At 41.2% G+C, this 144,179-nt stretch overlaps 1 protein-coding gene and 1 long non-coding RNA gene across 3 annotated transcripts; one reads left to right on the top strand and one right to left on the bottom strand.

Annotated features, from left to right (window-relative positions):
* The first annotated feature begins 14,883 nt into the window (after positions 1-14,883).
* On the top strand, positions 14,884-55,934 carry VAPA (VAMP associated protein A). Of its 2 annotated transcripts, XM_079785241.1 has the most exons (7): positions 14,884-15,431; positions 34,777-34,929; positions 38,378-38,481; positions 38,942-39,022; positions 46,600-46,734; positions 51,089-51,262; positions 55,179-55,934. In XM_079785241.1, exons 1-7 carry the CDS (start codon positions 15,353-15,355, stop codon positions 55,335-55,337), a joined length of 885 nt encoding a protein of 294 aa, XP_079641367.1. In that variant the 5' UTR covers positions 14,884-15,352; the 3' UTR covers positions 55,338-55,934. The 2 variants fall into 2 exon arrangements, with proteins under 2 accessions (XP_079641367.1, XP_079641368.1); XM_079785242.1 differs by lacking the exon at positions 46,600-46,734 and having other exon boundaries at positions 14,929-15,431.
* Positions 18,719-22,125, bottom strand: LOC307107760. The gene is made up of 2 exons (XR_013814253.1): positions 20,886-22,125; positions 18,719-20,839 (listed from the first exon to the last, which is right to left on the bottom strand). It is a non-coding gene; the product is annotated as an uncharacterized lncRNA (long non-coding RNA).
* Positions 55,935-144,179: the final 88,245 nt, after the last annotated feature.

Below are 144,179 nucleotides of genomic sequence, written 5' to 3' on the forward strand. Positions count from 1 at the left end.
ATTAAACAGACTCATAGATAGAGAGCAGGCAGACATCTGTTGGGGATGGGTAAAGGGATTGAGCAAAAAAAATTAAAAAAGAGAACTTATGGACATGGACAACAGTGTGGTGATTGTGGGGAGTGGAGTGGGGAAGGTGGTGGAGGGTATGGGGGGATAAATGGTGATGGAGAAAAATCTGTGACTCATTAAAATGTCCCCAAAATACATGGGAGAGGCTCAGTAAAGCATTTAGTTATGAAAAAAAATTAGATAAAAATCATAAAGTGTTGGTTGGCTAATTCTATACATAGACATTTTTCTTTCACTCTCATTTTTTTCTGCTCACTTATATAATGAAAAGAAAAAAAATAAATGGAATACTTTCAAGACTCCAACTGCTTATAAACTGCTAGGAAAAACAATGTCTGGGAGGTCAGAAGCAAAGGAGAGTGAATATAATGGCCCAAGGTCAAGCATGTTCTGGCAGTCTTTGAATGCTGAACTTAACCTGAGGTTCTGTGTTTCAAATGAGCATTCTGGGCCTTCCAGGCTTTATATTACAAACAACCCTACCGACTAAGTCAGTAGGAGTTTTTCTGTTTGGAGATGAATTGTCTAAGTGATCGTGAATGTCATGGGGTAGGTGATATATTTGTTTTTTGGTGGCAAGTCACAGAAACCCAACTCAAACCTGTTCCAGCAAAAATACCAAGTGTATCGAACCTTGAAACTGGAAATTCTAAGGGGACAAACTGCTTCAGGCAGATGTGGGGGGTTCAACCAACTTCATCAGGACGCTGATAATTTTTACTTTTCAACGTTGCTGCCCATCTTGATTTTATCTTCGATTGCTTCACAGTTCATGATCACAGATAAAAGTGAGCCTGTTCCTTTTAACTCCATCAAAAGTCCTTGGAAAGACTCTGATTGACTGGGTCGCATGCCTGAACCTGTGTATCTGGGAGAGATGGGGTGCTCTGATTGACCAGGCCTGGGTCACTTTGCACCCTGGAGCAGGGTCAGTGCCATCAAACCATATGAGCTAAGAAGGCTTACATGGGAGTGGGAGGAAGGAAGAACTGCTATGCAGACAAGCATATCCACTGCAGGGGTCACATTTGGCACCACTGCATCAGATCAAGAGTTACACTAAATATGGTCAGAATCACCCTTATCCCTACTTAGCAATTCCCATGAAAAAATCCAACCTGATAATACTAGTAAGTCTGTGCACTTATCAAATTCCTTTTAAATACATCTCACTTCACTTTAATCCTATCTAATTTTCTTAGTCTGTAACTATATGGCCTTAAAACTAAATAATACCCTGTACTTTATTCAAATGACAAATTATCTTATGATAACACGTTTCGCTAAAGATGACATATGGAATATGAATCAACGTACGAAACACTTATTAAGTAAATACTCGGAAGGATGCAAACGATATAAACAGGGTAAGACAGTTTTGGGGTCTGACCTTCTAAATGATGTTTTTGAAGTTTATTTTTCTCCAAGTATGAGCCAGTTGATTTAATAGTGGGGATTTACATATAATATTCCATGGGTGTTCAATACTTTTTGAGGCAGAAATGTTAATTTCAAATAAATTACATTCAGCAAATATTTGAAAGTTAGGATCTATTGTTCCCTAGAAAACTCCAATGTGATTTTTGGCAGATTTTTAAAAATATATTTTTATTGATTTTAGAGAGGCAGGAAGAGGGAGAGAGAGATAGAAACATTAATGATGACAGAGAATCATTGATCAGCTGCCTCGTGCATGCCCACACTGGGGATTGAGCTCGCAACCCTAGCATGGGCCCTGACCAGGAATCAAACCTTGACCTCCGGGTTCATAAGAGGATGCTCAACCACTGAGCAACACCGTCTGGGATAAGGTGGGTATTTCAAAATGAGATTTGGCATGGGGAAGATTGGAGAAGACCGGGTTGTTCTCACTCAGAACCTACCTGCAGGCCTTATTGCTGTTTTCACTAAATGCCTCTGAAGGGTCTCTGGCCTCTGGAGGGTCATCTTACAGGTAGGGCTGGAGGAAGAAGGAAAGGACTGCTTCTCTGTCCTGTGCCCCAGGAAGGTCACAAAGCCTTGGTGTTTGAAAGACAAAGCTAAATGCAAGTCTAATGACTCATAGATCAATATTTGGCACTGACATTAAGGAGATCCAGGAGGAAGTCACCACACCCGTTAGCTAATGACTCTTAGTTTAGGAAAGGCAGATAGACTAGTCATCTCCCAGGGAAGGCTTTAAGAAGATTTCCTTTAAATCATACCAGTTAACAATGGCTAGACTGTAGCGTGTTGTTGTGCTATCAGAAACAGCCAGATAACTGGAGCAGTATCTTAAAGAAACAATTCAACATTAATGGATTTTGATGATCCCCTGTGCTCATTTCCCTAATAAACTTGATCTCTTTCTGTGATCTCAGAATAACTCATATGATAAAGATGCTTGCTTTGAAATTCCGTTTTGGTATCTGAGAGTTTTGTTTGTTTGTTTGTTTTTAAAGTATTTATAAATCCAAATTACAATCCCACTCTATTTTGGATTGCTATTTTCATATATGTCTATGTCAGATATAAAAATCCTAAAATAAAGCTGGTCACTTATCTTCTTCAGGTCCCAACTATGGTACTGATTTGTTCCTTAAGCGCTCAAAAAAAAAAAAAAAAGTCAAGATTTATGATGTGTGTTTCATATAACACACATGTTTTTTTTTATTGATATTCAGGTTGAAGGCAGAAAGATAAGGTGCATATGTCAGGAATGAGCTGTATTCAGAGCTAATAAATAAACTGTTTGAATGCAGTGAATATTCAGAGCCCATAGGCTGAACTCAAGGAAAACTGTTTGGAGGTATATATAAAACTGAAAACTCCTCTGCTTTTAATTAAATTAATAAATTAGTTTCTAATTCTTAGGATTCTTCTATACTTTATTGACTTGCTTAAATACCAGATCATGATAACCCTAGTTAATCCTTTTGGATAAAGATCAGATGCCTTTTCAACAATTCAAGTGAAACTTGTCCAAATGTCCCCTCTTCAGTAAGCATAGGAGTTCAGCTGGCCAGCAGGGGGATGGGAAATTCCTGAAAGTCAAGGGCTGAGAGTAGAGGTCTCTCTTACTAGTATATCAGGCAGTAGAGAAGCCAACAAAGCTGAACATGAAGCTCTGGGGATGAGATCCAAGAAATCAGGAGGGAGCTGCAGGAGTTGCCAAACCATAGAAGTGAGCAGGGGGTATAAAAGTCAGAATCTGGTTCCTGGGTGTGGAGATAAAATGGGCTCAGGTGAGATGATGTAGGGAAGATGTGGGAAGAGGAAGAGTTGTTACCTGGGACAACCATGGAATGAAGGGGGCAGAGGTACGCTGTAGAGTTGGGTCACCCTGACTTCGAGGACCATGGTCAGAAAGAATAAGATTTTAGCATTTGAGTACCGCCTTAGCAATACCCTTCGTGTTTCTTTTCTAAGTAGATCACTGGGCTACATGAGAAATCTAAAATCATATTGATTATGAAATTTTCAGCAACTGGATAGCTGTAACTAGATGATGCTTACCAATCTCACTGTAAATTAGTTAATAGGATGGTGGTTTAAAAGTCCATCTGAGCCCTAGCCAGTTTGGCTCAGTGTGCCGCGCCAGCACAGCCAAGGGTTCGGTGAGCCTGAGGAGGGCTAGTGAAGGATTAAAGAAGACAGAGAAAGAAAATACAGCTGGGGCTTGGAGGATCTCCCATGCCTGGATGAGGACACAGAAAGACACAGCCTGCAAGCTGAGGCTTTATTTTATAGTGAGATCAAAACAAGGGTAGTGGTCAACATGTTTACAATGTTCTTGTGAGTTTCATCTTGTTTTGGCAGCACTTGCTGCACCTTCCACAGCCCATTAACTACCTAAGAAGGAACGAGGGAGGGCTATAAGGTTAAACCTCTATTAAAGCCTGAAAGGCTACAGAATGGTAGTCCCTCCTATCATGTCTCCTTTTGACTAGCTGGTCTGGAACCTGCAGAAACCCAATGGCAGAATACCACAAACTTAACCAAGCTGTAGCTCCATCATAGCTGCTGAACAGAGCAGTATTGTTGCTAAAGCAGATTAATAAGGCCTTATTATTCATGATTGAGGCCACTGACTTGGCAAATATGTTCTTTTCTATTCTGAAGAGAAACAATTTGTATTCATGTTGAACAGACAACAATATTCATTTACTGTTTTGCTCCAGGGCATTGTGAACTTTTCCATCTTCTGTTACATTATAGTATGAAGAAACTGGGACTGTTTGGACATCCTGTAGTATGTCACAGTGATCCATCACATTGATGACATCATGCTGATCAAGCAGGACAGCAAGATGGGCTAGTGTCCTGGAGGCCTTGGGAGGATGGTGGAGATTCAGAAACTTGCCTCTTCAGGAAAGTGTTTGGAGGTTCCAGTGATTAGAGGTGTGCTCAGATATCTTCTCCAAATTCTTGCTCTTGCATCCCTTACCACAAATAGGAAGCACAGTATGCGGTAGGTCTTCTTGGTTTCTGGATGTAACACATTCCACACTGGGAATACTGCTCCAACTCAGATGACACGGAGGGAAGGTTGCCAACTTTGAGTGGGGCTTTGAGCCTTGCTATGTGGCCCATAAAATCTGGCAGAGTCTATGGTGTTGGAAGTGTCTGTGGTGGGAAAAGATGCAGCAGCACTTGATGATGATGACAAGCTCTGGTGTTCTGGAGCATGACCATATCACCTGCTGCAGAGAATCCCTCATCTTTTGAAAAACAGATCCTGGTGTGTTACTGGGGCACTAAATAACTATGCGTCTGGGGCTGCTCCTTATGGGCCCCCCTGTCATAAGAATTTCTGTCAGACCCACCAAGTCATAAAGTCAGAGAGAGCCCATAGCAGTTCATTGTGAGATGGAAACAACACATTTGGGATCGAGCCCAAACAGGAAAAGAGAGCACAAGTAAACAACATACACAAGCAGGTAACCCAAACCCCATGTCACTCATGGTGGTTGTCCCCCCGCCACCTGCCCCCAAGCTCATATCCTTGGCCATGTGGGAGTTTTGTACAGTCAGCTGAAAGAGGAGAAAAGCGCTCAAGCTTGGTTTACAGATGTCAGCTAGTATATGGGTGCCAATGGGTGGGTGGTGGTATTACAGCCACATTTAAGGGTGGACAAACAACAATAACAACAACAAAACCAGAGGAGGTGAAAATGCCAGGTGAGTCTCTCCTGTTCCTGACCTACAGTCACCCCACTGCAAGGCTTTGTGGTGAGCAAAGACAGATGAATAAAACTGCATGGAAAGGAGATGAAGGGAGTTAGCAATGGGGTAAAAAGTTGATCTAAAGCCCTATGCCGAAAAGACTAAGTCCTTTCTAAGTCTGAAACTAGTAAAATATTGTCGAGTTCAGAATATGGACAAGAGAATTTTAAATATGCTTGATTTGATGGAGTAGTCTCTGAAACACATAGCTTCTGGTGGAGAAAAAACAAAGCAAAATGGAAAGAAATTGATCAGTAACTAAAACTACATATACAGTTACCTTTTGACCTAAAAATCCCACTGTTAGGGATCTATCCTGCACATACACCTCCAACCAAGTGAAAATACATATGTACAAGGTTGTTCATTGGAGCATGGGTTAATTATTGCCAAGTATTGGGAAGAGCCTAAATGCTCATACATAGGAAAGCACAGTTGATCCTTGAACAACACAGGTTTGAACTGGGAAGGTTCACGTAAATGCAGAATTTTAAAAATAAATATTGTAAATATATGTTCTCTTACTTATGATTTTCTTTTTTTTTAAATTGATTTATTGTCTAAAGTTTTACATATGTCTCCTTTCCCCCCCCCCCCCCCCCCGCTTGACATTCCCGCGCCCCCTCCCCACCACCAAGCGATTCCCACCCCGGGCAAGCCCACACCGCTCCAGTGTCTGTGTCCATTGGTTACGCTAATATGCATTTATTTATGATTTTCTTAATAAAACTTTCTTTTCTTTAGCTGACTTTATTGTAAGTAAACAGTGTATAATACATACACCATACAAAATATGTGTTAATTTACTATTTATGTTATCAGTTAGGCTTCCGGTCAAAAGTAGCCTATTATTAGTTAAGTTTTTGGGGAGTCAAAAATTATACATGAATTTTTGGCTGCACAAATTGCTGGCACTTCTAACTCCTGCAATACTCAAGGGTCAACAGTAGTTAAGTAACACCACAAATAAAAAAGAATGAGGAAGTACTCTATGAACTGTTATAAGGGGTTTCCAGGGTATACCAAGTGAAAAAAAAATAAAGAGAGAGAAAAAAATTACATTCAATCCTTAAAGTAAAAATGCGATTTATATAAAAAAATATATATACATGTATCTGCTTATTTGAGCTAATGGGAAATATATATATATTTCTGACTATTAGACCCATGTTAATGCTTCCCATACTCTCCTCTCCCCAAAGTAATTAAAACAAAGGCGATGGGCAAATGGAATACAGGCAGCAAAAAAGTGATTTGAATTGCATTACAAGTGAATAAGATTACTGCAGTGAAGAGGGTGGGGCAGAAAAATACTAACCTAAGTAACTTTAGAAAATAGTATTTTAACTGCATACCATAAAGTTAAAGACAAAACGAACTGTATACAAATGTCATCCTCGATTCAGTAAATCTGTTTTCCAAGGAAATGGGTTAGCGATTCTGAGATTACATGTATTATATGTATTTCCTACCTTTGTCCACTGAAAGGGCCTAAAGGTGATGACATTCTAGTAGCATGAGCACATCTAGTGGCCGGCCAACCTTGGCTTCCAAATACCGTTATCAAATTAAAGGGCCTGGATCCTCTGAGATCTGGCAGGGAATTGTAGAGTGATCCTGAAACATGTTGTGATATCTAAAGTAAGGAATTGCTCAAAAAAGGATGGAGGCACTTTGAAGTCTGAGCCCGGTAGCTCAGTTGGTTAGAGCATAGTCCTGATACACCAAGGTTATAGGTTCGTTCCCGAGTCAGGGCACATATAAGAATCAACCAATGAATGCATAAATAAGTGGAACAACAAGTTGATGTTTTTTTTTTTCTCTCAGACCAATTAATAAATAAATAATATAAAAAATGATGGAGGCACTTTGAAACAACACATGAGCCAACCTGAAGGAGCTCCCAATGGTCAAATGTGAAAGAAAGTGAGCAATAATAAAAATAATGATACTGTATTATAATAAGATAGCCATGGGTCCATACTTAGATGAAAAATAAATAAATGTGGGGAGAAGGGACAGCTGCTTTTTTACAGTAGAGTCCAACAAATAAATGTAGAAGGAATGATGGAAGTAGACTATCACTGTCAGGTAAACACCTCTGTAATTGTTATAGGCAAAAATCACTGATGGATACTAAAATTAGTGAGTTGAAGTCTGATTAGAAACAGTATTTGCATAGTCTCAAAGTATTTCACTTAGCATAATGTCCTCAAGATTCATTTGTATTGTAGCCTGTGTCAGAATTTCCTTTTTTTTTTTTAAACAAAACAAAACAAAAAAACCTCACCTGAGGATAGGTTTACTGCTTTTAGAGAGACAGGAAGGGAGGGAGGATGAGAGAGAGAGAGAGAGAGAAACATGGATGTGAGAGAAAAGTATTGACCGGTTGCCTCCTGCACGCACCCCGACCTGGGATGGAACCTGCAGCCTAGGTATGTATCATAACCAGGACTCAAACCCAAAACCTGTTTTGGTGTCTGGGATGACATTCCAACCAGCTGAGCAACCGGGCCAGGACCAGAATTTCTTTTTTAAGGCTGAATACTCTTCTATTGTATGTATCTACCACCGTTTGCTTTCCATATGTCTGCCAATGGACACCTCAGTCGCTTCCAACTGTTGGCTATTGTGAATAATGCTGCTATGAACATCAAATGCTTTTGTTCTTAACTAAAAACAAAACATGACAACAAACACAAACCAAAAACCCTCCAGAAAAATAAAATAAATTGTTCTAGTAGTAAATCTTAGAAAGGAGAGAGAGAGAGAGAGAGAGAGAGAGAGAGAGAGAGAGAGAGAGAGGAGAGAGAGAGAGAGAGAGAGAGAGAGAGAGAGAGAGAGAGAGAGAACCTGGACATAAAAAAATGCCATGATCTTGAAATGTTTGTGTATCCAACTTCCTTGAAGTCAATCACTCCTGTTCCTATTCTTCCATAATTCTTTTCAGTTGCTTCTTTTAACTCACATTATATATTGGATTATGGTTGTTTAAATCAATTTAGACCAGCAACTTCTTTAGACTCAAATTAGGTATTGGACTTCTCTATGTCTGCCGTAGCAGGTTGGCCCAAAACAGATCATTAACCAACAATTGGAAAAAAAATTTTTTAATCCTCATTTTCAGAAAACTCTAGAAAATTATCATCTGTTTATTAAGTATTTCACTAGGAGATTTAAATGTCTACAGCCTTATATATATTTGACACATTTCAAAGGTGAAATCAAATTTTGTAATATTTTTTAAAAGCTCACTATTTACCAAGCACTATGCTAAGCACTTTATTCACATCATATGAGTTAGTAATCATAAGGAATATTAAATATAGGCTGTATTGTCACTTTATAGATAAGACCATAGAGTTTAACTGCACAACAGGGCAAAAAGTGGTGGAACCTTCAGTTCAGCCTGTCTGACGTCCAAATCTGTGCTCTGCACACACAGCTACTCTCGATGTGCTTAGGGCTAGACAAAGAAGTCTGTGTGTTCAGAGACTATGAGAAGTCAGTCAAGGTATCATATGTGGATTTAGTGTTCATAGGTATCTTTAGATTTCTTCTTGTTTGGGTTTCTTTAAGAATAATTGTATTTGTGGGAGAGAGCACATTATTTGCTAACAGAGAATTTGGTTGCTTATAGGTGCTATCATCTTTGCAATCTAGAGAAGGGAAGAAGATGGATTCAAAAAAATGTACAATTTTGACCCTGGTCAGGTGGCTCAGTTGGTTGGAGCATCATCCTGTTCACCAAAAAGTTGTGGGTTCAATTCCTGGTCAGGGCACATGCCTAGGTTGTGGGTTTGATCCCTGGCTGGAGGTAACCAATCAATGTTTCTCTCTCACATTGATGTTTTTTTTCTCTCTCTCTCTCCAAAATTGTACATTTCTTTTTAATCCCCTCTCACTAAAAATCAATTAAAACATATATCCTCGGATGAGGATTAAAAAGAAATGTACAATTTTGGAGTCCAAAACTATTGACCCAAACAATTTAAGGATACTTATATATGGTCCTTCTTCTGCTGCTGGTGTGGGGTGGGATCTACTTGTGAGAATGGGAGAGATCGACACCCTCACACATTCCTATTAAAACTGTGAACTACAACCACCCTTTGGATAAACAGTATACAGTATGTCTTAAAATAGGGAGATATCTTTGATCCAGTGGTTCCACTATTGGGTATCTCCTTATGGAAATAAAAGCATCCTATGATCAGGACAGAATAAAGATGTTTATTGCAGTGCTATTAGTTGTGCTAAAAGCCTAGATCAATTTATACATTCATCAATAGGGAACAAATGGTACCATAGAATGATCATTTATTCTATGGACTCAGCTATTAAAAGACTGAGTTTGGCCCTGGCTGGTGTGACTCAGTTGGTAGGAGCATCGTCCAGTGGGTCGCAGGTTCTATTTCCCATCAGGGCATATATCCAGGTTGCAGGTTTGATCCCTAGTCGGGGCACTTACGGAAGGTAGCCAATCAATGGTTCTCTCTCTCTCCCTCTCTCTTAAAAAAAAAATCAATAAAAACATATCCTTGGGTGAGGATTAAACACACACACACACACACACACACACACACACACACATACACCGTATCCTCTGGTGAGGATTAAAAAATAAAAAAGACTGAGTTTGATCTATTTCAGTTGACCTGGTCATATATCCATAATATACTGTTAGGTGAATAAAGCAATTGCATAGTAATATGTTCCTTGGGGAAAAATCCAAAACAAACTAGCTATGTTTTTATAAGTATGGATAAAGTTAGGGAGTGATACACAACTCAGGCAATTAACACTGGTTAGCCTCAGTGGAGTGGAAATCGGGAAGTATAAGAGGAAACTTAATTCATTTGCTTTTGGATTGTGTCACTTGTTACAATAAGCAGGTATTGCTTTTACAGTATAAAAGATTGAGAAAACACATATTATTCAAATTATTTTTCATATACAAAGATGATTCATTTATAGCTTTTAACTGCTTTAAGTGGTCATACAAACAAACATCCCCAGAATACGTCTTTTCCTAATTCTTCTTCTTCCAGACTTGATTTTATGTGGCGAAGCTTCCATCTGCCTTGTCTTGGAATTTATATTTCTCACAGAAGTTTGACAAAAATGCTACAATAAGCACCATCAACAAAACCACATTGATACAAGTATTGCCTCCCTGTGATATGCACTGACCTTGTGCGCATTTCGGTTGGCTATCACTCTCTAGCATATCCATCCGTTTGAGAAAGAGCTCTTTGTGTGAAGTGACTGTTTCAATTAGGTTTTGCCTCCAGCATCCTGTTCCTCTGTCCGGTGAAAGCTTTCCACTCCTCACTTTATAGCACAATTCAGCAGATTTCTACACCGTTGACCACCTTCTTGACCCACTCTTGGCTTCCCTGACACCTGCCTCTCTGTAGCACCCTACTATCAGAAGCAGGAAGCAACACAACAAAGGAAATGAGGTGCTTGTTAAATGCTGGGGCAGGGTGGGAGAGCAGGCTCTAGACCAGGCTCTCCAGGAATGCCTCCCAGGGCAAGACTGAACTGCACCCCCAGGGCAGCTGCCGCCTTTGAGGTGCACTGCTTACTTCTGACCCAGGGAACAGGAAGCTGGACTCCAGAAGGAACCATGCTTCTGCTGACTCTGCAGCAACTCACTGCCTCTTGATATCCAGGAAGCTAGTACTAGTACATGGGTGCTGGAACGCTGCGCAGAAAGCCTCCCGTCTCTGGGCTCCTGCCTCAGCAGGAAAACAGCCAGAAGGCACAGAACACTGGCCCCCTCCCTCTCACGTAGAACTTTCCAACATCACATGAGTGTAATTCACTGGTTGAACTTATTTCAAGAACAGAATCCTGAATGCAAAAGAGCATTCATGTTTGCCTCTTCTACTTGAATGTAAGCTTGTAAGGGCTGAAAACCACGTCTCTTGGTTTATCGCCGGGCACATAGCAATAATTTAACATTAATAAGGGAACAGTCCTGGAACCAGGCACTATTTTAAGCTCTTCCTGTAGAGTAAATCGTTTAATTTTTATAAGAAACCTCAGATGTAGGTACTATTCTCCCCAATTGACAGATGTAGTGTGGGGAAGCACAGGACTTGGTTGGAAGGTCTAAAAGGAGGGATCTCTGAAAGGTCAAGGCCTCTGAGGGACCTTGCCGAAGGCGGCAGCCCCTACCTTGACTTTTCCAAACAATTCCGATCCCCCGTTTTGCTAGTGTCTATGTTTAGTCTTTAAAGACCTGATCTTGTATAAGCATACACTTCCTCAAGGATACTTACCCTACTAATTGTATCTAGAGGTTAATTTTAGCTCAAGCTGTTGTGACAATAAAAGCCTAAGAAGGTAGACGAACAGGACTGCTTTTTAATTCTAAAGTAAAACAGTCCCTTAGCCCTCTTTCACAGAAACCTATGTCAGAGAAATCTGTTCATCCGTCACTCAGGTCTGCCAGTCAGCCCCGGCAATGTAGAACAAGCACAGAGTAGTGAAGTAAGTTGCAAAGACCACATAGTGGAGAACAGGATTTGAATCCAGCAGTTCAGAAACAAAGTTTGTACTCATTTACTGCCTCAATATTTATTGAAAGTATGCCGCTTTGGCTCAGTGGATAGAGCATCAGCCTGTGGACTGAAGGGCCGGGTTGCAGGCTCGATCCCCAGTACAAGGCATGAAAGAGGCAGCCGATCAATGATTTTCTCATCATTGATGTTTCTCTCTCTCTCTCTCTCTCTCTCTCTCTCTCTCTCTCTCTCTCTCTCTCCCTCTCCCTTCCTCTCTGAAATCAACAAAAATATATTTTAAAAAAATGTTTCTCCCTCATCGATATTTCTCTCTCTCTATCCTTTTCCCTTCTCTCTCTCTAAAATCAATAAGAACATTAAAAAATAAATGTTTACTGAATTGAATTATGCAGAGAACTGATCATAAGCGTATTCATAAATATAGAGAACCTCAATGTTTTAGACATGTTAAACTTTACTATTGGACAAGGTATACTTTGTTACCATTTGTACTGAAAACAAGTGTATTTTTTATCTTTGCCAAAGCTATAAGAGATAATTTGTTCAAAGGTGACTACTATTAGTAATCAAGTAGGTTGAAGTAATATTCAAGGCCTTCATGCCTCTTAGATTCAGGAAAACTTGAATCTAGAGAAATATGTTTGAGTATATATTTTTATGCTAGTATATCAGAGACAACTATATGCTGCATTAATCAATGCAAAAATGAACATTAGGCCCCTTGTTTCTCTGTTCCAAGCTTAACTGTTAAACAATAGAGAAGTCAATTACATTGTAAATTGTTGCCTTAATCACTCTTGCCATTTTATTGTGGCTTTAGAAAGGACAAAAATGCACAGAATGAAAAATTGGGTGAGTTTCTCCCCATAGTTTAGCTCTATTACTGACATGAGATGCTCTCACCTGTGTTTTTATTTTCATATTTAACAATAAAAATAACACTTGCTATTATAAGGTTGTTCTGAGTAGCATGTGATAATGTTTATAAAGTACTTTGAACTGTTAGAAGAAAGGTATTAATAAACACCCAAGCACAAACCACTGAACTAGAGCACTATTTAACGAGGGGTAGATGATTCAGGAGGGCTCTGAGTCATTATTAATGCAATGCTCTCAAATAGAATAGAATTATTCCAAAAAACATTTCATGTATTCTTACTAGTAGACTACCACATATTTATTTATTTATTTTATATATTTTATTGATTTTTTTACAGAGAGGAAGAGAGAAGGATAGAGAGTCAGAAACATCCATGAGAAACATCGATCAGCTGCCTCCTGCACACCCCCCACCGGGGATGTGCCCGCAACCAAGGTACATGCCCTTGACCGGAATCGAACCTGGGACCCTTGAGTCCGCAGGCCGTCGCTCTATCCACTGAGCCAAACCGGTTTCGGCCTACCACATATTTAAATTCACATCCACATTAAGACTATGCCTATATGATTTTTGAAGCAATATTGAGAAGAGAAAAAACAATTGATTCCAAAGGTGACAGCTTACATCAGCAGATGTTTCTTAATGACATATAGACTGGAAACGGGAATACATCCCATTTCAGCTTCCTGTTGAACTCAGGGTGAATGGGCAGCCATTGTCCCATAAAAGAGTGACTGGGATCTTTCTCACCATGCTATCCCTGCGAATTGGCTGTTTGCAGACTGGAGATTTCCTTATGAAGTGTCCATCCAGCTGTGGAGGAGCCAGAGCCAGTTCAGCCCAGGCTTAACTTGCCCATGGATAAGAGTTCTTAGGCAAGCAAAAAAAAAAAAAAAAAGGAGTTTGTGTCAGTTTTAGGGTTGTCAGTTCATAATTAAACGTATGTGGGACACCATCCTGTGCGTGAATGTCAACCTCAACTTAAAAAAAAATCTTAAACTGCTTTTTATAAACATACAATTTTTGTATACTCTTTTAATAATCATTAAAATTTCAAAATAAATTTGTGAATAAAAAGAAATCAAAGTAAAGGTACACTTAGAATATGCTTTTCAAATGATTTAAGCGCTCCTAAACTCTGAGGTTTTTCATGGCTGAAGATACATGACTCTTGTGTAGCACAGTCTTCTATGAATGCTAGGTTAGCTATTCCGGAGGGCTATTCCCAGATATACTTTGTGTCTACGCCCAGCCTACTGTTCCATTTGTCTCATTTATTTTCCGGAAAAACTGGGCTGCTCTTTTATGGCAGCAGCACCAATATATCCTCTGTTTCGTGGTGCTTCTAGGGATTTAAATTCGGGTATTACTCTAAAGGTTTCTTTACAGCATATGCAATTTTTTTTTTCATTTAATGTTCCTGTCCCCGATTACCTTGTCAATCGGTTAAAGATTTGTCAGCAACTTTGCTGCTGGGATTTTTCAGTTTGCTACATGCTCCTGTAAACGATGCAGATGGAATTCATTTCCAATATGTGAACGTGACAACTGTTTTGGTTTGGGTTTATCATTAACCAAAACGGAGAACAGACTACAGCAACTGAATGCTGTAGATTTTGACTTTTATTTCTAGCTTGTCAGATTTCCCCAACGGCGCGTTTGCTTCTTAAACGAGATGTGTTTCCTCATCTTTTTTCAGGAAGCAGGAGAGATTGGATTGGAACACGACAGAGAATTCACCTCTACCAATAGAGGGACAGATAGAATTAAAGAGCAAACCGAAAAATCCCGGCGTGTTTTTCGCAGAGAATGTTTTTTATTTCTAACCAGGGGACCTCGGATCAGTCTCCAAATTGTTGTGTTTTTTTTTTTTTTTTAGCGCAAACAAGATGCTCTCTAAGAGCCAAAATGAGGGTCATCGCGCCCCACCCGACTAGCCTCCAACGGACCTCAGTCTCTTTCCCGCCCACAACCAACCACTACTACAATTCCCAGCAAGCATCGCGCAGTGCCGCAAAGGGACCAGGCCCTGGGCGGAGGCTCCGCCCCCGCATGGAGCATGCTGGGAGTTGTGAATGAGTCTGACTACTCCTTCCTTTTATTAGGCATTCCCACTTGGAAGATGGCGATGTACTGCCACGGCGGGTTCTCCAGTTTCGTAATAGGAGCTAAAACGTGACCGAGGATTGTGCCCCCTTGCTCTGCGGTGCTCACCGCGTCGGTCCCAAGGAGCTTAGCTCCGCCCTCTGCCCACACCCGTTCCCTTGACAGCTGGCGGAGTACTCCTAGCGGCGGTGAGGCCGGGAGCGCGCAGGCGCACCAGCCCGCGCCCCGTAGGGCAGAACTCGAGGGCGGGACGTGCGCTAGGGGCTCCCGGCCGCAGGGGCGCGCACGTAGGCACGCAGAAGTCATCACGTGGGGCCCTGAGGATCGCAGTGCGCGTGGCCGGGCGGCTGGTGTGGGGTTGAGTCAGTTGTGAGACCCCGAGCTGCTGAACCAGCGGGCTGCCCAACAACCGGCCTCATAGCGGCAGGCGTCGGGGTGCGGGAGCCGTGAGCTGACCCCAGCGTAGAGCTCGGCTGAGCCGTCGCCGCCATCGTCCCCAGCCAGCCAGCAAGCCGCCGCCGCCGCGGGCGCGCCCCCGCTCTGCGCTGTCTCTCCGATGGCGTCCGCCTCTGGGGCCATGGCGAAGCACGAGCAGATCCTGGTCCTCGACCCTCCCACAGACCTCAAATTCAAAGGTAGGCAGGGAAGCAGGCAGCCGCAGACTGGGTTGCGGCGGGCGGAGGGCTTGATTTGGAGTGGATGATGGGCGTGGAGGGAATGTCTGCGGCCGGGGCCCCAGGGAGCGACCCCTCCCCCACGCCCCGGCACTGCCATCCTCGGGCGGAACCTCGCTCCGGCTCTCGGCTGGCCGGCCCCGCGCCCGGGCCCTCTCCCTCCCCTGCCCGCCCGCATCTCGGTGCGCGCTCCGGCCCGGGAGAGGCGGAGGGGCCCGGTCCTGCCGCCGCCGCCATCTTGCGGTCCCGCGGGGGCGCCTCCTGGTGCTGCCCGCGCTGCTGCCCGCGCCTGGCACTTGTCCTTGGCCCCCGAGGAACGACGGGCGTGGTCTGGGAGGGCGTGGGTGGGTGGTGACCTTACCGCGTGCGCTCCGGTCTACGGTGGGAAGGGGGTGGGGGGGGGCCCTGCGATTGGCGCAAGTGCGTCCGCCACCCGCGCGGGTGGTCAGGAGGTGGGAGGTGAGGCGAGCGGCGGCGCGGCGGCCCCTGGACACGGTTCCCGGAGAGAGAACCACCCCTCGGCCCTCGCTGCCTCCATCCACCTCCCAGGAAGGGCCGGGTGGAGCTCGCCCTCGCTTCTCGCCGAGGGTGTTGCTGCCTACCTTGCTGCCCCGTTTATTAGTCGGCTGTCAGGTCCATCGAGAGCGAGGGAGGCGGAGAAGCCCGGAAAGTCTTCGGGTTCTGACTTAGCCGGTGGTGTTGGCGGGGACCCAGGCGCGTGCGGGCTGGGAGGCTCTGCGTCAGCTCCAGAACGGGGAGTAGTAGGTTCATAGTAGACGCCTTCTGGTCCTGGGAGAGGACATTTCGGCTCACCTTCCGCCTAGGGCGGGCCGGGTGCTTGTCGGCTCGCGTTTAGCCCTTTAATTGAGCTCTTTTTGCTGCCGAGTCTTCAGTGTATGTGGATTTTGCCTTTACGTGTGTGGTTTCTCAACAAACCCCCCGCTCGAGAAGGCGGATGCGGTGTCACCCGGCCCTGAGCACCGTTGATTTATGTTGTTGCAGCACTGCCCACAGGCATTGATCAGACTTGGTGATCTGAGGAATCTGAGGGGCTCTTTGGCCCATTTGCTTTTTAATATGTAGGGTACCTTAGGGAAGAGAGTTCAACTGTGAACAGCTTCTTTTTAGAAGTAGTAAAAGTGTGTGAAGATCCCAAATAGAAAGCAGATGCCTTCCTATCTTCAGTTAAGTGTAAAGTAAGTTCCCATTTGGAGGACTCAGCATCGTGTATTTCAGTTTCAGTAGCTATGAAGAGAACAGTTTTTGGGAAATGTATAGCCACCCCACTGCTTAAAAATGTTGATTTTTTTTTATGGTACAAGATTGAGTCCAAAAGAAAAATTATTTCACAATGGAAAGTTTTTAGTTGTAGAAATTTTAAAACATTGTATTCAGGTATTATCGTCAGAGTAATATTATATAACCCCTTTATTTTTGTAAGCATTGCAGGGCATTTGCAAATTTCTCAGTGGAAATGTCTGTGAGCTGCTTGTTAGATAAAGATTTGGTTTTAAAACTACGAAGTAATTTTGAGGGGCACTATGCATTTTATTATTATATCAAGTTTATGTGTGTGGATGATTTTATATAGTTTTAGCTGAAAGAAAAAAATGCCTCTGGGTAATCATTAATTTTTCCCCAGAATTTAACTCTTTTGCATTTACTTTCTGACAGGCTGAGTTTACAGAGAGGAAATTTCCTCTACTAGATAACCATGTGTATATTGCTATTAAGGACCTAGAAGCCTTTAAAACTAGTTTTAGGCCAGGAAATTTCCACAAAGTTTGAGGCTTTCTCCCTAGAGAAGTTGTAATGTTGCTATAGTAAGAAACTAGTAATATAGAAGCAAGTTAAACAACCAAAAGCCCTAGACAATGACGTACCCATATATTTCACTTATTTTAGATATTGAAGAATTAGTAGCTCTCATGATAGAACAGGTTGTTCTAGTGTTATGGATGAAAGTAATTCATAAGTCTCATTTAAAAATGTTTGGTCATCAATGGCTACCTTTTAAGCCTGACTTTTAAAAAGTGTTTCATTGAAAAGTTTAGGAACACAGATTCAGTTGGGTCATTTATTTAGTGAACATTTACTGAAAGCTTTGGGCTATCCCTGTATTTATAAGAGTATTAAACTGAATAATTCATTCAACAGGTATCAGCTTATATTTTGGGATTCTTTTCTCCACCTTAAGCAAGGTGGAGAAAAGATTCAGTTTGTGGTTTAATGGAGAAAGCGTACAGTTAAAACAGTGAAATGCCCTTGAAGAACTTGGAGACTAATGAGGGAGACAGACAGTATATAGATGGAGGAGGCAAAACAAGTTGAGGAAAGAAGGCCCTTCCCTCCCATTCCTCTCACCCATTCCTTTAGGAGACTTTCTAGTAAAAGCTTTGTTTTCAGTTGATGGGGGGCAGAGTAGAGTGTTGGGCAAGGGAGTGATGGTTTGCTCTGCCACTGATGTAGAGAATGTATGGCTATTGGTTTGCTGTGTTCTTCTGTTTAAAGATGCATAATGGGAGGATTGGGAAAGTGGAGGAGGAGTAGGATGAATTAGGAGGTGACACTTGGTGTCATTTGATTCCTTCCTCAAAGTTATTCTTTTAGTCAAAGGTAGTTTGCTGTAATGGAATTCTTTCTGTATTCTAATGCACAGTTCAACACTAAGTGAGGACATTCATTTAGAATCAACAGTCACTTTATGCTTAGTTTGATGAGGATATAAAAAGTAATTTAACTTTGACTTGCCCTAAATCACCTATAATTTTTAATTTAAGTAAAAGTCTGTTAAAGGATAGTTTTGCCGAATGTCATCTTCATAGTAGGTTTATTTGAATTATTTTGACTCTACATTTCAGGTATGGTTTCTCTAAGAGTGACTCATTTAATCATTCTGAGATTGGGTGATGAAGTTTTTCTGTTATACGGGGTAACAATCATAATGATATGAAATCAGCACTTACCACAATTGTGGAGAAGCAGATACCATTTTAATACATTTCTACATATCTCAATATTGTATTTAAAAATTTATTGTGTGTTTTACATAATTGTTTATATGAAAGTGCTTTTAGATGTAATGAAGTAATAACTCTCTTGTTACATTAGTAAAGAAAAAGTAGATATTTTCAGATTCTATTGTTTAAAACCTGGCAGTGATTTCCAATCTGACTTAGACTTCAGATTGGAAATTCATTACACGTAAGGGACTGTTTTTTGTCCCTAACATTTTTATTATTGTATTGTATTGTATTGTATTGTATTGTATAATGTTTTATTTTTTCCCCATCTATTCGTAGTTTTGTCTCATTTGTGGCCTTTTTTCTTAAGTGCTAATGTTTCTGAGCTTCTGATTTGGTTTCAGTCTTATCTCTGAACTTTGTTCAATCTCATTGTTTTGAGGGTTTTTATTTTCCTTCCTTTCTCTTTGTACACATTGTTACACACTCTAATCTGTATTTTAATTCAGACTTTACAGTCAGTTTTGGAATACATACTAATTAATTATTAGTTATTATTCAGACATCTCAAACTCATACTGGTTTTTTACTATCTAAGCCTACTCTTTCTTCCCATATATATTTTTAAAAATATATTTTTATTGATTTCAGAGAGGAAGGGACATGGGGAGAGAGAGATAGAAACATCAATGATGAGGGAATTATTGATTGGCTGCCTCCTGCACGCCTCCTACTGGGAATCGAGCCTGCAACCTGGGCATGTGCCCTTGGCTGGAATCACTGGAATCGAACCCGGAACCCTTCAGTCCGCAGGCTGACGCTCTATCCACTGAGCCAAACTAGCCAGGGCTCTTCCCATATTTTTTAAGTTAGTTGCATCATCATTACTCATACCAGAAATACTCTGCACATCTAATAATTAAAGTCTGCATTTTTACACCCCAGATACAGCTCTTGAACCTGTCTCCTTTAATGTGTATATATTTTTAAATTTATTTGTTTTAATTCATTCAATTATACAATAAAGATTTGAGTTTTTGCTTTGTGTAATGTGTGGTAAATCATTGTTGGAACTACAGTTTTGGGTAAAATAAAAATTTTTTTTTATGAAGCAATTCTAATGGGAGAGATAGACACTAATTATATAATCAGAAGAAGAAAATGTAGCTATCAGAATATAAAATAGTAGACTTTGATCTGGTCAGGGAAGGCTATCCAATTGGACTAAGATTTCCTATGAATGAGTAGAAGTTATTTGGGTGAGGAAGAAAGGAAAAGGAACTAGAAAGATCCTGTGGCGGATCTTTCTAGGAGGGAACATGAAATATTTACATGTTATTTAACATAAAATTGAACATGTTAAATAACATGTTGTTTACGAGGCTGAAAGACTCAGTGTGTGATGGTAATAGAAATAAACAAGATGGGTGTGGTGTTGGTTTAGTAGGTGAAGTAAGGAGTTCTTTTATATCCTAACCCACTGAGGGATTTTAAGTTGGGGGTCGGGGTGGGGTAGAATAGTAGAGGTAGAGGGAATGGAGTGACATCACATTTGTATTTAAACATACATTTGATTCTGGTAGCAATATGAAGTAATAATAGTTGGGAGATAGAGGTGAATTAGGCCTCGTTGCAATCCAGGCAAGAGGTGACAACTTGGACTATTGAAAAGTTAGAGATAAAAACCAATGAGACTTGGTGGTCTATTAGATATGTGTAATGAGAGTAGAGATATCTTGGATGTCTCTGAGATTTCAGGCTTACTGAGATTTCTGAAATAACTGGAGGAATGGTGGTGGTATGCACTGAGGGAAGAAACGAAGAAACCTATGTCTGGATAAGGACCAAATGTATTTGTTTTATTTGGGGATGTGTGGGAGAATGGTAGGAAGATCATGACTCATTAGATATGATATGTTTAGGTTCTTTCAACATATTAATGAAGAGGTGACTAGTAGGCATTTGGTTATAGGAATGTGTTACTCAGGGACAGTTCTGGACTTTGGATAATTTCTTTATTTCAAGTGATTATCTTTTATCTACTAGACACCAGACCTGGTGTCTTTTATCTCTAGTAACCCTCTCTCTCTCTCCAGCCTGTCTTCCACACTGCTGCTAGAACTATCCTTTGAAAAATGAAAACATGATACTGTTCCCTTGGTTAAAGAATCTGCAATACTTTCCCATTATAAGTCCAAAATCCACTCCCTGCTTCTTCATTTCTCTTCTATCCATAGTTTTGGTTATATGAAACCATTTTCCTAAACACTTTAAGCTGTTGGAAGACTCTGCACATGCTCTGTTTATAGAGTATTGTTCTTCACACCTGTCAGGCAGTCTACCCGGTTTAAGAATCATTTCCTCTCCTGAAGTGTTTGATTCTCCCAGTCTTGAGTTGGTCACTGCCTTCTCCTGAAGTGTTTGATTCTCCCAGTCTTGAGTTGGTCACTGCCTTCTTCATGCACTATCGAAGTTTGTCCTTACCTGTAACGACAGCACTTAACACATTACATAGTATTTATGCTCACATACTTTTCTCTCCCAAACTGTGCTGTGGACTGCTGGAGGTTATATCCATTTCTTTTATTTTGAAATCCATAGTAACAAGATCTGGCATGGGATGATTGCCTAATAAACATTGATTGCATTACTAAGACAGGTGATTTCTCCTGTAATTCCCATGTTATTAGTATTGGATGTCTTTTAACGGATTTTTTTCAACAAGTAAATGGCATGATTAAAAAATAAAGCTGGGGGGGTTACTGTTTAGATTAAGAAAACTTGGCTACAATTCACAGGTTGAACAAGCCAACAACAACAAAAAACCAGTTACATTGGGAAAATTTCAGTAGATTTAAATGTTAGATGATATTAAAGAATTATTTTTGGTTTTATTAAGCAACAGTGCTGTCATGATTATATTTTTAAATTTTTTTTCCCTAGAAGTGCAAGCTCAAGTATTTAGGCTTGAAATGTTATGATAACATATTGCAGCAAAAAAAGCAAACATGGTAAAATGCTAATATTAGACTTAAGTATATGAAGTTGTGAAATTTAAGTTCATAGAGATTCATTAGAATCTGTTTTTATGAATGTTTGAAAAGTTTTCATAAGTTTAAAATTTTTTATTAAGTAATTTCAATCACATTTCACTTATAATAAACCTGGTAGACAAGCATTTGCAAATAACAGCCCCTCTTTCACATTTAAGTTTTTATAAGGATTTTTTAAGTAGAAATACAAAATAATATTACATTTTGTTGTCTGTACACTATAATAAGCCAGAAAACATTTTTTTTTCTTTTAAAACAACTTTTTACGGTTGAAAGAAAGCAAGATCCATTCTAGATGAACTACTATCCCCTCTGAAAGGCAGATAAGACTTTACTGGGCAGTCAAGATAAGATATAAAAGCAACAGGAAAAAGGTCAGGAAGTGCCTCTGAGAAAAAAGGTTGCTTGCTAACAAATTAGACTTTCTTCACAGACCATCTCTGCTTGGTTAAGGAAGGTCTTACTTAAAAGGAAATTTAAAAGGTAGCTTAGTACAGCAACCCAACAACAAAATTACCAACATTTAACAATATCAAAACCTCAAACTTCAAAGAATTTAATCAAGGTTTCCCAAATCTCTATGATATTTTCCCCCTTTATAGAAAAATGTTTTCTTTTTGTACTCAACTGTCATATATTTTTACAATCTTTAGGACCAGAATAAGATCCAAAAAAATCTTTAAAAATGGATGGATAGTAATGCATCCATTATGTGAGTGTAAATACTATGTAATGTGGTAATAAGAGCTGAAAATTCCATCCCTTTTCTGGAACTACAAAATTTTGAAGAGAGTCTAGTCTGTAGATACATTGTTTATTCTTCGTGCTTTACCTTTTTCATTAAAAAAATAAAATTTTATCGATTTCAGAGGGGATGGGAGAGGGAGAGAGAAACATCAACGATGAGAGAGAATCATTGATCAGCTGCCTCCTGCATGCCCCCTACTGGGGATCAAGCCTGAAACCTGGGCATGTGCCCTGACCCGGAATGGAACCATGACCTCCTGGTTCAAAGGTTGACACTCAACCATTGAACCACTTCTGCTGGGCCGATTGTCTTACTTTTAGTAATATTAAGTTGACTGGTGGTGATAGCCTTGTCCTTACATTGAAAAGTTGCATAAATATGAGCCCATTTATGGTATATGTGCAAGAAAAAAATTTGGGAAGAAAATGTTAGCAAGCATTAGCTCTACTTTAGGGTTTGAGTAGTTTTTGTTTTTATATTTTTACTTTTCTGTGTTTTCCAAGATTTTTACAATGAACATTCAGTGCTTTTTGTAATAGAGGAAACAAATTATTTTGCTCTTAGACTTGATGCCTTTGGTCTCGTTTGTCCTTCCTAAATTAATTTAATTTTTCATTAATTAGCCCTTTACACAGTCTGAAGTTTTTTTTTTTTTTTTAATAATAAGGGAAGATATGTAAAGGTAAATGGGAAACAAGGCTAATGTTCATAACCATGTAGTAACATTTCACAAATCAAGGCCTATAAAGACAAGTAGAAAACCATGTTTATCTGAAAGTAAATATAATTTATAACTGTCCTGTAACAGTTCACAAATCCTAACTGTACTTATATGTGTTTTAAACTTCATTGAACTCTTTTTGTTAGCCTCTTGTGAGAAATATGATAGATTTGTTTGGAAGTATTTCTCTGGGAATGGACCATGCCCATAGACTATAAAGAGGCAGGTAGGTCTAAGCAGCAAACAGATTTATAGGACCCCTCTTCTCCCAGACAATGCTGATTGGCTTAGTGGTGGGCACCTAACCCAAGACCAGCCAATATATATGCTGATGACTGACTAGTCAAAATTTTGATGCTCCTCCTTTAAATTACAACTATAGATGATGATAGGCTTTAGACCAGGGGTCCTCAAACTTTTTAAACAGGGGGCCAGTTCACTGTCCCTTAGACCGTTGGAGGGCCGGACTATAGTTTAAAAAAAACCATGAACAAATTCCTATGCACACTGCACATATCTTATTTTGAAGTAAAAAAAGAAAACGGCAAAAACACCCGCAATGTGGCCCGCAGGCCGTAGTTTCAGGACGCCTGCTTTAGACTTTTAAAGTCACATAGGCTTGGAGACAGTGACTGACAGATTTGGGTAATGTGCAAGTAGAAGCAAGCTAGTTGAGAGAGAAGAGGGAGAGAAAAGCAGGCAAGAGATCTTGTGGTCCTAGTAATCAGTTTCCCCTGAATGCAGTCTCTTCTAGTGAGGCCAGTTATACTTCGTTTCCTGTGTCATTGAGATTGCTTATTTATATCTTTACTAGAGGTCCAGTGCATGATTGAATCATGCACGTGTAGGGTCCCCTACACGTTCGCTTTCGATCACGGGGGAGCTGGGTGCCTGTCTGCTGGTGCACCAGGCCTTTCAGAAGCCTCCAGCGTGGCAGAGGCTTCTGAAAGGCCTGGTGCCTGAGCAGACAGGCACCCAGCTCCCACGCTTTTGATGGTCCGCAGTGGGACGTGAGCTCGCTGCCCCAGAGGCCCCTTCTGTGCCGCAGCACAGCCATTGCGCAGACGCTGAGCTTGAGCCGCCGCTGGTGACGCGAGCTCAGCATCCCGCCGGCCCAATCAGCCACCCCGGCCACCCCGAGTCCCGCCCCCCCACGCCTCCTGGCCAATCACGGGCATAGCGAAGGTACGGTCAATTTGCATATTTGTCTATTATTAGGTAGGATAATCTCTTATATATGATTTTATGCTTTATAATAAAATTCCTTGCTTAAACAAATTGAACTTTATTATTTGTGAAGATGTTCAACTTTATGATTGTGACACATAATCTACTTTATAAAAGTAATCTAGACCAGTGTCTTAAATTTTTATAGACGACACATCCATATAGATATCATTTTTGATGACTTATGTGTCATTAATATAACATAGTTTGCTTAGCTGCTTTTTTTCTGGCATTTGGGATGTTCTCTATAACTAGGTTACTAAGAACATTTGGTACTATTTTCAAAACTTAGATTTAAATGAATGAGAAGTTATTTGTATTATAGCTTTTTAAAAAATATTTTTATTGATTTCAGAGAGAGGAAGGGAGAAGGAGAGAGATAGAAACATCAGTGATGAAAGAAAATCATTGATAGGCTGCCTTCTGCATGCCCCCTTCTGGGGATCGAGCCCACAACTCGGGCATGTGCCCTTGACCGGTATTGAACCCAGGACCCTTCTGCCCGAAGCCCGATGCTCTATCCACTGAGCCAAACCAGCTAGGGCAGTATTATAGCTTTTTAAGGACATGATTTGATTCACTTACCAGTTTTAAAAATAGAGATGTCAATTTTAAAAGGGATCTAATAAACAAAATAAACTGATGAACAAAATAGATCCAGAGACATGGAAGTATGCATGGAACAGACTGACGAATCCCAGAGGGAGAGGGAAGAGATTAACTAAAGAATTTATATGCATATATGCATAACCCATGGACACAGACAATAGTCCAGTGAAAGCCTGGGGAGAGGTGCGGGGGTGGGAAGAGAGAAGGGTGGAGGGGGTCAGTAGGGGTAAAGGGGAGGCATACGTAATACTTTCAACAATAACTTGAAAAGATAAGAATCATTAATATGAGAGGGCTTTACTATATGAGTTTGCAATGTAATAATACAAGCCTGCATTTTCACAGCTTTTTATTTTGTACCTATACGTGTCCATATATATTCCTCTGTATGTATTTATGTTTATTTATATTTACATATATATTTATTTTTTAGTATTCGGGTAATCTGACATGAATTGCAGTGACGACCATACATTTAAGAACATCATGGTGTTTTTTGTTTAGTTTATTTTCTCTTTGACAAAATTTTACCTTTATAACTTATATGGGAAGATGAATTGTTTGGTCTTGTTTTCTGAGTTCTGTTCCCACTGCTAAAAACCTATTTAACAGCGTTCTCAGAAGATACATTTTTCAGAAGAATCTTTTTAGTCCCCTCCCCAAGACTTTACCAATAAAAGGTTTTATGAACAAATTAAGCTAATATGTATACAGATTTAAAAGTCCCTTCTGATTATAAAATCAATACTTAATGTTTACCTACCACTGTTAACATTTACTATATTTCTTTTTATGTTTTCTGTGTGTAACTCTGCACATTTATATCCTGTAATTTAAAATTAATATTATTGTGGCCATTTTTTTTCATATTATACTTTGCTTCTAATCCAACAAGAGCTTTAGATCTGTAAATAATGTGAAAAGTGTTTATTTCAAGTTCTTCCAAAATATCAATTTCTCTCTTAATCTCTCCCATCCTATCTAGATTTTAAAAAGTAATCTAAAGTTTGAGATTTTAATGAGTTTGAAAAAAATATTAAAGGTAAATTAAGGTGACTATTTTTTAAATTTGTATTGAAAATATCTTAGGACTTTATTCGATGTAAACTTATAAAATATTTTCTTAGTGTTCTTGTTTTAGGAAATGTTCATTGTTGACCTTTAGGACCAAGGGAAATACAATATCTATTAAAAAAAAATTTTTTTTATATAGTACTGACTTGACTGCAATTTCATGCTTTAATGTTGTGGAAATCTACCTGGAATGCTGATGAATTAGGAAATAAATATAGCTAAGTATTTGCATAAAATACATACAGAATTTAGGAGAGTTCAGGCTCTGGAGTCAGACCTGGTTTGATTTTCTACTTTATTGCTTTGTAATTCTATGACCTTGCACAAGTGTTTTAACTTCTGAATCTGAGTTGGACTCACCTATGAAATGGGGTTGTACATAATAAAAGTATCTTTATCATAGGTTTATTATGAGTGAGTTAAATGTCATAATTCATGCAGTTACTGATACATGGTGAGTGTCCAGTAAAAGCTAGCTATTGTAAAAACTTTTGTTGTTATATTACTTTTAATATTATACTGCTGCTATTCTATTACTGTGAGAATTCTTAGTAGATATTCTGTCTACTTCATATGCATGATTATTTTAAGTTAATGTAACATGACACTATTAAGCAACATAACCCTTATGTAACTGCAAAACTGTTTTAATCAGTGATACAGCTGTTGATTTACTAAAACTTATGGAAACATTGAAGTAGTCATCATCTGCATTGCTACAGTTACATTATTTATATACTAGTATTTGAGCTGAGCATCTAGTCTTACTAGAATTTTTACTTATGCTGTTTTAGTTAAGGTAAGGATGAAGAAACACATAATGTTGGAATAAATGATTTATGAAGACCTAGAGTCATAGCATTTGAAACAAAACATGCGTGCTTCTGATAGTTTTTGTTGTATGTTGTTTAAAAAGAATTAATGTGACTATTCTATCATACTTCCAGAGTATATTCACTCAGCAAATGTGTTAGCAACTGCTATAACTTTAGGCCTGTGTTAATTATTCCAGTTCATTCAGGGATGAATTGAATGCTTCTTCACAAAGGGCTCATAGTTTAGTTGGGTGAGATAAGATGTGCATGAATAATAAAAGAAAGCGAAAAGTGCTATGAGAAGTATAGATTATGTGCCATGTGAAATGTATGGTCAGCCATGTTTCTCTTCAAAGATTCATGCTTTGGTGCATTGCACTTTCTGGTATTAATTATTCAGAGTTCACTAACTCAGTCTGTACCTCATAGCCAAGAACTCAGAAAAACCTTGTCAAGAACTGGAGGATCTGAAATCTTAGCCTGCTACAATTTTGTGGGTGTTGGTAGAAGACATGAACAAGACTCCTGGGTTTAGAGACAAAAGCCATTATTCATGGCCTGTGAGCAGGATGAGCTTCATATTTGTGTTGGTTTCCATTGCCCCCTCAAGTTTCATGGCGGCAACACAAAGGGTTTCAGTTTTCAGTGGTTCTCAACCTTTCTAATGCCGCGACCCTTTAATACAGTTCCTCATGTTGTGGTGACCCCCACCCATAAAATTATTTTCGTTGCTACTTCATAACTGTAATTTTGCTACTGTTAATGAATCGTAATGTAAATATCTGTGTTTTCCGATGGTCTTAGGTGACCCTGCTAGCGGTTCTCAACCTGTAGGACCAAAATTACAGTTATGAAGTAGCAACGAAAATAATTTTATGGTTTGGGGTCACCACAACATGAGGAACTGTATTAAAGGGTCGCGGCATTAGAAAGGTTGAGAACCACCGGTTAGGTGGATGCTACCTTTATAGTGGGTTTTCATCATAGGTGAGAAACCTTGAGTTCAGGGAACCTGAATCTTTCAAAATGGGCGACATGGAAAGCTACCTGACTTTTTTCCATAGGAAGCTTATTTATTATACTGGACAATACACAAACCTACCCTGTCTTCAGGAGGAAGAAATTATTTTCCAAGACTGTTCACTATTTAATACATTCCTAAAAAGATAGTGTGCATAAAAACTGTCAGTGTCTCCACTTGAAAAAAACATGCAGAAATGCTAGGGACCCATAGAGCATTGTCTCTCAACAGGCTTCTGAGTAGCTAGCCTAAATGGATGTCACAGAGTTCATGAATTAAATGTTCTTGTGCATTGCCAGTTTATTCTGAAATGCTGTAAACTGTATACTACTTTTTATTCTGAGTTAAAATTTGATTCTCTTCACAGAAAGCAAATATTGAACTCAGGTTGCTATACCTGCTCAGATTTTTAGGAGTGAGTGTGCTAATGTCTTCATCTTACTTTAGAATGCATAAAAAATAAGATGGATAGATGAGCAGACAGAGATGGATAGATTGTTATATCTCCAAGTAATTAGAACAAAATGTTAATTTTAGAATTAGGTAAATGGATATGATTTTTCACTGTGCAGTTATTTCAGTTTCTCTTTATGAAATTTTTCAAAATGTTGGGGGAAAAGTCAACTGAATTCTTATTCCTCCCAAGTCAATTTTCTTTGCAACTAAACTCAGCTTGGCATTCAAGAAAACTCTAATGCAATTTACATCAAAATATGAATGGATGATAACCATTTAAAAAATTGTTTTCTCAGAGTGGTTTTACTATTAGCTGTAGGTTAATGGGGTTCCTTTTAAGATTGGAAGGCTTGAACAATAAAGGTCCCATTATTTAGTAAAAAGTCATTACTCTGAATACTAGAATTTTAGATATAAAACCTGAATATAAAGGGCATTTTATGCCTGAAATACATTTTTAGGTAAAGGAGACAGGATAGTCCACTTTAGGACCTCCTTTCTGAGTGAGCTACCCTAACTCTTTCCTACCTTTGAAATTTCAGGTTCAATTTTTTTTGTATGGCCAGTCCTTTTTATACAGAGGCCATATTTGTATATGTTATATTTCTGTCTGATAGGATTTGGGACCTGGAATAGGATTTTGGCTTATTGGCAATGACATTTGTAAGTGGAGTGAGGACAGAATACTTAGTGACAGGAAATGTTATAGTCTTTTAAAAAGGGTACTAAAGGAGAGGGCAACCCATGTAATTAAAAGATTGAGTTATTTTGATTGTAGTTCTCTCTCCCTTCATCCCCCGTAAAAGATTGCAAATAGATGTAACTTGAGTTATGTGGAATGTTCTTGTTTTTATGGACTTTTCTTACATATAAACTGAAATTTCATCTCTAACATAGGAAGTATGTGTATCAGGTGGTTCTTGTGATTGGTGACTGGTATATTATTAGATAACTTTAAAATGGATTATTCCAGTAATTAAGCATCTACGTTGGACAAATGACAGGATTTTCTTTCTTTAAAAAAAAAAAAAAGGTTTTGTAACTTTATTTTTTATTTTTATTTTTAAATATATTTTATTGATTTTTTACAGAGATGAAGAGAGAGGGATAGAGAGTTAGAAACATCAATGAGAGAGAAACATCGATCAGCTGCCTTCTGCACACCCCCCACTGGGGATGTGCCCGCAACCAAGGTACATGCCCCTGACCGGAATCGAACCTGGGACCCTTCAGTCCGCAGGCCAACGCTCTATCCACTGAGCCAAACCGGTTTTGGCTGTAACTTTATTTTTATTGTTGATGCTATTATAGATGTCCCTCCTACCTCCATCCAGCCCCAGGCCCCCTTCCCTCTGTCACTTTATTGTATGTGTCTATGGGTTAGCTTTTCTACAAAGAATTACAAGTTTGTTTTGTATAAAGGAAAACTAAGTAAGGAATTAGCAAAAGTAAATGCTCATGTAACCAGTGCTCGGGACAAGAAATAGAACTTGGCCAGCATTCCAGAACTCTCCTTGTACCCTTTCCTAGTTACTACCACCTTTCTCTGTTAAGTTAACCCCTATCTTGGCTATTAGTAACCATTAATTTTTCCTTTTCTTAACATGTTTTTATTGATTTTCAGGAGAGAGGAAGGGAGATGGTGATGGAAACATCAATGATGAGAGAGAAACATCATTGATTGGCTGCCTCCTGCACGCCCCCTACTGGGGATTGAGCCTACAACCTGGGCATGTGCTCTGACCTGGAATCGAACCAGTGACCTCTTGGAGCATGGATCTATGCTTTTAACCACTAAGCCACATCAGCCGAGCTAATTTGTTTTTCTTAATGGTTTAATTACTTAAGCATTGAAGAGGATAAGTTATTCAGTTAGTAAAGATTATTAACACATTGCGGACCAGTCATTTTATTGCTAGCTTTACCCAGAGGCCGGGTAAGTTTCTATTGAACAAGTACAAAAAACATTTTACATAAATGTTAAAGGCATGCTTTAAAATTAAATACCCATTACATTTTGAAGTTATTTATTACATGTTCTTACAAGCTAATATCTTTTTAAAGTATGATACTTTGTAAAACACTGTAATATGAAGTGAGAATTCTCGTGATCCTTCCGCAATGTGTTAATATAATGCAGTGTTTTTAAACACTGTGAGACACAAGGTCCCATTTTAATATTTTATATTTTGTAATGTCCTTTTTACCATCCCAAAATGAAATTCATATAGAAAATTACCTGCCAATGTAACTAATTAAAATTTTAATATAATTCCCTAACTATAACATAAAGGAGAAATAAAAAGAAAATAAAATTTTAAAGAAGTATGTATTTTGTTTTGTAAATGTTTGGGCACATATGTACTAGAAAATCTAATGAAGTAGCCAGATGCTTGTGACCTACTTAAAATAAACTAGAGGCCTGGTGCACAGGATTCGTGCTCTGGTGGGGGGCATGGCCTGCGGGGATCAGCCCGCTGTGGGAGCGCCACTCATCCTGGTCAGCCGAGCGGCGCTCCCACTGTGGGAGCGTGCTGACCACCAGGAGGCAGCTCGTGCATTGAGTGTCTGTCCCCTGGTAGTCAGTGCGCGTCATAGCGACTGTTCGACTGGTCGTCTGGTCGTTCTGCCATTTGGTCGCTGGGCTTTTATTATATAGGATAAGTTTGCATTTAAGAAAAGTAAGGCAAGCTGGCTGGCATGGTTCAGTGGTTGAGCATCCACCTATGAACTAGGAGGTCACAGTTCGATTCCGGTTGGGGCACAGAATTGTGAGCTCGATCCCCAGTGTGGGGTGTGCAGGAGATAGCCGATTAGTGATTCTCACTCATCATTGATGTTTCTATCTCTCTCTCCCTCTCCCTTCCTCAATAAAAATATTTTAAAAAAGACAAGTAAGGCAAGAGTTATATCTGAATAGAGGGCTGACTGCTTTTCTTTAACATTTTTGTAATGGCAAAAATAAGAATATTTATGCGTATGGGTAGAATCGTGAATGTACCACTTACAAATCTCTGCTGAGTGTTACAGATATGTTGTAGTGATGATTCAAATATCATGAGTGACGTTGTAGTTATTAGAATAATTTTTTGTAATGTAAACTTGCGTTTAAACTTTTGGAAGAAAGAGAACATTTTTTTTCCTGTTTTTCACAAGAGGTAAATTTGAAAAAGGCGTTTTTCATCAGTATGAATTTTTAGAGGGGTATTTGAAAATTTGGTGGAATTAGCATATTACTTCATTTTATGGGTCTGCCCTGGCATTGCAGGATGTCTACCATATTGGTCCATTTTCCCCAACAACAGTACCACCTAGCCATAATGTCAGGCAAAAATAACGGACAGGAATAGTATTACTCTGGGACTTAGAATTGTTTCATAGCAAGTAAATTAGGTAGATTTTTTTCTCTGTTTTTGAGTGTTGTTAAAGATAGATTTTTATTAGGTCTTTTTAACCTGCAGCCTTCAGGGGTCCCTTCCACCCCTACTAATCTCCTTATCTCACCCTTATCCCCCAAAATTCAATGTAAAATTGTTGTGAATATTTGTCCTTGTATGTTTTTCTGGGGTCTGCTTATAACTTTGAGATTCTCAGAGGATACTGTGACCCAAAAAAGCAGACCAGATAACGTCTTTCTTCTCAAGATCTCTTAATAGCTATTAAATCTGATTATTCTTCTGCTGATGGTCATCAGTACTTGCTAATTTTCCAGGAAAATGGCTTAGACTCTGAACTGCCTGGTGGCAGCAACACATATTGAGGGGCGTAGTTAGAGGAACATAATGGAGAAAATCTCAAATTCACTTATTAGGTGGGTTTATTCTAGATAATTTTACTGACAAGGCTAACATATCCAGTTAAGAATTTTGTTTTAAATTGATGGAGTTTTTTTCTTTTGACATATTATCTTCATCTTTAGATAGTTTGCATTTTTATGTCTATTACTGAAGCTTTATAAGTCCTGCTGGCAATATAAAGTTTAAGTACTCCAGAATTCACATGTTGATGAAAATTGACATGTTTATTTTCTAAATTAGTTTAAAAATTCTCTTTTACCTTATTTTTGATAATTGATATATTTTTTTTAATTGGGGAGAATTAGAAAACTTGAATTTAAAATTTAAAAAGTTTTACATAATTTTGTTATAAAATTTTGTGAGATGTTTCTTTTGTCATGTTAAAGTCCTAGTTGAAATAGCCCTATAAAATTTTATACAGTTTCAATTATCTGCAGTAGTTTTTGGACTTGGAGAATGTTAAGAAATGGAATCTATATCTTTAAGACTCCTATTTCTATTAGCAGTTTAAAATGTGTCGATAGCCAACCATTTTGTGGATGAATTCATGTGGCAAAATGGACAGATTGGTGTTTTTTTCTTTAACATGCCAATATTTGATAGAGTTGTTAATCAGCTGCTCATAAAAAATTCAAGCAGTTGGGATTAAAGAAGAAAAAAGGGTGCAAAATAATATACAAATTGAATTACTAATTTGACCATATAATTAAGTAAAGCAAACCGAAAGATTGCACTTCATATATATGGGGGTGGAGGGTGGGGAGTAGGTTTACAGTTGAGTGTGGGAAACAGAGTTTATGCTTGCATTATTGATTATTGTACTATTTTCTATATAAACAACTGTAAACCTACTTTTGTTCCACCCTGTATATTGTATACTATATACCTTTCCCCCTAAAAAACATGCTATTTTTACATTAAAATTTTTTCTGTAACTGGTTCTCTGCCTTTATATATTTTCTTCTAATGTTCTCTCATTTCTATCTTCATAATCTCATCCTCATTCCAACTCTTTGTTAGAAAATAATTTATAACTCAAAAACTTTAAATATAGGATAAAATTATTTCCTTTCCTAGGACTTGAAATAAGTAAGTTCCTTTTAAAGACCTTGCATTTGAGATTTATTTCTTTTCCTCTCATTGCGTTAGGCAGATTTGCTTGTTTTAAAAGGCATGCATATTCTTGTTAATTTAATTTTGATTTCGATTCCATGCCCAGGTTGCAGGCTCCATCCCCAGTAGGAGGTGTGCAGGAGACAGTCCATTGATGTTTCTCTCTCACATCATTTCTCTCTTTCTCCCTCTCTCATCCTTTCTCTCTAAAATCAATAAAAACATATCTTTAAAAAATGGTTTAGGATTTATTAATTCAGGCAGAACTAGATCACTTTTTTGGATTCTTTGTTTTGTAATTTTGTGTCGCTTGCGAGTAGAACCAAAGCTTAAAAACTTTGTATCTAGAGTATTGGACACAGTGGTCATAATAAATACTTAACAACTATGTGAGTGAGTGAATGAATCAAACTAATTGAGGTGAAGCAAGAGCACTGTTGTCATTGGATGTAGTGTCTTCAAATGTAGAGATTTTTGTAGTTGGCTCAGTAAAGAATGTTTGAAGATTGGCACCAGTTTGCAGACCATTGGAAAATCCTGTAATGTGGTACTAGCCTACTATCCTATATAATATCCTATATAATAAAAGAGGTAATAAGCAAATTGACCCTCACACCCTCACAAGATGGCTGCTTATGACCAGGCTGGCAGGGGGTTAGTGAGGGATGACCAAATGACTGAACAGCAGACTGCGTGGGGCGACCAGGCCGGCAGGGGGGTTAGTGAGGGATGACCAAACGACGGAACAGCAGGCTGCGTGGGGCGACCAGGCCGGCAGGAGGGTTAGTGAAGGACAACCAAACGATTGAACAGCATGCTGCGTGGGGCGACCAGGCTGTCGGGGGGGGGGGGGGGGCTATGAGGGGCAACCAGGCCGGCAAGGGGGGCAGTTGGGGGTGACCAGGCTGGCGAGGGGGGCATAAGAGACGACCAGGCCGGCAAGGGGGGGCAGTTAGGGGCAACTAGGCTGGCGGGGGGGGCAGTTGGGGGCGAACAGGCTGGTGAGGGGGGCAGTTGGGGGCAGCCAGGCCGGCAGGGGGACAGTTGGGGGTGGTCAGGCCGGCAGAGGGGGGCAGTTGGGGGCAACCAGGTCGGCAGGGGGGGCGGGCAGTTGGGGGCGATTAGGTCGGCAGGGGGGGCAGTTGGGGGCGACCAGGTCGGCGGGGGTGGGGGGGGCAGTAAGGGGTGACCAGGGAGGCAGGCAGGTGAGCGATTAGGAGCCAGTGGTCCAGGATTGTGAGAGGATGTCCGACTGCTGGTTTAGGCCCGATCCCGGGGATTGGGCCTAAACCGGCAGTCAGACATTCCCCAAGGGGCCCCAGATTGGAGAGGGTGCAGCCTGGGCTGAGGGAACTCCTCCTTCCCCCCTCCCCCAGTGCACAAATTCTGTGCACCGGGCCTCTAGTAAGAATACAATTGTGGACTTTATTTTATGAATTGAAACTTTCAGAATACTTCTATTTGACGGAAGTAATAAATGCTCATGTAGAAATTCCACCAAATATGGTAAAGAATGAAGAAGAAAGTAAAATTTGTAAGTCTACCACTTTGTGAGGAAAGTAGTCATTTGGTATATTTATGTACACAGATTTTAATATATATACTTTAAATAAAATTCAGCTTATATACATTTAGTTGTGAATTCTGTATGTGTGGGACAATCCAAATTAATTGTTTTCCCTCCTGTTTTTGATTTTTGAAACTTACAGGCCCCTTCACAGATGTAGTCACTACAAATCTTAAATTGCGAAATCCATCGGATAGAAAAGTATGTTTCAAAGTGAAGACTACAGCACCTCGTCGATACTGTGTGAGGCCCAACAGTGGAATTATTGACCCAGGGTTGACTGTGACTGTTTCAGGTAGCACATCATATCCAGAATTTAAACAATTTTGAATTTTATGATTATTTTTAACTTGGTTTTAATTAATAGGGTTTTATCTGGGGGAAGAAGGAAGTTTTAAAGTTATTCTGACTTTGCTTTTATTTAAATGATGTCCTGTTCTCTTAGTATATATATGCAAACAGTTGCAGAAATTTCTCACCCTTACTTGTGATGGGTGTTATGTGGTCATTTTATAAGCAATTGTCAATTTAAATTTTGTATCTTTAGTTTGTATCTTTATTTCTATAGTTCATTACCATATTCTGTGCCCTTATTATTGTCTTTGAAATACTAATTTGTTTTTGTTATTGATCATTCTTATTCAGATCTCTAGCTATTGTTACATGTTATATGCAACTATCGACGAATTCGAAATCTTTTGCTTAAAATATATAATGCCTCTTTTTGCTAATTGTATCAAATTAAATGAGCATTTCTGCTTTTCATTATAAACAGTGCCCTGCACTTGAAAACTATTTTTATTACTCCCTTTTGTGTTTACTTGTAGTCCAAGGAGTATGCCTGTTCCTTCCATATATGAATTGCTTTCCCTTGCCATGGAGTCTGTGCTGATGCCATAATTAATGCCCTCTATAAAATGTTCCTTTCTTTTCTCAGACTTTCCAAGACAGTACTTTCTAACATAGCTGAGAAATAGGAAGCAAGTATGAGAACCTCTCAGGTCTCACAAGAGACCATTTACTCTTATTTTTAGCAGTGGTTCTCAATGTTCAATGTGTGCCATAACAACACAGAGAGCAGGAACACACATGGACCCTTCAAGATCAGAATCTCTGGGGATATGGCCTAGACATGTACCTTAAAAGTACACACACATGCCTGGTGTTCCTGATAAGTATTCCTAAGACATAATCATTCATTATGTTTTCTGGTTTTCAAGTCCACAATAGCAAGTTATATAAAGAGCGAGAGTCTAGAGCACACACATTAAAGTATTTAGAAGTAGGACCTGACTGCAAAGGCAGTAGAGGACAAACCATAGTCAGCTAAATCCTCCCTTAGTAGCTAGAATCAAAAACTAGAGCAAGGAGGAACTAGAAAAGATGTTTTTTTGTGAGTTTTGTGGTATCGTGGCCTGGGAGAAATGCTTCCATATTTGTTCAGGTCATCAGTTCCTGGGGGAAATGGATGGGAAATAAGATAAAGCAATGACATGCATTCTGGAAGTTGCTGCCTAAATCTTCAAGCCTTTAGTTAAATTGGAAGAAAATTATTTCTACTTGTATTAAAAATAGTATTGGATGCAAACAGTTATATATCTATCCCTAGGAGTCCATAAAACTATTCAGAATGACTTTTTCTTTGAGAGTTCTAGATTGTTGAAGTTTTACTATATTAATGTTTCTTTAAAAATTGTGTACTTCTCAAAGCATTTTCTCTCACATGAACCCCTTGTATTGAACACATGACTTATTAAAAATTCCAGACACACTATTATTTACCCTGAGATCCCTCTCCTCCCATTAGAACTTAGCTCTTCCAATTTTCAGTGTAGTGCTTTTCCATATGAGGAGTTACTCAAACTAAACTTCTTCCAGTAACTTTCCCTGATTGACTGTCTGTACTTACATACTCATCCCCCCCAACACTTTTTATATATACTAGTGTCCCGGTGCATGAAATTTGTGCATGGGGGGGGTGGTGTCCCTCAGCCTGGCCTGCACCCTCTCTAATCTGGGACCCCTTGGGGGATGTCCGACTGCTGTGATCAGGCCTATACTGGCAGTCGGACATCCCTCGCAATCCTGGACCGCTGGCTCCTAACCGTTCACCTGCCTGCCTAATCTCCCCTAACCACTCTGCCTGCCAGCCTGATCACCCCCAACTGCCCGCCGGCCTGATCGCCTCCAACTGCCCCCCCTTGCCAGCCTGCTCGCCCTCAACTGCCCCCTTCTGCTGGCCTGCTCGCTCCTAACCGGCTCTGCCTCAGCCCCGCCTCCATGGCTTTGTCCGGAAGGTCTCCCAGAAGGTCTCCCGGTCTAATTAGCATATTACCCTTTTATTAGTATAGATATTTTAGGATTGTCTTCCTCTTGTTATTTGCAGCCTTAGAGTATATTTGTCATAAAATCAGTCATGTTTAAAGTTATCTTTTTGTCTAGTTCCTAGTGACTAGCCTGTAATGATTGCTCAGTGAAGAGTATTAATGGAAATTTATTGTGCTTTATTTGGATTCTGGCTATTTATCCTGTGCATTTTCTGCTTTGGTCTATAAAATTTTTTTTTTTTAACCATGATGGAAGTTGATGGACCTCTCAGATATAGCTTAGAAATAAGATTTGCTTATATAATTCATATTTCTAATGTTTGCTTAATTGCATTTGTCTTTCTGAAAGTATTGAAATGCATATACTGGTATATCTTAGAAATAATCTAAATATTAGTGGGAGAATAATTTTCCACAGTACTACATATATATTTTATATAATTGCTGATACAGTCATTATTAGGTTCATATTATATAATTTAACATGACTTAGAACCACAAGGAATCTCTAAAAACCCCTCTTTTATAGGCTACTAACAATCATAAATGCTTAGGAAAATGTTGAATATAATTATTTGAATGCTAGAAAAATTCTAGGAATCATGAGACCATCATGAGACCTTGTATACTTTGTTTTCTTAGAATCAGATTTAAACAAATTGATAAACTCCTTGAAAGGGTGTTTATTTAAAATCTATTTTTAGCCCTGGCCGGGTGACTTGGTTGTTGGTTTGATTCCTGGTCAGGGCACATACCTAGGTTGTGGGTTCGATCTCTGGTCGGGGCGAGTATGGGAGGCAACCTATCGATGTTTCTTTCTCACATCTATGTTTCTCTTTTTCTCCCCCCCCCTTTCTCTAAAATCAATAAAAACGTATCCTCTGGTAAGGATTTAAAAAAATCAATTAAAACATTAGTTATATTAGAATACTAATAATACATGGTAGTGAGTTTTTAAGTTACTTAGAATTTCTCCTTTAAATAACCCAGTTGTCTAATTTTAAGAGATATTATCTCTACTAAAATGGGAGCCTAAATTTATAACTAGTTTTAATAGAAAACTTACTAGATTTAATCCAAGCTTGCAGGCATGAAAATACTTAACCTTGGCAAAGTTTTGAAAACTTTCCCAAACATAAGTTTACAGGGACAGTCATAAATTTGATACTTATTTTTTAAATAGCCATTTATTTATTTTGTAGGTTGTTAAAGATTTAGCAAATCAGAAAGGTGTAAAATTTAAAAATAATTGTAAAATATAAAGTTGATTCTGGATCCTAAATGTAAGTAATCTAATGTTTGTTTCTTGAAGCCTTCCTTGTTTTCTTTAAATTTGCACATTAGTGAATCAGGTAATACGAATAAGAAGCAAACAAACGCAGAAGACAATGTAATGTGTCCTTTCTTTTTATTTAGTAATGCTACAACCTTTTGACTATGATCCTAATGAAAAGAGTAAACACAAGTTTATGGTACAGACAATTTTTGCTCCACCAAACATTTCAGATATGGAAGCTGTGGTAAGTATAGAACTTGAGCAGAATTTATTTTGGGGAATGTTGTTTAAACTGTGGGTTTAGTTACTAGTTGAGAAATCTAATTTAAAAACATCTATAAGTCTATTACAGATAATCCTACCTGTAACAATGAAAGAATTTTGAAATAGTGTTTTTTAGAAACAATTTAGAAATGTTCCTAAGAAGAAAGTCCTGTAATCTCTATAGAGATATTAGTGGTGTGATTTCAATGGATGGTGATAGTAGCTCTTCTTAGAATTATTCAGAAATTTCTGTGGCATTGCCAGATAATTATGGCATGGTGGTCAATTCAGAGTGCAATGCAGTATTGCATCTTGGCTGAGCCAAAGACAGCACTCCTGTTCTAAGCAGCTACACTAATCTTTTAGTTGTCCCTTGAGGTGAAACCTACTTGTCACAGTCATATCTCTTCTGTCTCATGTTTGGTTTTATTTGTTTTTAGTGGAAAGAGGCAAAACCTGACGAATTAATGGATTCTAAATTGAGATGTGTTTTTGAAATGCCTAATGAAAATGATAAATTGGTAAGTAAGAAAATCAGAAGCTATTAACAAGCTTTCAGTTCCTTTGAGATTAATTTTCCTTTTGTTTTGACCTTTGTGAGGTATGTAGTAATGGCTATTCCACTTTATAAGAGTCAGTATTTAGTTTAAAAAACAACTTGAAATGCTCTTTTCATTTTAATAATGTTTGTTCAAGAAGAAAAATACTTTTACATTGAAGCTGTATGATGGAGAAGAACCATTTAATTCTACCAAAATTTTTCCACTTACACGATTTAAAGTTCTTTTTAGAATTGAGGCATTTGTATACATAAATATAATTAAGTAACAGATGTAAACCACTTTTTGGCAACTATAAACCAGCAACCTGAGTATAAAACGTTTAGTTTACATGGACAAAGTTTATTCCAAGTTTGGCTATTCCTGAGTATTTTGCTTATTACTGATTTTGGTCAAAATCCATTTGATTTTCTTTTTTTCTTACTGTAAGTTGTTTATTGTTAGATAATTTATAAATATCTTGCTGTCTTTAATCTGACTTTATTCTTTCACATAAGTAATTTTTATGTTGTTTTTTGATTAGTGTGAGGTAAATATAATTTGGGGGACTGAGGGATATATGTGTGTAGTTTAAAAAGTCTGAATGTATAGAATGGTTGTGGTCACCTTTTGTGTTCCCCTTCTGAAATGTAAATTTGAACCTATCTGTGATTGTAGGGGGCTTGAAAGGTAAGTTGGGTTTTTTTTTTGGGGGGGGGAATGACTTAATGTATAAAATAATATGAGTAAATAGAATTGTTTGTCACAATTAGGTTGCAATCTGATATGACTATTGCCTTGATTTGGAGGCTCTTTGCTCTGTTGATAAGTAAACTTGCAGATTAAATACATAGGCTCGATTATTTTGTTACTCTTTTACTTTAGGTGGAAATGAAAAAGTCCCTGAATGTTGATCAAATTATTTATTTTGTTTTAAAATGCCTTTTAAAAGGGATTTTGGGGTATTTACCTGAAACAAAAAACATGAATGCATATATTCTTACTGGAGAGTAAGAATGTTTATGCTTTCCTTTTGGAATTTATTTTCTCTTTGCCTAGGCTGCCAGCAAGCCAATAATTTGCAAAGTTCTTATCATTTTATTTTTTTCCAGTTTTGAAATATAATTGACATACATCACTGTATAAATTTAAGCATAATGACTGACTTGTATATATTGTGAAATGATTGCCACATTAAGCTAAGTTACCATTCATTATCTCATACAAATGCAAAAAGAAAAAGAGTTTTTTTTCCTTATGATAAGAACTCTTAGGATTTACTTTCTTAACAATTTTCAAATATACCATGTAGTAGTGTTAACTATAGTCATCATGATGTACATTATATCCCCAATTCTTATCTTACAATGGAAGTTTGAATATCTTTTGAACAAGTCCCCCTTCCCATTTCCCACCTCTAGTAACCACAAATCTGATCTCTTTTTCTATGAGTTTATTTTTATGAATTCACATATAAGTGAGATCATACAGTATTTGTCTACCTCTCTTATTTTACTTAGCATAATGTCCTCAAGGTCCATCCATGTTGTTGCAAATAGCAAGATTTACTTCTTTTTGTTGTTGTTTTATGGCTGAATAATATTCTATAATGTGTAGATACACCACAACTTTTTATCCATTTTTCTGTCAACGACCACTTAGGTTATTTTCATGTCTTTGCTTCGATAGATAATGTTACATAAACATGGGGGTGCAGATATCTCTTTGACGTACTGCTTTTGTTTCCTTCTGATATAGTCCAAAAAGTGAAATTCTGTGGAATATGGATTGACTTATTTTAAAAACATGTTTGGATATTTTCTCAATATATATGTTATTTTTTTTTAACAATCTCTCTATATAAAAGCCTAAGCGACCAGCTGACCGTTCCACTGTTCGACTGGTAGCTATGATGCGCTCTGACCACCAGGGGGCAGATGCTCAACGCACAGGCATGGAAACATGGAACAGACTGATGAATCTCAGAGTGGGGAGGGAGAGGGCAGGAAGAGATTAACCAAAGATCTCATATGCATACTAGAGGGCTGTTTCACGTGTATCAGTGGGGTTATGGCCTGCGGGGATTGGGCCGAAATCGGCAGTCTGACATCCCCCAAGGGGTCCTGGATTGCGAGAGGGCTCAGGCCAGACCAAGGGACCCCACTGGTGCACGAATTTGTGCACCGGGCCTCTAGTCATTTAATAAACTTAGAGCTGTCTTTCATCTGGACTTTTGTTATGCTCTGAATAGCAGAAAAATTGAGATTATAGTGTGAAATGGGTTGGAAGTCAAGTATTTGATACTGCTGATCAAGAGTAGTTTTCACTGCTTTGGAAACCAAACCAGAAGTTGATGGAAATGATAGTTGATCCTAGCTATTTAATCTTATAGAGCAGAGTAGGAGATATATCTACATATAGGTGTAGCCCATAGTAATCCAAGAAAGCGGTTTTGGATCTGCTAAAGGCCTTGAATAAAGACTGAATGTAGTCCCCAGAGTCCCACACCATGGAACATGAGCAGAAGTAGTTTGTTCCTGGAACATTTTTAGACCAGGTATTTTTAATAACCCAAAATCTGTTCAGTAATTTCAGAGTACTCCAGAGAATATCTGATTTTGAGCCTGGATGAACTAGCTGCAGATTGTATTTGCACTAACTGAGCTACTTGGACTTGAGGTACAGTTATTGACTGGTTAAGTTGTAGGGAATATTTATTGAAGACAATGTTTTATTAATATTTTATTTTAACCCTTGGAATAGTATACAGTACAATGAATCCCTATGAACCTATGGCCAGTTTTAACAGTTACCAGTTTATTGTTAATCTTATATAAATCTTCACTACTTCCCATCTCACATTGTTTTAAGGCAAATTCCAGATGTGATATAGTTGCATCTATAACTATTTCAGTATGTATCATTCAAGGACAAGGGCTTTAATTAATAAAAGGGAAAACAGTTTAATGACAATACTACCATCAAGCCTTTAAGCTTAACACATTGCGGACGGATCACGAGAATTCTTGCTTTGTATTACACAGGGTTTTACAAAGTATCATACTTTAAAAAGATATTAGCTTGTAAGAACATGTAATAAATAACTTCAAAATGCAATGGGTATTTCATTTTAAAGCGTGCCTTTAACATTTATGTAAAACATTTTTTGTACTCATTCAATAGAAACTTATCTGGCCACTGGGTAAAGCTAGCAATGAAACTCCTGGTCCGCAATGTGTTAATATGTTATTAATATCAAACAATCCAGGCAGTGTTCAAATTAATCTCACAAATGCATTTAAAATTTTTGGCAGTTTGTTGGAATTGATTTAAAAATAAAGTCCAGATACTGCTGTTGGATATGTTTCTTAAATCTTTTAATCTATAGGCTTCCTCTCAGTTTTTCTCTTGCAAATTATTAAAGAAACTGAGTTTGTCCTATTCACTTTTCCCTACAGACTAGATTTTGCTGATTGCATCCTTGTGATGTCATTTAACTTTTCTGTCTTCATATTTCCTGTAATTGGATCTAGAGGCTTGATTAAATTGAGATTTAGTTTTTGCTGGTGGGGAGAGGCAAAGACAACTTTGCAAGTAGTGACATACTTTCTTAAGGAGGCTCATAATGTCTTTTGTTGTGTTTGCGAACTTAGCAGCCATTGGTGGGCAACATGCATAGGAGTGATTTTCAGCCAGGGGTTGATTTGCCCCCCAGGGGACATTTTTCAAAGTCTGGAGACAGTTTTGGATGTCACAATTAGCTGAGAGGAGTGGTCTGTAGGGAGAGGCCCGGGATGCTGCTTAATGTCCTAACAATGCATAGGATAGCCCCCGCAATGAAGAATAACAGGCCCAAAATGTCAAAAGTTGAAATTAAAAAAATACATGGTTTAGGTCTATTCATTAAAGTTTGCATAATAGTGATATTTTGTCATTTCTGCTTCTTTATATTAGTAGAGTGCCTGTATAGAGAGAAACTTGTGCCCAAATAATATTTGGTTATTCATTCAGCCATAGTTTGTAAAGGCAGGATAAATGCTCAAGTCTTTCTCTTCAGTTATAGGCTTTCAAAAAGTGAGTTGTTCATAAGTGTCCCTCTGATATGATGTACAGTCAGGCAGCCTCCCTTGCTCCTTCAAGGCCTTCCTCCCTCTTTTTCTGTCTTGTTATAAACTTCAGCATATCTGTGTTTCAACTCCTTGCAGTTACTGTCATTATTAGTGCTCAGATTGGCTAGTAGGAACCTCATCAGATTGGTTCCTGAGTCCTTTTTACCTTAGTAGTCTTTGTAATTTCCTTGATGTCTAATATGACAAAACCTAGACCTGGAATCAGCCATTTCTTCAAGAAGCTTTGGCTTCTTTCAGTGGGAGAGGGTATTTCAAGACCCTAATTTGGACACTGGGATAAGACATCCCCCGAGGGCTCCTGGACTTCGAAAGGCCACAGGCCAGGCTGAGAGACACCCCTCTCCCTCCCTGCCCCCCCAAGTGCACGAATTTCATCCACTGGGCCTCTAGTTATTGATAAAAGCTGAATTCTGACTTACACAAATTGATTAAAGGTGCCATTCCCTTATCAAGAAAAATATATTTCTAAATGTGCAAGATTAACAAAAATGTTAAAAATATATTTTTTAGTTTTATAGTATGACTAGAGGCCTGAAATTCGTGTACGGGCGGAGGGGTGTGGGTGTGTGTCCCTCAGCCCAGCCCAGCCCTCTCCAATCTGAGACATCCCTCTCTCAATCTAGGACTGCTGGCTCCCAACCACTCGCCTGCCTGCCTGCCTGCCTGCCTGCCTGCCTGCCTGCCTGCCTGATTGCCCCTAACCACTCCCCTGCCAGCCTGATCGACGCCTAACTGCTCCCCTGCTGGCCCAATTGCCCCTAACTGCCCTCCCTTGCCAGCCTAGTAGTCACCCTTAACTGCCCTCTCCTGCCGGTCAGGTCGCCCCTAACTGCCCTCCCCTGCTGGCCTGATTGCCCCTAACTGCCCTCCCCTGCCGGCCTGGTTGCCCCTAACTGTCCTCCCCTGCAGGCCTGGTTGCCCCCAGCTGCCCTCCCCTGCTGGTCCAGTCACCCCTAACTGCCCTTCTTTGCAGGCCTGGTCCCTCCCAACTGCCCTCCCCTGCTGGCCATTTTGTGGCGGCCATCTTGTTGGAGTGATGGTCAATTTGCATATTACCTCTTTATTATATAGGATTGCTTTATAGTGAATTACTTGATATTGACCTTTATTCTTTTTTGTTTTGTTTATTTGTACCGTATTTTCCGGCGTATAAGACGACTTTTTAACCCAGGAAAATCTTCTATACGCCCAGTCGTCTTATACGCTGGAAAATACGGTAATATGTTGTAAAAAAAGGTATGTTAATTGAAACAGAATTCAGTTTATTTTGTGACAACTTCAGGTTTAATATACAAATAAACTCTTTCAGGATGGCATATTTAGTGTTCAGAGCACTGGAGAAGTCCATATTCAGTTAGTGGTTTCTTACCCATTTATTTTAAAGAGTTGTTCATCAGAATTTAGGATCTGAAATTTAGTTAGTATATCCAAAATAGATAGATATACAGTAGCTATCATAGTTGCTAATACTTTTTTCTCAAAGTTGGTGTAGTGAGCAGGTCTTATACTTTACCATTTTGTTTTTTATGTTAAGCACCCATCCCACTCTCAAACCTGTCTCTGCCTGCAGCTCCTTGCCCACCTTCCTGTACCCCCCACCTCCCTTCCAATAAGTAGATAGGCATTTAATTGAAGTGTATTATATATCTGTTTGAAGATCTGGATCTTTTTAGGTATGCTATTCTTGGACATATGCATGTTCTAAAAACATTTGAAAAGGCTATGTTATTTTATTGATTTTTGTCAGTTCTTTTAGGACTTTGATATCAATTATATAAATGTTGAAGTTTTATGATCAATATTATAGAATAAAAAAGGTGCCAGCTTTATAAGTATAGTGTTTGAGTCCATGTTTTTATTTTTATAGTTTAAAGAAGTTATTTTTTTTAACAGAACAATTCTAATTTATGTGAACCATCCTCAGAATGTGGGCTTCTTTTTGGGAAATAGCTGTCTAATTTGGATCATAGATAGAGTTACCTAGGAATTCAAGGACCCTTTGGTTTTGGAATAAAAGAAGGTACTATTAATAATTATTCCTGGATAACAGGTATTAGCCAATACTGCCTTTAAGCACACTGAAATATGTGGTCTCCCTAGTCCTACGGAACAGCAGGTCTTTGACTGGATTTATTTCAGTAAATTAATGGCCCATTGGAGTTCAGTTGAGTTATGTTCAGTGCTCATACTGAGAACCATCCAGCATGGTTCTTGGGTTGTAGATAACAGGAGGCAGATGATACTAAAGCATTGACTATTCTATATTTTATAAAGTGGGGCTTTCTGAATTATTAGCTCTTTTCAGTTACTGTCAACTCTGTATTAAATCTAATGTCCAGTTAGTAGTAGTGTTTTTTTCAGGATTGAATGTGTCTTCAGTAAACTCCTTTTTTTTTTTTTTTTATCATGTTTATCACCTATTCAATTCTTCGGGTTCAATTCTTTTTTTTTGAGACATAACTTTACTTAACATTTTCCCAATTTTAAGAGATGTATTGGATTTCGTTTATGCCCTATATATAAAACATCTGTTAATGACATTTTCTAGGAAAAAACAATGATTTGTCTTAATGAAGAATGAAAGGCTGTCAAGAAAAGGTCATTTCAGGGGACTTTATGTATAGACATTTTATGAATAAATAACACATTATTTTCTATTGAGACAAAGAACAGATTGGAGACAGTGCATTATTAAGTAAGATAGAGTTCTCTTAGTTATTATATACAATGACCTAATTACCAATAAGTTGTTATTTCAGAGTCTGTTCTAACTTTTTTTTTTTGGCAATATTTTTATCTGTATGAGGGAAATTTGAGAAGATAAGAGAATGGAGATAATGATATAATGGAATGTTATGTGCATTTTAAATTTATTTATTGGTCCCGGGAGAGAGGGAGAGGTGTGTGTGTGTGTGTGTATGTGTGTGTGTGTGTATTTGGGGGGAGGGGTGGTATCATTAAGTACAGGAGAGGTTTATAAGTCACTTAGTTTTTTAACTTCAAGGGGAAAAATTCATTTAACTTAAAAAATTGTTCAGGTTGAATGTTATCAAAGGTAAGAAAATATGAAGTGTTTGTTGTTTAGATATTGACAAGTATTGATCAGTAAAATTCAGAGCCACAAAGAGAAGGTAATTCATTTTTTAAGACACTATGAGGCTAGCATAAATTTAATAAGGTTTATACATTTAATTTGTGAACAGAATACAAATTGATGATAGCTAATTTTGTTTGGGAAGTAATTTAAAAAGTTCATAGTTAACATAGTTATTATCTATTACTGTTATTTCTTATGTATAACACCTTTTTATAGAATAAAATGTGAATGTTTTAGAGCCTAATGATTTCTGTGTTAGTCATTCCCAATACCATGCAGGAGAACCCAGACTTTGGTGTGAATCTGAGAATATGTTTCCCATGCCACCTCAGGGTATAACTCCACCAGGGACTGCTCCAGCTGTCACTTCAATAAGCATCATCAACAAGCCAGTTGCAACTCCTGCCAGTTATAGCATGAAGAATGACCCCAGGGGACTCAATGTGTTCAAACAGGAGAAGCAGAAGGTTTGTTTTAGGGAGTTAACAGACATAGGAGTCTACTAGTTTTACTGGCTATGTTAATGTAAGTTACCATACGTGGTATTGTGAGTGTATTATATGAAATAAATAGAATTGAACTTTTCAATGTTTAAAATTACTGAACCACAGTTCACTTAAAAATAATGAACACAGATTATTCTCTTTAATGCACACAGATTATTATTAAATTTATTAATTTAACACTTAATAAGATCTCAGTAGTGAGCAGGATAAATGTAAGTTTGAACATTAATATGAAATTGCTATGATTTTTCCTGTCACTGAGATTTTGGGAGCATCCTCTAAAAAGGGAGTTAGGTGCATATCTCAATAGACTAGCAGGTGTGGCAGTCAAGGTAGGAGCTGGCAAACATTGATTTCCAGGCAAGTACTTGTGTTTATATATATATTTAAAAAGTGAAATTATTTTATGTTTGTTATCAAATACAAATAATAGTAACGCCTTTTTAATTATCATGATTATTTACAAATGCCCCATGGTAGGAGAATTTGTGGTATAAGCCCTAAAGATCTTAGGTCATACTTGAATTTATTAATGTCTTCGTGTGTGTGTGTGTGTGTGTGTGTGTGTGTGTGTGTGTGTGGACTTGCAGGTAGTGTAATGGTGGTTGTGTGATTCCTTCAGCATTTCTTGCTTATTGGAAACCCCAGGAACCCCACAGTGAATAGGTTTCTTATACTTTGATTTGGCTTTGCAGAGAATATGTTTGGTTTAAAAACATCTGATCCTGCCCTTGGCTGTGTAGCTCAGTTGGATGGAGCGTTGTCCTATACACCAAAAGGTTGGGGTTTGGATCCCTGGTCAGGATGCCTAGGGGAGCCAACTAATTGGTCTTTCACATCACTATTTCTCTCACTCCCCTTTCCTCTCTCTCTAAAAATCAATAAACATATCCTCAGGTGAGGATTTAAAATTTGTTTTAAATGATCCTTTATGTAAATTCATCATCATTAGTTATTGATGAACCTAGAGTAACAGAATTGGTTGTTTAGAGTGAAAGTAAATCTTCAGTAATCTTATTATTCAGATACTGTCTTTTCCGAGGGTATGACCTTAATTATTGCCTCTGAACAGTTTGATGCCTTAGCTGTAGGCTTTAGCTTTTATATATTTACACCCTTTACTCATAATAGTCACAAGAATGAAGTCGCATATTTACATTCTTTAGCTCCCCTGTCCTTCCCAAGACTTCATTGCAAAAGCTACTTTGCCTTATATTTTATCTTTCTCAAGTTCCAATTCCTATCTCATTTTTGTCTAATTACCCCAATAGGAATTACTTAGAATATTGGAACTGAAAGTTGTTAAAAAAAATACATAAGTAAATTCATTTCACAGATGGAGAAGGGATTACTGCAGATAGGCTAAATAATATAGAACAGTGGTAAAAGTACAAGGTAGTGTACATTTTCTTAATTGATATTATGGCCTTGATTTTTTAGTTTATTCTAAGTTACAGCATTAAATAAAATGTTAATGTAATGTTACTATTCATCAGTTTCCTAAGTGTTGCAGCATGTTGTTGAATCCCTCTAGTTTGCCTTTTTCATGGTTCTCAGAACAACCACTCTCCACTTTCTGGACCAGTCTGAAGCAACTCTCAAGAACAAGCTGTTTTCCTGGAGCCAAACCTCACTAATGGAGCTCCTGAATGGAAGCATATATTTAAAGTCACAGCAGCCTAGTGTTTCCCATCAGGCTCTTCAGATTGTTACTACATGAACGACTCAGCCCACCCCTCCTTTTAATCCCCAACTAAGTTAGGTTATATATGCTTATATTTCAAATATACATAAATAAATTAGATTTCTTTGCATCTCTTATGTATGTTGACTGGTTTGTAGGGGCCCTAAATAGTACATGATACAATTGTACTCCATGTAACTTGTTCCATGACTGACTTGGCTCACTCTTGAAATGTGTTTAAGCTTCACTATATCTGTTGCATTCCTAGTCTTATGTTTATGCTGCACAAGTTGGTTATGACATTTCTTCTTTAAGTTATAAAAGCAATATAACAACCTTAAGGAAAATTTCAATAGAAAAGGAAATCTAATTCTGCCACTGTAAGAAGATATTTATTGACATGTTACTTAAATCCCAAAGAGCGGGAAGCTACCCATTAAATATCCCAAAGAGTGGGAAGCTACCCATTAAATGTCTGAGTGAAATGTTCAAGTAATTTTGGTAAAGCACAGGATAGAATATTTAATGACATATGTTGTCATTTAAAATAAAAAAGATATGCATATGATTGAATAAAGAAAGATTAAAATTTTATGAAAAAATATTGGAAGATAGCATAAATAATAGTTGGGTTGATGAGATAATGGGAGGTAATTTCCTCTCAATTCTAAATTTTCTAAAATTTCAAGAATTTATTTAAAAATAAAAATCCAATTGTGAAGAGTTTGATAATTCCTCATAATTTTTTTCTCTTCACTTGTTGGCCTCATGAATCTCCTTTTAAGTTTTTAGGCAATTTTTTGGTTTGAGCATGATATTTTTTTGCCAATTCTTAACCAAAACCTAAAGATTTCTCAGTTGCGATATTTTTGACTATTGCCGTTTTTACAGAGGAAGGCAACATGCCACCCTCGTTTTCAGAAGTTGGACTTGTTGTAGTTTGGAATTTGAACACACTAGAAAAATCATTTTAAAATGTAATTACTGTTAAGGAAACAAATAGGAAATAATATGGGTGGAGAGCAAAATATATCTGAAACATTTTTTATAAGAGAGATCGGATTAGTTGGGGATAGGGAAGGATAGGGTGAAGAACAAGAGAGCTAGCAAGAGAAAAACTCAGAAGAAAATTAAAGTAGCCTTCTTAAAATAATCATTCACAACTGTGAAGTTTCTAAGAAAAATGGAAAAAATCCAGGTCAAATACTATATAATGTACATTACAGCCTCATTATAACAATGTTTTACATGGATTTAGGCATAATGATCAAATCACGTCCCTTTTATAAGAAAATACTAGTTTTGCCCCTTGAACAATTTATTTGCACTTAATATAATTAATTCAGGAGCTGGGATGATTTGATAGGGATGTAATCTAATTAAAATCTCAATGAGTACTGTGGAATGCCATAAAGTTGATTTGGAAATATTTTTGTTACACGTTTATAAAGTTAATAAAACAGTTTATATATTTTTATCTAAAATTAAATTTTAAGCAAGTAAAATTTTAATTAAAAAGATGACTAGCACTAATATTGTTATGTTGTAGTGATAAGAAATGATGTTAGGATTGAAGGATACAGAGGCACTTTAGATTACAGGCTCAGGAGTACTTAGGTACTGCTTTAGATATTTACCTTCATGCTTTTGCCACTAGTTTCAAATGGATAAGTGTTGGTAAGAATTAAGATTTTGGGGGCTCATAGTTTTAAAAGTGTCTATGTACTGTGATTCCATATTGAATTTGGTGAATTGAAACAGTGATACTAATTATTTGAAAGAATCATTTATGTTTGAGTTTAAGATCATGGGATTAACTCCCTCTTTTTTTTTGTTTTGTTTTTTTGTTGCCATGATATGTTTGTGTTCAGTATCTCCCCTTGAAGGTTTATATCCTTAAGTCATTTTCCCTCCTTTAATTGAAGTTAGGTTTTTTAAAAAAATTATTTTTATTGTTGAAAGTATTAAAAATGTCTCCCCCCAATTGATCCCCTCCACCCTGTTCCTGCTCTTGCCCAGGCCTTCACCACACTTTAGTCTGTCCATGGGTTATGCATATAAGTTTTTTGGTGAAGTTAGGTTTTTAAATGTTTTTCTTAGTTTCCTAATTTTATTGGAATGATTACGATGATATTCTCCCTACCCTCCCAGAAACTAATTTGAATTGCAGAATCAGAGCACTGAAAATGACCTTCCTATTTGCTTGTCATCATTCAACATACTTGCACTGAATAACTACTGTTGGTCAAAGTGCTGGGTTAAGGGGTAAATACAAAGAGAAATGACTCTTGCTCTTCCAGCTTTTGGAGTATTGTAGGAAAGAACATAAAAAATACATTATTATGATATATGATAAGTGCTTTGGTAGAGGTAAGTGCAAAGGGTTATGGGAGTAGAGGAGGGAGTGGGCTTATTTTCTTATCTAACTGCTAACATTTACTGATTTAGTCCTTCTAAAATTGATCACAGGTGACCATAACATTCGCCATCAAAAAAATTCTTAATTGAAAATTGTCAAAACTTTTAAGTAATTATTTTGAAAAGAAGTTGGTGGAGCTTAAATTTTATTTGTTTAAAACCAGTAAAGAGATTTGGTCAGTTAAAAAAATTTCCACTGTCTTTGTAACACAGAATGATATGGAACCTAGCAAAGCTGTTCCACTGAATGCATCTAAACAAGATGGACCCATGCCAAAACCACATAGTGTTTCACTCAATGACACTGAAACAAGGAAACTCATGGAAGAATGTAAAAGACTCCAGGCAGAAGTGATGAAGCTATCAGAAGAAAATCGATACCTGAGAGTAAGTTGTTTTTTGAAAATAAGTTGATTTAAATGAAGGCATAGAATATGTGAATATTATTAGGCCATCTTATCTATCAGTTTTTAAATTTATCTTTGGTTAATCCCCCCCCCTTTTCCCCAATTGGATTATGTCCTGTCCTTTGTTCTTCACTCCCAGCCTCTTTTGACAGTTTTACCATGACTTCTCATTTTTCTAGGCATTGCTAGCTTCCTTTCTTGTTTGTACTCTTCACATTCTGTGCCCCAGTCTTATGAATTGCCTGCTGCCCATAGAGTAGCCAGCCACTGGTCATCTGGGGCTATTGAGCACTTGAAATGTGGTTAATTTGAATTGAGATGTGCTGTGAGTGGAAAATACACACTGATTTCTTAGACTTAATGCCAAAAAGGTAAAATGTCTTTTTTTTTGGTTTTGTTACATATTGAGATAATATTTCAGTTATATTGGGTTGAATACAATATATTATTAAAAGTAATTTTGCCAGTTTCTTTTTACTTTTTTAATATGCTACTAAAAAATTTAAAATTACATATGTGGCTCACATTTGAAGTTAAAATTATATTTTTATTGGGCAGTGTTGGGCTACAGTTTCCTGAAGAATCCTCTCTGTTTTATTATCCCTCTTTTGCTTTAGTTTAAGTTCTTCCCTCTGACTGGAATGCCTTGAATTCTTGTCCCTACCCTCGCAGCAAAGACATGCATTTTCATCTCTTGGTACTTGTTTCTTGTCATTTTTTTAGTATAACCTTTTATAGGATACTCTTCCCTCCAAAAAAAAAAATTTTGTTTAGGAATGCTATCTCCTTTGTTTCCATCATACCTGTTACTTGTTGGAGGTGTTTCTTTCTTTTGTGGGCAGTAGTTTCCTTGGGGGCAAGGATTGTGTGTGTGGATTCATCTTTGCATTCATGGCACATGCATATAGAAGTCATGAGTAGATTTGAATGAATAAATGAATGGACTGGTGAATTGAGGACTAATTTGAATGTGTATGGAATTTATTAATAATTAGTCTTTCACAAGTAATTATTTCAAGATTTGAATACCTTTAAATTTCTTTTTAAGGCTTTGAACTTTTTTAACAAAGTAGATGATACAAAAATGTATGAGTAATTAAGCTAAATTATGGAACTTAATCTACATTTGGTTATTCTGTTTAAGTGTTATAAAGGAACTACTTTCTTTTTAAAAAAATATATTTTTATTGATTTCATAGAGGAAAGGAGAGGGAGAAAGAGAGAGATAGAAACAACAATGATGGGAGAGAATCATTGATTGGCTGCCTTCTGCATGCTCCCCACTGGGGATCGATCCTGCAACCCAGGCATGTGCCCTGATCTGGAATTGAACGGTGACCTCCTGGTTCATAAGTCGATGCTTAACCACAGAGCTGGGCACATAGGAACTACTTTCTGAATCAAAGGCACTATATCTTGAATTGATTTGTGTTGAAATAATTTTTCTGGCTAACTCTTCATATTCCTTAGTATCCCCTTAGAGACCCCCCTACTCCCACCACCTGTCTGGATAGTGGAAAAATTCTCTCCATTTCATATTCACACATCATGCAGTTTTTGTTACTTTTAGTCTGCCATGACTTGTACAGTTGTGTTCTTTGATGAAAGTTATGTTCCTTAGCATGCTCAGTGTATTTGTTCAAAAAACCACTTTATTTCTTGGCAGGGAGAAGAGGAGTGGGAATGGTGGGTAGGAGTGGCACAGGTAGGGCAGGGCTGGAAAATAGGAAGAGTGAACAGGGACATAGGTGAGTGAGACTTAATTCCTGGTCTCAGCTGTTTTATAGGCTGATGTTCTCTAGTAGATGTTACTTGAAAAAGCATTCTGCTGTCTAGAAGATAAAAGACAGATAAAAAGACCACTGGCTTATAGAATAAATTTCAGGCTTTCATACATAAGGCCCATCATAATTTGGTGCCAGATTAACTTTCTTGATATCTGATCACCATCCTTCCCCCCCCCACCCCCCCTTTTTAAATTCTCACCCGAGGATATTTTGTTCCATTAATTTTTAGAGAGAGTGGAAGGAGAGGAAGGGGAAAGGGAAGAGAGGGAGAGGGAGAGGGAGAGGGAGAGGGAGAGGGAGAGGGAGAGAAAGAGAGAGAGAGAGAGAGAGAGAGAGAGAGAGAGAGAGAGAGAGGAGAAAGAGAGAGATATTACCTCCTGCATGCACCTGACAGGGGTCAGTGGTCGAACCTGCAATTAAGATATGAGCCCTTGACTGTGAATTGGAACCTGAGACCCTTCCATCCATGGGGCCGTTGCTTTAACCACTGAGCAACCGGCCAGGGCTGATTATTCTACCTCTGTGGTTCTTAATCTATCCCTTATCTGAATCTCCCAGAGAGCTGTTTAAAAATGTACCTGGCTAGCCCCTCCCCAGACCTAATGAATCAGAATCACTTAGAAACATCTTATTTTTTTTTTTAAAATTTCTTTGTTGATTTTAGAGAGGAAGGGAGAGAGAGAGAGAGATAGAAACATCAATGATGAGAGAGAATCATTGATTGGCTGCCTCCCTCACGCCTCCTACTGGGGATTGAGCCCGAAACCTGGGCATGTGCCCTTGGCTGAAATTGAACCTGGGACCCTTTCTTTCCGCATGCTGACACTAGCCACTGAGTCAAACCGGCTAGGGCAGGAACATTTTTTTAAGTTCTTGCTGGGAATCACAATTTCTCCACACAGGATTAACTAGCATAATATCAAAAATACCCACAAACACTCAGAAAATCTAGTAATGCAAATAAAAAGGTATGACATCAGGTGAACTAATTTACCTGGTACACTAGAGGAATTAGTGTGAGAAAATAAAAATTAGCTTGCTCTGAGGAAATAAAAATGTGCCTTGTTATTCATCTGGTTGACAAAGCCAATTGCCTAGGTAACAGGTACAGATATCAGTATTTTCCCCAAGGTCATACTGCAGCAGATAAAGTGCAATAACAACCTCCTACTTGGAGTGACTACTGCTGTCTTACTGAGAAACATTGTCCGCTAAATCATAGACTGTCAGAAAATTTGCTGTGTGAAACCATCATAACAGTAAGAACGAAGCAGCCCACTCTTGTCTGGAGCATCAAAGTCTCTTTGGTGCATAGAAGCAGCCTCCCTGTTCAGTCCAGGTGCAGAGCTTTGGATGGGTTTCTTACACAACATTTCACATCTCTTGTAATTTGTAGTTTCTAAAGAAACAGGATTCAGGGTCTACTTTGCAGTTCAGATCCAATGCTGGCTCTTTTACACACAGCCCTTCTGCTTGGAACATATCATAACACTATATTATTTAAATTTCATCCTGAACTTATAAAGGCCTGCCTCTTCAGTGAGATATTACCTGTGCCTCTGCTATAGGGTGCTCTGGTTGCAATGAGGCAGAAAATATGTCAGACTGCAGGTTTGTTTCTGGTAGTCTTTGGCTGGTGGGGCTAGGACAGGTGTAACCAATGTAAAAATACTATGGGCCACTTTGGAAATAAGTGCATGCACAGAACTCTTTAATTGTATTAATTCTAATGGGATTTTTCCTTCTATGTAAATACAACCATATATCTGATTTTTCATGCGTTTAAAATTATATTTCTTAGCTTCAGTTTTTAAAATCGGCATTAGTGAGGTATAATTTACATTCTGTAAAGACACTCATTGCGAGTGTACAATTCAATGATTTTAGTAAATTTATAGAATTGTGTAGCCTTCACTAGAAACCAGTTTTAGGTTGTTTGCATCACCCTAGAAACTAGTTTCCTTACACCAGTTAGTTTTATTCCCATCCCTAACCACATGCATACTGATCTGCTTTCTGTCTATTGATTTTTAGCTCAGTAGTCCTATTATGTGCATATTTGTATTTAAAATCTTTTTTTGTGTGTGTGCATATATTTTTTCTCTCTAGGATGAAGGCTTAAGGCTCAGAAAGGTAGCACACTCGGATAAACCTGGATCGACCTCAACTGCATCTTTCAGAGATAATGTCACCAGTCCTCTTCCTTCACTTCTTGTTGTAATTGCAGCCATTTTCATTGGATTCTTTCTAGGGAAATTCATCTTGTAGAGTGAAGCATGCAGAGTGCTATTTCTTTTATTTTCTCTTGACCAGAAAATGATTTGTTTACCTACCATTTCATTGGTAGTATGGCCCATGGTGACCATTTTTTTGTGTGTACAGCGTCATATAGGCTTTGCCTTTAATGATCTCTTACGGTTAGAAAACAATAAATACCAACTTGTTCGGCTACTGGACAAATTGTATATTACCAGATCATCACTAGCAGATGTCAGTTGCACATTCAGTCCTTTATGAAATTCATAAATAAAGAATTGTTCTTTCTTTGTGGTTTTAATAAGAGTTCAAGAATTGTTCAGTCTTGTAAATGTTATTTTAATAATCCTTTAAATTTTATCTGTTGCTGTTACCTCTTGAAATATGATTTATTTAGATTGCTAATCCCACTCATTCAGGAAATGCCAAGAGGTATTCTGTGGGGAAATGGTGCCTCTTACAGTGTAAATTTTCTCCTTTACCTTTGCTAATATCATGGCAGAATTTTTCTTATCCCTTGTGAGGCAGTTGTTGACTGAATTTTTCATCCTTACAATCCTGTCCCATGGTATTTAACATAAAAAAAAATAAAACTGTTAACAGATTCTCGCTCGATAGCTTGTTTGTGTCTGTCGTGTCATTAGATGGGGATGATACCAGGGAGTCCACTCTATGATAATTTGAAATTTATAATGCATAATTTTAACTCGCATTGAAACCTTTTCAGGTATTACAATATTTGTAGGTAAAAGTCCTCATTCTATTAAGGAAAGGAATAGATAAATTTCAAACTACTTTTGGTATTTTGGAAGATCATAGTTTGTCGTCAAGATAATATAAAATAAGCAAATATCATGAGGATGAAAGTGTTGTAAATTTTGTCAGTTTATGTGTATGCCTTGTGGCTCTATTTTGTTTACCCCATTTTAAACAGGTTCTTTTTTATCTTCTCAAGAAAGACTTGTTCTTGGTTGTTCTAGTCAAGTGCTTTTTAATGAGCCTAATAATTCCCTATATAATATTTTGTAAAAAGAGTTAAAAGTAGGTGTTTTTCCTGCCCAATTCAACACTCAAAGTAAATTCCCATTATAGAAATTTGTTATTATTGAGCAAGCCTTGGGAATCTTCTTTGTGAGAAATGCCATTATTCTTTGCAAACCTATCTGTTAACCATGTGAAACACATTTTTAGTATAAATATGCATTATAGGGTTTGAATTTATTTCATATGTATTAGCATAGAAAATTTTGGAGTCATAGACAATGTATTCAATTTTTTTTTTTTTTTTTTTTTTTTACTGAGTACAATCTAATACAAGTGAATTTTGATCCTGAAAATAGGTGTTGGTTTTGTAAAAGATATGCTTCTATCTGAAAGGGAGATTGGACTTTGGGACTAGATGTGGTGCAGTGAAGCGTATTAGGCCCAGGTCTGTGTATACATTTTATAAATGAGTGAACTGTCCTAAGTATTTTGGTTGCCTCTTAATTTTAAGTGTATTTTGATTTGTCAGATCACGTGTATTGTGTCATTGGCTCTGTGGTATCTTCTATATAGAACCTCTTGCTTATATGCAAAAGTTACTAAAAACAGACACAAGTAACACCTATCCATTACTGGCATGCTACTGCAGGTAATGTTTCCATTGTATACTTTACAGACACTGTAAAATTCCCTCCCTTCCCTTTCTGATAATGAAAAGCATGCTAGAAAGAGTTTTGCATTTTTGTCCCATAAATGAAGAATTAGTAATTCCTTGGCTTAAAGCTCTATATAATCTCCATTATTGGTGATAAGTATCAAGCTTGACATTTCATGGCTGTCATTTTTTTAAAAATTGAAGTTCTCAAAATTTAACAAAATCCCGTTTTATGGGAATGCTCCTTAGAAGTCATTTTGTTCAACCCCTTTGTTTTAAAGTTGAGGAATCTGAGGCCTGTATGAGAGTTAAGAGAACTTTCCCCATGTCTCATAGGTAGAGAGAGGTGGAGCTGGAGCTAGAAATCTACTTTCCTGATTCTAGTTTGGTGTCTTTTTTGGTCACTTTGTAGAAAATATTTGTATTAATTTGACATGACTGAAATAATGAACATAAAATGCTATTTAATAAGTGTATATGAAATTTTCTATCATAAGCTTGTATTACAGGCTACTGTTGAATAGTCTCATGTATATGTTTGCTTTCAGTGTTTAGGCTAGAAATCCCCACACCTCATTGGTAATAAACACTATGAAATACAGTGTATTTTTAGATAGGCATTCTACAAAATGCATTATGCAGTGGTTGGTTTTGAGATAGATTATAGTCTGGGTAGCATCTGTTAAAAAAAAAAAAAAAAGTGTGCTTGGGCTTCTTAGTTGCTTTACAGATCAGGAAATGCTCCAGTTGTACAGGAGACTTACTTTCTGTTCCTTTTAATTGCTGTATGAAATGTAATCAGGTTATTTTACTACCATTGGTTAAGAGTCCAACTGTATTGACTGATAACAGATTAAATTGTCTGTCTTTATTTCTTACATGTTTAGAAATTTTTGTCTGCCTGCTTACTTGTATGTGTAAGCATGAGGGGAAAACTGTTGCTAATACTGAAATCACAATCAAGAAACTAAGGCCTTATTAAGTTCATATGTGACTCTAAATGCACTTACCTTCATTCTTTCTTACTACCTTAACTTTTGCCCATTCTTGCATTTACAAGAAGCAAATTTAAGGGTTGTATTCTGAGTGTGTAACCTTTAAAAAAGTGACACTTGGAAAAAATATATATCAAATTCAGAAATTCTGGTCAAAGGAAAAATAATACTAATTTCTTCAAGTATCTTGCTCAGAACTTCTAAAATTAATATTATCTACTCTGGGAATTACTTTTGGATTGTAATCATTCAAAATATGCCACTTCAAAAACAAGTTTTATCAGCAAGGCATAAAAGAAGAGTTCTTTCACAGTATAATCCCAAATTGTGATCTTCTGCCACTTTAGAAGCAATCAGCTAACAAACAGCTTTCCTAGAGTTTGCACATTCCTATTCCGGGATTTGGTGTGTGGGTAGATTTTTAAAAATTGACCTTTTATGAGAATTAGGGGAAAATGTTTACCATATGGAAAAACAACAAAATAAGAAGGTAAATGATCTTTATTTACTAGCTTTTAAAGGAAATTAAACTGTTCGGCGAATAAATAAACTGATTAAAAATGTAGTGACGTGTCCTTTTCCTTTAAAAAACAAAAAAAGTAATGTTATTTCAAAAGATTATGATGGTTTGTATGTTTATGTTCTGTCTAATAATAGCCGGTCATTGACTGGGAGTTGAGTTCTGATGACAGATAAGATTTTTGTCTAATCACCTACAGCTGTGGTCGGCAAACTTCGGCTCACAAGCCACATTCGGCTCTTTGGCCCCTTGAGTGTGGCTCTTTCACAAAATACCACGGCCTGGGCGAGTCTATTTTGAAGAAGTGGCATTAGAAGAAGTTTAAGTTTAAAAAATTTGGCTCTCAAAAGAAATTTCAATCGTTGTACTGTTGATATTTGGCTCTGTTGACTAATGAGTTTGCCGACCACTGACCTAGAGGTTAAATGCTTGTTAGTAGGAAATTGGGATCAGCTGGTGTAGTGCCACATTGCTGGCCCACACTGTTGGTAGGAGCCTTGCTTTTGTAGAGTGCTGTGCAGGAACAGTGGTGCCCAACCTGTTGGGGACTGGTGCAAAGAAGTTTGGACATTCATCCTTAAAGAGAAAGAACATTTTATCTTCCTATGTTTCTGATTGTAGAAATAATAATGTTTGCATTTTAGAGAATTTGAAAAACACATTATAAAAAAATAAAAAATAATGCCAAATCTGACATCCAGCAGCTATCAGTTTTTATGGACATTTCCCTATAATCATCATAAATTATAATTCTGTATCCTATTTTTTTCATTTAATTATTTCTCTGGTTTATTGAAAACCAAGCATAAGTGACTGTAAAATGCTTTATTTTTATGATCACTTCATCTTAAGATCATGGATATTTTATTTATAATGTAAAACTTGGCCAGGTAATTCTTTTTCTAGTTAGGCATACCAATATTTCTTTCGTTTTAAAATTCAGTCCTGTTTTCCAGTTGTTTCTGTATATAATACCCATCTTGAAAGTAGGTGAAATAAACTATTAAGATAACTATTTTATTCATTTTTATTGATACTCAACTACAGTACATTAACTCAATGTGATGAATTTAAATGATGCTTGAGCAGTACCTGTAGAAAAACGATTCATGTGGGGTGGATACCTGGCATGGTCATTGGTTTTTAAGCTCTACTCATTTTAATTTGCAGCCAGACAATTGCTTTATATTATAGGCTTTTAAATGTCAAAGCTGGATACAAAATAGGTTTAAGCAAGACTTTAGTCGTACAGTATAGGAAGCTGTGTTTTTAGGATTCTTTGTATATTAATCTTTAAAAATAAGTTGTAGGAGTCACCTTTAGTTATTGCTTAGTGCAAGAGCTATCTTTGTGAAGTTAGCATACCAGTAACGTTTTAAACTCGTAAGTAAGTGAGCTGTCTGTATGGAAATAAATGATTTAAGAAATTTTATGGGGCTCTTTAGAGAGGTTAAAACATGCTCAGATTTACACAGCTTTACATAACAGGACTGTCTCCACAAAAAATGGTCAGGTAATTTTATGTCGCTTTTGAGTTCACTTAAAGGCAATACTTAAAACTGATATTTCTTTGTGAAAACTTGGTCTTAAATTTTTTTTTTCTCGCCATTATCTCTAAAACAAGTGAGACAAAATAAACTGCCCATTAGCAGCAATACAGCTCTTGAACAAAATCAGCATGAGCATTAGTAAGCAAATGTATTAATGTATTATATAAAGGAGGCTATAGAACTTTGAGAAATGGTTTATGTAACCTTCAGGGCTGGAGAATTTTGATCATGGTCTAAATTCTTGATACTATTTATGATTCTACAAAGAACAAAGGATGTGAAATATACTTAAGAACCTTAAGGAAAAAAAAAGATTTTTTAGAAGTTATTGATACCTAAGTTCTAAAAAAATGTTACGAAGAGTTGGAATTGCAAGTACTGTTGCACATTCCTGGATAATGTAATTCCTCATTTTAGCACATTATTTCATGAAGTAGAGGTTTGTTAGAAGTTATAAAAAGAGTTTTAATATAGTGTATAGTAATATAGAAAGGGAAAACTTGCTCTTTGTGTGTTATTTTAATCCAAAGTGTATATCCTTAAATGTATAATATGTAGATAAATATGTGAGGGTGTGTATCATGGTACTTTGAAGTAAATTTAGGTAGGGAAATATTTCACTTAAAAAATTCAACCTACAGATAAAAAAACTAAAGATAAACTTTTGAGAATGAAAAGTTTTGTTGCAAAGTATTCATTAGAGTGCTTTTGTGTACCTTGCCATCAAGTTCTATGAAATTATTGAAATAAAATTCAGATTTTTTTTGAAAAGTCTAGTGATCATGTTGAATTCATCACATAAGTGAACTCATCTCCCCAAGGGAAAAATTCTCTTTGACTTTGAGGACTTACCTTCCCCACACCCCAATTGAATTTGTCAACTGGGAAATTTACTTACATATGTTTTAAGAAAACATGGTTTATTACCAAGATTCTACAGTTTGCAATGAGGAAATGCTTTGATAAGAGTCTTATAATTGGATAAAGTGGTGGTGGAATGGAAATTTCAGGGAGATAAGTATATTGAATGTATACTGAAAGGTTTTCAGCATGAACTTTTAAAGTGCTAATTTGTGTGCTAAAATTATTTGCATTGATTGCAGTTGAATATGCCATATGAGGGCTACAGCTACCATTGTGGAGTATATTTTAATTATTTTTTAAAATACATTTTTTACAGAGAGGAAGAGAGAGGGATAGAGAGTTAGAAACATCATGAGAGAGGAACATTGATCAGCTGCCTCCTGCACACCCCCTACTGGGGATGTGCCGGAAACCAAGATACATGCCCTTGACCGGAATCGAACCGGGGACCCTTCAGTTCGCAGGCCAACGCTCTATCCACTGAACCAAACCAGTTAGGGCCCATTGTGGAGTATTTAACAAGTCTTGTAACTTCTCTGCATTTGGTTGAGAAGTTAAATGGTATGTGTTCCCAACAAATAGTGTTTAAGCTACTTAAATATGTAAGCAAATTCTTTCCATCCAATAATGATTAGATTCTAAAGCTTAAAAAACTGCATTGCAGATGTCGATAGAAAACGAAGTTTTACGTTTAAATAATGTTTCCCATCCCACAATTGTGTGGGTATAGGTGGACTGTAGTGCCTGGAGAATGGTGTTTTCTTCGACTTAGTTTTTACTTCATTATCAAGTTTCCTCTGGTCTTCAAATTTTATTTTTCTATGTTTGCAAATTTTACAGAACAAATCATTAAAGATAATAGTAACTGAAATCCCCTTAATACACTCTCCAATCACATTTTCCTTTGTCAAACCACTAACCTGAATTTTATGCATATCATTCTTGTTCCTGCATCAGTACTAGTATTTACATGTTTATGTAATAGTATATAGTGAATTTTCATGTTTTAAAATGTCCTTTACACAGTTACTTCAATAGCTCTACCCTCACCTAAAAGTTCTTATTTGGAAGCCCCCACACTTTGAAGTATATTGCTTGGGTGGGGGGTGTCTTCAATTGTGTTTCATGAACTAATATACCATTTTCTGCTCTACCAGCGTGGACCCATCACAGTGATGTTTTCTTTTGCTGCCAATGCTAGAATTGAAATGACACCAGTACCCACAAGGGCCCTGCCACTGCTGCTGAAGCTGCATGTGGTGGTGGTTTGTTCTGGGACTGAGATATGAAGGCTGGCCAGACAAAAGCCTATTGGGTGACTGTATATGTGTATTTCTACATGTGCTTTATGAAGAGATGAGGTGTGTGAGTACATGTGAGATCTTCATGTTCCTGTGTATCCTTGCTTTATGTGTTTATGCCTGTGCTACAGATTTGTGTGTTGGTGTGACGTTAGTTTTTCTTGCATGTTTTGAAAATGGAGAAATGTCACATAAAAATATGGAATACTTACTTTTGAAAAATTCCCCAAGATTTGGAACACAGGACTTGCATTCCCAAAGGCAACAAAAACCTCTGTTCAGTTTTATCTGCAACTCCCATCACTTCTTGTTACAGCCTTATTAGTTACCTGCACAACCCCTGTATGCATTTGAGTTTGTGAACCTGGTTTAGATACTCATCACCTGTTACTAACATTGAGTACTTGTCCTGTACTGGACACTAGTGAGAGTGGAGGTGGGATAAGATGATACCAGATTGGAAATTAGTTCTGGACAATGGGATCTAAGGGGATCTTATTAGGAGGCGAAAAACACTTACAGACACTTAGACCTAGTCAACAGATGATTGGGCCCAAATGTCCAAAAATGGTCATTTGAAACCTAGGTATGAAGTTTGAGGAGCACTAAACACTACTTTTATAGAGTAGCTATTGTATGCCAGGATACACACACACACCTCCTTTTCAGAACAACCTTTCCAAGTTTTTAACAGAGAATTTGGAGAAATAGGTTTGCCCAGGCTTACCGTGGTAGAACAAAGTCTTGGGTCCTTCACTGTGCCATGCTGCTTTTGACGAAAGAAGGAACGATACTGTGAAATTAACTAAGGGTGTTCAGTAACAATGAGACCTTACTTGGGCCTCAGTCACTGGGTACTGGGAGTTTAAATTGTTTCTGCTTTTCAAAATTTTGGCATCAAGAATAATATATCAAGCTTATTACACACTGCACTAGTGGCTAGGAGTTGGGGTGTGGTTGCAATATGGTTTCAGAATATAAGGTATTTTGAAATTTAGGCTCTTTATAGGTGGCCTTTCAGCAAGTTAACTTAGACACTAAGTATGAGTATGGGAAGGAAGCATATTAAAGTGGTTATGAGCCTGGGGTCTGGAGTGACACTGTAGGTTATATAACTTCACTAGTTAGGACCTTGGGCATTTTATCTCACTGTGCTCCAGCTTTCTCCTCTAAGACAGGATACTAAGCATGCCTACTTCACTGGGTGTGAAGGGGATTGAAGAATACAGTACCTAGAGCAGAGCTCAGCACACAGCAGATACATATGAGGTGGAAAATACTGATTACTTGGGTTAAAAATTAACAGTGTGTTTAGACAGTTCTGCAGCTGCAGGCATTATCTGTATGCACAAAAAGAACCTGTGGAGGCAGCAGGGTGTGTGCAGTGCGGGTTTTGGAGGATAGATGAACTTGTCAGGTTCGCATCGCAGCTCCGCCCTTTCAAGACACGTGCCCTTGAACACAGGTGGAACCTCTCCAAAGTGCAGCTTCCTCATCAGTGACGCTGCCTGGTTTTCCACGTGTCTCTTGTAACCTTGTAAGGTGGTGACGAGGATGTAAAACCTATTCGAAATAACCTTGCATAGTTTATGGTACACAAACATTAACATTGCATTTACTTTGTCCTTTAATCATGTCAAAAATATGGCAAGAATTTAAGTTTTAATAGCTGCTTAATGGTAATGGATGATTTTGAGTTAGAAAGTGTAAACATTTTAAGATTTAAAGGAGCCGCCTATTTTTTAAGGTAAGCAGCCTGTGTTGTGATATCTTTTAAAAAATATATTTTTATTGATTTCATAGGAGGGAGAGGGAAATAAAAACATCAGAGATAAGAGAGAATCATTGATCGGCTGCCTTCTGCTGGGGATTGAACCCACAACCCTGGGTATATGCCCTGATCTGGAATCAAACCTTGATCTCCTGGTTCATGGGTTGATGGTTAATTGCTGAGCCACACCGGCTGGGCGAATGTGATATACTTTTTTAAAAAATTACTTTTATTTTATGAAGGTAACATTGATTATAGAGGCTTGGAAATTATAGGAAAGGAAAAATCCAATATCTCACTCCCCAGAGATAACTTAATAGCTTTCTAAATGCCTAGGTGAGTGTCAAATATATATAATATTTAGTGTAAATACATATTAATAGTATAAAATATGTATGTTTTGGTAAATAATAAAGTTGTTTATTTTTTACCTGGAAACAATTTTGAAATTGTAAGTACAAAAACACTCATACACTCTTTAGGTAGATTCATTAGTTATTAACATTTTGCCCCATTTGCTTTATTACATTCTCTATATACATAAAATACATTCAGTTTGTATGCATTTAACATTTATGTATACATATATGCTCCTATATCATAATGTATATGCATTGCATATTGCATAAAGCATGCATATACAGGGGTGGGTAGAAATAGATTTATAGCTGTGAAACAGCACATGAAACAGTTTATTATATTTCTTTTTTAAAAAATTAAATATTATTGAAAATATTACATATGTCCCCTTGTTTCCCCCATTGACTCATTGGCTTTCCTCTTCATCTAGCTCAGTGATGGGCAACCTTTTGAGCTTGGTGTGTCAAACTTCGCCAAAAAACAGCATAACTCGGGTAGTGTGTCACTTTGAGGAAAAAACTAACTCCAAGGCTCTAGTCGCAAATGTTTCATCCTCAGAAGCTTCAAATGTTTCATCCTTGGCATGCGTCCACGTGTCATCAGAAATGGCTACGCGTGTCAGTGCTGACACGCGTGTCATAGGTTCGCCATCACTGATCTAGCTGAAAGATCTAACCTGCTCAGATATCTCTCCTGAATTCCAGACTTATACACCCAACCACCTCAGGCACCCTTTCAACACCTCAAACTAGGTATGTCTTCACTCCCACACTTGCTTCGTCCCAGTCTTCCCCATCGACATCCTTCTGGTTGACCAGGCCACAGACCTTGGAGTTGTCCTTGATTCTTTCCTTCTTTCGTGTGCCAATCTTAGTAAGCACTTCTGTTGGCTCTACTTTCAAAATACCCCAGAATCCAGTTACTTTGCACCACCTGTATTGCTACCGCCCTGATCTGAGACCCCTTCATTTCCCTCCTGTTCTCCATAGTCTTAACATATCTCCCTGACTCTACTCCTGACCCCCTTCATGTTAAGTCAGATCATCTCTTTTCTACGCTCAAGATACTCTAAAGCCTTCCTATTTGATTCTGAGCAAAAGTCAAGACCTTACAATGTCCAAGGCTCCGTAGTCTTCCCCACCCCCACTGACCTCTAGAATCATTTCCTGCTCTTTCCTTTACTCCATTTTGCCTGTCTTTGGATATTTGTAGAACACTCCAGCATATCCTAGTCTCAGAGACTAGGTGTTACCTCTGTCCGAATGCTCTTCCTTCTGTGTCCATGTGGCTCACCCCTCATCTCTCTTAGGCCTTCACTCTGGGAGGCCTTTCTGGGCCTCGCCAACTAAACCTGTACCACCCTACACACTAGCTTCCTTCCACGTCTGTTCTCCCTATGTCTCTCACTTCCACTGAATATGCGATATACTCGATCCATTTATTGTCTGCTCCACCAAATGAAAATTCCACAAGAGCAGGATTTTATATGTATTGTTCACTGTTGTATCCCCACTCCCTAGAATCAACTGGCATATAGTAGGTGCTCAGTAAGTCTTTGGAGAGAAAGTGAGAGCAAGCACAATCATACATACACACAGGTTAATATCAAATGCATTCTTCCTATGGGTTTTAATTAAAACTGACCTGCTTCAGTTTGATCCTATCCGTCACCCGTGTCCTAATCTCAGCACAGAGCTCTGGAATTCACAGTGTCTGATCAACAACTTCCTCTCTCTTCACCTGCTAGGGACAGGCTTTGGTCAGCATGTTCTGACAGAAGCCTAATATCTATGGAGAAGGAACTTAGCCAGGAGGAGGGGCTGGTTTCCTTCCTCATTTTCATGCGGATTCTAAATGACCATTTCCTCTTCCTCTTGCAGAAATGACTTCTCATTTCCAACGCACTCCATCCATAGTTCACTTGCCTCCTTGCTGCACTGTTGTTCTCTAGTCATGATCTTGTTGCTTCCCATTCCTGTAGCATGGCAGCTCCTGGCTCCCAGTCCTCGCCACCAATCCGCACATCCCACTAGTTGAGAGGGAAAGGTGACCCAGGCAGGGCCGGAGAGACAAAATTTCACACCTTAAAGGGATCTGTTTCTTCTGGTTTAGTCAGTCCATTTCAGATTAGTTAAGTCTTTCTCATATTAACTCAAGGTTCAAGTCATTAACAACATTATTCTCATCTCAAAGATTCGGGTTTCACAGTGCTGCTGGTCCTCCAGTCTCAGCAACATGCTGCAGAGTGTGCCTGCTCTGGTATCGCTTCACCTCCACCCTTGTAGCCCCGCGTGGCAGGGCCACTGACTTAAATCAGGGCTACTTTGTGAGTTCCCCAGTGGGAACTTGTAGATCCTTTCATGTAACAGGTTGACTCCCCGTGACTTCAGTGGGCGGGTTTCTAGTTCTTGACTGCCCTTCTTCAGTGGCCTGTCCTCCTCGCCACCTCTGCCACTCACTGCCCCACTCTCTCTGAAGGTTGTCACCACCAGGACAGAAATATCATGGGGATCTTGACTTCAGATTTACCGCTTTGTAAGCATGGCTTGCCTTTTTTTTTTTTTTTTTTTAAATATATTTTATTGATTTTTTTACAGAGAGGAAGGGAGAGGGATAGAGAGCTAAACATCGATGAGGGAGAAACATCGATCAGCTGCCTCCTGCACACCTCCCACTGGGGATGTGCCCGCAACCAAGGTACATGCCCTTGACCGGAATCGAACCTGGGACCTTTCAGTCCGCAGGTCGACGCTCTATCCACTGAGCCAAACCGGTTTCGGCAGTAAGCATGGCTTTCTATCCTCTCATCTTAATTGCAGAAATATTCCCAATTGCCATAATCTTTGACCCTACTCTTCCACAAAGTTTACCATTTTCTCATCATTCAGATTTGGTTTCACTGTCCATGATTATAATCCATACTTTGACAATACTTTTAACTCTATTGCTTCCACTTACTATCCCCATCTAGCAAACACCTTTCTGGGTTCACGGAATGATTTAGCTCCAGGGAAGGTTCCAGAAAATGCAGAGGCCTTTACGTGGGAGGGCATTCCCCTTCATTTCAGTTTTGCATTCAAGATGAGCATGCAGGTATAAGACCAAGCACCCCTGACTTTAGGAAATGCTGGCTTCTTAGTGAATGTTGAGATTTTGGGGACCGGGGTTAAGATTTTTCTGGAAAGGTATTGGTGCTCCCAACATGAGTCATTCTGGGAAGTGGTTATTTGGAAATGAGGCAAGCCTTGGGTCCAGATCCAAGAACAGAGGCAGGTACAGCGTGGGTGAATGTACCTGTGCTTTTGTGGAACTTCCTACAAGGGGAGGTGGTGATGGCAGATCCCTGCAGGGTCCTTCCAGCCTAAGGGGACATGTCTGTGTTCCGGTCCCACCCCACTCTCAAGCAGTGAGAGGAACATGAGGAGAGTGGGGCCCCTACCCTGCCTGAGGGGTGTGTGGCTCAGGTGAGAACTTCTCAAATCAGACACCGGAGTTCTTGGGCAAGTCTTGGGGGAAAATGGTTGCCACTGTGCAACTTTGAATAGATCATGATGAGCTGGCAGTTTTCCTGAGGGAGCCCCTCAAACTTCTTTCTTTTTACTTTGAGGACTCTCTGGGAGAGTCTCAGGCCTCTGTTTAGAAAGGGCAGTGGAACAGAGTTGGGGTTTGGAGACCAGCAAGCAGGGATTGGCTTTGTAGGGAAGAGCTGGAGGAATGCTATGCGTGGACATTGCAACAGGTGAAGTCAAGGGGGCCCGGGCACTGGCGGCCAGCGCATCGCTGTGGACCTTTTGTGGATTCAGACAGGCGCCCCTGGGAAAGCCTCAGTGCTTGGTGCTTGATTCTGTAATTCGTTTAAGAAAGATATACTAGTATGTGGCCTTAATTTGGATAATTGGGTCAAATTTATACAACAACTATAGTTAGATGTAAATTGTATAGGCTTAAAATAGGAATTATTAAAAAAAATTTAAATATAGTTTTTATTGATTTCAGAGAGGGAGAGAGGATAGAAACATCAATGATGAGAGAGAATCATTGATCGGTTGCTTCCTGCACACACCACACTGGGGCTTGGGCCCGAAACCTGGGCATGTGCCCTGACTGGGAATTGAACTGTGACCTCCTGGTTCATAGTCCGCACTGAGCCACACCTTCCAGGCCAAATCGGAATCATTTTGTTGAGTTTTTCAGGATTATAGAGCTTCCGTCCTCCTGAGGCATGGCCAAGTCACCCACTAACTCCTTATAATACAATACCCCTCAGGGTAGACCTCTCAAGAGACTTCAGGGGAGTGCAGGTCTTTCATTCCATCACACTGAAGCAGGAGCTCGGTGCTCTTCTCTCTCTGTCTGTAAATTGTTGGCTATTGTGCTAATTTCATTTACCGTTTGAAATTCTCCTTAATATTTCAACCCCAATAGTTTAACTACCATGATGTGTTTGAAAAAGGAACCACAGGCATTTATTGGATTGATGTGGCACCTATGCTTGGAGCTCCTTTTATGCTCTAAAACTAGGTAAATAACTGTATTAATCTCCACAGCCTCATTGATTTCATTTGGGCTAAATGGCACTGCTGCTCCGCATTAGGGGCACTTGAAGTGAGCTCATTTGGAGTTCCAGCTTGTCAGTTGGGGAGGGCTTTGTTTCACAGAGGAATTGGGCTAATGGCTTTCCTAAAAAGATTCAGAACTCACAGAACGTTTTGTTTTAGTTCGGCACCACCAACACCATTTGTTCCTCAAACCCTTTCATTTTTCTTGAACTTAAATGATAACCACCTAAAAAACATACTTTTCACTTTTAAAATAATAAATCAAAGGCTGGTGAGTTCTTAAAATGAATTATTGCAAAATTTGATGCTGCCACCAGGTGGCAATGTGGTCTTATGTCTTAAAGCTTTCTGGACCATGGAAAACCCAAGTTGGTTTATCCCATCCTCACTGACTACGAATTCCCTTTGAAAATCCACATGTCAAACAAAATCAATTACAGTTTTTACTCAAACTGCAATTACCAACTGATGGAAGCGTGTGTCTTGATTCTAAGAATAGATGTCAAACTATACCCCCTCCCTTAGAAGATATCAGATAGTTGATACAAAGTTTGTTTTTCCATCATAAAGTTGGGGTAATTATAGCAATAATGTGGGTTAGTCCTTGTAGTATCTTTGATGAAAGGATACTATAGAATGATACCTTTAATTTCATTACTTTCATCTGTGTGACTTCTTTTGTTGCAAGCATTAATTTTTTATAATGCCTTACATTTGCAAAAAGTGTTATGTGCTCCTTCACTCAAATGTTGAATAACGTTTTGATTTAATGATTTAAGTGGTTAAATTCTGGGTTCCATAGCCTCTCACCCCTTTAACATGTAAGTGGCCTGTCCTGTCCATCAATTGTCAATACAACCTCTGACCAAGAGGAGGAGAGCAAAGCTTGAACAGGACTTAAAAAATAACAGTAATTTATAAAGCAAAAACTCCTAATTTTTTTTTTACCATTAAAAATATTAATACATAGCCGAAACCGGTTTGGCTCAGTGGATAGAGCGTCAGCCTGTGGACTCAAGGGTCCCAGATTCGATTCCGGTCAAGGGCATGTACCTTGGTTGAGGGCACATCCCCAGTAGGAGCTGTGCAAGAGGCAGCTGAACGATGTTTCTCTCTCATCGATGTTTCTAATTCTCTATCCCTCTCTCTTCCTCTCTGTAAAAAATCAATAAAATATATTTAAAAAATATTAATACATAATTGTCTTTGAGTTTTCTGTTTTGAAACTCAAATAGTAATGATAGTAATCTCATTAACTTTATTACTTTTGAAATTCAATTTATTTCTGGCTTTTCTCTGCTCTCAGGTATTGTATATGCCTCATGTTTTGTGCACACCAGTTTGGAATGAATCTCACTTAATATGCACCATGCCTGTGCTTCAACATACTATCCTAGCTAAGAGCCAAGGACCAAGAAGATGGTTAGCTTTGATGAGAATCTTGATTCTTGAGTGGCTGAATTATATCTGATTCAAAGGCCATCCAACCTGGGCCAGGTAATAGCCATGGGGGTACGGGGCGGGGGGCGGTGAGTGTGCAGGTTAGCCAGGATGGGGGTGGATCAAGGGTGTAATCACCCAGTACTGAGTGAATGTCTACCCTGTGACTGTCAGCTTACTTACATTAGCTCATGCAATCCTTCCAACAAGACCACAGAGGAGAAAAAAGTTTGTCAGGTGGGGTAGGCAGAGTGTCGACCCTCACAGATGTCTACTTCCTAATCCCTGGAAACTATGGTGCGCAACAAGGGGAGGGTTAAGGTGGCAAGTGGAATTAAGGTTGCTAGCCAGCAGACTTCAAGATAGGGAGACGTTACCAGGTGGTCCCAATGTCATCACGAGGTCCTTACACCTGGAGGAGGGAGACCTGGCAAGACCGCAGCATGAGAAGGCCTTAGCCCAAGGCTGCTGGCTGAGGCTGGAGGAACGTGGCCGCCTCTGGGATCTGGAAGAGGCGAAGAAGCAATCTCCTCCAGACCCTCCAGAAAGGACGCTGCCCTGGGCACCTTGATTTTAATCCAGTGTGACCCATTTGGACTTCTGACCTCCAGACTTGTACGACACATGTGAGTTGTTTTAATATATTAAATTTGTGGCCACTTGTTACAGCAGCCCCAGGATACGAAAAGCCTGGTGTACGCAGGGCAGGTTACAAATGCTATGTGGGGTCAGTCCAGCTGTATCATGGCCCAGATGCTGAGAAAGTGAGTTTCCTTGTTTTATGGAGAAAGCGATGGCTCTCCCCAGCCTCCACTTGGTAAGATGAGGAGAAATTCGCTTTTAGTTCTGTTCCATTTGAAATTTATCCTTAATCCAATCATTAAAAAACCACCCAGGTGATGCTATTTTGTTTTTAATAATTGTTTAGTCTGTTATTTATTTGGTCACCTGTTGTGTTCTAATGGAAGGAGAGAGTTTGTGTGTGTGCGCGTGTGTGTGCGCGTGTGTGTGTGTGTGTGTGTGTGTGTGTGTGTGGCGGCTTGGGCAGTGGGGTGAGGGCTCCGGCAGGGGCTCTGGTGTGGCAGCTGCCAGCCCTGTCCCGTCACCTGCCGTCAGGCCTGTCTGTGCCTACAGGGAGAACCTGCCCTCTTGGTCTCTCCCGAGCCCTGCAGATTCTTCCCGAGGACCAGCCACCCTCCACAGACCTGCTTCCGCCAGGTCCACAGCACCCATGCTCCGGAAAGGCCCTGCCATCTGACTGCCCAGTTGTCCCAAGTTGGCCTGTGCCCCTCAGGCACAGCTTTCCTAGGGTCCCAGGGCCTTTCCTAGGCCTGTGTTCCCTCATTTCCCAGCCCCGCTCGCTGCTCCTGACTGTAGTCTGACCCTCCACCCCCAACTCCTGGTCTAGGCATAATGAAGGGCAGGGAGTAGAATTGATTTGAGTTCTCCAGCTTTAGTTCTTTGTGAACTAAAGAAAATTCGAATACACTTCCTAATAGCTAAGCCTGACTTGTCCTGCTAAAGGGCCAAGTACTTGCCTTCTCTGGCCCTAGGGCAATAAATCTGGAGACATCAGAGAGATGTGTTTTAAAGGGCTGTTCAAATGCATGCTTCAGGATTTGCTAGAAATGTCTGCAGCAGAGTGTTTTGTGTGGGTCTTGACCTATCCATAGTGATGCTGTCAGGTAGGGATGCCTGGGGACTTGTGGCACCCACAGACGTTTCCCGAACCAGAGCCAAAGTCGTGGCAAGATGCATCTCAGCAACAGCCTTCAGCGAACTTTGAAAAACAAAGTTTATTACTCATTTTCAGAGGGTACCCAGCAGGCCTGAGGCCATACAACCAGGTCGAAGGTAAAGAAGGAGGTTGTGTGGATCTAGGGTTCTGCTTTTATTGGGGTCAAGGGTGGGGTGCCTAGGGTTTCTCGGGTTCACTCTTTATTGATGAAATTAAAACACAAGAGGGAGAATTACAGCGTGGGAGAGGAAAAGCTGGGTTACTGAAGTGGTCAGTTATCGAGGTCACCCAGGGCTTTCTGAAAGGGAAGTTCAATGGGTGGGTGACCTGGCTCTTTATCTAGTTGTGTAGCTGGCAGTGTGTTTATTTGAGGTGATGGATGGGTGTCTTGGTAATCAGAAGCTAACTGTCAGGGGTTGGAGCTTGGTCTCGGTCCTCAAAGAACGTGCTGTAATTCCCTATGTTCCTGGGCAGGTGGACGGAGGCTGGACAGTCTTTGGGTAAGGAAATCTGGTCTTATGGCCACCACCTGGAGGGGAAGGACAGTGTCTCCCTCCTGTAGCGAAAAGGGCATTTTCCCCTTTGCCTGGCATGGTTTACCGGGAAGAAGGGAATTACCAGCATTCTCCAGAAGTGGCTCATTCTGCTGAAAGCTGTCTGCATTAGAAAGGAGAGCAAAGGTGGGGGTGCCACTGTGAATGTCTGCTTCTCATTAGGGTGGGAGGGAGAGAGGGAGAGAGGGGCTAGGTGGAGTTCATTAGCATCATTAAATAGCTCATTCTAAGAAGGAATAAATACATTTCCTCGACCTACCTCAGCAGAAAGGAATGAAGCCTCGGGACATTTTCAATTAAAAAAATCTGATGTTAACTTTTGGGGGAATAGTTTTATGTTTACTCCTTAACATACCATTTCTAATGATGTTCTCTGACTTCTAAGAGAACATTTTTTATTGACCATAAAAACAAAACAATCTTGGTGGTGTCCAAACCACGTTCCACAAATTCAGCCTGGAAGCATCTGTGAAAAGCAAACAAACAAACCAAAAAACACCACGTTTAGAGAATAAAGCATAACTTTGAAGGAACATTTACTGCTCTAAATAAAGGTATTTTGGAAGTCCATGCGGCCATTACAGCGGATTTTACGAAGTTAGGATTATGGGTTCTGTGTGTCATTGGTAAGGCTGGAACAGCAGCATCACCACTGGCCGACCCAGTATACATTCTCCCTTTCCTCCTTACTGACAGAACTCTGCTTTTGTTTGGGGGGCACTATACCTCACTAAAACAATGACATTGCTTGGCTTCCTTTTTAGTTGGGTGGAGGGTCATGTGATAACTGTCCTGAATAATCGGAAGTACATGGAACTGAGAATGGAAACTGTGATGTCAAGAGAACCAAATAGAGCCAGGAGGCCTTAGAGAAGTTTGTCTTGCACATGTTCTACCCAACGTATTTCTCCAGGAACTTTTGAGTTCCTCAGCCTTGCCTGGACCTTAATCTCTTCCTCATCAAGGCAACCAGATCATCTAAGTTCCTTACTTTGAAAGAGCCAATCCATTTTACCAACCAGCATCCTTCATTTGCATACCCAAACTAACCAGTCTCAACCTATCAGAAGCCTCCATTTACCTGAAAGGACCAGATTGAGGACTGACTGCCCATGTAACCAGAGGCTTTATAAAGCCTGTCCTTTTTTTGGCATATACAGGCAGTGCTCGGGTTACGTCAGACTCGATGTATGTTGTTTCGTGGTTACGTCGCCATCTCCCATTTATTTATTTAAAAAAAAAAATTCCATTTGGACGCATGTACATATATGCTTTATGTTTTTTTTTATTATTTATTTACCACAAGTAAAGGTCAGGAATTGTTATCTTTCGTTTAAATTTCGTTAATACTGTTTCACTTCATTACTGCTGTGTATGTGCTCCATGTGAGTGAAGTAGGTGGGTTCCGACTTATGTTGAAAACCGCATTATGTCGCGCAGTAGGGACAGATCTCCGACATAACCCGAGGACCTACTGTACTTTAGGTTGCTATCTGAATCTGTGTCTCCCAGTTGCAACCTCTGTATTCAAATAAATGCTTTTTATTTCTCTGTCAGCTTAGGCCTATTTCTTGTTTACAGAACACTGCTGAAATTTTCTGGGATGTCTTCTTTATTTTGATCTGTACTACTTTTCCTTTGTGTTATTTTCCTTTTTCTCCATGTTGAAATGTGAATTTGGTTGGCTTTACCTTTAGTAGACATCTTGAGACCATGAGGTAAAGACTAAGAGAATCACAGAAGTCTCAGGCATGATATATTTGAGCTGCTGAACTAATGTCAGTTGGCCTACTCCTGGATTTCATGTGGCATAAGGAAAAAAACAACAACAAACCCCTAATTTAAGTGAACTGTGGTTAAATTTTCTACATTTCTAACTTATATATGACATTTCCCCAATGTAAATGTAATTATGCTTCTTTCATTTTCTTCTTATTAAAACACTTCAGCTGTCTCGTGCCCTTATTTAGGAAGTCTAGTCTCTTCCTCATCAGGTCTCCTCTCCTGTCACCCTTCCCACCTTTTACAGTTGACCAAGGGTATCCATTCTACTTCCAAAACAAGGCAGAGAGAGAGAAAGGAAAATCTGATTGCCCACTATCAGAGTCATTGTTTAACCACATGATATTGTTGAAAAGTGTTTCTAAGCAGTCTAATGCTTCATAACCTGCCTTTGCTACAGCCTTTTATTCTAAAACATTTATCTGAGAATGTCATTATTTCACCTACATTCTTGAAGTATATTTTTGCTAGGTATACACTTCTAGGTTTGCAGTAATTTTTTTCTAGACCTTTAAAGATATAATTCCATTGTCATTTGGGTTCCACTTTTTTTTGGTAAAAAGTCAGCCATTAGTTTATATATTGCTCATTTAAAGGGAATTGTGTGTGTGTGTGTGTGTGTGTGTGTGTGTGTGTGTGTATAAACCCACACCCATATATAATGAGGTGTGGGTTTGTTTGTCTACTCTTTCTGGGATTTGAAAGGTATCTTGAATTTGTGACTTGATATTTTTCACAAGTTTTGGGAAAATTTTCTTTTTATCTCTTCTAATATAGCTTCTATAAAAATTCTTTCTTTTTCCCTTATAAGTTTCCCATTATTTGTATGTTAAACTTCTTTTTGTATCCCCTATGTATCTCACCCTGTCTTTTGTGTTTTACTTCCTTTGTCTTTCTGTGCTTTATTTCTGGATATTTTTTGCCTTCTACTTTATTGTTTCTCTCTTCAGCTGTATCTAATCTGTGGTTACATGTTTATAATTTTTTTTTCACTTCTTAATTTTGCTGCATTTTTCAGTTTTATAGTTTCCTTTTAAAAATAGTTTCTAGTTCTCTGCAATAATTAAAAAAAATATATTTTAGCTCCTGGCACATATTAAGGATAGCTATTTTAAATTCCATGCCTATACCTCAATTATCTGGAATCCAAAGGTTGATTTTCCTTTTTGTTAGAATTCTTGTTTTCTAATGTGCTAGAAAGCCAGATATTGTATATGAGAAAATTTAAATACTGTGTACCCTAGAATACAAGAAGATACAAATAAACATCACCTTAGTACATTCTGCACAGTTAGAATCGCCAGAGTTTTAAAAATCACTGCTGCTTGAAATCCATACTCAAAGGTTATGACTCAGTTGGTCTGGAGTTGGTCCTGGACATCAGTATTTTGCAAGACCTCCTTGAGCAGTTTTAATGAGTACCAGGATTGAGTCTGGCCCTTAACATAAAATATAATAAAGATGGTACAAAAAGGGAAAAGAACTTAATTAATCTCATGAATATAGTTGCAAAATAATATATATAATTCAACTGTTATTAAAAAATAATTAGACTTTAACTAAATAGACTTTCTTGCAGTAACACTTGAATGATTCCCTCCCAGAAAGTTTATGGGTATTATTTACTACTTTTTCTATGGAGAAAATTCATAGGAACATACCATTAGATATTGAAAATTTAACAACAGAATAAAAATGTTTTAATAGGAATAGAAAGAAGTTACTAAAATGTAATAAAGTCTGTTTGGTAGATATTAATAATGCTTACCAATATCTGGTTTCTGGCACACAGATGGTTTTATTTCCCAGACCTTTTGCAGCTAACTCGGTGGGACCATTTGAGTAGTTTTGATTAATGGGTGGGGCTGCATCATGGAGAGTGCCTTATGAGAACGTTGTGTGCTCTCTCCCTCCACCGTGGTGATCCAGAAGGCTTGGTGGTGTGATGGCAGAGACACAGGATTGAAACAGCCTACTTTGTGTCACTTCATGGAGAATAGCATGACTGGAGGTTGTCCAGGCCCACAGCTGGCTTTGTGGGAGTTAGGAACAAATGTGTTAAACCACTGAGATTTTGGAGTTGTTAGTTACCACAGCATAACCTCTCTTGACCAGCGGTTGTTGGGAAACTTTTCCTGCAAAGGGCCAGATAGTAAATACTTTAGACAATATGGGTCATATGGTCTCTGTCACAATTACTCCATACTTCAATTATAGCAAAAAGCAACCATAGAAAATTCATAGATTTTCTATGGTTGCTTTTTGTAGGGCTGTGTTCCAATAAAACTTTATTTACAAAAAAAGGGGGGCAAATTTAGTCCACAGAGCATAGTTTGCTGACCTCTGTTCTTGGCTAAAACTTTTGTCTACTCATATCTCATTACAAGTATAATTCTAAGTAATAAAATCCTAAACTATTTCAATTACTAACAGAGCTGTCCCCACTATTATCACTTAATAATACTGTTTTAGAGGCTGTGGTTAATGCAATATGATATAAAGTTGAAATAATTGGTATAAATATTGGACAAAAAATATATATATTTTGCTGACAAAATAATCATATACCCAGAAAATACAAGCAACATTAGTAAAAATAATTGGGATTTATAGGATAATTTGGTAAAATGACTGAATAAGATAGATATGCAAAAGTCAATTCATCTTCAAATAGCAAAACCTTGCATGATAATGAAATAGGAAGTATTCACAATAGCAGTAAAAATTACACAATGAAATGATTATGAGTACATTTAACATGGAAGATATAGTACCTATATGAAGAAAGATATCTCATGATGGAAAGATTTAATATAAGAATGTCAGTTTTTCCAAAATTATATTTAGAAAACAAAATGAGAATAGCTAAAACTTTATGAAAAATAAAAATGGGCTATATGTGACTTGACAAACAAGACCCAGAGATATATTTTAAAAGGTTTCCTTCATATACCATTATATGATTTAATTAGGTAGCATTACATGTGCATATGTGTATGCATAAAGGTTTATATGAAAGAAGGATGGCCAAATTATCAATGGTGTTTATATTAGGATAGTGGACTTTCAATTATTTTTTTGTTTTTTCTTGTATTTTTAGGGGTTACTAATGTATTATGATGTATGATTTAGTCAGAAAACAAAGATTTTAAAATTATAAACATTGCCTTTTTAATTTGGTTGATGATTTCTTTAACTGTGCAGAAGGTTTTTAGTTTGATGTAGTCCCACTCGTTTATTTTTGCTTTTGTTGCTCTTGTATTTTGCATGAGCACAAAGAAATCTTTTTAGTTAGTTAACTGAGAGAGCAAAAAAAGAGAGAGTTCAATTGCCCTCTGTGGCATGGCTCGTAAGGCCATGATAGGTTGCATATATTTAGGAGCTTAAACTTTATGAGTGCTGGAAGCACAAATAGAAATCAGGTTCCTCCAGCTTTGCTCTGACTGCAGGAGTGCAGGGCAGTGAGACTGGGGGGCAGTGTGCCTGCTGCCTGCCCTGGTGGTTCAGGTCACTGCGGTCACTGGCTAATAATGATGGTAAATGAACTCACCTCTTAGTAAGTCTATGACCGCTTCCCTGATGAGTGTCCAGAATGTACACCCAGATGCTTTCATGAGAAAACTAATTAGGTTGTTCCATACAGAAGAAGCATATGCTAAAAGTTTATGAAACTTCTGATAACAAATAACCAGCCTTCCTGGTGTCATTATCAAATGCTGCCAGTTGTTTCTCATTTTTTTCCTGGTGCTGTTTCTGCTTAATTAAAATCTATCAATCAATTCAATCAATTTATCAGAATCTGTTCCGGTTTAACTGTGTGCTCCACACCAGGTTTAGCGCCTGAGACAACAGAAATGATGAGAGACACAGTCACTGCTTTCAAGGAATTGAAAGTCTGTGTGGGAGCAATGGCATGGCTGTGGGAGACTCAAGCTGTGCTGGGCTGCGCTGAGGACAGCCGGGCTTCTGACAAGGCAGAGGAGTGCCGGTGGGAGTTTTCTCAGGCTTTATGGAAGGGTGAGATTGAGCCTGGCCTGAAAGAATAGTAGGAATTGGAGAGGTTGAAGGAAGGGAGGAGGTCATTCCAGGGGTGTGTGTGCATAGGGTGGAAAAGCGCCAGGAGCTGGGATTCGGGTTGGTGTAAACTGGGGACGATGCGGGTCCATCAGAGGTTGTGCTTTGGTGTGTGTGAAAGACCAGTTCCTGTCTGCATTGTCATCAGACGGCAAGGATGAGGGAAGAGTGCACAGGCCCTCTGGATGCAACAGAAGCCTGTGGTTTGGGGCAGAGGATCATTTCTCACTCACATTCAAACCTGCTGTTGGTGGGGGCAGCTCCTCAGCTGGGAAGAGTGAGAGCTGACACCAAAGCCTCTTTCTCTGCAGTTCTCATTGCCAGGGGGTCAGGCAAAGAGGCTGGATGATTTAGGGCAAGTTCCTGAAACTCCTGCCTCAGTTTCTTCATCTATGCTATGGGGATAATGACAGGTTGTTAGGAGTATAAGCACTTAGCACATTGCCGAGCAAGCATTTGTGCAGTGTGTATATAAATATACTAGAGGCCCAGTGCACGAATTCATGCCCAGGTGGGGTCCCTCGGCCTGGCTGGCAATCAGGGCTGATTGGGGTCATCTTGCCCAGTTCCGATTGGGGTTGATGGGGGCTGGCTGGCAGGGGAAGGGACCGCGGGAGGTTGGCCGGCCATGGGAGGTTGGCTGTGGGGGTGCACTGACCACCAGGGGCCAGCTCCTGCATTGAGCGTCTTCCCCCTAGTGGTCAGTGTGCATCATAGCTACCGGTCATCTGGTTGTAACAGTCGCTTAGGCTTTTATATACTATATAGAGATACATACATATATATGTAATAATATATTAAATCTATAACATACTTAATATATAATTATATAATAGAATATAACTATAGTATATTATATAAGATATAAACATATTTAAAAATATATAAAATGCATTTATATATTATACAAATATAGAATACATAAACTACATTTCTATATTATATATGTTTATAACTACACTAGGGGCCCAGTGCACGAATTGGTCCACCTTGAAAGGAACTGTGGGTCACGAGGCTGCAGTGGGCACAGGGGCGGGTCTCAGCTCATCCTCCACTCCCTTTCTCGGCCCCTCCTGCCATAGCCCCCCGTTCCCTGTCTGCTGGCAGCCCCACTCCTACCGCCGCTGCCACTCCCACCGCTGCCACTCCCACACACTGATGGTGCTGGCCTGCTTGCACCTGCTGATGGCATGGAGCGATTTAGACCAGTGCCAGCAGCGGGTGTGAGTGGTGGCTGCTGCCCTGATTGCCCCTCAGGAGCAGGGGGAGGTGGGAAAGCCCTCAAGGGCAATCTGGACTGGCAGCTGCTGCTCGTACTCGCTGCTGGCACTGGCAGCAGATGTGAGTGTTGGGCGGGACCGAAGTGTAGGGGAGCAAAGAATTTAATGTAACCACCAGAGGCTCACCCCAATGACAGTGACCGGTGCCCCGCCTTGGTCTGGCGCCCCCACTCACCTGCTCCACCATCCCGCTGAGGCTGATGCTCACCATATTCTGCACTCTGCTGCCTGCTGCCTATACCTGCCATGTCCCACGTGTGCTCCCTGGTGGTCAGCACACATCATAGCGACTGGTTGTTCAGTTGTTCTGCCGTTCGGTCAATTTGCATATTAGCCTTTTATTATATAGGATGTATTATAAAATGCATAATTTACAATGTAATTTATATTTATAAAATTATATTTATATATAACACTAGTGGCCTGGTGCATGAAATTTGTGCACATTAAAAGAGAATTAATTAGAGGAAATATTTTAATATTGCTATTTGCCCTTTCTCTATAATAGAAGTGTCCAGCCGGCCCCACCCCCATTGGGCGACACCAGGACTCGGCCGGCCCCACCCCCATCAAGCCCCACTGGGTGGGGGATGCAGCCTCATGTCCTGGCGCCAGGGTGGGGGGGTGCAGCCTCAGGTCCCCCGGCCCTGGCTCACGGCACACAGCCTCACCCAGACCCATCACGCCACAAGACCCCAGACCCGCCATGCCGTGGGACCCATCAATGCACCTCCTGGTGACTGGTCATTTGGTCATTATGGATAAAAATAAAGTCATGCATTTAAGCATGCACATTCATTTTCAATGCCTGATTTGTCTACGTTCTCTAAATTGCAAAATAAATAAGATCTTCAGCCAGATATCATCATAATGCCAAGTTCTTTATATAATGACACATACCATTCTCTCCACTCAGTATGCTCCATTTGAATGGATTAAATGTATGTGGCTCCTATGAAAGGCACTGCTGCTTGCTCTTAATAGAGGCAGCATTAGCTCATTACCTAACACCATAAAGTGGTTTAAATGGCATATACTGACTTGAAGAACAGAAGGAAAAGTAACAAAACAAAAACAAAAAACAACGTTCAGTGCTGTGGACAGCAGAATCCTCTCCCTTTCCCTTTGTTTTATTCTACTTTTCCCAGGAACCTATTTGTGCTCTGCTTCAAAATCAACACAGAAGACAAAATCAGATGCTGTAATCTGCATTTTATAGTGCATTTGAGTACAAAGAGGTGTTTTTCAATCTTTACTTTTTTTTTTTTTTTTAATCCATGCAGCTCAAACTTGCTCCCAACATTCCAGGAGCCAGGCCAACATGGCTGTGCGGACACACCTTTGCTAGGTGCTGTCAGGCTTCAGGGCTGGGGCAGGGAACACGCCAGGTGTTGCTGGAAATGAATCAGCACTCCTCTCCATATAGCAGGAGTCTTTTCATTATAAAATGCAAAGCAGCAGCTGTTTTTCGTTACCCCCATCCTCAGCCCTCCTCACCCAGGGGCGTAGGAAGGGGCTAGGAGGATATTTACTCTCGGCTCTTTGATTTCTCTTATTTAACTGAGCCCAGGGACAGCTGCTTCTCTGAGCACAACGCCAGCCGGCTCAGGGCTAGCCGCACCTGGAAAGCAAGCGGCAGAGCTGACCAGGGGCTTTGACCAAGCCCAAGAGTGCAGGTCACAGCAACCTCGGCAGGCGGGCTGCTCCCTAAGACTCTAGGCCCCTCCCAGCTCCGCACCCCAGCTCCCTGCTCTCCCCCTTTCACCCACAGGTGCCACCGTTGTGGTGTGCCCCAAGGCTTGGTGTGCAGACACCAGGGTTGCAGGTTCAAGATGCTCTGCCTCCTCCTGGCACTTTGAGCCATAAGTGCTGGCAGGGACCTTTCCACTTGGTCTTGGTCTTTGGTCACTGCTGAGGTTTTCTGGACTCTCTAGGCCAGGGATACCCAGGACCTTTGCCTCTGACCAACGCAGTGCCTTCAGCCTGCCTGGGGTACCCCCAATCCCAGGAAAGCATGGGGGCATGGCCGGCCTGGGTGAGGGACCATGGAGGAGTGGGGGGGGGGTTGGCTAGCTGATCCGCCCTCAATTGGGGTGGGGGAGGTGGGCTGGGCAGGGCAGCCATCTTGTGATGGCATCACAGCATGAGGGTCAATTTGCATATTACCTCTTTATTATATAGGATTAAGTATATTTATAATTATTGATATAAATTATAAAGTGCATTTATAAGGACCCCAAAATTCATGGCTTGTCTCTAGTTCCTTTTTCTTACCCAACTTCTACTTAAGAACAATGGAGCCCTAGCTGGTTTGGCTCAGTGGATAGAGCATTGGCCTGAGGACCAAAGGGTCCCAGGTTTGATTCCAGTCAAGGGCACATACCTTGGTTTCAGGCTCCTCCTGGTCGGGGCTTGTGCAGGAGGCAACCAATCATGTGTTTCTCTCACATGGATGTTTCTCTGACTTTCCCTCTTCCACTCTCCCTAAAAATCAATGGAAAAATATCGTTGGTTGAGGATTAACAAACAAAAAATCAACAACAAAAAAGAAGAACAATGGGTAGGGGTTTGTCTCCAGGTGGACAGGAAAAGGAAATCCTCCTTTGTACTGTGCTCCAGTTTTGGGGCTTTGTATTAGCTTCATTTCATCTCAGCTTGTGGCTCTATTTTAAGGGTGAGGAGGCGTGGGCCACAGGAGTGAAGCTGATTCCCTCCTCCCTGCTTAGCAAAGCAGCAGAGGAGCCCATCCGGGTCTTCTCACCTCAAGTCCTGTACCCCAACCAGGATACCAGGCTTCCTGGGGACCCAGCAGAATTAAACGGATCCTCTTCTTCATCACCGTTGGCCCTGAACTCTTGACCATTTTTCTTTAGCAAGATTCATCTCATGTGCTTATTCTTAGAGAATTCAGATCCCCACCCATACCAGGCCGAGGCGGGCCAAGTGTGACCTGTGAGCTCAGCTGAGGCTGGCCTGCACAGCGTCACCGCCAGGCTGGATCCCAGGCCAAGGTACCTGCAAAGAGCCGACAGAAGTGGGTTTGGGGACAACCCAGCACCCCGGGAGCCTGACACGCTGTCCAGAACACAGAGCTGGTATCACCCGCCGCCTTTGCCATGTATATTTTGTATGAAAACAACTCCAACATGGGAATGTTTCCTGTGTTCCTTGTAGAATTATCTAGACCACTGGCACCATTGTTTTGTTGACTTAGCTAATGCCGATTAAGCTTACTATTATTATAAGCATTATTTCTGCCACTCTTTACCTATCACACGGCTTATTAAACATGGGGAGGAAAAATAAACCCGGATTTCCCCTCCAATTTACCATCTTCACAAACAAGGTGCCCGCTGTTTGTCTCTGAAAGGGGGGATATTTGGAGCCACGAGAATACAGACAGACAAATCATTAGGGTCCACTAGGACTTGTTCTCTGAGCAAACAAACCCTGGGGCGAACACACAGGCCTTTTGTTCTCACCAACACTGCTTCACTGGCCCTGAGAATGTGTGATGAACTGACACACTGACTCTGGGCACGAAGGCACGTGGGCTCCTTCCCCTCCCCACCTTCGGTAGGTGTGACTTGGCCTCCTCTCAAGGCCAGTCTGCTTTCCGCTCTGCACACTTGGCCTTGGCCACCAAGGGCCTTAGGGCTTGCAGAGGCAACATCAGTAGGCTCCATTCCCTAGGGACAGAGTCACTTTGAGGTGTGTGGTCTTGAGCCCACTTGGGCAAGATAAGTGATAGCATTCCCCCAACACAGACCCATAAATATGATTTTTCTACATGCAAGTTATTGAGAATAGTCAAAGGCAGAAGCTTATCACAACTTTGAAGAAATTTCTTGTCATGAACTCTCTGGTCCTTTAAATTGCAGAAAGTAAATCCACGCAAAGCAGTTTTGAGATTGCAGGAGCAGACAGAAGGCGACAAGAGTATGAGCTGATCCTCAGCGAAGCCCGGCTTTCACTTTCTGTGGAACTGCTTTGTCCTGCCATCAACACTTTTTTCCATCCCTGCCTCCAATCCTGGCTGCTTACTTAGTCTGCTGACAGTCTTATTTGCCTGTTTTTACCCTAAACCAGAAATGAGTAATAATCTGAAATGGATTCATTTGCGGGTCTCTTGCCATTGCACCTAAACCCGATATTCAGGGTCTGATGCACTGGAAACACAGAACAGATTTCTAAACCGTGTGATGAGAGAATTTGGACACCACTGAGTGTTTCTTTCTCTTTTGAAGTTCAAAATACTGTAGCCAGTCACCTTGGGTAGGTTAATTGGGGAACCCCACGCTCCCCAGGCACTTGGGGAAACAATTTGTCCTCAGAGATTGAGGCAGTGGGGGAGAAAGGGGAAGTTGTCCCTTGCAATTGATCTGGAGCCTTCCCATGTCTGAGCACTTATGGGGTTTTCCTCTCTCTCTCCGATGTGACTTTTAAATGGGAGTCTGTAATTTTGTACCACTCTGAATTAACTTACAGGCCTTTTGTCCTTGTGTCCCCACCGTCCAGTCAATCATCATGTCCTGTGAATTCTGTATCCCAAATGCTTCTCCAATCTGTGCATGTGTCCCTTTGCCCACTGGCTCCTGCATGGGGGCCACCATCAGCTCTTGCCCAGGTCACTGTGCCTGCCTCCCAAGTTGCTCTGTCTCAAGTCTTCATATTTTTTCAATCCATTTTCCAAACTGCAGCTAGAGTGATCTTTTAAAAATGCATATGTTGTCATCAAGTCACTCCTCTGATTAAAAATTACAGTGGATTCTGTGCTTTTAGGAAGAAGTTCAAACTTCTTAACTTATGTGGATTTTCATGTCTTGGCCCAACCTCCTTCCACTCCCATCTCTTGCCCTTGCTTATCTGTGACATATTATTTTACTTTCGTCAAGAAATAAAATGTGGGGCAGTCTAAATCTCCCTCTATCCATGGCGATTGGCCAACTGCACCTCATTCTGGAGTCCCGAGGGTTTGGACAGTGGCAGGCTGGGAATGTCACCTCACCTTTGGAAAGCCTGTGGCAAGTTCTTTAGAGCCAGCAAGACCTCTGGAATCTTACCCTGAGGTTTATCAGTTTTCTCTTCATCTTCCCTTCTTAACTGGAAGGAAGCGGGAGGGAAAGAGGATGGTGGATCTTTAATATTTAAAAACACCAAACCCAACAAAATTTATGTGGATATTGTAATTATTACGATGCTGAATTAATGAACTCTATCCTTTCCTTTTTGGCTGAAAGAACATAAAAATCCCAATGAAAGGAAACAGATGTCGTTGCTTTGAGCATTTCCAAAGGAAACTGCAGTAAAATATGAAACATCACCATATAAAAGCCTGCTGTGTAACGGAGATGTTCTGATATTGTTTTCATTTGCCAGCTGTGTGTAAGTGGAGTTGGTGCCTCTGGCCAACACAGACCCCACATCAGAGTAATAACAACAACAAAGTAATGGGAGTGTTCAGGGAAAAAGCCCTAACTGCACTTCTAACTGTGCTCGATTTTCCTTTTAACCAAAAGCCATGTCAAAGAAGTGAGTTCAAAGGAGGGCTTGTGGGTTGGTAATTAAAAGTGATTTATGAACCAAGGAGGAGAAAAGAGGATCATCAGGAAGAACAATCTCTGGTGATCAATTAATTTATAAGCCCCAGTTAGCAGGCAAGAACTCTGGTTCACCCTGACCGTGAATGGGAACCATGCTTGCTCCAGGAAGGACTATAGCTCAGGGTCACATTAGTTGGAGTGTTCTCGGATAACCCGCCTCTCTGCCTTTTTGTGTGCAGGGCATCTGACCCCTGACTGGTGGCCTGTATGTCTGAGGGGCAGCCTCTCCCGCCAGTGCATGCTGGAAGGGGAGAATTTATTCTCTCTCCCAAGCCGGAGTTAGTGGACAAGTTTGCTTTCCTACAAAACGTCAGAGCATGTGGAATTTTGTCCATGTTTTAAAAGAGGTGCAAGACTTTTATTTGTGACCAGCCTCCTCCTCCTCTTTTTCTTCCTCGTATCCCCCTTCTTTCGTTTCCTCTCTTCCTGTCATTGCAATTTAGAGACTGAAAATCAAGGGGAAAAAGAAGGGAGTTTGCACATCTTGATACTTGAAGTGGGAAACCCAGTGATGGTGTTGATGAGTTCTGGTGGTGGGATTGGGCCGGGAGCCCACTCACGGCATGGGAGCCTGCAGGCGAGCTGGTCTGTGGGGGAGATCGCCGATACGCTTGTGAGAGGCAGGGTGTGTCCTCCGCTCTCCGTGGCCCTGGTGGTTCTCCAGAGCGAGGGGAGAGGATGGCCCCATTGTCATGGTCACCCGAGCAGTTGCTTTGATAGATGGCTTCATTTTTTTCAGGCTGCCTGGTTACCAAGGGGCTTGAATTAATAATTGACTAAAATTAATGGGGCAGTAATTGTCTAAGTGAAATGTGGTCTGGGCTTCATTTCAACTTGACAGTTCTTGTTCTCCTGTTGGGTTTTTCTGTGTGGTATGTACTGAAGCAACTTTAAAAAGCCATTCATGGGTGTGCCTTAAGTTTGATTTGTGGTTGAGCTCTTTACTCTTAAATTAAAATCCCCAGCAAACAAAGGACTCAGCTCTTGAGTCCAGAAAACAAATAGCGGAAGTACAGGGTGGGGCAGTGGATTTATCGGGAACAGGAGTAAAAAGGTTGGTTGAGAATGAAGGTGATATTTAGTACTGGCTGTTGTGCCTGCCACGACCCTGTGCTGTTGCCGTGTTGATGAAAGTGCAGCATTTAGAAGGAGAGGAGCCATCATCTTGTCCTGGCCTAGTGGGACCACCTGTGGAGTGTGGGGGTTTCCGTGAGGACCCTCTTTGAAGGGGGCGTAATTAAACGAGAACACTCTGAAAGGAGAACAGTCAGGACCTCATGGGCACCCCAAACCATGCTGCATGCAAAATGAGTGAGATGTGGGTGCACATATCGCTGTAAAGGGAATTGAAGGGCTACCAGCTATGAGAAGGACCACGGGACTGTGTGGGTATGGTTCTCCTGTGGCTGGGCCGGGACACTGAGGGTGCTGCTGGGTGTGGGGGGGACTGAGTTTGGGGTGGCAGTGAGGAACCCATTATGAGAATACTGCATAACCACCTTATTTATCAACATCAGAAAGATGACATAGGTGGCTTTAAAGTCTTGTCCAGCCATGAGATTTTATGAGTTTGAAATGGGTCAATCTATATTTTTAAGAGGTTAAGTGAAGTTGGATAAGCAGGTTGGGAGCAAGCATGCTCCGGGGTAATTTCGAAAGAGCTGCTTGGACCAACCCTCAGTGGGATCTCAGTTCTCCCTACTGCTCAGAGACGACTCCCCAATTTGGCGCTTGATTCACCCCGGGGGACCTTTGGATGAGCACGAGGCCTGCCCACCAGGAAGCCTCCATCCACTAGTGCCTCCTCAACGTGTCCAGTTTGTTCTCAAGGAGGCATTTACTTACTGGCAGCAGATAATTAATTTTCACACCGTTTGTGGGACATTGAACAATTGGTAGGGAACATGTAACCAGAACTCAATACATTTCTCTCTCTTTACCAGTTAAAGCCAGAAGGGGTGGGGTGGGTGAGCGGGGGGCGGCTGACGATGATTTGGAGAACAGCGGGCCTGCACTTCCTTCCTGGCTGGCCCCCGGGAGAGAAAGCCCAGCAGTCTTCCCAAAGTCTGACAAACAGGATAGAACTGAGAACCCAGTCACTCCACAGTTCCGATCTGGGGCCAGGACGCAGGATGTTTAAACTCCGTGAGTGACACCCTGCTTCTTGCAGAGAGACTGAGAGTCCGTGCTGGTTGTCCAGGGATCTCTGAAGGCCGTGTAAATGCTTCTGTAGGCTCCAAGAGAACGAAGGGGCAGGAGGCAAATGACCTTGGGGAGAACTATTTACCTCTTCCCCTGTTTAAAACAGGTAGGCGGCATTATATGTGGGGAAGAAATGTCAGACCAAATCAGATAACCCGTCTCGCACTGAGACATCACTATCCTCCTGTTAAAGGCACAGACACCCCTCCTAAGCATGGACTTCACTGGGTACAGTGCTGTGGCTCCTGGCAGCCTATGGGATACCTGGTCCTGCTTCTGCCATGAGAAAGGAACACACAGAGCTTGCTTATCAGCTGCCTTTTAAGATTATTTACAATACCACGTGGAGAGTCAGGGGCTTCCAGATAGGCTCTGCTGACTTCAGTTGGCTTGACCAACGCATGGACAATATTCATTTGAAGACTCTTGCTGTGGAATCCCCTTGAGGCTGACATTTCAGCCCAGGCTTTCCAGCTGGGTCACAGGCCCTGCATTTGGCTCACCAGTGAGTGGGACCACAGAAGTAGGAATGCGGGCCCCAGGCGGGGTGGGGGATCCACAGCCCTGTGACATGAGAATGAATCCGAGGGGCTGTGGGCCTTGTGTGTGTGCATGCGTGTGCGTGTGTGTTTGGGTGGATTGGACAAGAAAGGGAGAGGGAATAAGAGAGAGATAAATGATGAAGTAGAACTGGGAGAAACACGGAATCAGATTTATTCTGACAGTGTGCGGGCCCACAGCTGTAACATTATAAATCACTTTCTTAGAGAGGAATTTACTTCCTAAGCTTTGCACAACTTCATAAGCCTGGCATATGTATGAGAACAGAACCCAGAAACCTGAGAAGGGAAATTGATGGTTTGTACAAATGTGGTTTGAAGCCACAACTGGTGATTTTGTCTGCTCAAGGGGCTCCTAGGACTGGGCCCAGTACTGCAGGGAGCATAAACTGCTCAGGCACTCACTTCCAGTGCTTTCAAATGGAATTTTAAAGAGCAAAATTTAAAAAAATGCATGGCCTTCAAATCTGGGCTAAAAAGAAAATTAAAGGGAATTTTGGGTCTGGGGGTGAGTGCAGGATTGGAGCATCAATAGACGGTCTTTGTTCAGGTGATCCTCTTCCAGGAATGGGGTGTCCACATGACCAATGCAGACCCAGGTTCTCTCTCTCCGATCCCATCTGCAAGAATATCCGCTGCTCTAACACACTAGTGGGCGCACACCATGTGCTGGGAAATCGTGGCTGATTTAATGAATGAAAAATCAAATCCTGGTAGAACTGGGCTTGCCTTGGTCTTCTGGGTCGACATGAAATGGCCCTTCTTGCGTGAAGTCTTTCCCAGTTTTGTTTTGTATTTTTTCTTATGACACTTACCTGGTAGTGCAGCTATTTTGCACTATACGTAGCTTTCCTTGAGCCATGGCAATCGTGACCTTTCAGCCCGTGGAGCAGGTAGCCCAATGCCTCTTCTGCATTAGGCCCAGGTGGATATTGTGTCCTTGAGTTTATACGTAAGTGACCATTTGTTACGGAGTGCTGTTTCTTTATCCAGACAAATGAAGAGGCTCTGAAACTCTTGCCTATGTGATGTTCTAAGATCCATAATTGCATCTGACTAATTAACTGCTGGGGGGATTAAAACAAGGTTTAGTTACATAATGAGAATGGCCCACTAACCCCAACGAAGATAGCAGGCCCCTGAGTCACAGGGGGCCACTCTGTGCCACTCTTCAGCTCATTCAGGCAACGTCTTCCTGCCACCTGGATTCCACTGCTTGGGTGGGCAGGTGCATCATGGGGATTCTCACCTTCCACACAGCATCAGAATGGCAGACGCAGAGCAGACTTGGCTAGTTCCTCCACCTGGGTCCTGGGCAAATGCTGACTGTCCTTCAGGAGATGGACAAAACCTTGCTGCCCGAGGATGCCCTGTGTGCAATGCCCTTTCCCCGAAGTGTACATGGGCAGGAGGCTGCACCAGGACCCAGAGAACAGTGGGTCTAGTTTGTGACATTCTCAAGGGCAAGGCTGCACCCTAAGACCTTCCCTTTGTTGAGAAGTAAGTAGTTTATATTCACCATCTCTTATTTTAAATTATTCAAGGTAAGTATTAATTTTCATATCACCTTTGTATACCCAATACTTAGCACAACATATATCATATTGTGGGAGATCATTCATTGTGCATTGATTTTAATTCAAATTTTTTTCTCTTTATGTTCTTAAACCTTTCAGCTCATTGTTTTCATGGGCATAAGGAAACACACTCTATTTTCTTGTGGGGCAAAGATAAATCTAATGCTTATAATAATATTTAAAATGATAATTAATTACAAGAATGTGGATGGTCACACATTTCCTTTGTGTTATTTTCTCATAACACAAAGGAAAATGCAAATACTGGAGAGGGCGAAGCCTCCAGATGTCATATTTTGAGCCCTCCATTTTTGCACATGGAACCTTTTGCTGCTCCATTTCCTCACTGTCTCCTAAAATGTTCCAAGAGAGAGTTGGTTTCATACGTGGCTGGCGATGCCCCACTCCACTCGGCTGGTCATGGACTCCGTCTAACAGAGGGCTTTGAGATGCTCACAGTTTCTTTGTCCTGGGGTAAAAAGTATATTTTAATCTTCCTTCAGCCACATCCTGCCATCTGGCCTTGTGGCAAAATCAAAAGAGAATTGTGCCTGAAGACTGAAGGCAGAGAACATGACTTGCGTGTTAGATTAAGTGGATAATTTCCCCCCAAGTCCTCATTCGTTAAGAGACACTATTGGGTTGCCACGGGCAGCAGCACTTGATAAACAGCACTGTTGCATTTTCTTCCCATCTGTGGCTTCAAAAGAATTCATAAATTAGAATTTCATGCACATTCTTATTTGTTTATTGCCAAATGCACTGTCTATTTTGAAATCCCCAAGGCCAACAGACTATAAATATTCAATAAATCATATCTCTTCTTTAGCACCAGTTTTCTCATTTCTATAATGACAGCATTGGATTAGGTTATCTTCAAGGTCCCTTTGGGACAAAATCTGGACTATTTTAGGGAATCCTGAGAGCCAATGAGCACCTTCCAAAGTTGAAGGTGTCCACACTGAGGTAGACGGCACACAGTCTCCCACCTTCTGCCCAGATAGGCAAGCGGCACCACGAACACACTGACAGGAAGTGGTGTTTGTATCTGAAATTTCCATTTTATAAATTTCCACGAGGCTGCACATGTCTCCCAGAGCTGGGATGCCCTAGTGTTCTTCAAAGGTCCTTGCTTGCTGCTTCCTGCCATGTGGAGCCTCAGCAGGCATGGACCAGAGTCTAACGGTCAGGGCCCAGGAGAGGACCTGCTCTTCGTGGCTTTATCAGGCAGCAATTCATGAAATAACTTAGTTGGACGCCTTGTGTCTCGGTTTCATCTGGAAATGGTGCTGCTGAAGATCCAGCCTGTGCACAGAGAGGACAGGCAGAGGCTGGGGCAGCCTTCTCTGCACACACTGTAGATGTCTGCCCTGCTTCCCCAGCTAGAATCCAGAGCTCAGGATGTCAGAGGCCATCGCTGAGGTGCCTCAGTCCTTTGTAGACTTTGCAATGCTGCACATACATGTAAGGTTCTAAAAAATGAAGTGCCCGTTGATTTCTCTCTGGTTTATGGAAGTGCTACAGAGATCTGGGCTTAATACTTGGCTATTATTACTTATTAACAGTGGCATTGCCTAAGTTACCCCACTTAAACTCTAGACTCATATTTTTAGCTAAGGAGAGGGCTTTGACACAACTTTCCTTGTACACAACTTTCCTCTCAGTTGAAATTCCTTCCCTACCCTCCACCATCTCAACATACCCTACCATCCCTTCGGGCTCTGCTCACAGAAGGAACGCCTGTATAAATCCTCTTAGTCGTCCCAGCATTCTCTGTGAAACGTCCAGGAAAATTTGTCTTGGCTTCTCTGGTGGCACTTTTCACTTTTCTACCTTTGATTAAAGCTGTTTCTGCACAGGGCTCACCTCTCCCTCCAGCCTATATTCTGCTGGCCAGCAGGAGCTGTGACAGGCATTTTGCGTCATGCACAGTACCTTGCACATCCTAGACGCTAAATCGAGAAGTGAAGTGCCTCTTCTGCCAATCCCTCCTATGCAGGTGTTGGCAGAGGCGAGAACAGCACCAGGTTTCAGACCGGTGGGGTCAGCAAACTTGCTACTTGAGTTCTGGCTAGGAAAGAATTTAGAGCCAAGACTCAATCTATAGGATAAAGTTTATTTAGAAAATCACAGAGGTAGAAGTTAGTAGTAGAAGAAATGGGCTCAGGAAACAAGTTACAGAGGTAAAGGAAAGGTCCTTGGAGTTAGGAGAGAGAGGAGGAAAGGTAACATGCCTGGAGGGGAAGTAGGGGGGTGGGGAAAGCTCATAGTGCTCCCAGGAGGGAGAGCATACTAGGTCCTCCTGGGTCCTCAGGCCTAAGCACTTTTAAGGGCGGGGACTTTAGGGGAGATCCCAGGAGAGGATCTTACTAGAATATTTATCAGCTTTCCAGGTGTGTCCTTTCAGGGTTGTGGTCGCCATTGATTGGTTGACCCCAGGGTAGGGGAAATCAGTCATTGAAGCTGGGCCTGAGGTCAGCCATGGCGTTGCTTGTCTGGTTTTGCTGCTTTTCTGGGCCTGGAGCTGAAACACAACTGAGGCCTAGATGTATTTGATGCGGGTGGGTCAGAACCCGATTGATTGTCCAGGGAGCTTAATGCTTAAGGACTGTTTTCTGCCCCTCTTGTTTGTTCCCTCTCTAAGGGGTTTGAACCAGCATGACTAGCAACATCCAGGGGAGGAAAGGTCAGGGGGTATAAACCATATGACCAGTAATATCCTGGGTGAGGTCCTTGTTTTCCCAGTTTTGTCCCTTGTTAGGCACCTGAGACTTTTGCCCTGGTGACCTTCTGTCCCTGGCCCATCGTCCTTGCTCTGCGCATGTCTGTCTAACTGCCTACCACATAAGAGAGGTAGGGATGGCTCATTTATATAATCATTTCTGACCACTCAAAGTAGCCCTTCACTCAAGATTTTAAATTCCTCTTGATGCTGCACAACAGAAACCACTGGGACAAGCACGGACCTCTTGAAATGATATTCTGAAGCCCTTCAGCTGGTTAAGCAGACTGTAAGCCCACCCCGAACTCTCACCGCAGGCTCTTTCTTTTAAAAGAACAAACCTAGCATTCTGGGCACATATATCATGACTGGAAAGAGCCACAAAGGAAAACCAAGAAGGCAGCAAGCTCAATTATCAGCATCAAAACTGCTGAGCGTTTTAAAAAGCATCGCAGTGAGGGTAATTATAGCTCTAGCATCATACTGCCCATGTCTGGTCCCTTAGGCTGTAAAGCTCACGCTGACATTATGTTCTCCCCTTGTTTATATAGTTGGTCTCTGAGGGCAGGGGAATTTATCCCGACTAATCCATGTGCTATAAATCCAGCTCCTGATGCCTGCAGTCCTGCTTGCTTGGAGCAGGCACCCACCAACCCTGCCTGGCCAGGTGCACACTGTTCTTCTCCTGAGGGGAGATTCCTTGGCACAACGTATCCCAGATTCCACTGCACCAACAGGATGGAAACTCCAGAGTAGCCAGGACTTGTGTCGCCCAGTGTGCACACACTGAGAGTTTGACTCTACGTAGTAAAAATGCCGAAACCCATGCCGAGCTCTGTGGTTAGTAAAATGCTTTCACACCCACAGTCTATTTGATTCGCAGAACAATCCATGAAGTTGCCAGGGCAATTATCAAATGCAATATAATTAGAATTCTTTGGTGGCAAGCAGGAGGAACCAATTTTGGCTCACTGCAGCAAAAAGTAAATTTATGGGGAGGATAAAGAAGGCTCAGATGATTGAAGGAACAGCTAAAGAACCAGGCTAAGAATTGGTGCATAGTGTCCATCCTAGGGACCCCTACAGTTAGGAGTTGAAGGTCTGGGAGAGGGTCTAACAGGCCCAGCCTGGGTCAGCACCCCACCCTGCCTTCGCTGACAGAGTCGTGCCAATATGATCACTGGGGAGGGCTCAGTGGGGCCAGAGTGGAGGAAGGCTATTCCCCAAGATGGATTTGAGATGCTCTGACTAGAGGAGAGTTAGGGAAGTTGGTGGGTCAGAAACCATAGTGTATACCACCGTCCCTATTTTGCAGATGAGGGAAGTTCTCAGTACTTTATCCAGAAAACCACAGAAGTGGAGCCAGGGCTATAATTCAAGCTTTCCCACTGAAGTGCAATGAGCGCCTCCCACCTCCTTTTCTGATTTTATTGTGGAAACGATATGAGAATAGCAAAGGCCACTTTAAGAATAATCACCTCTCATTTCATCAGGGTAACAGTTGCCCATTTCCTCTCAAATTTGCCACACGGCTTCAATCTCATGTCCCTGTACCCGTCCCACTGGCTCGTCTGTGAGGCTCCTTGGGCTGGTGAATTCTGCTGACTTTAGTTTTTATGGTGCAAAAAGCAAACCACTGACAGGATATAGCAGTTTCATTTGGGGTCAGTGGGTCCCTTGTACGTTACACCAATGGAAATTTACAAGGGCAAAGACAGCCTTTCGGTCAAGATCTGAAATTCCTTTGATGCTGTCCAACAGAAACCATTGGGATAAGCACTTAACTTCTGAAATGATGATTTGAAGTCAATGCCAGGTTTTGCCGAGGTGAATGGATGGGTTACTGTGCATTGGAAGCATTAGGGTACACTGTCTGTTAACAGGTTCTTCCTCAATGGAGTCACAGATGTGAAAACAACACAGCTCAATATTGAATGCCTTTCAGGCCTCCCTTTAATTTTAAGGTTCTGGAGTAGAAGGAGCAGATGAATATGGTGAGACACAGGCCTGAAGTCACGTGATAAATCAGGCAAGAGCCCACTTTTTCCTGATTCCAAAGGCACTGGATTAGGCAGAACCATTTTATTCCAGGCGCTGTGTTCCAGATGAGTTCATGGTCAGTGGTCAGTGTGGGCCCTCAGTGAGCACACCCCTGTCCTGGATGGTGAACAAGGGAGCAGCAGTGACCCACGCGCAGCAGGTGGAGCTCTGAGGGCTGCGGCGTGTGGGGCTAAGATCACAAAATCCACTCTGAGACCAAGGTCCATAGGTTTGGTGCCCATGTTTACTTGTATGTATTTTATTGGGAAACACTTTCTTAATATGGCAGGAAACAGTCACTGTTATTAAAGTGTGAAGAGGCATGTGCTTAGCTAGGGAAGCAAAGCACCACTGTGACTTCTCACTTTGGTGGGTCAGGAATATCTACGGGAGAAAGAACCAAAGAACTCCTACAGAACTGACAGTAATAAAAGGCAAAACATGATACTTTTTCTGGTTTTCAATCTCAGGGAAGCGCTATATAAAACTGATGCTGTGCTCCAAAACTGAGCAGTCAAAATCATTTGCCTGAACTATGATAAAGAGTTCGCCTGCAGCTGATCTAATGCACAGCTGTCTGCACCTCTGAAACATTCCAGAAGCTATTGAAACTATTGAGGGAGATTACCCAAAGCAAGATATCCTTAAGCCTGGAAACACTAGGGCTCAATCAAGTTAAGCATCAATAGACAAGTATGTAGGAAAAAAAACACACACTAAGAACTTTCCATGAATGATTAAGTATTTATGTTTCTTTGAAGCTTGCCCTATATTATGCAAATGCATACAGTTAAATGTTTGCTACACTCACTTGGAGAAAGGATGTGGTCAATGGTAAAACAATCCTTGAATGAAAAAAAACCCCTCAAAAGACCGATTCATCTTAAAAATATTAAAGATGAATATTTAAGATGTCAAATATTCATGATGCATTTTGGACTTTTTGGTGGGCAAAGATCCAAAGATGAGCAAATAATACCAATAAGACTTTTTCAGTGTGGAATGTCATATAGATCAATGGAACAGACTAGAGAACCCAGAAATAAACCCATGCCTTTATAGTCAATTGATATTTGACATAAGAGACAAAAACATACAATGGGGTAAGGATAGTCCATTCAATAAATGGTGTTGGGAATATTGGACAGATACGTGCAAAACAAGGAAACGAGACCACCTACTTATACCATACACAGAGTAAACCAAAAAATTGATTAAAAACTTAAATCTTAAACTTGAAACCATAAAAATCGTAGAAGAAAATATAGGCAGTAAAGTCTCCGACATTTCTCAGCAATATTTTTTTCTGATACAGCTCCTCGGGCAAGAAAAATAATCAAAATAAATAAGTGGGACTTCATCAAACTAAAAAATATTTGCACAGCAAAGGAAACCATCAACAAAATGAAAGACAACCCACTGAATGGGAGAACATATTCACTGATACATCTGATAAAATGTTACTATCCAAAATTTATAAAGAACTTTTAACACTCAACACCAAAAAAAGACACAACCAAATTAAAAAAAATGGGCACAGGTCATGAATAGACATTTCTTCAAAGAGGACATACATATGGTCAATAGACATATGAAAAGATCTCAATGTCACGAATCATCAGAGAAATGTAAATTAAAACCGTTTGTATGTCTTTTTAGGAGTAGTGTTTGTTGAGGTCCTCTGCCCATTTTTAAAATTGGATTGTATTTTTTGTTGTTGTTGTTGAGTTGTATGAGCTCTTTATATATTTTGGATATAAACCCCTTATCAGGGATGTTGTTTACAAATATATTCTCCCATTCATTTTGTTGCCTTTTTGTTTTGCTGATGGTTTCTTTTTCTGTGCCAAAGCTTTTCAGTTTGATGTAGTCCCAGTCATTTATTTTTCCTTTTACTTCCTTTGTCTTTGAGGTCAAATTCATAAAATTCTCTCTAAGAACACAGTTCATAAGTTTATGTGTTATTTTGTGTAATTTATTGTTTTAGGTCTTATATTTAGGTCTTTAATCCATTTGAGTTAAATTTTGTGTATGATGACAAATAGCAGTCCATGCGGCTTTTGCATGCGGCTTTTCAATTTTCCCAGCACCATTTATTGAAGAGTTTCTAAAAAATCTATTGTATGCTTTGGCTCCTTTGTTGAAAATTATTTACCCATATACTAGTACATGCGGGTTTATTTTTGCGTTTTCTGTTCTGTTTCATCAGTCTCTGTGCCTGCTTTTCTGCCAATACCATGCTGTTTTGATTATTGTTGCTCTGTAGTATAATTTGAAGTCAGGGAGTGTGATACCACCAGCTTTGTTCTTTTTTTTCTCAGGATTGCTTTGGCGATTTGGGGTCTTTTGTGGTTCCATACAAATCTGATGAATTTTTTTTGTTTTGTTCTGTTTCTTTAAAAAATGCCATTGGGATTTTGATGGGGATTGCATTAAGTCTCTATATTGCTTTGGGTAATATGACCATTTTAACTATGTTGTTTCTTCTAGTCCATGAATACAGAATAGCTTCCCCCTTCTTTGTGTCTTCTTCAATTTCTTTTAATAATGTCTTGCAGTTTTCAGTGTATAGGTCCTCTAAGTTTATTTCTAGGTATTTTATTCTTTTTTTAAAAAATATATATTTTATTGATTTTTTACAGAGAGGAAGGGAGAGAGATAGAGAGTTAGAAACATCGATACGAGAGAAACCTCTATCAGCTGCCTCTTGCACACTCCCTACTGGGGATGTGCCCGTAACCAAGGTACATGCTTTTGACCGGATCGAACCTGGGACGCTTCAGTCCGCAGTCGGATGCTCTATCCACTGAACCAAACTGGTTAGGGTGGTATTTTATTCTTTTTGTTGAAATTGCAAAAGGAATTGTGTGTGTTTTTTTTGAAAATTTCATTGTTAGTATTTAGAAATGTAATGGATTTTTGTACATTGATTTTAATATCCTGCAACTTTACTGTACTTACGTATTATTTTTAATAGTCTTTTTGGTGGAATATTCAGGATTTCCTATATAAAGAATAATTTTCTTTAAAAATTATTTTCTGCAAAAAGTGGCAATTTTACTTCTTCATTTTAAATTTTGATGCCCTTCATCTCTTTCTCTTTCTGGCTCAGACTTCCATGGCTAAGTTGAATAACAGTGGTGAAAGGGGGCATCCTTGTATTGTTCCCAATTTTAGAGGAAAAGCTTTCAGTTTTTACCATTGAGAGATATTAGCTGAAGGTTTGTCAACATATGGCCTTTGTTATGTTGAGGTACTTTCCTTCTATACACATTTTATTGAGTGTTTACATAATCATAAATGAATATTGTAACTTGTCAAATGCTTGTACTAAATCTATTAATATTACTTTAATCCCTAATTTTGTTAAATGTAAAATCATATTGATCGATTTGTGTATGTTGAACCTTCATTGTGCCCCTGGAATGACTCCTACTTGATTGTGATGTACTATCTTTTAAAATGTATTTTCTAATATTTTGTTTAGGATTTTTGTGTCTGTATTCATTAGAGATATTGGTCTACAGTTTTCTTTTTTGTGTTATCCTTGCCAGATTTTAGTATCCGGGTAATTTGGATCCATAAAATGTGTTAGGAAATATTGCCTCTTCAATTTTTTGGAAGAATTTGAGGATAGATATTAAATCTTCTTTAAATATTTGATAGAATTCACTAGTGAAGCCATCTGTCCTGGACTTTTACTTTTTGAGAGGTTTTTGGTGATTGTTCCAATTTCCTCACTGTTGATCGGTCTATTTGGATTTTCCAGTTCTTGTGATTCAGTCTAGGAAGGTTATATATTTCTAAGAACTTGTCCATTTCTTCTAGGTTAGTGGTCGGCAAACTCATTAGTCAATAGAGCCAAATATCAACAGTACAACGATTGAAATTTCTTTTGAGAGCCAAATTTTTTAAACAAACTTCTTCTAATGCCACTTCTTCAAAATAGACTCGCCCAGGCTGTGGTATTTTGTGGAAGAGCCACACTCAAGGGGCCAAAGAGCCGCATGTGTCTCGCGAGCCGCAGTTTGCCGACCAAGGTTCTAGGTTATTGAATTTTGTGGCATATAGTCTTTCATAGTGTTTTTGTCTGATCTTTTGTATTTCTGTGGTATCCATTGTAACTTATCCTCTTTCATTTTGAGTCTCTTCTCTTTTTTCTTTAGTGAGTCTAGCCAGAGGTTTGAAAATTTATTAACCTATTCAAAGAACCAGCTCTTTGTTGCATTACTTTTTTTGTACTCTTCTTGTTCTCTGTTTCATTTAATTCTGCTCTAATTTATATTATTTCTTTCCTTCTGCTGACTTTGTGCTGCATTTGTTCTTCTTTTTCTAGTTTTTTAAGATGTAATGTTAGGTTGTTTACTTGAGATAGGCCTGTAATGATATAAACTTCCCTCTTGTTACTACTTATGCTGCATCACAAATTGTCATTCTCATTAGTCTCTAGGTATATTTGATCTCTTTTTATTTCTTCTTTGACTCAGTCATTCTCTAGTAGCACGTTGTTTAATCTGTACATATTTGTGGTTTTCTCCACTTTCTTTTTTTGTAGTTGATTTCCAATTTCAAAGCATTGTGGTTGGAGAATATGCTTAGTATGATTTGAATCTTCTTAAATTTGTTGAGGCTAGTTTTGTGTCACAACATATGGTTTATCCTTGAGAATGTTCCATGTGCACTGGAGAAGAATGTATAATCTGGTGTTCTGGATGAAAATCTCTGTATATATTGATTATGTCCATTTAGTCTAATGTCATTTAAGCCTGATATTTCTTCATTGATTATCTGTTTGAATAATCTACTCATTGCTGTCAATGGTGAATTTAGATCCCTACTATAATAATAATTATTATTTTTTTAATGTTTTTCTCTATCTCTTTTTTTTAAAAATAAATCTTTATTGTTCAGATTATTACAATTGTTTCTCCTTTTTTCCCCCCATATCTCCCCATCACCCGGTTCCCTCCCCCCCATTGTCCTTATCCATAGGTGTATGATTTTTGTCCAGATAAAAAAAGGTAACAAGAAACAAAGAGGGACATTTTTAATGATAAAGGGAACACTATACCAAAAAGACACAACACTTATTTACATAGATGCACCCAGTCAGAGAGCACCAAAACTCCCTTTAGTTCTGTTAGTAGTTGTTGTATGTATTTTGGTGCTCTCTGACTGGGTGCATCTATGTAAATAAGTGTTGTGTCTTTTTGGTATAGTGTTCCCTTTATCATTAAAAATGTCCCTCTTTGTTTCTTGTTACCTTTTTATCTTAAAATCTATTTTGTCAGACATAAGTACAGCTACACTTGCTTTTCTTTGGATGCCATTTGCTTGGATAATAATTTTCCACCCTCTCAATTTGAGTCTATATTTGTCCTTGTAGCTGAAAACAAGTCTCCTGAAGGCAGCATAATGTTGGGTTTTGTTTTTTGATCCAATATGCTACTCTGTGCCTTTTTATTGGTGAATTCAGCCCCTTCTGTTGAAGGTGATAATTGATGCGTGAGGATTTCCCTGTAGTCATTTCATCTTTTGTTTTCTGGTATGTAGTCCTGGGTCTCTATTGTTTCTTTTCCTTTGTGTTTCTGTCTTTTGTTTTAGTTTGATGGTATTCTATGGATTCTCCCCTCTGTTTCCTCTTTTTTAATGTTATGTGTCTCAGTTCTGAATTTTTTTGTGTATGTGTGTGTAGTTACCATTGGTTCATCAGATCTAAAGAAAAAGGGGCATTTCTTTGAAAGAACCAGAAAACCTTTTCTAGATTTCTCCCCAGCTCACTTCATCTCATATCTCCTTGGCCAGAATTTCAGCACATTTTCATGCCTAAACCAATCCTGGCAAGAGGGATGGAATTACCATGACAGGTTTAGGCTAGTCAGAATTTACTCCTGTTGCATCCTTCTCTTAAGGTGGATACATGAACAAAGTCAGCAAGGAACTGGGGTGGTGGAATGAATGTTGAGTAGGTGGTCGCTATCCCTCTGAAAAAATTTACCTATCCTCCAAATCAGAAGGGGTCTCTCCAGTCACTGACTCCATTCATTCCTCTATCATAGGACACACAGCATAGAGTGTGACAATGTGTTTGCTGAAGGGCTGAATTTCCTCTTAAGAATCTTCTCTGTTAAATTGTGAGTTCCCTGTGGGGGAAGGCCATGCTTTATTCATCTTTGAAAGCTGGACACTAGCACAGTTTCTTGCATAGATAGATCTCAGTAACATTTGTTGGACTGACTACACATTTATTCAACCACAAGTCAATTTGTATCTTCTTTCTCATTTATTCTCTCAGGGACCACACCTGTTGGTCTAGAATGCAGCTGGAATTGAAAAGCAAATTTATTTCCACTAAATGAAGAAGTGTCAGAGTGAGCAGGCAGGTGGCAACTGAAGCATGGAAATCAGCTCAAGAGAATAATGTCAAATAGACAATAACTGTTGATACGTTGGAAGATAAACCAATTAAAACAAGGCACAGAAGTTAAATGTGCTTTAATGTAGAAACTCCCAAATGCATGCAAGAATCAAAGCCTTTAAGAAGCTGATGTAATTGGTACTTGGAAAATGTCTATATTATTTTGTATAAACTATAAAAACATAATCTTATTTAGAATCTTCAATTTACAGCCTTTGCTATTTTCTCCGTTTATTTTCAGATTTTCTTTTCTGCCTTATTTCCTAACTCCTGGGTATCTGACTCTAGTACATCTGCAGTTTTTCAGCTGGGATGTTTATGGGGTGTCAGATACCTACACAGTGAGAGCTCTTCCTGTCTCTGTGAATTAGATGTTAAAAGACAGAAAGCAGGGCACAAGACCACGTACACCTTAGCTCTGAGTTAGATCATCTGAAAGCTATGTACCTGGACCTCATTATCTTAGCTCCCCACAGGAAAGCATCCAACAAATCAAGATTTAATGTCATGTCTTCAGCTTTTATAGAGGGCAGCTGACACACAAATGTTCTTTTGAAGAACAAACCTGGGTATTTTACAGAAGTGCAGCGGAGGACTTTTTCTATCATGTTACCCAAAGTCCTTTTTATGAGAACCTGTAGGTCAGGAAAAGGTTTGTTTCTCCAAATGAACATTAGATTGACCTAAAGTGACAAGTATACCCCATACTGTCACAGAGGACTCAGTGTTGCCCCTCATGGCAGCAGCTATCACACCTTTGACTGGTGGCATCCATTTTTTTTTCTCCTTTCAACTGAGTTTGATTCTGATTTTATTCTTTTTTAAAAAATTTTATTTGTATATTGTGGTTGATTTATCTAAGTTTCCTCAGATGCTTATGGATATGTGTGCATGTGTTTTTTTCCTACTTACCTGCCCACTTAGCTATGTATATGGTGTAGGTCCCCACCAGACTGGACTTTTTTAAAGAGTAAATAACAGAGTTGTTTTTTCTTTTCCTTCTTTGACCAGATTTTCCAGTAATTTCCTACAAAAATACGGAGGATTCAGAGACAGTTGTGTAATAGAACTTGACAATGAGGTGGAAGTCATAGGTTTGATTCCAGCTTTGACTTCTGCTAAATGTCTAATCTTGGGCAAGTAATTTAGCCCCTAGGTGTTTCACTTTGGCCATTTTAAAAATGGGAATAATTATATCCACTTTACCTACCTCATAGGGTCAGAGTGAGGACATATAAGTTTTAGTGTGGTGGCATACATAAGGTTGTAGATAAAGTGTTTTTTTAGGATAAAGTCTTTGGTCAGTAGCCTGGGCAGATCAATTAGCATCCTCAGGGTATAATTAGGAGGACTTGAATGTCTTCTCTTAAGCATTTTCTTCCAACAATGCTAACATTTCCACCTTTAGATCCTTTTTTTTTTTCAGGATCCTGTAGGAAACTTGTGTATTTCATGGGTTCCTGATGTAATGAAGTCAGATTTCTATTTCAATGTACACCTTTTGCAGTTTTAAAGAAAATAAATTACTATTTATTAAGTTTAGAGTGCAACTAGTTGAGATTGAGTTTGTATGTTAGAATGCCTTTTTGAAATAGAATGTCATGGGTAGAAGTTTTTCAGATGAGTCTGTCTTCTGTGATTGTATCCTGTAGGCTACAGTTCACTCAGACACATCAGCACAGATTCAGTCTCCCTTTGATACTTCAGGATGTGTGGTCATGCAGTAGAGAACTAAGATCTGAGGTGAGAAGGTGTAGGGTAAATAAGTTGTGGTGGAGAGTGGGTAGGAAGACAGGGTAGGGGAGGGATGTTTCTACAGCACTTAGGATTCAGTATCAGGCCCCAGGTGAGCTGTTCCATAGACAATAATGGGAGCTGGTGAGAACTTGGACTTCCAGCACAAGCACAGGCTGAACCTGGCCTTATGGAACTTGGGCCTCAAAATTATTTGCAAAATGTTGCTCTTTTTACATGGTGTGGAGGCGACCGAGGAGTAACTTAGGAATTCCATGTATCCCTGATGTTTGCCAGTGGAAATTCCCAAGCAGCAAGACAGTAATTGGTTTCCTCAAAATTCTACTGACCTCTCACCTCCAGCATCATGATCTTGTCCATAAGATATTCAAGTTACTTTTCACCTTGCTGACCACTTCCTTGCAAGAATCCTAAAGAAATCTTAGACAGAAAAAGAGTGATTTAACCATTAGTGAGTGTTCCAGGCTCTTTAAGCTGGGCAACCCTCCTCACACATCTGGTGCACAGAAAATGAGGCCAACTCTGGCCAAGACATATCAACCATGAAAGAAATCTGAAACGATAGCAGGTGTGTCTCAAAATAACTTTCCCTTTATTGATTGAAGTAGATAGGCCTCTGACATAAAACCTTTAATTGCTCATCAAATATTTGATTAAAATTGAGTAGTTTTCTTTCAGAGGAAGTTAGAATTCTTAAATCACTAGCAAATGAGAGGTTTGTAAAAAATTTGCCAAAGCACTCTGTGTGTATATACAGTGGTTAATGCTCAATAAATAAGTAATTTTCTTTATTGCCCAGAGATTCTGTTTAATGTTTTAATTTTTTTAAAAAAACATACCATTTAAATGAAGTATCTAATGTAGTCAAATTCATAGAAATAGAAAGTAGAGTGCTGGATGCCAAGGGGTCGGGGTGTGTGGAATGGGGAATTGATAGGTACAGAGTTTCCATTTTGTAAGATGAAAAAGTTCTGAAGATCTGCACAACAATGTGAATATATGTAAAACTATATTATATATTTTTTCATAACTAAAATAATTGCAGGGGACATGCATGTAGGTAGTGAACATAGTATTGATTTTATAGTTTTAACTTCCTGAGTTGCTTTAAATGAAAATGTTCATATTGTGGGAAGAGTCAAAGGTTAGAAAGTAAAAGACTTCTTTTTTACTGTATTTTATGTGACTCCTCAGACTATTTATAAGTAGTACTGAACATCTATTCAATCTATAGAGGCATATATATATACTAGAGGCCTGGTGCACGAAATTCGTGCACGGGGGGGGGTTGTCCCTCAGCCCAGCCTGCACCTTCTCCAATCTGGGACCTCTTGAGGGATGTCCGACTGCCCGTTTAGGCCCGATACCATTGGGATCGGGCCTAAACGGGCAGTCGGACATCTCTCTCACAATCCAGGACTGCTGGCTCCCAACTGCTCGCCTGCCTGCCTTCCTGATTGCCCCTAACCGCTTCTGCCTGCCAGCCTGATCACCCCCTAACCACTCCAATGCCAGCCTGATTGATGTCTAACTGCTCCCCTGCCAGCTTGTTTGCCCCCAACTTCCCTCCTCTGCCGGCCTGGTCACCCCTAACTGCCCTCCCCTGCAGGCTTGACCGCCCCCAACTGCCCTCCCTTACAGGCCTGGTCCTTCCCAACTGCCCTCCCCAAGGGAAACCCAAGCCTCCCTCCTGCTCTCTCTGTGGCCACAGCCATCTTGGTTGGGTTAATTTGCATACTCGCTCCTGATTGGCTGGTGGGCGTGGCTGGTGGGTGTAGCGGAGTGATAGTTACTTTGCATATTACTCTTTTATTAGATAGGATATATATACATATATGTATATATATATGAATATGTGGAATTTTTATACATTTCATTAAAAGTCATTGTCATTAAATTTTCAGCCATTATAAATGATCACTAATTAAAAAAAATTCTTCTGGGTATACACTGAGTGGCCAGATTATTATGATCTCTGAATGCATAATAATCTGGCCACTCAGTGTATATCCTATATAATAAAAGGGTAATATGCAAATTTTCTCCTCAACCAGGAGTTCAACCGGCAGGCATGCCAGCCAACCGCCCATGTCCCCTCCCCCTGGCCATGCTGGCCAGACCCCCAGACACTGAGTGGCCAGATTATTAAGTGTTCAGAGATCATAATAATCTGGCCACTCAGTGTATATTTAAAAGAGCTGAGAGCAGAATCAGAGAGGGATATTTACACACCTATGTTTATAGCAGCTTTATTCATAAAAGCCAAAAGGTGGAAGCAATCAAGTGTCTATCGGTGGATGAATAGATAAACAAATGTGATATACATGTATAGTGGGATACTAGTCAGCCTGCAATGGAAAGAAAATTCTAATGTATGGTAAAACATGAATAAGCCTTCAAGACATTATGCTGAGTGAAATAAACCAGTCACAAAAAGACAAGTACTGTATTATTCCACTTATATGGGATACTTAGAGTTATCAAATTCATAGAGACAGAAAGTAGAATGGCAGTTGCCAAGGACTAGCAGGAATAGATGGGTTGGGGGTGGAGTGGGAAGTTAGTGTTTAATGGGTACAGAGTTTCAGTTTTGCAAGATGAGAAGAGTTGTGGAGCTAGGTGGTGGTGACAATTGCACAAAAATGTTAATGTGACAATTGCACAAAAATGTTAATGTGACAATTGCACAAAAATGTTAATGTATTTAATGCCACTGAGCTGCACACTTAAAAATGGGAAGATGGTACATTTTTACCACAGTTAAAAAAAATAAAAAATGCTGTAAAAAGTCACTAGTCAAGGAAGAAACCCATCAAGTCACCTGGGTCATTCATTTTAGGCATTCACTCACTCAAGCTCACAGGACAGTCTTTCTAACAATCCACCTCCCAACCGAAAGGGTTGATTGAATATCTGATTGAAATCTGTAAGTCTTGTCTCATTCTTGCCTCTTCTTTTTGACAACGAGGTCCTCTAGTGTGAAAATAAACAGGACCTACCTCCTTCCCACTTGGTATTCTTTTCATATTCTGAAGCATTTGCAGTTTGTACTGTGTATGTATGTGAAGAAGATTTTTCTAACATCAAAAATATTTTTGTTTTTCATTATTGAAGAAAGCCTTTATTCATTCATAATCATCTCAGTGATGTAATTTCTCTAAGTGCTTCATTTGCAAAAATTGATGATTCTTAAACAAGGTCATTGCCATATTGGCCCAAGATGTGTGTTTGGTACAGCCCTCTGAGCCTCACCAGGGGAACACAAAAATTGGACGTTGCCTACTCCCACCAAGGCAACATCATCTACAGCACCAGCCCATGCTGACAGATGACTGTGTGATGGGACATTTCTGAGGGTTAGTGGCACTCTTTGTCTCTGCATTGGGTTCTTTTGATTTCTATAGGTTTCTGACTTTTATCCCGAGTTATTCCATTGTCTCTTGGCTGTTTGAAAGGCCCACGTAACTTGGGGCATTTTTTCCTCTTGCTGAAAGAGCATATCAGCACGATCCACAGAGGAAGGTTCTAGGATAATCATCATCATCCCCGTGTTACAGAAACTTAAAGAATTTGCTCAAAGCCACACGCTGAAGAGAAGGTAGATCTGGAATTGACTCTGGGGAGAGGGAGTCAGCAGCCCTGGCCTTTCCTGTTGTCTGTGGAGTTGCCCTATGTCCCAGGGAGTTGGCTTCCTCTTCCTCCAGCCTCACTCAACAGTAGCCTTGCACAGCTGGGTCCCACGATAGGTAGGTCTAGAGCTCCCATACCACACCCAGAGACTCATGGACTCAGTGAGTGGTGTCACCTGCTCTCTACACGAGGGGAGTGCAGAGAGCATTGGGCTCAGAGAGGCGATCTGGATGTACAGTAGGACAAGGGCCTGGTGGTGTTTTCTAGTCTGTTCTGCCTGGGGTACTGACAGACTTCCTGCTGGGAACACCCCTCTTGTTAACAAATGCAAGCTGGTTCTGGGACATCTATTTGGGTGATCTCAGGTGTCTACCACCCTTAGGATCTTATATCCCGACATCCCATCTTCCCTTGTGTGTTTGAAAAGTTTTCTCTTTTGACTCCTAAATATGGATAGGTAAGAGAACTGTCTGCCCACATTAGAGCAAGGGAAGCAAACTTATTGTTGTCAGGGATTCCTGAACCCTCCCAGGAGGCACCTCCTTTATCTCCTGTCACCCCATTCAGCACTTAGCAGGCACCCCTACCCTGAAGCCTGGATGCAGCTTGAATACATGATCAAAGCAAATCCTTGCCTAAAATGTTTCAGTTTCATTCTAGACCTCCAAAATGACTTCCTTAAACTTTCCTTTTCTCGTTGTCTTCTACTCTATGCTCACTAACCACATATTCCTTGGAGTCCCTTTTTCTGACCCCTTTCAGAGGGCATTGTTTGCAATGATGTTTATCTTTTTATCTTTATATGTTTATATATTTAAATACACTCTCTAGGTTATGTTATCTATTCCATGCTTTTCTCTGAGATATATAATTATTATTTAAATACTGTTAAACGACAATCTACACAGGGCATTGTGTGATGTGCTGCAATATTCCTTAGTTATTGTCTCAGGTTTTGAGTAGATGACATCCAGTATTATTTTCTCCCTTCTATTTCTTGTTCCCTGCTAGTTTTTAACAATCCACTGTCCTCTGGATACTGAAATCTGAACAGATGCATTTCCTCCACAAATGGCCCTTTTGTTCCCAATTTGATCATCATCAACCTTGCATTCGACTCAGATCTTACCTTTGTCCCTAGAGAGTCTTGGACTTATCTCCACCCACTAGGGGTCCTTGAAGTCAGCATGGAGTCACCTGGAGACCTTGGGAAACACTGATGTCAGGGTTCCCAACCCCGGAGATGCTGATGTCATTGGCCTGGGGCATGGTGTGGGCCAGGGTTGTGGTCTCCTGCCCTGCACCTCACTGTCTCCCAATGTATAAAGGTGAAATGAGGCAGTGGGTGTCAAACAGCTTTGGAAGCAAATATAGGTGTTATCTTGCCTATCTAGAGGAAAATACCAACTTCAGAATGCCATTGGCTTAGAACTCAAATCAGATAGTCAAATGCGTGCCTGAACACTTATATGAGATTAAGACAAAATCAAGACCAAAGAAAATGAATAACAGATGTCTGGGAGACATGGAGGCCTTAAAAGTATTTTTAATCTCTGACTTTGAAAAAAAATATCAGCTGGGATCAGATAAGAGACAACTCCCGAGGCCAGCTGGTGCCCATATCCTAAGGTGCCTGGCATAAGCAGAAGGGTGGGGGGGTGGGGGGTGGGGGGGGCTTGCAGAAGGAGTGGGGCTCGCAGACCTCCCTGTGCAGGACCCTCCAGCGGGAAGTTCTGGGGCCACTTCCATTCCTCCCAGCTAGCCCTGCTAGCCCTGTGTCAACCACGTGAGAGTGCTGCTGGGAGGCAGACTGTGGAGAAGGTGTTTAACAAGTTCTACTCCTGTGAAAGTGGGGATGCCTGACATTTGGGATAAGGGAAAGAAGATTTAGGGGGGAAAATCCCTGAAAAACAAAGCAAACAAACAAATCAAACCTTGCAAAACCAAACGCCTAGTTACATTTGAATTTGAGATAAATGATGAAAACGTTTTTACTATAAATATGTCCCATGAAACGTTTGAGATGTACTTATACTACAAATTTATTTGTTGTTTTTCCAAATGCCAATTTAAGTGGGCATCTTGCATTTTATTTGGTAATCCTATTTGGGGAGGGCACATTTCTCACCTTACTCCTCTGAAGAGGTAGAAAAGGTGTTACTATTTCTGTTCTTCTCACGAAAAAAACCATTGGGGAGCTAACTTGCTTGGCTTGAGCTGCTAGGAAGACAGGAGTGGCCAGATGGCCACTTGGTTCTCTTGCTTTGCAGTTTTGTGTTTTCTTCTCTTCATCATGTGGAGCTTCATGAGGAAAAACTCCCAGGAGCTGAGCCCCTGGCTGCATGCATGCAGCGCGTGGCTGAGCCAATGGCCAGGGGGATTACGGGCCTCCTAAAGGGAAAGTAAATAGTTGGAATCAGATTTTCCATGCTGCTGAAGGGACACGTTGGGGGAAAGCAGAACAACACCTGCTCTTGGAAGCCCTCCACCCAGCAGCCATCGGGTCTCTGTTGTTGGCCACTTGGGGGCAGTAGAAGGTAGCAGATGTCCACTGGGGTCTCAGGGCAAAGGAAAGGAGGGTGGGCCTGCAGGAGGGCCTGGCCTGAGTATGGTGTGGCTTGGCCTGTCTGGTTCAGTGAGTCACTGTTGTGAGCCATAAATTTAGGGAAGGTAGGCAGGACTTTCAGCTAATGAGATGGGAGAGGGTCTCTGCTCTGGCTAGACACCCCTCAGAGCAAAGGACCATGGGCAATGCCCTCCTGCTGCGCCAGGAGCACTGAATGTTGAGTAAATGCGCAGGGGAGAGGTGGAACAGCCTGGTGGGCTCTCTGGGGAAACCTGAATGGCCCTGGGCCCTGGCCTGAAAGGTGTGGGTGGTGGGTGGAGCCATGGTTTGCGAGGTGAGGAGAGGCTCTGGGCTGGCATGGTTGGTCCGTGTTAGGAAGGTAAAGAGTTATTTTAAAAACTCAACAAATGAGAAATGCACTTAGTTTCTTCCCTCTTTTGTTGGGCTCCAGTTCTACACTTGACTAGTCTTTTATGCACGGGGTCGCTCAACAGATACTGAGGCTGTGCTTTGTTCCAAGGGCCTGAGACCAAATATTAGTTTAGTGAGGGTGAGAGAAGTGCTCTTTGCAATATTCATTCCCACTGCAGTAAATCTAGTAGTAGGACACCAGACTCCCGGAGCTGGGAGCTGGCTGCCTAGATGGCCTTTAGTATTTGGGCTGTTCACCCGCCTGCTGATACATTTAATGCTGGGAAGCCCAGGGGGCCTCATGACTGACAGTAAAATAGCCTTACCAACCAGTTGTTGAAGAGGAAAATAGTGTGGGCATCCTGGTGTGTGTGTGTGTGTGTGTGTGTGTGTGTGTGTGTGTGTGTGTAGATGGCAAGAAATCCCAGTAGAATTTTGACTGTCATGCTATCCAACAAATATTTTCTTTTTCATCCTGTCCATTGCAATGATGACTTCAATGGGTCAGACACTGAAGACCCTCATCTAATTATTAACTTTATTTGCTCTTAGTCTTTCCTGGGTTTCTTCTTTCTGTGCCCTTCTGCTATTAAATGGCTTCTCAGGCCCCTCAGCATCTTCCATGGCCTAACCATCTTCATTGAGACGATGAAGGAAAGGCATCTGAAGGGGCATCTACTCAGATCTGAAACTCATGCCCGCCTCAACAGAAAAGGTTCATGGTAGATAGAGGGTTAGGCTGGTATGAGGCAGGTGTGAGAATCATTCCCAGATACACACAACTGATGACGGAACCAAGAACCCCTCTTGTATGGTCAGGTTTGATTGACAGTTTCCCTTCATTACCTCATTTGATCCCAGAACCCCAGAGCAACAAAGGTGTGTGATCCTAACACATTCCTCCATAAAGAGCTTGATAGGAAGTGACTGAGGTAGACAGTAGGAACAATTTTGGCCACCTCATTTTCACAATGGAGTTGAGACTTCTATCCTGCTGGCTGCTGGTGCCAAGCGGTGGGTGACTCAGCAGGTCTAATTAGCAGGTGTAAAAAGTGTGTTGTGTTATTGACTCTTCTTTTAAACATTGCACAAAAAGTAATTAAAACTTATCCCTTTGTCTATGGCCATGTTCTAATGTTCTATCCACACACATGGGCAGTTTCTTTAAAAGGTCAGTCAAATCCTAAACTTTTATAACTTAAGGAAATAATGCACTTTGTGGACAAATTAGAAAGTATATACAAGCAGAGATCCTTTCAGATGTTCTTTTGTGCAGACTCAGCCATGCTCAACTCGGTTTACTGTATTTGATTTTTAGAAAACTAAAATCATTCTGCACATTTTCTTTTGTATTCCATTTTTGCCTTTAGTGATATACGATGAGCATTTTTGTCCATCATGGAATAGTCTTCTAAATGTAATTTTTAATGGTTGTATGCTATTCCGCTGTAACTTTGCAGATTTACCCAATACTCGTATGGTCAGACATGTCATATCTTGAAAGTCTAGAACAGAAAATAATTAGCCCAGGACAGGAAGGTGCCAGATCTTTTATTCTGAGGAGGTGATGGACCCAGAGTTCCACGGGAGGACATCTGGGCACGCTCCCCCTGATGGAATCTGTGGAGAAAGAGACTGGATGCTGAGAGGATTCTACAATCAAACCTGCTCCCTTGGGAGTCTGGGTGTCAGCTTTTTCTCAGTGTCCATGGCGTTTAGCTCTCTGGAGCATGTTTGCTGGAGTGTGACCTACAAGCGTAAGGTATTAATTCATGTCCCCCCACTTCCCCAACTCAGATGAATATCTGCTGTGAAATTTTTAGGGGGAAAAAAGATGTGCTACTAACCACCCAACCCAGCCCTGCACAGCCTAGGGAGGATGTTGAAGTCAGAGGAAGAGATCAAGTTACATCCCCCAGGCATTAGCCGCGTGGTGTTGGAGCACATGCCTTTGATAATCAGCATCAGTATCTCTTTCATGTCACTGAACTCAGAATGAAGCTGCATCAAAGAGACTATTTCAGAAAGAAATTGTTGAACAGGCTTGACTGGGTTGAGCGATGCTGGAAGGGGCAGGGTTGGAAGGGTGGGTCAGCACTCTGGGGCCGAGCGGGGCCTCCTGCCACCTCTGCAGCCTCGCTGCTGGTGCGCATGTGTCTTCCCTTCTGCTCCGTGACTGTTAACAGTGTTAAGGGAGCAGGAGTTGCTTGGTGGCCAGAAGTTGGTTAGCCTGAGCTTTTGATCGACTGCAGAACTACAGTTACACAGCCTCTCTTATTTTTTTCCTCTTCCTAATCCTGACTTTTTCTTAATGTTAATCTACTAGTAGATACTCGTCCTTTTTCAAAGGCACTTGGGGATCCAACAAAAATATGAGACAGAGCAGCTCTTTGTTCGCTTGCCTTCGGGAACCTGGCTCAGTGAGCCCCCAGAAACGGAAAGCCTCTACAAAGACACACAGTTGTCCTGGCTAACGACATGATTTGACGCTTAGATTATACAGGCTGACCTCCAGTCTCATCTCATCCCCTTCTCCTCCTGACCTCTTGGCATTGCTACCATCATTTGTTCTTCAATGAACTTTCCTTTTCCTTTTAATGTTTAAACTTTGACATGAGGTAAAGTGAAGACAATTCTACTATGAATTCCAGTTTGAGAATGAACACACGTGATGTGTATTAGACACTTAAAACTCAGGAAGAAGAAACCAGGCAGTACTTCAATGATTTCCATTGAAGGGGCTAGATGGTCCTAGTTCAAAACTCCTGGCCATGGCTTAGAAATGAGAAAAATGTGGCATGAAGCATCTGAGTTGCTCAAGGAATGGTTCAAAGCCCTTTGGTAAAGTTTTATGAAGGCTCCTTGTTCTACCTTCTCTCCCTCAAATGCTTTCGGTTGTCCTGGCTCTCTCCTCTTGGATCTCATTGATCTCATTCATTCTTTCCCCTTTAATTGAACTACAACACCTACGCAGAAAACTGTCATAGAAAGGATCAAAGCTGCATTTCAAATGTGGGATGTGAGTAGCCCGTGGAGGCGGAATGGCATGCTGTGAGCCCTTAGGACATGAACTGGCCTTAACAAACTATGTTGCCCGCCAGGTCTGGGTAGTGAGACAAATGACCCATGTGAGTAACCTGTGGTGTTGGGGAGAAATAGAGGGACAATGTGGGAAGCATGTTTGGGGGATCCTGAGAATTTTGTCAGTTTTGATCTATAACTTAGAGTCATGGTTACAAATTGGACACGTGTTGAACACAATGTGGGCTTCAGCTATTGTAGGGTAAACCATGTTACTGAGTAACCTAGTTAAAATCTTTATAAGCAATCTCCAGGTAAGCTGGCATAAGCCACTGAATATTGGGGTCATTTTGCTATCCTCTGCAAAACATCGCCCTTGGTTAGTCCAAAAGCAGAGCTGGGCCTGGACAGCCAGCTGCTTCCCATCTGGCCTGTAGCTCTTTCTCGCAATGACTGTTGGGATGCTTGTGGGCACTGGCTCTTGGCGTCTTGGCCCTGCTTCATCTCCCTGTGTTCTTGAACCTAGCACAAGGATCGTGGGATAAATAAACAAAGCCTGTCCCCAGCAGGCTGTTCACAGTGGGTATTCTCCTCTTCCTTCCGTCTCTCCTCCTCCTCCTCAGATTCTTCTTCCTCCTCCCACCCTTTGCACACAGGTCTTTCTCAAGGACTTCTTCTTGCCCTTATTATTATTTAAAAAAAATATATATTTTATTAATTTTTTTACAGAGAGGAAGGGAGAAGGATAGAGAGTTAGAAACATTGATGAGAGAGAAACATCGATCAGTTGCCTACTGCACACCTCCTACTGGGGATGTGCCCTCAACCAAGGTATATGCCCTTGACCGGAATCGAACCTAGGACCTTTCAGTCCACAGGCTGACGCTCTATCCACTGAGCCAAACCGGTTAAGGCTGCCCTTATTATTTTTAAAACATATTTTTCTATGTCAACCCCATGATTTTAACAATTTCTTTTATGCAAGCTTGTCCTGTTGGCACCTTGGGGAAGAACCCTGTTTTATTTCACCTTAGTACCCATCTGACTTTTAGCAAGTTACTTAGTTGATGCTCCATAAGCACTTGTTAAATATATAAATAAATGATGGGTGAGGATGACATAAAAATGGAATTTTCCAATAATGTGAGCTTTATCTGGGCCGGTGGTTTTGTCTAAAAGTGCTGTGAGCAGGTAAAGATATGCCAGCTGGAGAATGGGGATACCCCTGGCCTTACCCCAGGCAGACGGCTGCTCCCTGGATCACCACACTCGCATCTGAGTAAGTACACAGTACAGGTGGCCTCATGAATTCACATACTTCATTATGATTACAACTCTTTCCTTAGGAGAAGAAAATAAAATAGGGGGGGGGGCATGAATTCTCTTAATATTTGAGGCCTTGCCATGTGGCTTCTCCTTAATAGTGACATCAGAAAGTGCTAGTTAATTCTGAGTGTAGATGTATTAATCAACACATATCCATCAAACACCCATGGCCTGCACTCTGGATGGTACAAGGCAGTGGCATTTTCAGTGGTAAAAGGAAGAAGAAAGTCTTGAAAAAACCAAACCCATGTGAATAGAAACCCCATGCTTAAGTCAAGGATTAAGATTTGTTTTCAAACGGTTCGCTGGTTAGGGTTTCTGGAAAACCACATTCTCTGTCCAGGCCATAGCCATTCTTGGTTTAGTTTAACAAATGTTTATTGAGCGTAGGATGTTTGTATGTAGGTAGAATCTAAATACAGGTCATTGAACTCAGCAGAAAGGTAACTAAGACAAATCCTCTGCCCCCAAGTTCACAGTCCAGTTGGGGAGGCAAATATGACCACACACAATTTACAACATAGAGAGCTATGAGACAAGACTCACAGAGGGGCCGTCGAGCTCTGCCTGGGTGATCAGGAAAGGCTCCCGGGGAAGAAGGTATCCTAAGGTATTCCTAGGATGCTGTTTCTCTTATTTCCTTTATGTTGAGCCTCTTAAAAGATGATGAAAAGAGAGCTTTGGTGGTCTTGTGCCAGAGCTGATTTGGCAGGTAGAAACTTGGGATAGTAAAGCCAACATTTTTCTGGATTGTCTAACGGAGTGAATACCTTGGGACAAGCTTTCTGCCTCCCACTCATCCTGCTTTAATTTGTCTTTCTGAAACAAGTGCTACTTGGTGTGGTTTGTCTGGATTTATGCAAAAATTTCCATGTCACCCTTCCCGCCAGTGGTCAGGGGCTGCCCTCTGTGTGTTAACACACGAGGTGTTCCAGCCTGGGGCCAATGTGATGTGGTGTGGTGGGCAGGGAATTGCGGTTTCTCTCAGGGGCTAGGAATGAAGTGAGCTGTGAACTGATAAGGGAGTGAGCCACGCTAATTTACTGAACACTTAGCTGAAATCCAATATTTATTGTTTACTCAACCATGAATGCAACCGATGTTATTAAAAAAAAAAAGTCCAACCAAATGGGAAAACAAAATCTCTAATCCTAAGCCCGAGTGTATCAGTTTGAAACCAAACCTGTATGTTTTTAATTTATTAAACTAGAAAAAATAATGGCATCAAAGTATTTTAAATTCAGCTGCTCTCCATTCTGTTTGGCTTCCTGGCCTGCCTGGGGATAAGTGATAAGAGGGCAAGTGGTAAAATAGAAGGACATTCCTACAAATGCTAGTGAAGAGACCTAGCTCGACTTTTCCCATCCAGTCTGCTGGAGATCACGCGCTGTCTGCCCCCAGGTTTCAGACAGAACCAGTAGTTGAGAGCACTCGTGCTCTGTTAGCAGCTGTGCCCCATCCTCCCGAGGGCAGCTAGGGCTCGCCTCCCCTCCCCTTTTCTCACATGTGGCTCTCAGTTCATCTCCCTCATCTATAAAATGGAAATAATAATACATAGTCTGCATACTTCATAGAGGTCTGTGGTCGTCAATTGGGATCACTCGAGTTATTCACTTTCCGTTTTATTTTTTTTTTCTAGAAGCACAGAGACAAACATCCCAGTAAGAGTAAAAATGAGATCTGGTTTCTTGAAAAGTTTAACATGACAAGTATTTGTAAGTTTTAGGTTAAGAATACTTGGTTGAATTGAGTACAGAGCTATTTAATGTGCACCCGTGGTGTGCCAGGACTTGTGTGCGAGGTGCTGGGGGTAGAACTGTGAATTAAGGCAGACACAGCCTTGTCTCCAGGACAAATGAACAAGTGACAGCCCGCTGATGTGAAGATGTAAAAGGAGAGCGCCTGGTGCCATGTGAGTGTATATACGGTAAGCAAGGACAGGTCTGGGAAGTCTTCTCAGAGGAAGTGAAGCTTATGCTGGGATCTGAAGGAGGTATTTGAGTTACAGAGGAAGGAAGAGCGAGAGGACAACATTGGGGATCTCAGTAAAAACATCTTCAGGTTTTGTCAACACAACGCCAAACATGTAAGATGGTTGGTGACTCTTGAGTTTTGGTCTGATTTTTTTTCCTTAGTGCTGACACTTAGGATCTCTACACATACCCAGGATGCTGCCGCAGTGATGCACATATAGACATCCAAGTGCAAGGCAGATTTGAGCTGGTCAGGTCACCACCCTGAGTGGTCAGACATCCAGAACGAAGAGTATGTCTGTCCACACCTGGGGTGGGAGCTTGAGTAGGGCATATGCTGTTTTCTTGTAGAGAAATGAAAAATCCCTCCCTTTCAGGAGCTCTTCATGGATATTTTCCTGGTTCTTGGAACAAAACCAGACCCTGAAGCTCTTGTTCCAAGACCTAGCTGATGAAGGGGTGTCTTTTTCTTGACAAAAGAGGATTTTTCCTCAGCAGAAAACAAGTCAAAATGTGGCAATATGCCACTGACAACCTAGTGGAGACTGGTGCTCCTTTACCCCCAGTTGACTTCAGGGTGCTCTCTGCTCTTTCCTCACATCTCCTACAGATTGGGGTGAACAACCATCATGTTTGTCTGGGGCTAGGAGGTTTCCTGGGATGTGGGACTCTCAGTGCCCAAACTGGGAAAGTCCTGTCAAGCCTACCCACAGAGTTACTTGGGGCAGGAGAATCCCTCTTTCCAGTCTAGGAAAACACAGGATGTGTGATTAACCCTGCTGGTCCCCGATTCTGTCCAAGTTTCCATTAAATGTCAGTGCATTTAGAGACACATTTGCTGCTTTCTGGACCACCAGCTCTCTGCCCCTAAAGTGTGATCTTAGAGGGAAACATAGAAATATGCCCCAAATAAGCAAAGTGACTTTAACATGAACCTGAATGAAACACCTCTGGAGAAGCACAAGTATCACAAAATATGGCATATCTCTTTTATAAGTTAGGATGGGTCTAGGCATGCCTGGGGTGTCAGCCCCACCCTGTATGCACTGTTGTGTGGCCTTAGGCTAGCTGCCTCACCCCTTCAAGTTTCCTCATCTGCAAAATGGGGATCGTGGCCTTGGATCCCTTGGGAATAGCAAAGGATAAAACTTGCAAAACACAGGGCAAGTAGTTCCTCAGTAACTGCAGTTATTATTATTATCATTGTATTTATGCTACATTTAGCTTAGAAAGCTGAAAGTTGGCTAAATAACTAAATATGTAAAATGATCCAGCCTCTATTAAAAAATAATCTCTATAAATCAATGGGCATCTATGCTATTTTAGAACATAGGAATCCTCTTCTACCTCCCGCCAACCCCAACTCCCTTTTCCTCTGGTAATCACCTTACTATTGCCTGTGTCTGAGGTTTTTTTCCCCCCTTAATCCCTTCACCTTTTTCACCCAGCCCCACAAACTCTTTTCATCTAACAGCTGCCAGTCTGTTTTCTGTATCTATGAGTCTGTTTCTATTTTGGAAATTTCTTAATCTCTATTGAATTATCTTCCTTCGTCTAAGAAATGGGAGTGGATTGTCATACTTCATGTGGGTGTGTGGGCACATGCCTTGCACATCTTAGGTGCTTAATAATCCTTAGTCTCCTTCCATCTTCAAAGTAGCAAAGCTGCATGTCGAATTCTCTTCCTGCTTCCAGTCTCTCTACCTTCTTCTTCTGCTATCGGTCAGAGAAAGTGCTATACTTTTAAGGGCCACTGGATAATCTCCCTGAAGGTCACTATGCCATATGACATAACCTAATCATGGGAGTGGTAGCTCATCATACTCACGGGTTCTGGGGATTAGACATAGAATCCTGGGATGGAGGCCCATTTTTTAGAATTCTGGCTACCACAGCAGTGGTATTTTTATTTTCCCCTTTTTTCAAATATATGCTTTAGGTTGAGTTCTGCTAAATAGAACAAGTCAAGGTTGAGCTGCTGTGGGTGGCGAGGAGGAGGGAAGGTTGGCGCTCTACCACTAGGGCCTCTGCTTAAGGCATGCCCCGAACCTGGGGTCATCATTTTGAAAGTCACTGGTTTAAGGCATTAAGGCTACTTCCAGAACACATATGCTTTACTGAAAAGGGTAAAACATCAATCCATTAGTACTTTCTGTAAATAGTTTATTGAGACGACTTTTACTGAAATAAGGTGTTGAGCAAATGAGCCACAGGACTAATATGTTTTGATGAAATAGGAGGAAAAGAAGCAGATCCAGAGTAGCTGAGTGGTTAGCTGACCCACATAAGATCATGCCAAGCTGGGATTCGAATCCAAGTCTACTTGACTCCAAAACTTTCTGAATAACATTCTAAGGCGATGCATCAAGCCAGACCACGAGAGAAATCACCATGGAAGAGCCTAGCTCTCCTGCTTTGCTTTTCCATGCATTAAGCAAGGGTAACTTGTCAGTGGGAACTCAAATTGCAGTGGTTTCCTAGACTCATACTGCAGTGATGAGCACAGCCATTTGAATGAGTAAACTCTTACATCTGTACTTACAGACCTGAGAGCACCCTAATAGATTTTTATAGCAGAGTTGTACCTTTCCTTTCCAAATACCAGGCTCTAAATGCCAAAGAGCTTTTTGGTGCATGACTTTTGTAAAAAGGAGTACTTCCCACTGGCCAGATTGCACTAAAAAGTTGCTGGATCGATTCCCAGTCAGGGTACATACCTGGGTTGTGGGCTCAATCCCCAGTTAGAAGGCAACCAATTGATCTCTCTCTCTCTCTCTCTCTCTCTCTCTCTCTCTTTCTCTCAGCATGTTCTCATATGAGGATTAAAATACATACATTAATAAATAAAAAGGACTAATTCCCAAGTTTCAATCGAATGAATGTTTTGATAAAAGAAGAAAGATCAGACAGACATTCTTTAGGGTTCTTCTGGGGGCCATCTTGGGACAATCTCATCTACTTTGTTTGCAGACCCTTTATATTTAGTAACACACACACACACACACACACACACACACACACACACACACACGCAAACTAATTGCAAAAGTAATGCTTAAGGTTGCCTTTCTGTTGGGTGGTCTAAGTACCTATAGTAGAGTTTATGCAGTAGTTGGTAATTGCTTGTTGGAACAAGTGCCAGAGACATTCTCAAACAAAAGCCTTCCCCTCACTGGATCCCTACTCATTCTCCTGGGAAAGAACCTAAGGTGGCCTCCTCTTCAGGCTGAGATGAAGCCTTATGTTCCATTCCTCACCAAGTCACCCAGTCCTGTCCCTGTCCACTCAGCACACGAGGACAAGAGAATTTGAACACCTAAACTAGATTCAGGTCATCAAATGAAAAGCCCTAAGGTTACAGAATTAAGCCTTATCTAGGTTCACATAAATAACTTGTGTTTTTCAAACTTTAGGGTGTGTAAAACCTCCGAAAGAACCTAAGGTGGCCTCCTCTTCAGGCTGAGATGAAGCCTTATGTTCCATTCCTCACCAAGTCACCCAGTCCTGTCCCTGTCCACTCAGCACACGAGGACAAGAGAATTTGAACACCTAAACTAGATTCAGGTCATCAAATGAAAAGCCCTAAGGTTACAGAATTAAGCCTTATCTAGGTTCACATAAATAACTTGTGTTTTTCAAACTTTAGGGTGTGTAAAACCTCCAGGAAGCTTGTTAAAACAAAGATCCCTCACTTGTGCTTCCAGAGGCATTCTGCCTCAGTTGGCCTGAGCGCGAAAGCTTTAATTTCCAATAAGTAGCTCAGGTCCAAACAAGAATTCTTCCTAACTGAGCTTGTCAGCAGAGGCACAGCCAGGGACACACAGGGAAGGACTTCCTGAACCAGGTTGGTTATAACTCTATTTTAAGGGAAAAATGGGACAATAACTTGAAAGCCCAAAGTGGAGAAATGGGTTGGTAAATTAATGGTGCATGAGTATCATGGAACATTAGGTGGCCAATAAAAATGCCACAACTACACATGTAATATAAACACAAGAAAAATGTGGATTCATGATGATTACAATGACCTGGGCAAATAATGGGAAGGGAACAGCAGAAATAGACATGATTGTTTTGAATATTGTTTAATGCCATCTATTTAGTTATTTTGTAAAAGTGTTCACCACGAGCTCAGTATTAAAATCTTCATATATTTTGCATTTTATATTGGTACTGGGCTCTGTAACAAATACCCAGAAGATATAATTCCTATTTTTAACAAGCTGTTGGCCAAGGGATGAGAGAAACGCCAAGGGAGATCTAGAAAAAAAATGGCAGGATTTTGGCCAGAAGATTTGTTTGTGTTCCAATCTTAGCACCAAAGTCAGGAGCATTGGCAAATATCTTAATGTCTGTTAGCACCATTTTCCACATCTTAAAAATGAGAATAATAACAGCAATAATTACAACTTCTACCTCAAGAGTTGTGATGATGGTTATATGAGGCTAATGAAAATGAAAGTACTTTATAGACTATAAAATGCTATGCAAATAGAAAGTATTTTCTTAAGCTGTTATGCAAAAGTGAAATATTAAAATGTCAACACTGAGGAACCTTCCCCTGGGAGGTTTTAAAAATCACCTATGAGTTTGGAAATTCCTCTTGGGTCTATTTAATAGTGAATTCTTATAATCAAGCAACTCTGAGACATTTCCTAACAGAGAGAAAAGAATGGCCTCAGGATGGTCAAGCACAACATGTACCTCAGTCCTGGCACACACTATCAACCTAAGCTGTGTCCATAAGTCTTGACCTTCAATAAGCCCCTCCCATGTTTGTCAGTAGAGGGTGATATAAAAGGCCCACCGGTATGGGATGGACATATCACATGGAGTGTCCATTCACTTTCCATTGGGTCCAGCTCTGGTTGTAGATCTAAGGAGTCTGTAGCCTACAATAGATAGCAGGAGGCCATTCCTTCGTGCAATGGTCAGCATTGTCAGGACTGATAGAAGGCTCGGCTAGGCCACCATCTTGACAGGTGTGTGACCTGTTTTGCTGGGAAGACTGTGACAATGCTGGAGAAGGGGTCAGTCGCTCTCACTCCCATGGGAGGCAGTCAGCTAGTGTCCTCCTGGAAAAGGGGTGGGAGAATTATCGGATTCTTCCAGTTAGGCCGATAAAATCCTCGTTAACTTCACGGTCAGTTCCACACTGTTTATCAAAGATTTTCTGCTTCAATGTAAAGCTTCCAAATATGGTATTTCACGAGCCTGGCTGGGATGTGGCTGAGTGCCTGAGGCATATAAATATTCACTAAATAAGCGAATGCACTTGGACATGTGTTTCTGTCTCAGCATCAGTGCAGTGGCCATTGGCATTAATTCTCAGAGTGAGGCCATTTTATGAGTTAGTCCCAACAGAGGCTAAGGAAACACATCCTTGTCCAGGTCTTTTAAGGTCCACGAAGGCCATGGGGACAGTCTACATGTTTTGTGAAAGGTGACATTTTATGTATAGAGAGGCAGTGGTGACCTTATTCTGTGCTGGTAATTCTTGCAAAGCATTGTGGGGTAGAGAAGGTTTCAGAGGCATTAGGCTCAGTCAGACTTGCGTTCGAGTACCAGCTTTGGCACACTCTGTAACTTCCTGTAAATAACTCATCCTCTCTAAACTCCTGTTGCCTTAAGTGTAAACCAGGGATAGCAGTCCCCAGTCCATGGGTTTTGTGAGGAATAGGGGAGATGATGTATATGAAGCATCTGGCCAATACCACATACTCATTAAATACTAGTTTTCTTTTATTTTGAGTTATTGTATTTTTTTTTTTAATGTAAGGATTTCCCCAATCTCACATTCCTTACCCAGGATGTTCTTCTGAAGTCCTAGTGTATATATGGAATAGAATTGTATCCACATGTTCTTCATTTGTGTATGCTAAAAACGTCACAGTGTTATTAGGAAGATTTGTTTGATGTTCAGAAATTCTAAACTGGGAGCACTGGGAGAGTGCCTGGCATGCTCCTAAGATGTACCATTCAGTCAGATTTCAAAGTGGCCTTAGTAATTGCTTTTTATGTCCTGTCCACTTAGGCTAGTCTTGAAAATAACCACTGGCTTATATAACAGCAAAGACTGAAATGTGATTGCCCTTTTTTTTCCTTGCTATAAAATAGGATCTCAAATATTTTCTCATTTAATCATCAAAACAATACTGTGTGACTATGTGATTATCACATCATTATCCAGCTTTACAATGAGTAAACTGAGTCTCAGGGGGATCAAGCAACTCATCCAAAGGCAAAAAACTGGTAATTGGCAAAAGCGAGTTTCAGATCACACTTTTTGTCTCCAAATCTAGAGCATGCCACAGTCACACAGGGGCCCAGAAATTAGAGGTTGTTAAATGTGATCCCTCTCTCCTTTGGGTTAGTTTTGCTTGGTTTTCTCTGGGAATTCCTATAGAGGTCTAAGCATTTAGGCAGAACTTGTGGACTCATTGTGCAGTGAACAACATTGCTGGGGGTAGGGCTCAGTGCAAATTTTTCAGGCTGTGATTTGAAAAAATCTGGCAAGAATCACAGAATTGAGAGCCAAAGGGGCCCTTTAGAGGTTGTTTTGTTCCTGCAGGCATTCATTATTTCATTCAGCAATTTTTATGGAGGTTCTGCCGTGGCCAAGGCACTGTGCAAGGTGCTGGCGATCCAATGTCAATCCTAATGGATGTAGTCCTTGCCTTCAGGGATGTGGGGTCTGCCTTTCATCTAATCCTCTAAATTCACAGGTGAAGAAACAGGCTTAGAGAAGGGAAATTACGTTGCTTCAGGCCAGTTACTGGCAGGTTCCCAGTCTTCCAACCCCCAACTTCACCTCATTCTCACCACGGCCAGCGACTTAGAAGAGAGAAGTCACCCAACACAACTCTTTATGTAGGAGTGGAAGAAGAACAAACACCCCTTTCCTGGCTAGTGGTTCCAAAGTTCTGGATTTTTCTTTCTATTCCTGTGATGTGGTTGATGGTATCCACTTGATGAGTCCTTGTGGGAGGAAAACCAGAACACTTTCCATAGAGGGGACCAGCAGAAAGCTAGTTCTGGGTGGCATGTGCCGGCCAGGGCAAAGAATGGGGGCTAGAAAGCATCTCAGGGAGCATTCTTCCAGCCTCTTCTCAGCGCTTGGGGAGACCCAGCCCCTGGTACTGTCTCTGAGTGGGGCCACTATTTCCCAGTGGAGGAAGGCCGGCCCCAGAAGAGTTCAGATTCTTTTAACCCTTTGCACTCGCTTGCTTTTTTCTCGATTCCTTTATTCTACTCGGGATTTAATTTTTTAAATACCCCAGATTTTACAAAGCGCGGCAGTAGAATAAAAAAAAACTGGAGTTTCTTTTCATACAAACTTATTTATTTGGATTTTTTTATATTTCAAATTATTGATACATTCAATACAATTCGACATACGAGCTGCTACTGATGCTAACCGTGTCGAGTCACACTCGACATCCGAGTGCAAAAGGTTAAGTGGTGCCTCCCAAACCTAGGAAATAGGGGGAAATAACCCTCCAAAACCCAGTGATGGGGGTTCAGTCCTACAGCATCAGGTCCTGCTCTGCCTAAATCAAGACATCCGTTCACTTTGTTTCAGCAGGACAAAGAGCCTTTTCTTCCAAAGCCAGGATTTTGTGTCTTTAATCTTTTCCAGAAGAAAAGAGTTCTCATTATGTCTGCATCTTATCACATAACTGTATATCATAAAGATGCCGTTATCGCCTCTTCCTTCTGATTAACTGGCCCTGAGTGATTCTAGCCGATGTTATGAGCTGTGCTCCAAAAACAATGACACTAGTATCACTCAGCCATCAACAAGAGGCCAGAGTCTCGGGCACTGTTGAGGAATCTGCATGAATCTTTACAGGCTCTTCATAATAAACAATGACGAGAACAGTTCTTTGTCCAGACCTTGGGGTAGAGAGCCTTTCTGTGCAGAGATGCTTTGGTACCTGCAACCCGAGCCGGAGAGCCTCCCGCAAACGCCATTCCAATATGTGGCCTCATGCGTTGGCTTTGTTTCTCGAGTCAAAACAACTGAATGGAGATGCAGCACCTGGTGTCTTCGGTGGCCAAAGAGCACACAGGTGTTATCCCTTCATGTGTCAGGTGCTGTTGGGAGGTGGCCTGATGAGGAAGATGGGCATTGGTTTAAAATTTACAAAAAATCTAGAGAGAAGTATGCATATTAGAATAGCATGTCAAGGGTTATTGGGATAGGAAGGATGAAAATGTGATGACAATGCTAAGCACTCTCATTTTATGACAAGTGCTATGATAGCGACAAGCTATGACTTGGGGGGCATAGACGAGGCCAATGGCAATCAAACCTGGCTTTCTGGTAGACTCTCCTGGCCCAGGTGCACCCCCCGGGAAGGTGGATTTAATTGTTCTAGGGGAGGGCCAGCCTGAGCATTGGCACAGTTTCTGTTTACACTCACCAGGTGATTTTCATGTGCAGCCAGAGTTAGGAACCTCTCCCCTCAGTGAAAATCACTCATCTGCTAGGATCAGGATGGAATCTGTAAGGCAGTGACTTTTAAGTGACTTAAGAGTGAGCAAGGTGAAAGGAGCAGAAGAGGGTCTAGGCAGAGGAGCAGAACAGCAGAGTGGGGCTGAGAGGCAGGTGCAGATGCCTTTCTGGAGGAGCAGGATGACTATGAGTTTGGCAGGAGTGTTGTGTGCAAGTCTGGGAAGAGTGAGACTTGAGGCTAAGGGGCAGGAAGAGATGGGCGGTGAAGGGGTAGGTAAGCAATGCTGAGGAAGTATGCAACTCATTGCAAGTGTGATGGGGGGCCACTTAGGTGGCTTTGACCAGGGTACATGACATCCAATATATATACCTCAAAACGAATCAAAGAAAGTTTTGGAGGATAGATTGAAGAGCAAGAGTGGGGGCCAGGGGGAAGCTCTAACTTGAATGAGGGTGATGGGGCCCTAAGCAGAGGGACTGGCCATAGAGGTGGTGGATTCAATTTATCAGAAGGTGGAGTTGATATGGTTTGGCAATTGTTTGGCTGTTGAAGTTAAGACAAGGAGTCAGAGATTCCCAGGAAACCTTCCCTGCTCCTTTCTAGCTCCTGGACTTCCTTCCTCCCAAGTTCATCAGCTTGTCTTGTCCTTTCCCAGGCTAGGACCCCCTCTCTCCCCACACACACCAGTCCCAGAAGCAGCAGGCTCTTTCCTGAGCCATGTTCACTCTAAGCCATTATGGCTGAGCGTATCTGTGCAGTTCTCTTCCAGGAATATGTTCCTTCCTCCCTTCCTTCCTCCCTTCCTTCCTTCCTTCCTTCCTTCCTTCCTTCCTTCCTTCCTTCCTTCCTTCCTTCCTCCCTCCCTCCCTCCCTCCCTCCCTCCCTCCCTCCCTCCCTTCCTTCCTTCCTTCCTTCCTTCCTTCCTTCCTTCCTTCCTTCCTTCCTTCCTCCCTCTTCTTTTCTTCCTTCCTCTTCCTTCCTTTCTTTTTTGTTTTTGCCTGGGAGAGCGCGACGTCACAGCATCATGACTTTACCACATTGGTCAGTAGGAGGACTAAGTGCATTTTAATCAGAGAGCTCCACTCTCCCATTTCACCAATGGGTGGGACTGGGCCGCTTCCCAAGCTTAGTAATGCCCCTCCCCCATCCAGTAGCCCAACCGTCCTTGCCTTCCATTCCTCCAGATGCAGCCACATGAGAATTCTGGCCGAAGTCATGCCCATAAGAGCTCACTTGCAAGGAAAGGGCCCAGAATTCACCGGTCATACCAAAGCCTGGCGAAACTTGATTGCTAATGACGCTGTCACTGTGGTGACACCACTTCTTGGCCTGAGGTCCATTCATCTTTGTGGAAGGCAAGTTTCTAAGCATCTGCTTGCTGGGCAATTTCAGGTCACGGACTTCCCTCGCTGGGATTAACATCATTTAGAGTTTATAACCTGTTCTTGCAAAAATCCCTTTGGTTTAGGAGAGACTAAGGAGATTCTTAGTGAAAGTTTGTTAAAGTGCTGAATTATCTCTGTCAAAATGTAAGTTATGCCACGGAGAGGTATTGAGGGGTGAATGGCAAATGATACTAAGGAGGAAGCAGGCTCCAGAAATTAGGCAGGGAGATCACACAAAATCGCCTGGCATTTCTGACTATTTATTTAATGTGCTCAGAGAAGTTTTGCAGACACAAGTCTCAATTCTCCAAGTCAAAGCGGATGCTGGCAGCTTGGCTGTTGGGGGTAGAGATGGCTAGCTGACTATGCTGCCCAGTCTGTGTCCCATGGGGCTGCCCACGTGTGTCTGCTCTGCAGAGACTGGCTAACAGAACCAAGACCAAACCAAACCTTCTTCACTTCCCTTTGGCCTGTGGACATGGCAGAGACTAGTAATACTGGTTTGGCATTGCCAAATTTGTTAATGTGACTTTGCTTTCTTTTCTGTCTTATTTGAATGCATGTGTTATCTCTATAATCAGATGAAAAACAAAGCTACATTTTGAAAAGACATTTGGAAGGTATCATCCAAAGTGATGTGTGTGCAATTTTGGTCATATCGAAAGCATATTTAGACGACAGAACTTAAAAGATATATGAAAACACCGGTGATGGGAACAGCCAAGTTTGCAGACAGGCTGGAGAGCTCAGCCTGTGTTGGTTGGGAGTGAAAATAAAATTTAAAATAGAAAAAACACACCTCTTGAGGAACTGGTCCAAAGGTCTGTGAAAGGACTGGTTGGAGTGAATGGAGAGAAAGCTCAAACGAGAGGCCTCCGTGAGACTGTGGGGCCGAACGCCCTGGAGACCTATGCCTGTGAGATTTATAGCACTCCAGTGTTCAGCGGCCTTGCCTCAGTGGAACCTGGTGAAGACAAGGCAATGTTCTGCAGGTATTTGGGCAACTCACGTAGCTGGTACAACCCCTTTGCCCCAAAGCTTTTGCATGAATTCTGAACCTCTTCAGTTAAAAAAAAAAAAAAAATATATATATATATATATATATATATATATATATATATATATATATATATATATATATATAATTGATTTTAGAGAGTAAGGGAGAGAGAGAGAGAGTTAGAAACATCAGTGGTGAGAGAGAATCATCGAGCCCGCAACCCAGGCATGTATCCTTGACCGGAATCGAAGCCGGGATCCCTCAGTCCGCAGGCAGACGCTCTATCCACTGAGCCAAACCAGCCAGGGAAACCTCTTCAGTTTTATTCTGAGGTGCTTCCTGGGCAGGCGCTAACGTCTGGGACATGCCATCTTTGTCTGACAGTGCCTGATGCGAAGGGCCATGGACGTGCTGCTGTCTCTTCATGGCCGATCAGTGGTTATCAGCAAACCACTGATGTTCAGGCCCCTCAGGGCTGCTCCTGCAGTCACCACAGCCAATCCCACTGGCCCACTGCTCCCAGTGTTTATGGCCCATGGACATCTTAGAACAGTTCTTCAGTTGTTGGTCCCCCCAAAACCCCGGCGCCTCCCCCAGGTGTGTGTCAGCAGGGTCTTAGTGGAGAGCAGTGTGGGGCAGGCACCTGACCATGTCTGTATGACGGTTCCTTGTTAGCCATAGATGTTTACCTCAGCTCGTTCATCTCTTAGGATGAGTTTTCCCTTGGTTCCCCCTGTAATTTAGGTCCAGATGGATGCCTGAGATTATATGAAAAACTGAAGGATCTATATCATTGAAGTGCTGTGACGATAAAAATGATCTAATAACAAGGGCCTAACCCTGTGGTTGGCAAACTGCGGCTCGCGAGCCACATGCGGCTCTTTGGCCCCTTGAGTGTGGCTCTTCCACAAAATACCACGGCCTGGGCGAGTCTATTTTGAAGAAGTGGCGTTAGAAGAAGTTTACGTTTAAAAAATTTGGCTCTCAAAAGAAATTTCCATTGTTGTACTGTTGATATTTGGCTCTGTTGACTAATGAGTTTGCCGACCACTGGCCTAACCCCATGCAATGTCCGGCAATTACTTAACCCCCAGCAGGTGTATGCCCACACCACACTCATTTTGGAATACGGCATTGGTGGGGTGCTTGGCTGGAGGCTCCTGTTCTGAGTGGCATCCAAGCACCGCCCCTTCTGCTCCCTGGCAGGGTCATTCCAGTGTGACTGTGACTCGATGAAGAGAACGCAGAACTCACAGATCATGAGCAGTAAGGGCGGTGTTGCTTTGACCTGGCCGGTAAGAGGTATGGACAGAAGCTACACTGCACACAAATACGACATTTGAAAAAGTCACCTCCTGTTACTGTGTAAGAAAGCAAACTTTAAATTGAGAATTGTTGTCCGTTTAATCATCACATTTGCTGCGAGAAGCAGTGTGGAACCACTTTACAGAGAAATGCGTTTTTTTGTTTTTTTTTTTAGAACAAATATCCAAAGACAGAAAAATGTGACAATTCAAAGTGATATCTTTCAGCTGTTGCTTGGCCATCAGCCAATATTGCCTTTTATTTCCTCCTTTTATTGGTGACTGTTACTCCCCCTTTAGCAGAAGGTAATAGCCCAGAGCTGAATGGGAAAGAACATCTGTAGCTGGTGCTGTGAGGCCTGAGCCCAGCCTGAGAGGCGCCCTGCGGGGGACAGCTCACAGTTCGAGGCTCCTGGACCGCCGCAGACGGTGGGGTCTGACTCTGCCTTGGGAAGGGAAAGTGGGTGACCGGGACAGTTTTTCCCTGACTAACTTCTGCCTTCTCTACTCAGCCCCCGATGCTCAGTTTGGTGGTAAACTAAGTTAACTGGTCATTAAGATCAAAGTGGGAGGAGGAAGTTTGGAGCAGGTTTACCCTCCTTCCTGGAAAATAGCCTCGAGTGTGGTTTGAAATGAGAGATGATCTTTAAGGATTAGTTGTATTTTCAAAACCACATCAAATGGAAAACACAGAACCACAGAAACTCGGCTTGGCCTTGAGTTAGGAGATGTTGCAATGATGTGAACCAGCAGTGACCTAATAGAAGGTGCCCAGAAGGGGTCCAGTCTCACCTGAGCTTCCACTTTTAGCTCAGAGGGTGGACACCCTGATCGCAAAGGGCAGCCTGGCTCCTGGGTCCACAAATCCCCCTAACTGAGGAGGTTCTCATATGTACCTCCTGGGAAAGCAGAACAGTACAAAAACCTGGGACCGAAAACTTACAAACTGGTGTGATTCTAGCACCGAAGGGCAACTTAGAAGCCTTCACTGGCACTCATGGGATTCTAAGCAATCGCTTTCTGTAATGTGATTTTGTTTCAGTTTATCAGAAGGATATATGGTTCTGGAAGGTCAGGCCATTTGTATAGTCTGATGGTAAAATCCAATCTGCCAAGAGCTCGTGTCACCACAAGAGGGCTTTGGGAAGAAAGTGGGCTCTCTGGGGTCAAAGGTCAAATCGAGAGACCTGGAGTCAGGTGCTCAGTAACAGAGCCCTGTGGGGTGGCTTTAAAGGTTCACTATGTCTTAATATAAATGAGTGGCCCTGGGGCTGTTCCTTGGCCAACCTAGGGGAGGGTGATCAGTAAACTTGCTCGTCGTTCAGACTGGGTGATCTCTGAAACATTTTGCTTGCAGCCTCCCAGAATCTGGTCACCTTGAGGAAAATGAAACAACACAACCAATAGAGTTTTACACGGGGAGGATGGCGGAGTATTTACAGCCCCTTGATCTCTGTGTGGGAAGGAAGAAGTCTGTCTTTGCTGGCTCCGTTCTGCCTTGCTGGGCTGGGGGAAATTGAAGTGACCCAGACTGGTTTGGCTCTGTCTCTGGTAGAGGGGGCGGGTGTGTGTAAGATTCAGATCAGCTGGAGAAGAAGGAGGGAGGCCTGGCCAGAGCAGGCTGGCGGGAGAGCGTTTTCTTTGGCATCTGAAGGGAAGGAATGGTTGAGGTCGCCTGCCACTCTGTGTGTGTGTGTGTGTGTGTGTGTGTGTGTGTGTGTGTGTGTGTGAGCAGGAGGGACACTGAGAAAGAGATAGACCAGAGAACTGTAAAAAAAGTTCTGCTGTGAGTCATGGATGAGGCCTCCCTTTGCCATTTTCTCAGATTGCCATAAATACTTAAATTGCTATTCAAATGTCTTTGGTTGTCAACCCTGTGTTTCCTCTGAATAAGACAGTGAGCTGTGTCGGGCTGCAGGAGAGGGGCGCTGTGCACAGTTTACCTTTCAGTGTTGGCCTGTGCCGGGGGCAGTGTTTCCGTAAGGAGTTGTCCCCATCGCTATATTCTGCAAGGGGCTGCTACCTGTTGTGCTCACTGTAGACACTTGAGCATTAAGGAGCAGGGTTGTCAGTTGAGGCCACTTGAGCCATATAATATGTGAAATAGCATTTTAATAAAGACTACTTGACCCAAATCTGCTTCTTTTCCACCCCTCCCTTTAATTGTGATAAAATACACAGAACATAAATTCACCTTCTTAACCATTTTAAAGTGTTCAATTCAGTGGTACTAATTACACTCTCATTATTGTGCAGTAATCGCTACCCACCATCTCCAGAGCTCTTTTCATCTTGCAAAACTGAAGCTCTGTACGCATTAAGTACTAAATCGCCATTTTTCTTCCTGTGTCCATAAAGTTGGCCACTCTAGGTATCTCATATAAGTGGAATCATACAATATTCGTCCTTCCATGAATGGCTTTTTTCACTCCTCATAATGTCCTAAAGGTTCATCCATGTTGTGGCATGTGTCACAATTTCATTCCTGTTTAAGGCTGAATAATCCATTGTGTGTGTATACCATACTTAGTTTATTCATGCACCTGTCAGTGGACACTTGGGTTGTTTACCAGTATACCCTTTGGCTAATTGTGACGAATGCTGCTATGAACATGGGTGTACAAATATCTCTTCCAGTCCTTGCTTTCAACTCTTTTGAGTATATACCCAGAAGTGAAATTGCTGAATCACATAGTAATTAAATTTTTAATTTTTTTTGTGGGATCTCCATACTGTTTTCCATAGTGGCTGCACCATTTTACATTCCTACAAACAGTGCCCAAGGGTTCCAGTTTCTTCACATCCTTGCCAACACTTACGTTCTGGTTTTGTTTTGTGTTTTTTTTTGGTTGTAGCCATCCTAATGGGTGTGAGATGGTACTGCATTATGTCCCACTCTCTTTTATCAGAAAGAAAGTCAGATCATGCTACTTCTCTGTCAAAAACACTCTAAACAGTAGAAGCCACAGTTGTCCTCATGGCCTCCTGGGCCCTGCAGGATTTCCCCCAAGTGACCTCTGGCCTCATCTGCTGTTGACATCTTTCTTACCCCTACACTGTTCCTCAAACCCATGGAGGGGCCCCTGATGTCCTCTCTGTGGGACACTCTCCAGGATCTTATTGGAATTCCTTCTTCCAGGACTTCACCCAAGGTCAGTTCTGCAAAGAGGACTTCTGTTTTTCCTTAAAAAATAGCAGCCCTTCCCCCCCCCCCCTTCTTGGTCCCTCACTTGGCCTTTATTTTTCACCACAGACATCTCACCATGTGGACATTGCGTATCTATTGATTCCTTTGTTTTCCATCCTTCCCCCCAAGAAAGTGAGCTGCATGAGAGAGGAGGGACTCTGCTTTGTCTTCTGGTGAGTCTTGAGCACCTAGACCCCCGCCAGCGCACAGTAGGTGCTCAGCTGTTGCCAAACAAATGAAAGGAAAGTGCTTACGCTGAACCATAAACCAAGAATAAAGGGCAGGGCTCTTAAAGCCTCTTGGGCATCTAGTGGTTATTATTAGGTGTTCTCTTGCACTCCTTGATGTAGCAAATGATATTAACGGGTTTCTTAAAATTGGTCCATTTTCCTATCTCTGCGGTCGAGTCCTGGCCCCTCCCCCACCCCAGGGCCACAGGAGTGATGCTGGTGGCAGGCCCCAGCCAGACGTGCCTGGGAACCAGGCCACCGCAGCCATGGCAGGCTTCCCGGGGAGCGCTCAGGATGGCTTATTGTTTCTGAATTAAACAAATGAAGAATGTGATTCAATTAGAGGCAGCATAATATAAACCAAGATGGATTTATATTTAGCCAGGCAGAGGCATGTGGGAAAGAATGGAACTTCCTTCATCGCAGGCTTGGAACGCTGGCTTTGAAGTGACGGAGCCCCGCCCTTCCACGCTGTCTTCACCTCCCCCAGCCTTGCCCCCAGAAGTTTCCCTCTGGATAGTTCAACTTCTTGGGAAAGCATCAGGGCTCAGTGGAAAGAGAAGCTCCAAAATCTTCAGCTAGAAAGGAGACCTATGTAAAACTCCAGACAATAAAAACAAAACAAAACAAAGAACAAAACAAAGAAAAACCCCAAAAATCTTCAGCTAGGAGCCTCACTGTCTTGGTGCAAATGCCGCCTGCCAGGGCAAAAGCCACGTTGTCGCAGTCTCCTCGTTTCCAAGTGGGTTGAAGTCGCTCAGTGTGATTTTTAAGAATAGATTAAAACGTGGCAAAGAGTTTCCAGTCCTTGATTGATATAAGTTTCCTCCTCAGCTGGACCTCAGTTGGTAATTCAGGGTACATGTTGCCCACTTCAGTTTTATTTCCAGCCTGGCCCTGGGAGGTGCAAGAAAGGCCTGCCCATTCCCTTCTAGGAATCTATCCTAAGAAACCGGAAACACCAATCACAAAGAATATATGCACCCCCATGTTCACAGTAGCACAATTTACAATAGCTAAGATCTGAAATAGCCTAAGTGCCCATCAGCAGATGAGTGGATTAAAAAGCTGTGGTACATTTACACAGTGGAATACTATGCAGCTATAAAAAAGAATCTCTTACCCTTTGAGACAACATGGAGGGATCTGGAGAGTATTATGCTAAGCAAAATAAGCCAGTCAGAGAAAGATAAGTATCACATGATCTCGCTCATATGTGGAATCTAATGCACAAAATAAACTGGAGAACAAAATAGATTCAGAGACATAGAAGCATGGGATAGACTGACAAATCTCAGAGGGAAGGTAGGGATGGGTGGGTGGGTGGGGAGAGATGAACCCAAGAATTTATAATGCAGATATGCATAGCCCACAGGCATAAACAATAGTGTGGTGAAGGCCTGGTGGGGGCGGGGGTGGGGTGGGGTAGAGGGGGTCATTGGGGGAGAAAGGGGGACATCTGTAACACTTTCAACGTAAAGATAAATTAAAAAAAAACATGGCAAAGATATTAATACATTGAATTTGTATCTCCAAACCAAATCCTAGAAAGCACTAGACAGAGAAAAAAGATCCTCTCTGTTTTAATTCTGATTGGGTTCCCTTCTGGCAGGAAAATGAGAACGTCATGAAATTTTTTTAGTTGAGAATTTTGAATTAATGTGGAACCACAATTGTGGCAGTAAGACCCACCATCCCTCAGCTTTATTTTCCTTATTCTAACCCCTGCGTCAAGCTCTGCCCGAGGGGTGGTGGTGTCACTGTGGCTGAGGTTGCATTGCTGCTATGCTCACAGCTGGGGTAGCTCCGAGTCCAGGTCTCTGCTCTGAAGGCAGGGGAGGGAGACAGGCAGACTTGATTCTTTCTCTTTCACATCTATTTCTTTGGGGTTGTAAATAACCTCCCTGTTTGCTGGCAGATACACAGTGTAAAAACTTGATAAATAACAGATTTCATTGCACATAGTGGGAAAAGGATGGGCTAATCAGTAAAAGTGGCTGGGATGAATGGTTATCCATTTGAAAACGAACAGACAAAAATACATCATGGGCTACCCCATACCATAATAAAAACTAATTCCAATTGTATTAAAAACTTAAATATGAAATTTACTAATGTTAAAACACTAGACAATTTTATAACAACATATCATTATGTCCTTTTGAGGGAGAATTTTTTTTTAAAAATCATCAAGACAAGGAATAAATGAAAAATAATGATAAATCTGACTCCTATTAAAATCAGAAATTTGGTTCATCAAAAACCACTAAAAACAGTGAACTGGAAGAAAATGATTGTAATATAGTTAAGTCACAAATGATTACAATCCAGAATATGTAAAAACAAATGGGTCTGACCTTTTTAAGATCAGATTCCTTGTGGGAGCTGTTCTAAGGGAAAATAAGTTGGAGGATTATGGACACAGATCTGTGGGGTGACTTTATTTTTTTATTTTTAATTTTTTTAAATTCCTTTATTGATTAAGGTGTTACATATGTGTCCTCATTCCCCCATTACCCCCCCATCCCCCCCACTCATGCCTTCACCCCCCTGTTGTCTGTGTCCATTGGTTAGGCTTATATGCATGCATACAAGTCCTTTGGTTGATCTCTCCCCCTTACCCCCACCCTCCCCTACCTTCCCTCTGAGGTGTGATGGTCTGATCGATGTTTCTCTGTCTCTGGATCTGTTTTTGTTCATCCTTTTATGATATTCATATGTGGGGTGACTTTATTTCATAAGAGGCACCTCAGAGTTTACAGTAGCAAGAAAGCAAACGAAAGGTCAGGGCCTTGGTCACTTGGGTAAAGAAAAATGAAGCCTTTCAGACTAATGGGAAATACCCGTCCCCTTTGCATAGCAGCGGGAGCGGCCTGGAGGGAGGCAGACACAGGAAGATGTCCCTAAACAGCCACCGAGGGAAGCCCCTCTGGAGCCAGCCTTTCGGGTAAAATGAGTTTGGGATGAACAGAAACAGTAAGTCTTCCTGGAAAATAATTTGGACTTTGATCCCTTTTCCTACAAGAGTATTATGTTGCTTCTGAAAAGAAAGAAGAAACTTGTCAAAATATGTGCTGTTCCCCCCCAAACCCTCCCCCCCCCCCCATTTATTATGCTTTTCTAAAAACTAAAGCATCCCAACTTTGCTTGTATCTCCCTTGGCCCTCCCCCTCCCTTCCTCTCCCCCTCTTCCCTGCCTCCCTCCCCGCCCTCCAGACAGGTCACAGAGGGTGGGGCTCAGGTGGGGTGACCTTCTGCAGTCACCTTCTTTTATGAAGATTAGCAAAATGAACACCTTCCTTTTAAAAAAAGTTTCTAAGGATTCTTTGCTTCTCCAGACCTCTGGGGGAAAAAAATCAGTGGTGCTGCAAGAAGGAAAAAAAGAGTTAATACAATTCTCCCTAGATTTTCCTTCTTTTTATATTCAGGAGTGAGTGGAAAAATCAGACCTTTTCAAGATCACCACCCTGTGGCAGTTTGGGCGTGCTCTTGTCTGTGTATAGAAAGCATGTCAAGACCGATTAAATTATCTAATTAAAATAATGACCACAAAGAGCCTGTTTGTTTTGGCCTGAGGAAGGTCAGCTCAGCCGGCCCCTTTTCTGTTCTGTTCTAGGTCCCTTTCCTGCTTACAGGCACAATCACCAGTGGCACTGAAGAACTTTCTTTAGGGCACTTTAGAAACTTCTCTTGTCAGTATCTATTTACTATAGAAATTTCAAACGTGAAAAATTCAGGAAATTATTATTATTTTTGAAATAGGTTTTTATTGACTTCAGAGAGAGGAAGGGAGAGGGAGAGTGAGATAGAAACATCAATGATGAGAGAGAATCATTGATCGGCTGCTTCCTGCACGCCCCCTCCTGGGGATCAAGCCCGAAACCTGGGCATGTGCCCTGATCAGGAATCGAACAGGGGGCCTCTGGTTCATGGGTCGATGCTCAACCACTGAGCCACACTGGCTGGGGAAGGAAATTATTATTTTTAGTGTACACAATTGACAAGTGTTTGATCGACTAAGCTGACTGTTGTCTTGACTGGGCACTCCTTGCGTTGCAAAAGAAAAAATCCTAAGAGCCACAGACCATGTTCACTAGTAACAAGTGAAAAACATGCCAGAGGCATTTCTGTAGTTGTGTGGACACTCCTCGGTAACTGGCGGACTAATTTGTCATGAAATTGCTTGACTGTCTGGATGCTGGGTGGCACAGCCCAAGAGAGTTACGACTTGGAAGGCTGTGGCTGCCCTGGCTGCACTGAGGACACGGCATTAATGATGGCTCATTATATTCAAGCCAGATCAGGTTTCTTCGGCCTCAAGTAAAATTTGGGGCATAGCAAACGAATATACCACGCATGATTTAATTTAAACGCAGCCATCAGGAAACGCGCTGAGCCTGTTCTCTGCTGGAAGCCTAGCACAGGGTGTCGAACCATTTCTGTGGGTGTTACAAGCATTCTGTTGGTTTTGCACTTAGTCAGTCAAGGGCTTCCTTTGGGGGTTATTGGTCCAATACCCTATAAGTCCTTAGAAAGGAGGCCACAGCCTTTGAAAGCTGGAGTGCGAAGGCTCATTTTTATTTTATCTCCTGTACCCAGATGAGGGGCTGGTGAATGAGTAATCTTCAGAACAGAGGCCAGGCTTTCTGCTGACTCCTGAAGGACATGGTAGTTCTTGCAAGTGAAGGGGAAATGTTATGGCAACAGCTCATGTGGCAAGTGACTATTGGCTCTAATACTATGTTGTTGTCCCTCTCTACCTACCTCCCAGAACATTTAGTAAGTATCTCTAATGAGCTATCAGTGATGGCTCACTAAACAGTTTTTTTGATATTCAATAATATTAATTGATTATTATTTTCATAAAATTTCTTAAGTCCTGTGTGCAACCATCTTACGTTGGGATACGAGAAGAGAAAAGGAGAGCAAAGCATCAGCTTCTGCTGGGAAATTGTTTACAAATGTTACCATGACTACCTTTCAGTTTGGGTGCTCTTCATTCCTCTGTGTGGATCTACATTTCCATCTGGTGTCACTTTTCTTCTGCCTGAAGGATTTCCTTTAACATTTCTTGTGGTGCTGAACTACTGGGGATGAGTCTATCCAGCTTTTATATGCCCCAAGAGGTCTATTTTTGTCTTCATTTTTGGAAGTTTTTTTTTTTTCCCCCTCCTGGATATAGAATTCCAGGTTGGCAGTTTTTTCCCCCCAGTAGTTTAAAAATGTTGAACCATCTTATTCTGACTTGCCTTGTTTCTGAAAACTCCTGTCCTTTTAATCTTTTTTCCTTTGTATGTAATGTGTCAATTTTCTCTGACTGCTTTTAAGATTTTTCTCTTGGCAGCTCTCCCTGTGGAGCATGCTCATGCCTTTCCCCACCCCCTTCTTTCCCTAGACATGCTCTCTCTCTTTCCGGAGCACACCCTCGCCTCTCCTCCCTGTTTAGTCCTTCAAGGGGTGTATCTCTCTCCCTCTTTCTCCTAAGCTCCGAGGGCCCTTCTTCTGCTTCTGCAGCTTCTAAATAAACTTTCCCCTATTAAAAAGAATATATTTTTTCTTTACCACTGGCTTTAAGCAATTTGATTATGATGTGCCTAGGTGTGGTTTCCTTCATATTTCTTATGTTTGGAGTTTATTGAATTTCTTGAATCTGTGGATTTAGAGTTTTCATCAAACCTGAAAAAAATGTTGCCATTTTTTTCCAATATTTTTTCTGCCCCCTGCCATGGGAGGTTTCAGTTACCTGTATATTAAGACTCGAAGTTTCACAACTCAGTGAAATTTTCTAGTGTTTTTCTCATTCAATGTTTCATATTAGATTATATTACTAGAGGTCAATTTTTCTGCAGTTCTGCTGTTAATTTCACCCAATGTATTTTTATTTCATATATCATATTTTGCATCTCCAGGAGTTTGATTTGAGTCTTTATTATAGCTTCCATGTCTCTGCTTAACACATTTATGCCTTTCTCTACCTTCTTGCACATATGAAATATAGTTACAAAAATTTTAACGCTCTTGTCTATAAATCTATCCTTTGGGTCATTACTAAGTCTGTGTACATATATTGATAGATGTTTTTTTTCATCATGGGTTATATTTTCCTGTTTATTTGCATGACTCATAATTTTTGATTAGAGACTAGACATTTCATCTCTACATTTTCCTCTGTAGAGCACTGAGTTTTTGGTATTCATTTAAGTCATTTTGGGCTTTGTTCTGGAATGCAGTTGAGTTACTTGGACACTATTTGGTCCTTGTGAGTTTCACTTTTAAACATTGTTAGGTGGGGCCAGAGTAACCCCCCGGTCTAGGTGTTATTTTCCTGAGATGCTTTATCTGATGGCCTGTATATTGGGATGTTGCCCACTCTGGCTGTGGGTATGTGAAATAGTCCTGAGCTCCTCTCTGCTCCTGTGCCCTGTGAACTCTGGCCACCTTGGCTTCTCTGACTTCTCAACTTTCTCCTCAACTTAGTGAGAACACAGAAGTCAATTTGGGTTTCCCCTCCTGCCTGGCAGCCTAGAAATTCTCTAGGGGTAACCTGGGACAATTGTAGGGCCCCTTGTTGGTTTTCCTCCTCTCAGGGATTGCTACCTTGCGTTCTCTGTTGTCCAATATCTAGAAACCGTTGTTTTCGATATGTTGTCCAGCATTTTCATTTTTTAAGATGAGAAGGTCAGTCTGGTTCTTGTTACTCCATTGTGGCAAGAAAAGTTTTCCTTTAGGCCCTGGAATACGGGAATCACTAAGCTTGTATTAGCCTCTGCTCATGTGGAGCTCATGGTATAGAAGTACAAAGGAATTTCATATAGGTATTCATTCAACAAACTTGCTTGGTCTCCTACTAGGTGTGGCAGTGCCCACAGGTATAGAAATATAGCCCCTGCTCTCAGTGTCCTTATCCTCTAGCTGATGGGTCATGCTCTATCCACAAATAGCTGAGCGGGAGAAGATTTGATTAGAGGGCAGGGGAAAATGTTTTGCTCTTTGTTCTGAAATCAGTCAACCACTGGACTTCTCTCTGGCATACAGGGTTGAAAGCCTGAAGTATCAGATATTCCTTTGGACACAACAGATATACTTTTTCCATTTGCGCTGTTGATTTTGTTCCCCCTTTGGTGTGTGAAATGCTATGCTATCATTTCAAAGCCTGCCAGTGCTGGGTGGGATGGGTTTTCCGTGAAGAGTTTTATCTGCTCCTATAGTTGGCCTCACTGGCTCCACCCCTCTCCCCTTTGCTTAGTAGTAGGCACCCGAGCTTAACTAAGACTAGACTTCCTTCAGAACTGGTTAGCACCTTAATGTTAGGACTTTAGCAATCACCTTATGCTTTTGGAAACAGCCACAGAATGTGAAAAACCTGGAACTGATGGGTGAAAGCTTGGGATTTGGCTCTGCTGAAGCCCACACAGCTTTGCAGCGGGGGTAGGTGCTTGCCTTGCCTGGCGGCCTTGTGCTCTAAGGTCGGGGACCTGAGCAAGAGCTGCTACAAGAACTGTCTTCCATGTTCCTCAGGTCACCATTCTCTCACTCGGGCACTCAGTGAGTTAACACAAAATATACTGCAGATATTCCCATAGAGCAGACAGTGAGCGAGGGGGTGGGTGAGAGGAAGGCAGGGGAAGCTGGAGAAATACTAAATGTTCTAGAAGAGGGAGAAAATGAATGCAGGTCCGTTCCCACAAAAAACCGATGAAATGCTTTAGGAATTATACCATGTAAAGATATATCAACAAGACTATTGCTACAGCCAATTTAAACTCTATGCCTCACTGTTCCATTTAGGAAAGGAGGAAAGATGACCCCTCTCTATGCAGAGCATCTATCTTTTGGTTTATCTGCAGATGCTACAGAGCACTGTTTAATTAGATGTTCAGTTGCTGAGAGAGAGGCCCAGTTGTCAGGCTGTTGGGATTAGTGATTGGGATGAAAAGATAGAAGAGAGAGAATGACCATGCCACAGAGATTTCAGTACATCGGTGCAGCTCGGGCTGCATTCCGGAGCCAGACTCTCCGTGGCATGGGACCTGTTGGTTTGGATAATCTAGGTCTCTGCTCTCAGCACTGCAGTTAAAGGAGATCTAACTCAATTTACCCTGAGGTTCTTCTTTTTCTTTTTTTAAAATAATATTTGTGCATTCCTTATTTATTTATTTAAATTTCTTTATTGATTAAGTTATTACATATGTGTCCTTATCCCCCCATTACCTCCCCATCCCCCCCATACCCCAAGGTTCTTGTCATTGACAGGGTAGGGATGGAAGTTGACCAGTTATTGGATGGCAAGCCAAATTCTTTTTGTTGGACCCAGTGTTCTATAACCGTATTTGTCCATAGTAACCCTTCCCTACCCCTTTTTACATAAAATGTATTAACAGTCCATGGAACCCTGTCTGCAGAGGTCAGCTGCTAAGAAAGATTCCTTTAGCCCCAAAGGGCACAGGAAGCATTTTGCAGATGAAAGCATCACTGGGAGGCCTTCGGGAAACCCCAGCTCACACAGGGAAAAGCTCACTCCGTATGGGAGTAGTTCGTTCTTAATTTCCATGCCTCTAAGTAGTGCGTATACAATAAATAAAGTTATGATCACAGATTTCAATCAAGTAGTCTCAAAGATGAGTTTATGTATTTAGATATGAAAATACACATTATGTCACAATGTTTGATATTTACTCATTGCTAATGATACAAAAATTCTATCATTGATAATGATTCTAAAAATTAGATTGAAAGTTAATGTTATTTTGAAATGATCTGAGGTGATTTTATATAACATTTCTTGAAAAGTTAGAAGCAGAGCGGATTAAAGAAAACAATAAGATTTTATATAACATTTCTTGAAAAGTTAGAAGCAGAGCGGATTAAAGAAAACAATAACTGGAAATACTTGACTCCCTCCCTCCCTCACGCACGTGGTTCTTAATGGACTTCCAGATGATCTAAAAGCCTGACCAGCATCTGTCCATTTAGTCTAAAATCACACAGACATTCATGTTGTCTGAGGATCAAGCAATGCAAATCCATACACTACGAATTCCTCAGAGGTTAAACCTTGCCTCATAAATAGATGTAGGCTTTTAAAACTGACAATCAGACATTCCAGCTGCATGCGGATAAAACTGTCATTCCTCCCTATTTTTCTTAGAATCTGTGGGTATTTTTTTTAAGTCCTGTTTTCTTGAGCAACCTAATCAGAAAACCAGGGTGAGGTGACCAGCGCTCTGGCAGCCGCCTGTAAATCTTCCTGCTGTGCCGCTGCGGAAGGTCCCACTGACCCAACCTCCCTGCGGGAGTGCAGAGGGAGGGCTGAGGGACCTGCAGCACAGGCACTGGCGTCCTAGCAGGGACACAGACATTTCTGGCCTTGCGGAGGTCAGTCGCCGCCTGGGGAGAGATTTTTGTGGAGACTGAGGAGAGCATAAACTGTCCCTAATTTATCATTCACGTACCCTTCGCTGTGAAATCACCCCGACCCAGAAGCGTCGCACCCTTCTTTTCCTTTAAAGCTTTCTATATGCCTCCCCTGTGTGCTCCAGCCTGGAACCTGCCTCTGCCCCACTTTCTTCCTGCACCCCTCCTCCTCCAGCACCCCTCTTCCCCCTGCACCCCTCCTCCTCCAGCACCCCTCTTCCTCCTGCACCCTTCCTCCTCCAGCACCCCTCTTCCCCCTGCACCCCTCCTCCTCCAGCACCCCTCTTCCCCCTGCACCCCTCCTCCTCCTGCACCCCTCCTCCTCCATCACCCCTCTTCCTCCTGCACCCCTCCTCCTCCAGCATCCCTCTTCCTCCTGCACCCCTCCTCCTCCAGCATTTCTCTTCCTCCTGCACCCCATCCTTCTGTACTCCCTCTTCATGCAGTTCCTCTTTATACACCCCCTCTCCTGCACCCTTACACCTCCTCCTTCTGTATTCCCACCTCCTGCACCCCTCGTCCTGCACCTCTTCTCTTTCCCCAGCACATGCCCTCTCCCTCATGCAAGCCTTTCAAGTGAGATGGAACTTCTGCTTGGAGTACACAGCGGGCAGCCTAGCGACGGAAACAGGCATTTGCAGGTTATTTGCGTGAGGGAGAGAGAGAGGGTGGAGGGGGGAGAAGAGAGAGGGAGCTGGGGAACATGGTATGTGGAGGGAAACCTACAAGGGCTGGAGCTGGACTGGGAAAGCCTGTGCTGCACTGGGCTTTCCTGTTGATGGTTGCAGACACCAGGCGCTTCTGTGGGCCAGGAGCCACAGGGACCTGAGCCCTAGTCTCCGCTCTGTCCCCAAGCCCCAGGGGGACCTCAGGCTCACCACTCTCCCCCTTGAGGCTTCAGGCCCTTCTCTGTGAAACGAGGGGACAGTTTCTGCTGCTTCTGCAATTCTGCGCATCCCCTTCTCCCCCAGGCCCACAGGAGGGCTCCTTCCTGGGGTTCCTCAAAGTGTGATCTGCAAGGGCAGGCCCGGACTCCTGCTTCCGGCTGCACAGCTGCAACCAGGCCGGGAAACCTGATTCCGCACTCAGTTAAGATGCGACAAAGGTGCCAGGAGGCCACGCACCCAGCGCCCCGCACGGGGGTTATTTCCCGGCGGGCACAGGAGGGCATTGGCGATGGCTCCGTTCCTCACTCCCGGCTCATCTTGAAAACCCGGCTCCTCTGGGCTGAGCACTTTTGTTCTTTTGATGGGGAATTTCCATTCATCGAATACGCTTAAATCTTCCTTTAAGGGGTTGCCATTCTAAATATTTTGGTTCTTAACTTTTGAGACATTTTCTGCTTTTGATAAGGTGGTTTCCTTTGTATTTGCTTAATGCTTTGGAAAAGATCAGAGTCAGCACCTGTGCTGGTGGGATTGCAAGCCCACCCCTGGGAATAAAAGCCAGGGTAGTAGCCGAGGGAAAATCACCGGGAAAAGTCCCATCTGCCCCCTCTCTCTGCCCCGTTTTGTGAGTAGAGGGTATGTGTGAATGTGGAAGCCAGAATGCTGCCCCGAGCCATAAAAACGCCTTTCTGTCATTGAACAGCATTTATTACTGTCTTGGGTTTCAACGTGCCTATGTTTATGCGCAACAAATGGAAGGATTGTGAGCGAGATGACAGGGAAGGTTGCAGTCTTTATCACCCCTCCCGTCCCTGACCCCTGCCGCCCCCCTGCCTCGGCCCGCACGCCGCACCCCGAGGCCAGGAGGACTTGGGCACATCCTCCGCTGGTTCTGGGTAACTCGGCCGTGCTGTCTCCCCAGATGGGCAGCTTCTGTGCATGCCTGGCCTCTCGCATTCTGCACAGGGCGTAAACGGTGGCCCCAGCTGCCTTCCGAGGCGCCCCTTGTTGCGGCCTCTGATGGGGGGAGGGCCTCTGTGCCAGGAGGCTGCCGCCTGACGCCCACATGGATGTGGGCCCTGCTGTCGCCCCAAGAGGCTGGGGGTTGTGAGCAGGACTGCCAGGTCACTTGGCAGGGCCTCTGTTTTTCACTCATCCATGGGAAGAACATCTGCCATCCCCTGGGGTTAGAGTGAAGGTCAAGGGGAGAGGCACTGGGAGTTTCTCAGTTGGTGCCGTGGGGTCTGCTGGAAAGCAGAGCTGGGCTCGCTGGGCTCGCTGGGCTCAGGTGTCCCTCTGCTTTCCTGGCCTCAGGTCGCAGAGGTCAGGCCAGGTGAAAGCAGCAGCCCGGACCAGCCGCCGCCTGGCACCCTAGACGGGAGGGGTGGGTGCTGCATGGTGCCCACAGCCGGTTCTGGCGATGTGAGAGGCCTCTCAGGTCCGTCTGCAGCCGCCAGAGGAATGTGATAGGAATGTGGTCACAGGGATGTGGTCTCTGGGGTGGGTGGACCCTTGCTTCCTACAACATCTTGTTTGCACCACCTACTTCCTTAGTTCCCACCCAGGGGCTCCCCGACCGCTCACAGGGTCCTCAGTGGACCGGGAGGGACATCGCATCACGGACTGGCGTTCAGCTGCCTTCCTTGCTCAGAGCAAATGAAGTCAGCAGTTTTCAGCCCAAGGCCTGCCTTCCATGCCGCTGTTTTGCATGTAACATTAACTAATCCCACCAGGCGTTTTGCATTTAGCCATGGATATTGGCGATGGGACAGGCTTTACACTTTACTCGGTTTTGCATCCAAGGGAAATGAAGTCCAGAGAGGTGAGCAGCTTGCCTGTGGTCACACAGTTGGTTAACTGCAGATCTGGGACAGGAAACCAGCTCTCCTGGCCGTCAGCCGGCACTCCCCACTTCTTCTGCGTGAAGTGAGGTGCAGGTGTGACATAACATGGCTGATAACATGGATATAATACATGCGTGCACACAATTTATCAACTATAAACATCAATCCATAAGCATTGCTGTCTGAGGCAGACTGTGTGATGGAGAGGGGGCCCACGCCCAGAGGTTCAGTTTGAGTCCTCCCTGTACCAACTAGCGGTGCTCCTGGGCAAGTCACTCTGCCTCTCTGGGCCCATTTTTCTTGTTTTAAAAGAAAAAGTTTAGATTTCAAGGCCACTTCCAGCTTTACAAATCCGAATCTGTTACTAAACTGAACCGCATTTAAGGACAGATGTTTCATGATGAATGCTGGGTCTTTCTGAAAAGTGAATAGTTACTCCCTAAATTCTTGTTTTGATAATTTCAGATTTTCATATGTCAGTCCTGAGGGCGCAGAGCTTTGAACTACAGAAGCAAAGGGCTCCGGTAGAATGTGAACGCTGGTCCCCTACATATGTCCTCTAAATAGGACATCCTCACTGGCCTCACCGAAGAGCCTTGTCCTTGTCCTGCAGGCCAGTTGTCCCCTGCCCGCCCCTCCATGCTGGGCACCCTGAAAAAGACGTGGTGCCGGGGCTAGAACAACAGTGACAGCCATCACAGGTCCTCACCCCACTTGGAGAGGTCACTCATCTTTAGCCCAATCTCCATCCACCCGTGGAGGAAGTCTGGTCACTTTGCCACCAAACCCAGTTCCCTTGGGACTTTTGAGTGTACATAGGCTATGGTGAATGCTGACCCATGGAAAGGCCCAAATGTGGTCAACTCAGATATTCATATTAATCATGGGAGCTGCCTTATAAATAACTCAAAGC

Source organism: Cnephaeus nilssonii (assembly GCF_951640355.1).
Source record: "Cnephaeus nilssonii genome assembly, chromosome: 11".
Classification (NCBI taxonomy): domain Eukaryota; kingdom Metazoa; phylum Chordata; class Mammalia; order Chiroptera; family Vespertilionidae; genus Cnephaeus; species Cnephaeus nilssonii.

Excerpts from the sequence above, each read along its gene's own strand:
- VAPA (XM_079785241.1), top strand. The coding sequence starts at position 15,353 with ATGGCGTCCGCCTCTGGGGCCATGGCGAAGCACGAGCAGATCCTGGTC. Across the intron at positions 15,432-34,776 it reads CACAGACCTCAAATTCAAAG|GCCCCTTCACAGATGTAGTC; the intron begins GTAGGCAGGGAA and ends TGAAACTTACAG. Across the intron at positions 46,735-51,088 it reads TCAAACAGGAGAAGCAGAAG|AATGATATGGAACCTAGCAA; the intron begins GTTTGTTTTAGG and ends TTTGTAACACAG.